Raw genomic sequence first — 144179 nt, 5'->3', positions numbered from 1 at the left:
ACGGGGGTAAGCACTGCCTACACAGATTAAGCACTTTAGAAGCTAACTGAGTAAAAGAAACTGTAACTGGAAGTTAGCAGTGTTTACCTCTGTGCAAACCCATGCAAACCTGCTTACAACTGTTTTAAAGTGGCTTAATCACTCTATATCCAATGGCTTGTGTTCTGCCCAGCAACAAAATAAACAGCCTCTGCAAGGCTCGAATCCAGGACCTTTCACACCATACATAAAGTGATTTACCACTAAGCCATGCCAGATATACACAAATCTGATGATTTCAGAAACATATCATCCAGCCCAGTCATACAACAGTACAGAGAATGGGTACCAACATCTAGATGAATATGTGAGTGCAAATATATTAATATCTAAACAGATACAACTTAGCTATATATGTAGATATATATATATATATATATATATATATATATATATATATATACATATATATATTTAGAAATATATATACATATATATATATAAACATATATACATGCAACTGCCTGCATCAACACATATGTGTGTCTACACCTTTATGTCTACATATACACAGCAAGTTATATATATGTACACAGATATATATCTATGTTGGTATATACAGACATAGTTAAAGATATGTAAGCAGATATATATATCTATATAGGTATATATGGCCATACATCTGTAGATAGCAATGGTAGAGTAACAAAAACAAGTATGTCCACATGCACCATTTATGGGGTTGAGAAACCCCAAACAATATGCATCTTGTACATATAGGCATACCCCCCCACAGCCAAACACGTCCACCCTGCAGTACACTACCAAGTGTTGCAGATCCCATAGCCAGGACCTGACACGACATGGGCACAAAATGTTAACAGTACTACAGCCCACCTGTATGATGTCAGGCTGGTATTGGTAATATATCATGCAGTACAGTCTGCCTCCCATATGAAGTGTAAACTGTGGAAGCTATCAACATCCCCAGGATACATATACACATACACAGATATGCAGATACAGATATACATATATCTATATATATATATATATATATATATGTATATATATATTTATATATATATATATATATATATATATATATATATATATATATATACATATTCATATATATATATATATATATATATATATATATATATATATATATAGATAGATAGATATACATGTGACTACACATACACACGCAGAGATATGTACAGTAAGATACATATGTAGAAGGTGCACACAATATGCAACAGCCACTATGCCTACAGTTAACATCTTAACAACTGGACACTGTATAGGCCACTCATACAAATGACAATCGTCGCATGCACTGACATCCATATAAACAGAGTAATGCAACAAATCCCTACATCACAAGATGGGTTGCCAAATGGCTCACTGACAGAACTCACACTGTAAAAGTTGCAGATTCCAAATCTGACCTCAAAGCAGTGACAAGTGGAGTAACACAGGGTTCCATCCTGGGACCTCTCCTGTTTGGTATCTACTTCTCTGAAGTACAGGCTAACACAGAAGGCCTCTGGCTAATGAAGTTTGCAGATGACTGTAAACTAGGAGCCATAGTCAAATCCCCAAATGATGTGGACATTAGGGGGAAGAGCAACATTTTGAGCCAAAATCGGGGACAGTTGAGAGGTTTGGCTATGCCTAATTCTATAAAGCAATTTATTTGCATGTACCTCTCAACCTGTTAATGCAATAAATCTGGACAAGGCCAAATATATTGGGGAAACATATAAACAGTACTAAAAATTGCTCTTGTATAAACTGAGACAGTTGATAGAATAACAGGTCTTACTTTAGCATGCATTTTTCTGAAGGTTATGAAGTCTGAAACTCAGTGTGTCATTATTTAGTGACTTAATGCCTAAATAATTTGCCAGAAAACCACACATTTTATGAGGAATAAACCAAAAATAAGAAGCAAAAATCTATTCATTCTTTGAAAATTTGGACAGTTGAGAGATATAGTTCAGCTGGGGCTGTCCTTGAGTTTGCTGCCCTTCCCCCTCACAAAATCATGGTCGAATGGAGCCTCCCCCCTGCAGCCATTCCAATGATCCATTACTTGGCTATTTCACTCCATTTACCATAAACACTAATGTGCATACTGCTTTACTTCTATGATGATTTGGACTTCATTTGAAAGTTTTATTTTGCATTTTACAGCACAAACACTAAGACATCTGCTAAACAAAGCAATGCAGTCTCACAATGAAAACAGACTTAGCATTAAAACTTCTCTGCCCTTGAAACTCACATTCATTGAAACAGCATTGAAACCCACATTCAAAGAAAATACATTTTGCCAGTGGCAGATAAAGATTAATTTTGGGCTGTTTTCAAATCATAGGCCCCTTGCATATGAAACATACATGTGCTCTTTGATACACCTTCCTGATTGTACTAAATTATATTCCTTGTACAATACAGTACAGTTGTCAGAGGGCGTTTTAAATGTATTGTTTTGAACATTTTTCCAGTAAACAATGAAACAAAAAGCATGCACCAATAATGACAAAACTGCCCAATTCAGAAAAATTTTCCAGTAAACAATGAAACAAAATGCATGCACCCATAATAACAAAACTGCCCAGTTCAGAACATTTCCATCATAAAAGTCTACTCAAACTTCTACAGTCCACCATTATCAGTAAATATGCACAATTCTGCAGTCCACCATTATCAGTAAATATGCACAATTCTACAGTCCACCATTATCAGTAAATATGCACAATATCTGAAGAAGTAAAAGTCATCTAAATAATTCCACATTAAAGAAATCTGCGACTAATGAAGAGGTTGCTGCTAGCAAACACCTTTATATTTCATAGTTTCATCAAAAAATAAAGTGTCTGTTGCCCCTGAAGAATAAAGTGCCTGGAAATTCACCCCAGGGATCACGTCAGTTGCCCTGCTAGACAGGGGTCCAGGAAAGTAAATAATGTGGGAAGAAATAGCCAGGGAATTGTTATGGCTAGGCTTGTATAGGCCCTAGGGCTGATAGCCTAGTACCAACCTATGAACCTATGAACCTATGAACCTATGAACCTATGAATTACATTAAAAAAACGATAAGCTAGTAATATTGCTATAGGAAATGGATAGCAAACTAATAACAGGCTCGTAGTTAGTATCTTCGCCAAGGAGGACATTTTCAGTATGGCAGCATCCATCCCTTGTGGGAGTAGAACCCACAGCCTTCTGCATCAAAAGCAAGCATACAACCTGTTGTGCTATTAACAATGCAAGCCGACTTTGCATAAGCAGCACTAAACTTCTCTTCCCCTGCAGCTCTCAGCTCCTTGTAAAATCTACTCAGTACTCAACTGCATCTCAACTTCGCAGCACAAGAAATCTGGAAAAAGCCAAAATTTATTGGGGGAGGGTCAAAAGCCCAAAAGACAGGGACACATTAAACAGTGCTTGTTTAATCTTGGAAAGTTGCTAGAATAAAATGCTGTGTTACCACCATACATTTTACTGCCAAGGTCCCTGTGCAAAACAGTCAGAGCAACATACCACTATGCCAAATCAGCTGCTTTGTGAAAGAAAAATGTGTTACCACCATACATTTTACTGCCAAGGTCCCTGTGCAAAACAGTCAGAGCATCATATCACTATGCCAAATCAGCTGCTTTGTGAAAGAAAGGAAGACTGAAACTTAAATGGCTATCATTTAATGAATTCAGTTCTCACCATAGCTGTCAATCTCTTAGCACAAAACACCTGGACAAACCCAGTAATGGGGAATACAGCCCTCAAACATATTCAGTGAATTCAGTTCTTGCCATAGCGGTCAACTTTAGCACAAAAAACCTGGACGAAGCCAATAATGGGGGAATACAGTCCCAAAAATAGGGACAAATTTCAAATATTCATCTTATAAACTTAGAAAATTGCTAGAATAAAAGTTTGTGTTACTATATATTTGCTGAAAAATATGAAGTCTGAAATTCAAATGCCTGTCAATTTTACCTCTGATGGAACAAAAACAATTTTCAGCAGAGGACCAAGGAGAAATAGTGCAGACACATGTCTTTGTAAAATGGCAGGACACCAGACCAAATTCACACAAACACAGAGAGGAGATGCAGATTCCACACAGAAGGCACCCCAGCCAAGAAACAAACCAGAAAAACCTATAGCGGTGAGGCAACAATGCAACCACTGCACCATCAAATATGGAAGGAATTAAACATTCAGAAACCTGAAGTCTGAAATTCAAATGACTGTCAATTTTATTTAACATTTGTTAACCAGGACAGTCTGACTTGGAACAAAAAAACTATTTTCAGCAGAGGCCCAGGAAGTAATAATGCAGACATGTCTTTGTAACATGGGAGGACACAAAAGCAAACCCACACAAACACAGGGAGAAGATGCAGACCTCACACAAAAGGCACCGCAGCCAAGAATCAAACCTGAAAAACCTGTAGTTGTGAGGCAACAATGCGACCACTGCACCATCAAATATCAAGAATTTAAATATTTAGAAACCACAGATATTATTAGGAACAGAACAGATCAAATATGAGGCAAAAATCTACAAATTCTTTACAAATGGTGGGGGGCAGGAAATTCAGGCCCTTAACACCTGCATACAAGGTACAGGGTTCAAGCCTGAGGTATTCCCTACCACACCACCATGAGTTTGCTCTAGCCACCAGTATATAGCAACTGGGACATTACACACACAGACGCGCTACATAACTGCTCCCCTATATCCAGTTGCCTGCTCACATAACTGCTCCCCTATATCAAGATGCCTGCTTACCTTGCCGCCGATATCCAAACAAACCCTTTGCCAGTATTCCTTGTGTGATTGGTCCATCCTGAACAGTCCAAATCCACGATTGGTCCAGGCTGCTGCAGTCCGGAGTGCCTCCATTTTGTGATGTCACCGCCGCACAGACTGCTGAGCATCTTGGGGCCGAGATGCCTTTACCCCTATCTAGACTGCTGAGAAAGCAGTCTGAGAGCGTGCTCGCATGTGCACACTTCCGGGAATTTACTGTTTTTTGTTTTTGTGTTTCTCTGTTGTATTTTTATTTGTTTTTTAGGTGGGAGGGCTGCAGTCCTATAGCACGAGCCACCCCTGACAGACATTAGTTAATAATATGTAAGCAAATATATATACCCATAAGGTATAAATGGCCAGACATCTGTAGATAGCAATGGTAGATTAACAGACACATATATGTCCACATGCACTGTTAATGGACTTTATACTACCAAGCTCATTGTATTGTACGTGTGTCATTGAAATAGGGATTTAAATCAGCCCTCTGTTATGTTTCACATGTTGACATCACATCCCCCTCTCCCCCACCCACTAGGTGGGCTGAGCAGTACAGGCCCATCCAACCAAGGCCATCCCCAACCCATAAATTTATTACCCACAGTTCTGCTTCCCCCCACCCACTGCACACATGCAGCCACCATCCCTACCTTGGGTACCAGTCCGTAGCTACCACACCACCACACATTGCCCTCCCTCCACTCCCCCCCCACCTCAGGACCCATTCCGTATGTTGTCCCGGCCCAAGTTTCCTAGGTCTGGTACATGCCGTAGTCCATGCACATAACCATGGGTACCTATGTAACTCTGGGTGTAGACGAAAGTTGTAAACCCAATGTTCGGGTTGTCCCACATGGGATGAATGTCTTCCTGGTACTAACAATAGATTTCACGTGTGACTTTGTGTACACTAATAGATTTATTTTTAGGTATCGCAAAGCACACATGGCACACAAGGTTGGCCGGTTTGCACACAAAACACAGTACCCAGCAATAACAGTCAACATTACAGGATATGTAGCTAAATATGTAGAGGTGTGTGTGTGTGTGTGTGTGTGTGTGTGTGTGTGTGTGTGTGTGTGTGTGTGTGTGTGTGTGTGTGTGTGTGTGTGTGTGTGTGTGTGTATGTATATATATATGTATATCTATATATATATATATATATATATATATATATATATATATATGTGTATCCATAACTAAATAGAGATATACCTCTCCCTCTCTGTAGTACAAATGTATACATACATAGACAGACATATATATAAATACCCACATATAGATATATACATATGCAGACACCCATACATCCAGATGTCGTTAGATATATATATATACAGCAATGAGATGGGTCCCATGAAGAGGAGAATGGTCATTGTGTAGTGGTGTGTTTAGACCTGACCTGCACCCAGAGTAAAGATGAGTGCTGTAGAGGAGGTGCCGATGGGGGAACTATGGGTATGAAATTATGGGCCTAGGCATGCAGGGGTTGTCTGGAGTGGTTATATTCAGACCACCCCAGGGATGTAAGCAATAGTGTGCATTGGGCAGAGCCAGTACTTAAGGAGCAGCCACACCCAGTATGAGTCCCACTGCAGGACAGTCTATTTTACATAACAAAGTACAGTATAACCAGATGTGTTGTTGCAAATCACACTAAATAACAACAAAGAACACATGGTTGCAACACCTCAATGTAGGCATGTAAGCTGAACTAATTGGCATCACAAGGTATAATTGTTGTCCTCACCCCCACCCAGGGGTGTGAGTGTCCAAACCTACCCCCAAATGCAGTGTATATACACAGCTGTTGCTGTAGAAGAAATGGCCAGCTGTGGACCTTTCCGTCAGCCTTCCTGCACATCCCTGGACATTTCCCGTACTATCTGCCCCTCTGTGTTCCCCATTAACACCACTTACCTATCGACCCCTGTTTCATTACTGTTAATGTTCACAGTCACAAGTAGGTGACACCCTCTTCCCCAACTATATTGGCAGAATCTGGAAACCCCTACCCACATGTATTACCTCAGCTTTCCCACACGACACATGTAAATAACACATGAAGGAACACCTCAAGCACACTTGGATCAGCATATGCTCACCAGCTGGTGAAGTTCTCCCCCCCAACTAACACTCTATACCCCTACATCAACAAGTGAAACCAACACCTCCTGTCTTGCCTCGCATACAAATCCCAACATCCTGCAATCCTTCCCTATTGCTCCCCCACCAATCATTCCAACGGCCTACTATACAGTTACAATGCCCCCCCCTCTACTGACCTACCTACTCCTTCACTATTCTCTTCTACACTACCACGCAGGTATGGCATGACTAAACCTAACCTGAATACCTGAGTGTAACCTATCCAGAACTGTTAAACTGGAATCTCACCTCACCTTAAACTGACCTTTGTCAACAGTCATACCCAACATGTAAACCTGACCTAAGCGTGTATAATACTGACATGTTAATGTGAACTAAGCATGAAGAATGTGGTACGTAGCTATGGTAAGCCTGCTACTCTCTATGAATGTGTACACCTCAGTAGTATGTGTAATGTGTAGCTGGGGTTTACTGTGGGGTTCCAGTCCCCAGGCCACCACTGACAATGGGGAAGCATCCAGTCAGATTGTCCCGGACAACAAATGTGAACTAAATACATGCAGTAGCATGGGGGTATACGGCAGCAAGTGTGGTTATGCCTGTTTGGGTGGTGGTAAGCAATGCCCACACCGGTTAAGCAATGTGGAGGCCAAATCAGTGTAAGACACCATAACCGGAGGTCAGCAAGGCTGAGCCTCGTGCACACCAGCACATACCCACCTACACTTCCTCTACAGTACCATAGGCACTCTGTAGCCAACAGCTCTTCTTGTGCCCAATAACAAAATAATCAGCACTCCCAGGTTCCAACCCCCCCCACCCTGCCCACTATAGTCTACGTGAGTTACCACTAAGGCATGGCAGATACACATTCAGCTGCTGTTATCACAAACATATCATCCAGCACAGTCATTCAACAGTATAGGAAATGTATGTAAGTATGTAGATTGATACCAGCAAACATGTGCACATTGCTCAACTACAGTATTCCGAGCAGTCTATGTGTATCAATGAACAGTGCCTGTCCACACATACTGTGAGAAAAGTAGCCTTGCATAATACTGAAGAGAGGAATGAAAAATGGCCGTGGGGCTGTGTGGGCATGCTACATGCACAGAATGTCACACCTGGGGCATTGGTTCCATGGAACCGGGAGATAAGGTTGGCCCAGTGTGTGAGCAAACAGCTGCTTCTCAAACCCCTGGCAGGATGCTACCAGTGGGAGAAACAGTGTAGACCAGCAAAGTCTACTTGTGACACAACAACAGGTCCGTCCATGGCGGGACGAACCAAACTTTGTGGGTCACATAGATGTTTCCACCAGTATCGGAGGAAGATCAAGGGAAGGCTCAAACATACATGGACCAAACGGATGAAGAGTCTGCAGAAGCTTGGGTCGAGACAGTATAATGGAGGAGTACCGACATGTGCAGGGAGGGAAATGTGTTGAGATGTGGTATGGCTGGGCTAGCAATGTGTGGAGATGTGGTATGGCTGGGCTAGCAACTGGAGAATGGATGGGTGCTGTGTACGATGAGCTCGGGGGCCAGGGGAAGGAAACATGGGTAGTACAATATGGTATAAATATGCAAATGAAGCAGAACATCAATAGTTTAGTGGGTAGAGCACTCAACCAATGAGCAGGTGTAGCACAGTCTATTTCACATGGCAAAGCACGTTATAACCAATATTTTTGTTGCAAAGCCCATTAAATAGCTGACATATATGAACTGGAGTACGGCAAGAAATGCACATGCGACATGTCCATGTCAGATGGAATAAGATACTAGTAAGCAGGTATAAGTACAAATAGGCAATAGTAGGCATATGTACGTACTTGTAGGCGGGCGTACGGCTGTACAACTGCTTTAGAGTGCCTTAATCACTCTGTATCCAATGGTCCTTTGTCAGCCCGGCAACAAAATAAACAACCATGCAGGTAATGAAGCAAGGATCCCATACACCATAGTCCCAGTAGCTATCCACCAAGCCATGACAGACATACAGAAGAATGGGGTAGTAGTAAACATGTTCTCACCATAGTATAACCAAACTGAACCTGTGAAAGGCATCAGTATGCAGTCATATGTGCCATAACTGACTACAGAACATACATATGTGAACTGGAGTACAGCAGTAAGTCCAGATGTGAGGTGTTAATGTAATACAGTGTAGAAGTTCCCAGGACCCCATATAGTGTCCATACACATGTGTCGAGGATACATGACACATATATAACAAGTTACAAAGGGCAAATCAATGCCAAAAGCGATTATCATGCAAGTCTAATAATATGCACTGCTAAGCGTAGCACAGCACTGGCTCCCAGACTACTGTTGATATACTACCAGTGGGAGAAACAGTGTCACCCTGCGAAGTCCACTCTTAAACAAATGCACGTCCATCCCTGGCAGGATGACCCAAAACATCTGCCAAAAAGAGTCCTCGGGGTAACATACCATGTTTAAAAAGTAAGCAAAGATGGTGATGTATGCACGTGGACTACATGTGTGGGAAGCCTGAAGATCCATGGGTTGAGACAACATACACAAAGGGTCTCGAGAAGTGGAGAGTGGGCAATGTGTAGTGGCGTGGATAGATTAAGCTGGAACCTGTAGGAAGGATGACTGATGTGTAAGGGGGAATGGGGTGGAATGATGGGTAAAACATTATAGATCATGGCGTGCCATGGTTGGATGAACCTGTTCAATGGGACCAGCCCGTGGATGTCAGCAAGAAAGGAGGGGGTGGACACAGGGAAGGTACTGGGACATACCATTTCCCATGGCAAACCACATTATGGGTAATATGTATGTTGCATAACCCACGGAATAACATATATACATGAACTGGAGTACTGCGGCCACGAAATAGCACATATATATATATATATATATATATATATATATATATATATATATATATATATATATATATATATATATATATATATAAACAGGAGTACTGCAGGAAATGCACATGTGAGGTGCTGGTATCATAATGCATACATCAGTAGTTAGGTTAAGCAGTAATAAGCTGTTCTAAGCATATGTCAGCACTAGCACACGAGTTTACGTGTCCAGGCTCAGCAAATCTGATGCAAACTGTATGTAGGCATATGTAACTGGTGGTCTGTGTTTGCGTGGCGGTGAGCACTGCATACACAAAGTAAGCAATGTCGAGGCTAACCTGGTGTAACTGGCTGTTACCTGCAGTTGGTGATGCATACCATTGTGCAAACACACTCACGACTGCTTACAAGTGCCTTAATCACCCTGCATCCCACCGCCCTTGTTCAACCCTGCAACATAATTGACAGCCACTGCATGGCCCGAACCCAGAACCCTGCATACCACAATCATAGTGAATTAACACTGCATCATGTCAGATATACAGACATCCCATGTATTCCCAGATATATCATGCAGCACAGTTAATCTGCATAAGGGGAATTGTACTAATATCACAACACACAACCTCTTATTGCAAACATTGAGGACACAGTGTGACAAAAGTGGGGTACATATCTGGACACATGTGCAATATTGTACATATACATGTAAAACATTGATAGCTAAACAGTGATCTGTCGTAATACACATAATCTGAACAACATGATGTCTGCAACTGTAATGTATTGTCATTCCTGACTGAACACATGCCTGACATCATCCACGTCAATTGACCAGATGAATGTGGGGCAGGCCAATATTGTGAGCCACTCATGCATGGTCATATGGACAGTCATAGATCTGTAAATATAGAGAGATACACAGGTATATACAAATGTCTGCCTCACACTTATAGCATATCACATCAATGGTATGTAGGTGGGTGGATACACATGTCCACATATATTTAGATGTAAATATAGATATACAGATAGATATGTGAATTTCAGCACCAGATAGGAATAACAGTTGGAACCCCCACCAAAAAATAACTGACCTTATGCATGATTGATGAGGGTGGGGGCTCAAATGAGGGGAACCCGGGGACGACTGCTATGTTACCCCACCACAGCCATAACAGATATGCTGTGCAATGCAGTATCCAGCACATGCAGTTCTTGACCCCAGGACCCTCCGCAACACAGCTAAAACAGTCTAACAGTAGGCCACTACACCTGTAGAAATTCAGAGCAATATCCGAAACATATCAACCAGTCCAGTCATGCAACTGTACAGAGAATGTATACCATCATCTAGATGAATCTGTGTGTAAATATATTACTATCTACACTGCTACAACATATCTGTATATGTATGTATATATATATATATATATATATATATATATATATATATATATATGGTTCCACTTCATATCATCGAATAATCATTTCATCGAATTTCAAATCGTCGAAAACTCATTTAGTCGAAAACTCATATCATCGAATCTCAAATCATTGAAAACTATAAAGCAACTAGAAATAACATTTCACAAAGTTTTTACTATGTTTATGCAGGGGGGAAAGCCCCCATGCACCCCCCATGTGCCCCCCACACCCCCCGTAAAAAAATATACCAATTCCAAGGTTGCACTACAGTGGGGGAAAAAGGATATTTCCTAACCCCACTGTAGTGCGACCTTGGAGTTGGTATATTTAATTACGGGGGTGTGGGGGGCGGAGACATGGGGGTGCGTAGTAAACAGTGTCTGGGATGTTATTTCTAGTTGCTTTATAGTTTTCAATGATTTGAGAATCGATGATATGAGTTTTCGACTAAATGAGTTTTCAACGATTTGGTCTTGATGATTTCAAATTCGATGAAATGATAATTTGATGATATGAAGTGGAACCCTATATCTATATATATTTATATTTCCCTGAAATGCTAATTCCACCTAAACGCGGCTTTTCAGCGCTTCTGTGGATCCCTAGTGGTATCTGCATTGCTTACTGTATTTATTTCCTTGTTTCACTTGAAAGAAAGTTACTGTTTGTCGTTTTTGCATTTTTACCTGTAACACATTGCATTTAAGTTACCTGGCACTTGCTCACTAAAGCAATTATATAAGTCAGCACTAAAAAATTAAAAGCACTACACCCTCACAAACTCCCCTTGAGTACCTTCTTCCCCATTGGCCCTTTTTTTCAATTATAAAGGAATTCCCAATACTATTCTAGCATGTCCAAAGGTCAGTTGTCAATCTCCTCTCTGGTCCAGCTGGTGAATCTGGGAATCTTGAGGCAATGTTACAACTGCCTCATGTACACAGACAACCCTCTCCTCCTCCCAACAAATTCCAACACATGTGAGAGATGCAACCATATAGCCAAACTGGAGGCTAAGCTCTCTCAACTCAGTACTGGCGTAACCAGTCAGGAGGAGAAGGAAACCACACTCACTACAATTCCAGTCTCACATAGACCTACCACGACAGCAAACCAAACACATAAACACACAAAACATACTTGGAGGCTCTAAATAAAAATCTGCGTAAGCAGCAGAGACCTCAAAGCAGACACCAAGCAACCGCTACCCCAAAACAAAACACGTGCAACACATAGCTCACAAAGCCAGTGTGCCGAACAGTCACAGCCCTTAAGGCTAAACAACACACCTGATACACTTGTAATAGGTGACTCTATCGTCAGGCACACTGACGTCCCGCTCACCAGGCTGAACAAGGAGAAGGTCACGGTGAGCTGCCTGTCAGGCGCTAGGATCCGCCACATAACACAAGCACTCAGGTCACTCCAAGGCAAGTACAAATATGACTCGGTCATTGTCCATGCTGGTGTGAATGACCTGAGACGTACCTCCCTGGACTACATGAAAAGAGACATAGAGGAGCTCTCTGCATGTCGCCCAGGCTGGTATGACCCTGACCTTGAGTAGCATCTTACCCTCACAAAAAATGATGCCACAATATGAAGACAAGATGATCAATTTCAACAATTGGCTTAAGTATTGGTGTCATTCAAAGGGGATCCAATGCCTGTCAGCCTGGGATGACATGCTCGACAAGCCACGATGCTTCACTAGGGACAGCTTGCACCTGTCACCCCTGGGCTTTCGGATATTGGCAAAGGCTCTTGCTTCCCCCATAGTGCCTTTTTTAGGCAAGGCTCAAAAGACAAACCCACCTCCATAGGTATCACAAGGGATAAGAAACTAAGAGTGATGCTACTCAATGCCAGAAGTCTAAACCTCAAGATGCACGCACTCGAAACTCTCCTTAGCATGGAGAACATCGATATCTGTGCAGTAACAGAAACCTGGTTCAAGGCTCCCGAGAGCACCCCAGCACTACCAGGTTATACCTCATACCATGCTTTTCGGCCCCAAAACTTGGACCAAACCGCAAAAGGAGGGGGAGTATCAATATTCATCAAAGATACCCACACCTCCAGGTTGGTGGCACAGCAGGAAGCATCAGAGACTATCCATGTGCAACTAACAGTGGGTAAAACTGCCTTCCAGTTTATAGCCTGCTACAAACCACCCTCCCAAATCCAGGAAACCCATTCGGCCTTCCTGAGAACACTGGAAAATATGAAGGTTTCTCCAAACACCATTATATTGGGGGACTTCAACTACCCAAACATAGACTGGGAGCATTACTCTAGCTCCAACACCCTAGCCCAAAGGTTCCTAGAATTTATAAACTCAAATGCTATGAAACAACTTGTTACCACTCCCACAAGAGGGGAAAACATACTGAACCAGATCATCAACAACATGGGGACTCTATGCTCCAGACCAGAAGTGTATCCCTCACTGGTAAGATCAGACCATAAACTAATCTCACTGGATATTCACATCCCAACCCCACCCCTAGCCCAGAAAACCACAGTGAAAAACTTCTCTAAAGCAAATTTCACACTCCTCAAAACTGAGGTGGAATCCTTCAAAGCCCCCGAGCCTGTGGAAAATACGGCCCAGACCACAGAATCCTTTATAAATGCATTCTATGAACACCTTCAGGAATGCATGGATCATGCAATCCCAAATAAACCCAAGACCCAATCCTCCAAAGGCAGATGTCCTGTCTGGTGGACCCCAGCCATAAACAAACTATGCAATAGAAGGAGGAAGCTACTACATGATAGAGCACAATCCCAAAAAGGGAAGGCATCTCTGATCAGTATTAGCAAAAAACTACGGGCACTCATAAAATCATCTAAGGCCAGCTTCAAGAGAAAAATTGCACAGGACACTAAGGATAATCACAAGGCTTTCTTTAGTTATGTTAGGAACCTGGGTGGGAATTCCCAGATATGCTCAGAATTACTCCAAAATGACAAAAAATACATCGAACGCACAGACATTGCCAACATCCTAGGTGACAGGTTCAGTGCAAACTCCCCCCCCCAACAAAAGGGCAAATATCTATCCCAGCAGAGTGCTGCCCCCCTGACATCTCAGATGCTCAGGTAAGAGCCGCCCTCTCCAAAGCAAAAAACACAGCATCAATGGGACCAGACGGTGTCCCGGGCTGCATCCTACATGAACTCCAAGAAGAGCTAAACCCAAACATAAAACTACTGTTCAATCTCAGCATTACTACAGGATATGTACCCAAAGAGTGGCGTACAGCAACAGTGGTCCCTCTCCACAAAGGTGGTGCCTCAACGGATCCTGGAAACTATCACCCCATAAGCCTGACTAGCTTGGTCTGCAAAGCCATGGAAAGGATCATCATGGACCTCATAAATAAAGATATTGGGGACCTACAGACACTGGATCCTACCCAGTTTGGCTTTGTTAAGGGCAGATCCTGCCTCTTAAACCTGGTCAATTTCTTTGAATCAGTCACCAAGGCCATTGACGAGGGGAAGGTGGTCCACACAGCCTACCTGGACCTTGCAAAAGCCTTCGATACAATACCCCACTCGGGCATTATAGATAAGCTCACCAGCTTAAATATAAACCCCTATGTCACTAGATGGGTTGAAAACTGGCTCAAGGACAGAACCCACATGGTTAGAATTGCTGGAGCCATGTCAGACTCCAAACCAGTTATAAGTGGCATGCCACAAGGCTCAGTCCTGGGACATCTCTTGTTCGGTATATATTTCTCGGAGGTACAGGCCAACACGGAAGGACTGTGGCTGACCAAGTTCACAGATGACTGCAAACTGGGCACCATAATCGACTCCCCAGCTGACACAAGCATCCTCCAAAAGGGCCTTATAGAAACAGACAACTGGTGCCAGAGCCATGGCCTCAAGCTAAACGCCAAAAAGTGTATAGTCATCCCCTTTGGCAAAAACAAAGTGCCCACAAATTACCACATAGGTGGTAATCCATTAAGTACAGAAGAAGTAATTAGGGACCTGGGGACCCAAGTTGATAGCAGTCTCTCATTTGACAACAACGTGGCCAAAGTGGTTAGAAAAACATTTTATATAGCCCACCTAATCATGAAGGGATTCACATCTAGATCAGGGAGGTCATCGTGCCTCTTTACTCATCCCTCATCAGGCCCATAATTGAGTACAATGCCCTTTGGGATGTATCTTACCAGACACCTGCAGCAACTGGAAAGACCCCAAAAGTACCTCACCAAGAGGATCAAAGGGCTCAAACAGATGCCATATGCTGCCCGGTTAAAGAAACTCCAGCTCTACTCAGTGGCATACCGCCTGCTTAGAGGCGATCTGTGCCTGACGTATAAAGCCATGTCCAACCCAGAATTAATGGACATGCTGCACCTCAGAAAATCCAAATCCCATCGAGCTACGTGCTCGAGAGACTTGAACCTCAGCACTGAAATAAATAGGACATGCTGGAGGGACAGATTCATAACCCAGAGGCTCCCTTCACTCTGGAATAAAATCCCAGTCCAGATTAGGCAGAGTCCCTCATTGACTCACTTCAAGAGGAATCTTGATGAGTGGATGGGAGATCGTAGGTTTACCCTGGGTATCACTTCTGTGTCACTGTTTGACAGAGGCACAGTATACCTCGAAAAAGGGCATAGCAAAATTAATTTAAAATGGGTGTCGAAAGCCAAACACACTCTGGCTAGGCTTATAAATGCCCTAGGGCAGATAGCCTAGTATGAACCTATGAACCTATGAACCTATATATATGTGTGCGTGTGTGTATAGCTTTCTAACACTATATACATATATATTGCTATATATGGACATATATACATGCTGATGGCTATATCGACACATATAAGTGTCTACACCTATATGTCTACATATACACACCACATTATATATGTGTATGCAGATATACAGCTATGTAGGTATATATGGACATAGTTACATATATGTCAGCAGATATATATATATATATATATATATATATATATATATATATATATATATATATATATATATATATATATATCTGTATTGGTACATATGGTCATACATCTGTAGAGAGCAATGGCAGAGTAACAAACAAACATATGTCCACATGCACTGTTACTGGGGTTGAGAGGCCCCACACACTATACGTCATGTACATGTAGGCACCCCCCCATGGCCAAACACATCCGCCCCGCAATACACTAACAAGTGTTGCAGATCCTGTAACCAGGACTTGACACAATATGGGCACAGTAAGTTAAGAGTACAACATCCCACCTGAATAATGTCACGCTGGTATTGCTGACATATCATGCAGTGCAGTCTGCCTCCCATAGGTAATGTAAACTGTGGTAGCCAGCAACATCTCCAGGATACAGATACACAGACACAGATATGCAGATTCATACATGCAAATGTACATATGTACATATATGTATATATATATATATATATATATATATGTACATAGAAACTGACAACTGGTGCCAGAGCCATGGCCTCAAGCTAAACGCCAAAAAGTGTATAGTCATCCCCTTTGGCAAAAACAAAGTGCCCACAAATTACCACATAGGTGGTAATCCATTAAATACAGAAGAAGTAATTAGGGACCTGGGGACCCAAGTTGATAGCTGTCTCTCATTTGACAACAACGTGGCCAAAGTGGTTAGAAAAACATTTTATATAGCCCACCTAATCATGAATGGATTCACATCTAGATCAGGGGAGGTCATCGTGCCTCTTTACTCATCCCTCATCAGGCCCATAATTGAGTACAATGCCCCTTTTGGGATGTACCTTACCAGACACCTGCAGCAACTGGAAAGACCCCAAAAGTACCTCACCAAGAGGATCAAAGGGCTCAAACAGATGCCATATGCTGCCCGGTTAAAGAAACTCCAGCTCTACTCAGTGGCATACCGCCTGCTCAGAGGCGATCTGTGCCTGACGTATAAAGCCATGTCCAACCCAGAGTTAATGGACATGCTGCACCTCAGAAAATCCAAATCCCATTGAGCTACGTGCTCGAGAGACTTGAACTTCAGCACTGAAATAAATAGGACATGCTGGAGAGACAGATTCATAACCCAGAGGCTCCCTTCACTCTGGAATAAAATCCCAGTCCAGATTAGGCAGAGTCCCTCATTGACTCACTTCAAGAGGAATCTTGATGAGTGGATGGCAGATCGTAGGTTTACCCCGGGTATCACTTCTGTGTCACTGTTAGACAGAGGCACAGTATACTAACCTCGAAAAAGGGCATAGCAAAATTAATTTAAAATGGGTGTCGAAAGCCAAACACACTCTGGCTAGGCTTATAAATGCCCTAGGGCAGATAACCTAGTATGAACCTATGAACCTATATATATGTGTGTGTGTATAGCTTTCTAACACTATATACATATATATTACTATATATGGACATATATACATGCTGATGGCTATATAGGTTCATAGGTTCATAGATTAGTACTAAGCTAACAGCCCTTGCGAATCATTTTAAGCCTAGCCAATTATGCCTTATGAGACTCAAACCCTGCACCTTGTGTTTATAAGGCAAATAGCTTAACCATTAAGCCACTCTCCCAACCCTGTCTACACCTATATGTCTACATATACACAGCACATTACATATGTGTATGCAGATATACAGCTATGTAGGTATATATGGACATAGTTACATATATGTCAGCAGATATATATATATATATATATATATATATATATATATATATATATATATATATATATATATTTATATATCTGTATTGGTACATATGGTCATACATCTGTAGAGAGCAATGGCAGAGTAACAAACACACATATGTCCACATGCACTGTTACTGGGGTTGAGAGGCCCCACACACTATACGTCATGTACATGTAGGCACCCCCCCATGGCCAAACACATCTGCCCCGCAATACACTAACAAGTGTTGCAGATCCCGTAACCAGGACTTGACACGACATGGGCACAGGAAGTTAAGAGTACAACATCCCACCTGAATAATATCAGGCTGGTATTGCTGACATATCATGCAGTGCAGTCTGCCTCCCATAGGTAATGTAAACTGTGGCAGACAGCAACATCTCCAGGATACAGATACACAGACACAGATATGCAGATACATACATACAAATGTATATATGTACATATATGTATATATATATATATATATATATATATATATATATATATATATATATATTTATATATATATATATATATATATATATATATATATATATATATATATATATATATATATATATATATATATATATATATATATATATATATATATATATATATATATATATATATATATATATATATATATATATATATATATATATGCACACACACTTATATATATATATATATATATATATATATATATATATATACATATATATTGATATACATGTGACTACACATACACACGCAGATATATGTAGAGTAGGATACATCTGTAGTTGGTGCACACAATATGGAACAGCCGCTATGCCTACAGCTAACCCCTGAACAACTGGACACTGTATGGGCCACCCATACAAATGATGACCATTGCCTAAAACATATAGCCACAGAGAGGTCATTGGGAAAACTCCACACACTGGTTTGAAGAAATAAAATACCTTTCATTGTATACCATGACAGTTCTACATGCCATCTCATATAGCTGTTCAGACCGTGACATCCATATAAGCAGAGGACTGCAACCGTGAAACAGTTATACTAATGCAGTAGTCAGGAAGTTTTCACAACCATTGCTGTCCAGGCCAAGCCCTTAGATTTGTACAGTAGTGAGGACTGACTGAGCCACAGGATATCAAATGATCAACAGTGTGTAATGAAGGCGCATAGTTCAGCAGCCGCTATCTACACTCTGTACAACATCAGTGTGAGGTAAGGATGTCATGTGACCACATGGGTTGTAACTGTGACATAACAAGGCATAACTGACACCATCACATGCACACTGACAAACAGAACAGTCCATCTGGTGGGTGGCAGTAGGCTTGCAGTAACCGAATATATGTACATGATGTACATATAGGTGAAGTATATGCCAGTTTACATCCATATACCTTATGGCAGCTCACCTCTGATACACCCACATATTTAACAGCCAAGGTCATTTATGGTGCCCCCCCGACTCAATAATACAGGGCCATATACCACTGTTACATACACTGGCCTCTGGAGTGCATAAGAGCACGCACATATTGTGTATGTGACCCCCACTCATATATGGCCCCAGCCCCACCATACGTGTGCGGGAATACAACAGATGTGGACTGATGGCAGCAATGGTAGTGTGATATACTCACAGCCCGCTACGGAATACCCACACACAGCATGTCATATGTGCAAAGCTTGATATGTAGGTCATGTACTGATAGCACTCCACATACACAATGCCAGTGGGATATCAGACACATGACCTGTGTGGTGGACAGATAACACATGTTAGGCACACCTCTGGCCACCAAGAGGATAGGCCCACAGTTGAGGGCTATGCAGACAGACTGCATTCCAAGGTAAAGTAGTATATACACACACACCCTGTAACACAGTACTATACAAAGCATAACGTGACTCTACTCATACTCTGTCTGTAGTTCCTGAACCTCCTACACATATGTATCTGCCCTGAGTGTGCAGGTTCTCCTGTAGAATGTATTTCTACCTGCTGTCTGTAAAACTGATGCCCACACACACACATAGAACTATACAAACATCCACAGAATGTCCAGGTTATGTCAGCAAATATCCCCCCTACTGTACATAATATGTGGTGCGGTCTGATATCTCACTGGCATGTTAGCGGATATGATGACACTAATTATGGCATACAGCAAATGCACACCACGTCATGCATGGCATATGTACACAGGTTGGCAGAGTTGTGGCTGCCAGCACGTACACAGGGCCACTAATGACATGTTGCTGTGATAACCTTATACATTTACTGTTGTAACAGGGTTTGTGGTGACATATGTCCTATGAGGGATAAGACGCCAGTAACTGTCATGACTTTCACCATCTACAGACTGCAATCCTCACACTACCGTCTGCAGTCCACAGATAGATGCTCCGTAGGTAACACATGGAACCATGGCACAACACACTGCCCAGTCTGCAGATGACCCTGCAGATGGGGATTCCACATAAACATGGAACTGACATGGCAGGTATGGAGACATGTAGAAAAGACATATCCACACACACACACTGTTGAACCAAGAGTAAGCTACATGCAGGATAGCAGCACTTACAGTCTGTATGTGAGTCAGGCACATCCCATTTCTGTGTGTTGCCCTGTTTTCACAGTGTATGTTGTTGACGGTAAATTCTCAATCCATTGCAGATGCTGTTCGCCAACCAACAGATCTAGTTCCTGCTCACAGAGAATGACAAGGGCCAACACCAACATGATGTGCCTAGATATCGGAGTGTGTTTCCATGCAATTGGCTATGGGACTGTTACCACAGCTGTTCCACATGCAATCAGCTAGGGGAGGGCTGTGATTCATGCAGAGGCCATCAGCTGATCATGTGCATCACTTAAAATACACATGCTGCTGCCTAAACAAAGCTGATGTAGGTCTCCACATCCCCCAGAAAGGGCAAACAGAGGCAAAGACATGTTAGGGAGGGGAGGTGGAGTAAAACTGCAGCTTGTTTATGTCATACACTTACCGGCAGAGGGTATCAAATCCCTGACAATTATGCACTGCATTCACAGTTCGATGCAGTAATTGGATGCACCACATGGGTTACCTGTTGTGGAGCCCTCGGAACATATCTGTGATGGTGCATTACATCTGCAACAGGGATACGGTAGCTATACGGTAGGTGAAGTATACGTGCCTGTCAGCATGAACAGGTGCCAGCGTCAACACAGCCATACTCTCACAGGGACACGCACACATCAACACACTTGGCAGGGCAAGGGATACAGCACATCAGTAGCAGGATTGCCACAGCAAATCACTGTGCAGGTACCACATGCACCACATGGGTCATATGGAGGTGATATGGGCAAAGGGTATGAGGAGGTGTCTGACATCTGACAGCATGCTTCTGTATGCACATGGAGGTTGTAGTGAGTGTGGCTGTGAACATACGCACCATACAACACACAGACAAACACACAGGCTGCCAGTACTGACATGCGTGAGTGCATGTCTGCACGGGTGTGTGGTGGTCAACTGTGGCAGCAGGCTATACAAGGTTGGGCAATGGGTATACCTTGGCATCAGTCCACATGACAATGGTCTGCACTGTGTCTCAGGACTGTAGTTTCCACTCTTGCCCATACAGGTGGGTATTGTATCCCCCATCCAGTCACCTTGGTGATGATTGTATGTGGCCAGTGCTGTACATCACTTGCCATGTATGTGTTCCCTACCCCATAACATGGACGGTGTCTGGGATGTGCACACCTCCCACATGCATGTACAGTGACATGTGGAACTGCACCTGGGGTGTCTGGCCCATGTTGTGAGCACAGATTACCATCATATGTGTCAGTCTTGCCCCCTGTGGCAGGGACTGGTAATGGGCATCAGGTTAACCTGCACCTACATTGATAGCATGCTGACAGCATTCCCTGGTGTCAGTGGCAACTGTCCATACAGGGCATGCTGTCAGGCATGGTATGTCCATTGTGGGACATGTGTTGACACCACAGGTGTTGCAGGTGTCCATTGGGGAACTTGGTGGAGGTGCACTGTCAGCATGTATGTGCATATTGGACAGATGGACAGGGGACATGCCCTTTGTAGCCCACTGCTATCACTCCATGGTTACTATCAGTGGCCAATATGCAGTGTACTACCCATATATTGGCTGTTGCCTAGGCATGTGTGTGCATATGAGATGTTTGTGAGTGTGCTCTGGGTAATACTGGGGTTGCTAAATGTGATTGCTTGGCCTTGATGTCACATGTATGGGTATGGCTTTGCTCCCCAGCCTCTCAGCTATTTCACAACATGTATGGGTATGGCTTTGCACCCCAGCCTCTCAGCTATTTCACATATGTTATCCCTGTATGGTGGACATTGTGCAATGTAATAGGGCCGCCATATAAGACATATGCAAAACCCGCTCCACTTTAGCTCACAACCACCTCTATACAGGATACGAGATATGAACACACACGCAAACACACACATGTACACAAGCATACCTGTCATGTCCGGGAGTAGAACCAAACCTAACTAGTTTATTACACCACAGCACTACACAGTTATAGTACACGCCTTGCATATTACTGAAGTACTCCTTCACCAAGGGTGTATTCCACAATGAATGACATCAGCAGGATTGCCAATGTAGGCCATTTGAAATGTACTGCAGTTGACTACCCTAAAATGCATAGCTCCCTACACAGACAGTGCGACACACACAAAACATCCAAGGCCAACATGTGTGGGTATAGAACCTCTGACAGAGGTCTATACCCCACTACAGCATGGAGCTGCTATAGGATGCATCACAGAGATTACTAGGAAACTCCTTCCCCAAAGCTGTATTTCACAAAGAATGACATCAGCTGGATTGCAAAAGAAGACCATGTGAAATGTACTGTGTGTGTCTAGCCAATAATGCATTGCTCTGTATAGAGACATGGACACACACAAAACATCCAGAACTGCCATGAGTGGGGATAGAACCCTGCCACAGTTCTAAATCATACTATAGCAGTACCCAGTTACAGGACATGCTACAGAGAGTATGGGGCTGCTACCTTCCCAGAGATGTATTCCTAGGTGGGTGACATCAGCAGCCTTGCCAAAGTCAAATATAGGAATTGTAATTTGTGTGGCTACACTAAAAAGCATTGCTATCTACATAGTAAGAGACAGACAGACATGCACACTAACCATGTCTGGGGTTAGAACACCTACCTTGCTACTTTATCACTCTACAGCAGTATGCAATTACAGGACATGCTACGGTGATTACCTTCCCATAAGTGTATTCCTAGGTGGGTGACATCAGCAGGCTTGACAAAGTCGAGTATAGGAATTGTAAGTTGTGTGGCTACACTAAAAAGTATTGCTCTCTACATAGTCAGAGACAGACAGACATGCACACAAACACACATTTGCCATGTCTGGGGTTAAAACACCTACCTAGGTGCTTTATCACTCTACAACAGTACACAGTTACAGGATGCACTACAGAGATTACTGGGCTACACCTTTCCCAAAGGTGTATTTCTAGGTGGGTGACATTAGTAGCCTTGCCAAATTTGAGTATGGGAGTTGTAAGGAGTGTGGCTACCATAAAAAGCATTGCTCTCTATGCAGACAGACACACACGTGCCACATCTGGGGTTACGACACCTACCTAGCTACTTTATTACTCTGTAGCAGTATGTAGTTACAGGATGTGCTACAGAGATTACTGGGCTACAACCTTCCCAGAGGCATATTTCTAGGTGGGTGACATCAGCAGCCTTGCCAAAGTTGAGTATGGGAGTTGTAAGGAGTGTGGCTACCATAAAAAGCATTGCTCTTTATGCAGACAGACACAGACAGACACACACTAACACACACACTTGCCATGTCTGGGGTCAGAACACCTACCTAGCTACTTTGTCACATGGCAGCAGTACGCAGTTACAGGATGCGCTATGGAGATTACTGGGCTACACTTTTCCCAATGGTGTATTTCAAAGTTGATAACCTCAGCAGGTTTGTCATAGTAGGGCTATGGGGAGGGCAGTCTATGTGCATGGGCCATAACCCATTCATCTAGAGATTGACACATCACATGTGGCCACACACAGGGTTATATTCCACAGGTATGTGTAAACAGCTGCTAGATGACTACTTCCTTGTACAATCATGTTGCACAGCTAACACTTGCACCACATAGTCCATAATGCTGACAGATACCGGTGGCTAATGTCTACAGTGAGTGACATCTGAGCATCATGTGGTTGTAGTCATTTGGCTGTGTGCTAGGTGAGACAAGACTCATAATGGTTGGCTCTTTGTCACAGTCACTCTCTCCCACACATCTATGTACATGTACATTTGGCTTATTATTGTGTATTGTCCTTGGATATATGCATGTATTCCTATCAACTGTGTGTGCAAAGCATGAGTGGTGCATACTGAGGAGTGTCTGCGCTAACATCTGCGACTGCCAGATTTGTCTGGTCCACTGTTGTTTGCAGACATGGGCTTCTTTTGATTACGTGTGTGAGCATGTCCAGTATGCCCTTCTGTATAGACTGTGTGGATCAATACTAGGTAGTTTGTACTCCAGTGCAGACCTTTGTGTTGTACACCTACAGGTAGCAAGGTGTTTCTGCTGGGTATCTGTCGATCATTTGGCAATATGGGGACAAACTTTGCAGGGGATAGTGTGTACTGTAGGTGATTGTGTCTGTGCTGCTTCAGCTGCATGGTTTTGCTGTTAGCAGAGATATTCAGACATGTGGACTGTTATACACAGTGATGTTTTCTGTCTCCATGTACTGCCAGGTGGACATTCTTGCTCACAATGCTGTCTTGGGGGACAAGAGTGACTGCAGCTGTGAATGGTATTGTGGGCAGACACCTACGTATTCATGGTATGTTATACCATTCTGGAGGGGGGGCTGCAGACACCTGGTGCTGGGTCTGTGTATCCGGTTCAGCACCTTGGTAGAGTACTGGTGGGGGATCCCATACTTGTACACCCATTGACAAGACAGTATGGGATTATCTTGCTGTGGCAATGCTTCACAGCTGTACAGATTCTCAGAGGTTGCCCAGAGGCAGGGACCATGGGTCAAGACATTAACCCTATTGTGGTGTATGGGCAGGTGTGTAGCCACCCATTTATGTATTTGAAACCAGGGATAGTGTGGGCACACAGCTTGATGTCAGACCCCGTACAGTCCATGCTGCCCATGCACCCACCCCCCTCTGTTATTCTAACCTCTTCCAGACATTATGCATACATTCTCTGATACTTTCCCTAAGGGTATCACCCCATCACAGGTGTGTGTTAGTGTTGGTCCACAGTTCATGCAGTGGGACATAGTGGACATGTTACTGTGGTTTGTCCACATGGCCTTGCATATGGCTTATGTGGAGTGCATTATGTTGTTATTTGGGTGTCCATGATTTCACATGCATTGGCAGTACATGTGAGACACAGGCCTTTGGCAGAGGCCTGTGGGGCATTAGGTGTTGCTGTGGGCCACATGTGGCAGGCCATTGCATTCTGTCAGGCCTACAGTCACAGACCACTGTACAGTATATTCCCCTGGGGTGACAGGATAGGTGTGATAGGTGTTCATGCAAATTCCTTCTATCAGTCTTGATTAGGTGGTGTGGATGCTGGCAGGGTGCTACGTTCAGCTAGGGACATACCTGCATGGGACACTTGCACTGCATGCTGCATTCTTCCACTATTGCCATGTACAGGAGGGGTCATACTGTACCCATTACCCACAGCAGGGATATGGCCAGAGAGGTACCTGTGGGTGGTGTTTGCGGAAGCTGGGTGCATGTGTGCTATAGACACAACTTGCATCTGACACACAGATATGCATGGGTCATTTCAGGTATGCTGGCATGTGCAGGTACACCAACTGTTTCCCAGTACATCAGTCCTACCTCCTTTGTGATCTGCAGGTGTTCGGGCGGACATCACCTGTTTCCCTACTACAGGACCAGTTGCTGTGATGCATACCTGTATGTACAATTCCAGGGGTGTCTCCTTTTCACAGTGATACAATGTATACTGTATGTCTGGGGTACTTTCCCCATGTACTGCTTGTATATCTAGCCCAGCAGCCATACCATGTCAGTCTTTCAGATGGTGACACGTATTACCACCATACATTTATATTGGCTTACTGCTAGCATGTGGTATACTGGTGGGGATTGTCTTTGGCACTGCAGTTGTGAGGACTTGTCCCTGTCATCTGCAGTACTGGGCTATGGCCACCAGGTCTTACCTCGACATGCATACATACTGACCACTCTCACACAATACGAAACACACACCATCCTCACACACACAGACCTGCAAATTGTGCACATGCTATGACCTATCCTGCTACCTTGGCAACCTCTAGGCATCTCTGCTCCACTCGTATTATACCTACTCATGCATGTTACTACATTTCTACACAGGATTGGGGGGGCAAACCTGATTGTTACTACATTTCTAAACTGGAGTGGGGGTAGGGGCACACCTGACGGTTTCTACATGTCTACATAGGAGGGGGGGGCACACCTGACTGTCATTACATTTTTATGTAGGATGGGGGGCATAAGTGACACTTGTACACATTTGCTATGACTGTACTAGTATGTCATGTACTTCATTTAATTCTGTATTGCTAACTTTCATGCTGTCTAGAGGCACACCATTGTACTACAGAGCGTGGCTTTGGTTGCCCTTCATACTATTGTCTGACGTCCTACTCTTCAGAACTGGCATCCTACTGCCTGCCCTGCTGTGGTCTGTCTGTCTGTGAAGGCCTGGGGGTGGGGTTAACCCTAGCTATCATTCTGGGGCCATGGCACGGGTCCTGTTTGGGTTTGTGTCCACCTGTCCTGCTGGCTACGACTGTTGTTGAGTATGTGAACCATCCTGACTGTCATGTGCGGGTCATATGGACGCACATTTCACACAGCACATTTCCTGCAGTTGCATCTGTCTCCCTGTGTAGTACTGGCTACTATGGTGACTCCAGAATGTGTTACACATGTCAAGGTGCCCCTATGGGTGTCTACTGTCTGCTGCCGTAACATTCAGCCACTCAATTTCTTTGCATGCTCATATCCATACCATAGCTACAGGTGACAACACATTCTACTCCATTTGGCAGTTGGTAGGTTGATTGACTTACCTTGTGGGTGTGCCAGGCTTGCGGATGGTGCTGGAGGGCTACCTGTGTTGGATGCACATAGTACACTCCCTATACATGGTTGAGCACAGATGGTGTAATGTTTGGCATCCCATTTACTGTATGTGCAAGTCGGAGAGAGGTGTCATTCCCTGGGACCCTACTGTGTCAGTGCATGTGCTATGCATTGCCTCTTTGCCAAGGCCAGGGCATACTGGGCACGCCTCCTTCTGCCTACTGGGGCAGGCTCAGGTTCTTCCTCCTCTGGGTCACTCTGTGCCTGTGCAGGCCTTGGCATTGGTGGGGGGCTGTGTGGCCCTGCCCCATGCTGTTCTTGCTGCAGCTATTTCCACAGGATCATATTGTGTAGCATCGCACATACCATAACAATATGGGTACATGCAGCTGGTGTATACTGCAAGGCTCCAGCGGATGTGTCCAGACACTGGAACTGTGACCTGAGCATCACAAACACATGCTCTATTATATGTCTGGCCTGTACGTGTGCCTCATTATGGCATTGTTGTTTAGGTGTGTGTGCATTTCTGATGGGTGTCATCAGCCACGGCTCCAGTGTGTACCCAGCATCCCCCACGAGGTGACCGTAGGGGATGTCCCCATTTGCAAATCTCTGGTACAGCTGCATCAGATGTCATATGTGGGAATCATCATAGCTTCCAGGGCAGCCAGCACACACATTCATTATAATGCCCTGGGCATCACATACAACCTGGCAGTTGATGGAGGCGATGCTCCTGCAGTTGATGTAGGCCCTACCCTGCTCACCGGGTGGTGCTTTGATGCATATGTGCGTGCAGTCTATAGCACCCACTACCTCAGGGTATTCTGCTATTTGGCGGAAGAGACATATATTGCTGGTCAACACCTCATGGGTGTTGAGGAAATATACATGCTCACTGGCATGTGCTGCCATGGAATCCAGGAACTGGTGGAATACTCCGGATGCTGATGCCTGTGAGATTCCCCATGTTATCCCCGATTGTGCTTTGGGAGGTACCTGTGGCTAGTATACCTAGGCCTACACATACCTTGGTATCCACTGGGATGGGTTCCCTTTGGTCGGTTTGGTGTGTCAGGTGTGGCCAGCACAGCTCAACTACTTGCTGTAGGAGGTCTCTGTCCACCCTATAGCCCTCCACTATCGCCAGCTCATGTAGCCCCTGGTAGGTTACCCTGGGTCTGTACACTCTTCTCCTTCTCCTCACTGTGGGTTGTTCGGCAGCATGCACATCTTCACCACCCTCAGCCTCTTGCACATGTTGTTCTATGTTGCCTGATGCAGCCCTTCTCATTTTGTAAGTTTGTTTGTTAAAATTTCCCCACTTGTATACACTGGTGGTGTAGAGTGTTAGAAAAACCAGTGGGGAAGGTATTTTCTTAGTTTATAGTAGTGTTCAGGGCTGGGCTGGTTTGCTGTCTGTGCAATTGGCTGATTTTGATACATTTCACCTGCCACATATGCTAGTTCTCCTTGATTACCTTCTTACTGCTGATTTCCCTTCCCATTGCCCTTCTGTTTGGGCCCGGGGCTGCACCACACAGAGTACTCAGATGTGCACACTGCTGCTGTTTCTTGGTTTAACTTCTTTTTTCTTCCTGTAAATCCCGGTGCATGGCGTGCACACCCGCTTACACTTTGTAAAGAGTGCTAGGCAGGTTCAACACATCCCCTAGCTTGGCTGTGCTAAGCTAGGAGCATACCCGAGCCACAGGGTTCCAATCCGGTTACAGTATGCCTGACACACCCACCCATGATGTCACCTACCTCCTAGTCTTGCATTCAGCTATTCATACTCTTACACTGTTGGGACCTGCCTCACATGCTTGGGAAAACTGGGATTCACTATCCTTCCCCTCATTTTGCATAGGATTGCCTGCTAATGCATAGTTGCATGGGTCACACTGTTCCTCCTCCCTTAGCAACCACTATTCACTGGCCAAGTTGTCTTGTGCCTGCTATTGACCTGCATGGTGGAATACTGACTTTAGTTAGACTGCTTTTTTTTAGGTTTATTTTCTTGTTTCCTTACTAATCTCATTTGCTCCCCAATGCCCTATGCTTCAACAGCTGTGATCGGCGGACATATAATGAAAGTTGTATTTTGTACAGTTTGCATTGTTTGCAATGCCTATGGCCTTATATTTGGCCATTGGCCTGCTTCCTCAATGATATGCAGCCTTTATTTGGGGCAGTCATGTCCCCGTTTTGGATTTTGCAGAACTGTACTCGGTTACTAACTGAGCACATTTCTGGATATTACACTAGTCCTGCACACCATGATTCCTGCTTCCTGGGAAGCAGATTTACTTCATTTGCATGGTTTTCACCTGCAAATGGGGTAATTTGCATATGGGGGCTAGGAACGTGCAGCACTAGTGCTAGAGCACTCGCGCACGTCAAACGAGCACGTCCGTGGATCGCTCAGCTGCCATATTGCCAAAATTACCTCTTACACTAATCATGCATGCTGTGCAAGCATTTGAGAATGCGGGGGCTTAATTATTTATTCTTATTTATTTCTTATTTGTTTACTGGGTAAGTGGTTTTGTCTGTCGACCCTTTTCAACCATGACCTGAGAAAAGTTGAAAACACAGTGATAACACTCCAAATATAGAGAATAGAATTAAAAAATATAGTCAGAGTGCATTGAAAAAAAAATATGTATGCAAAATGCAAGCTAAGACATGCATAAAATACAGGGCAAATTATGCAATTATGCATATAAACTACTATACACATAAACCACTATATATCTCTATATATATATATATATATATATATATATATATATATATATATATATATATATATATATATATATATATACACATATGGATCTACTTCAGTAGATCAAGCATATTACAAGTTCGAACCACATGTGGCGGAGACCATAATCTCAATCTTGTAATAGTTCGAACACTGAAGTAAAAAAAGAAAAAAAACAACAAAAAACAAAATTAAACATCTGTAGCAGGGGGTGGCTACACCCCCCTGCACACCACACCTCCCCTTACTTAAATATACCAACTCCGAGATCGTACTACATTGCAGAAAAGGGAATTCTTCCCATTCTGCATTGTATGGAGATCTCCATTCAGTCCGATTGAACATTTACAAGTTTGAACATATGGTCTCGGCCATATGTGGTTCGAACATGTAATATGTTCGATCTACTGAAGTAGACCTATATATATATATATATATATATATATATATATATATATATATATATATATATATATATATAGATCCCCAACTGCACTTTCCACCGAAACCTTAATCGGCGAACATACTTAACCGAAAGTGCTGTTCACCGAAGCAGCACTTTCAGGTAAGTATGCTTGTTGTGCCGGTCGTACTACAGTGTGGATAAGGGAAAATTCCCTTTTCCCCACTGTAGTGCAACCTCAGAGTGAGAATATTAATGTAGGGGGTGTGGGGGGTGCAGGGGGGCTTGCCCCCTGCATAGCAGAAGATTTAATTTTCTTTTTTTTTTTTTTTTTTTAACTAACATACTTTAGCGAAAGCACTTTTTTGGTGAAAGCGCTTTCGTTAAAGTGTGCTCGGTAATTATGGATTCAGACTTTTGAGATTTTGATCAAAAGTCCTAATATATATATATATATATATATATATATATATATATGTATATAGATATAGATATATATACATATATATATATATATATATAGATATAGATATATGTACATAAACTATTATATATCTGAGAAATATTTGAGTATAAGATTCCACATTAACAGGCTAAGAAAAGTTTATTAAATATATTTTATTATTCATGATATAGAATGATAATGTACTTAGCCATTTTCAAGGCAGCAGTTGAGGGAGATTTAGTAAAGAGATGCTCCTTAATTGTATCTTTGAAGCTTTTAATGGTTTCTAGATTTTTTTTTTATGTTTGTAGTTAGGTGGTTCTAAGTAGCAGATTACAGTCTTGAGAAGGTTATCTCACCAACAGCAGTTTTAAATGGAGGGTGTACTAGTAGAAAACTGTCATGTGGACTACTGAGTAGATAAAGGTTGTCTTGTAAAGGTTATTTCACTCTTAAAGGGAGGCAGTGATCGTGTTTTGTAAATTAGAGTAATTAGAAGAAAAGTGGTCTTATGAGACAGTGAAAGCCATTTGGAATTGTTTAACAAATTAGAATGATGCATCTGGGGGTCTGCTAATAGAAACCATTTCCCGATTTTATACTCAGCAGTCTTTATTTTCTGACCATTGTGGACTGAATGGATAATGAGCAAAGGAAGGACATATTCCAGTTTGGGTATTAAAATATTTTTAGCAATGGATGTGCAAGCAGTGGGTGAAAGGAGGTGACTGATCTTGTAACCCAGTTTTAGTTGAGCAAGGACTTTATTATATACAAAATCTGTGTGTGTGGTAAATGAAAGTGTAGAGTAGAGTTTTAGGCCTAGGTAACTATGTTCAGTGACATTAGGTATTCCATGGCCATTAAGATTTGCAAAAAGAATAGGAAAAACAGTGGGTAATTTCTAGGCTGAGGCAAAGACTATGACATTGGTTTTGAGGTTACTTAGTAGTTTGTTAGCAATGGCCCAGGTTCATAACTGAGTAAAATTGTCCTGTAACTTGTTTTGATGAGCAGATTGACTAGTACTGGATTTCAGGGGCATCTTATCATCTATATAAATTATTAATTTAAGATTTGGTAATTTTATAGTGAGATTATTAACAAAGAGAGACGAATTTACCAGCAGTAGAGGATGAGACATTGCTATGGTTGTGGAAGGGTCTGTCTTTTAGATAGCTGTGAACTAGCAATAATTTTATCCCCCAAAGTTGAGTTTTTTGAGTTTGTTTAGAAGAAGGGTAGAATTGACCATTTGAGAAGCCCTTGTCATCTCAACAAAGAGACCTGCAGCAATAAGTCCCTCATTCTGGTTGCATTAAATAGAGTCAGGGGCCATTATCAGATGGGTAAAGGTACTAAAGACATTGTGGAAACCCAAGTATTTGCTTGTACAAATATATTGATAATAGGCACAGGGTAGAAATAGGTCTGTAATCCGTTAGCCCTTTAGGAGAAGAAACTTTACGTGAAAGGATTATAACTGTGTGCTTGAATGCTGGAAGGACAGTGCCTAAGGTGAGAAAAGGTTAACAAGATGAGTAAGGGGTTTAGTAAATTTTTAAGCTGCATGCCTTAAGAAGGTTTGATGAAGACTGCTGGATTTAGATCCTGCATTGTTAATTTAGAGAAGTAGGGACTTCATCTATTTTACTGAAATTTCAGAGATGTGAAAGGTTGCTGCATAAGAGGTTAGAGGGTACAGATCAGGTGATGAAGGTTCTTGTTCTTCACTGATGGAGGAGTAAATTGCTGAAATACCTTTAGTTATGTTGGCCATGGTGGACTGCAAAAAGTGGGCATAATCTTTAGAAAAGGTGAAGTGATTCAATATTATTGGTTCATTTTTGGTAGCTAAAGAATTATTTAAAGACCCTTTTAAGTATTTGATTTCTTTCCAAAGCTGAGTGGGTCTAGACCAGTTTGCTTCCTGTTTCTCTATAAGGTACAGGAACTTTGCATTATTAGTTGCAATGCTTGTCTCTTACCTTAAACTCAGTAAAGTCTGGTGTTGCTCCGTATTATTGAGGTTCCTTTTCCAGGTCTTCCAGTCTAAATCCCTGGTTTTAATTTTGTTTTTATTATCCACTGAAAGCAACAAACAGCACTGTGTTCTAAGTCTTCTTTTTGCAAGGGGGTACAGTATATCCTGACTTGTGGTCAGTGTTGTCTTGAAAAATTCTAAAGCAGAGGTGGGTTCCGATATGACATATAGGGCACTGAGTAGGGTGATGAGATTTGGTAGCTTATTATTGTCACATGATATTAAGTGGACATAGCTTCCTTCAATGAGTTGAGGATGTTTTTCATATGTTCTGAATGGCCACATGGATTTAATGGATGAGTGGTCACTCAGAGCACTGGAGAGTATTTCAGAGTGAAGGTGTCTATTTTTGTAAGTTTGTTATTAGGGCAAGTGTGGAGATAGAGCCAGTTCTTGTATTGTTTCGAGTAGGAGTCTGCATTATTTTGATCAGGCTAAATTGCAACAACATTTTGCTTAGAGGCAGCGAGTGTTTTCCAATAGCACTGATATTGAAATCACCAAGAATAATTGTGTTGTTATGTATGCCTTTTGAGAACATATATTATAGAGCTTTATGTAACGTAGAGGCAAAGGATGTGTGGGGGATTAAAAACTATGAGAATCCACATGTGAGTATGTCCACTTAATATCATGTGACAGACATAGCTCTGAACTTGTTTGTACAAAGAATCTGGACAAAGCCAGAAATAATGCGGGACAAAGCCCCACAAATAGGGGAACATGAAGTCTGAAACTCAAATGTCTGTCATTATTTAGTGAATTCAGTTCTCCCTGATTTGCCACAAAAATCCAGAAAATTACAATTTGTATGAGGAACAGACCAAAAACATGAGGCAAAAATCTGGACAAATGAGAGGTATGGTGACAAAGTAGCGAATTGGGACTCTTGTCACCTGTAGTATGAGAATTAGTACAATCCACACTTGTAATTGAAGTATTCCTTTTGATTAGAATTAAAGCCTACTACCAGATCTAGGGCCTGGTCTGTTGTCATTATATAGTAGTTGTCCTGTATAAAAATAGAGGGGCAGCATTCATCCTTCAACCAGGTTTCAGATATAGCAAGAACAAGGGGGCTTTCTGTTACCAACTATGGTTCAAGACTTAAATGTATAATTCCTGCAACCATGCTCACATGTCCCATGCACTCTGTGGTAGGTTCACATAGTTTATCCCTATGTTAGATTTGTATCCAATGTGCTATATAAAATTCTTGTGATTGGTAGGAGAAGCTGAGTGGGAGGGAGATGAGGTGCTGCTATTCTGTTATAAGAAACAGTTATGAATGGTGGGGGGACCTGGTTGGGGACAAAGGGGGAAGGATGATGTGAAGCCATTATGTTATATAAAACTCATGGGAATGGCTATAGGAGTTGGTTACACACAGAGAGAGAGGAAAAATATGGTATTGCCATTGTGGTGTATAAAATCAATGTCAACCATTGGAAGAGGTGGAGAAAGAAGAGACTTGAGCTGGTGTCACTGTGTTAAACAGAATCTAGGTCTGCTATTGGCAGAGCTGGCTAAGAGCACTCTGGAGTTAAGGAAACTGGAACATAACAACTCTTACTGAAACACAATAATATAAGTATTATTTTATAATTATAGCACTTCCTGTCTCTGCATGAGTTTATTTTTCATTTTTATCTTTAGTCTACAAGAGGGTAGTGAGACCAGCTATGTTATATGGGTTGGTGACAGTGGCATTGACAAAAAGGCAGGAGTTTGAGCTGGATGTGGCAGAATTAAAGATGTTAAGATTTGCACTGGGTGTGACAAGGGTGGACAGGATTAGGAATAAGTATATTAGAGGGTCAGCCCAGGTTGGAAGGTTTGGAGACAAAGCTAGAGAGGCACAATTACGTTGGTTTGGACATGTGCTGAGGAGGGATGCTGAGTATATTGGGAAAAAGATGGTAAGGATGAAGCTACCAGGTAACAGGAAATGAGGAAGGCCTAAGATAAGGTTTATGGATGTGATGAGAGAGGACATGCAGGTGGCTGGTGTGACAGAGCAAGATGCAGAGGACAGGAAGAAATGGAAACAGGTGATCTGCTGTGGCGACCCCTAACAGGAACAGCCGAAAGAAGATGATGATCTTTAGTATATGTAGTCAGACTGCTGCTTATGTTTCCAGTCCATTTGAGTGCAGCATAACTTATTTTGATCTCTAGGAAAGTTTACTGTTTGTATTCAATGTGTTGTCTCATTCACTAGCAGTTAAAACAAACTAATGCTATCACCCACAATGCATTTTATGTAGTGCTATCCTGTAAAGAATGTCCCTGCAATGAGTGAATAATGGTATTGCTGTTTCTCCTCACCAAAGTGTGTTATTTCTATCGTGTGAACATCTTCAACTGTCACAAGGTAAGATGTATATTCCTACTCATTGCATTACACCATGACCTATTGCTTGACACTGTACTATTGGATATTCTCACGTTGTTTAGTAATAGTTGTCTGTATGGTTCCCATTTCATTTTGACTATATGCTTAATAGTATACTTTATTATTTATAGGAAATGTAGGTTATATTATTGAATTTTACTTTGTTTTATTATCCCTTTTACTCCCATTGCAGCTATTTTATTTTTATTTGGTATTTTAGGATTAATTTAATGTCAAGATCAACTGTTCAGATTATAATGTGTCTAATCAACAGAATGAACTTCCTCATTGGTACATGACAGCACAATGAGATATGAGGAAGCCCTTCACTGTATTAACAGAAACAGGTGAAAGTGTTTTAAAATAATAAATTTTGTGATGAGCACAAGCTGAAATACATGGATTTACTTTACATAGCTACCTATATAAATTTGACATTCACCTTTGTTTTTATGTAGATATCTGTATCTATATCTATATCTGTCTATATATATGTGTGTGTGTGTGTGTGTGTGTGTGTGTGTGTGTGTGTGTGTGTGTGTGTGTGTGTGTGTGTGTGTGTATATATATATATATATATATATATATATATATATATATATATATATATATAAAATGAAAAAGACTGATACCTGAAAAACACTGTGCACCTTTGCTTAACACGAAGAAAAAGAAGAGTATATAAAAAACAATAGCAAAGGTCTGGCTCCAAATAATCCAAACAGCATAAAGTTCTCCTACTGGCATGAAGGACCAACCATAAAACGAAAATGTTGAGCAGCTCTATTTTATTCAGCACAAGCGCTTTCACAATAGCTTCATCTCTCTATATATAAATATATATATATATATATATATATATATATATATATATATATATAAGGCTAGCATTGTACAAATTCTAAAAACTATTATTAAACATAATACAAATAGCCATGCCTAGCCATCAGCCTTTCCTGCCTCCTAGTTGAAATCCATTCTGTTCATTCTGAAATACAATGATCATATCAGCAGCTGTAGGTTGAGGGAAAAGTTGTGCAACAACAGTTGCAGCTTATAGTTCCCCCAGCTGTGTCCCATAATCAAGCAGACAGGTATCCTTTACGTAAGTAAATAGACTTATACATATATATGGCCATCATATACATGGTGACACACCAAATAACATTCTGCAACCCTGAGTGGCACATAACAGGTTCCTGCAGTACCTCACTATGCAGATCATTGGTATGTCATAGCATCTCGCACCACCGCAATCACTACTACATCCACCAGACGGAATCACAGTATATATATATATATATATATATATATATATATATATATATATATATATATATTTATGCATACATCTATCTATATCTATTTATATTTCTTTATTAAGGTAGTTGTATAGTATTATAAATAACCAGATTTAATATACAATTTCAGAATTTAAATGATAAGATAGAAAAAGTGCACTCTAAGTATATGGATTTGTTTTCCTCCTAAATATTGGCTATAAAGAAGATCAACAAAGAGCAATTGCATAGAAAAACTAAGAAATATTCTTGTAATTTAAATGATTGATATGTAGCTCTATCAAATATACACTTTTCACCTTTAAATTTTGAATTTAAAATAGAATCACAATGTTTTTATTTGGATCTCATCCAGGTTCTAGGCACTATATGAAGCCAACAGCTACTAATATCCTGAATAAGAACTTCCCTCCAAGGCATAATATATTTAAATGGCAAGTGCTAAGCTATCTGCTGTTGTGCATCCTTGCTAGCCTAGACAATTTCCCTTTCAAAGTTGAGAATCAAACCTTGTACCATGCATCTGTAAGGTAAGCACCTTAACTATTTTATGCCAAAGCCCAGCTTATCTGTTTCTTGCTCAGAATAACATAAATGGTAAGCATCTAAGGGGGCTGTTTTACATTGCTAAGGAAACTAGAGAAAAGGAAAAGACACCATTTAAAAGTGTGATAAAATACAATGGTAGCATGCAGGATAGATTAAAGCTTGTAATTCCTACAGCAAGGGAACACATGCAGATAGACCAGTAAAATCAACAATAGGTTTATAGTTAGAATGACAAGCCCCGGACTTTAGGTTGCAGTACTAGTATCTTCCACAGAAAACAAATTTTCAGTCACATGACAAGGGCCATTTAAGACAATGGAAAGAATAGAAATTATAGGTTAGACAACACCAAGGAGAAACTAAAACAAATCTATCACATTAAAATACTGAAACTATGTAAAGAAGTAATAAATTCAGCAGAAGCTTTCATGCTGAAGATCAAAAGGAGCAAGCCTGATCCTGGCCATAAGAGCCAATTAATATAGAGTGTGAGCGCCCACTCTTGGCTAAATTGTTGATTATTCTTGAAAAAAATCATCTTGACTGTAGTTCAGGCTTGATTGAAACATGCAGCTTGAGCATTGTAAAACAACCACTTCCTAAAAGGACTAGAAGACTGTTTTATTGGTAGAAAATTAACCATATGCATTATTCTGATTTTTTAAGCCAAATAGGCTATGGTTTGTATTTCATGTGCATTAATGACAAAAAAAAAAAACAAATAAAGCTGTGTTTTATATATCTTGCCAGGTGTATTTCCTTGGATTTGTAGGTAGATAGACAGAGACAGGTAGATAGATAGATAGATAGATAGATAGATAGATAGATAGATAGATAGATAGATAGACAAATAAATGGATATGGTAAGATATTATAGATGTAGCTATAGGGGTCCATATCGTAACACTGAAATCTCATTTCACTGAAACTTTTACATCCATACCCATTTCACTGAAAACACATAAAACTGAAAAAGCACAGTTGTGTAAAATCTTACTATAACAGTAGATGTCCTTTTCTTCACTAATGCATTATTCTTAAAAGAAGGGATTTTCTGCCCAGGGCAGCTCGACCCTCCACAATTATGAAAAGCCTCTCTGTCTCTAAGCAAACCATCTCCTCCTGGATATCTAAAGCCATTCCTTTTGTTATTCTTTTTATGTCAAATCTCTGTCTACTTGTGTTAGAGCTCATTCCACTAGAGTTGTTGCCTCTTCTGGTGCCTTCTTCAAGGGGTTGGACAACAATTTGTTTCTTGGAGCTGCTACTTGGTCTTCAGTGCATACCTTTACTAAGCATTATAAGTTGGATATAGTTTCTAGGGCCTGAGAAGGTTTTGCTGAAACCATTTTATGTGGGTTTGTTGAGGGTTCTTTTCAGCCTTCCACCTCCCATTGTATTCCTCAGTTTTTTTTTACTTTCTCCTTCTGTTAAGAATACTACAGCAGTGAAATAGAAGGACATAGTGCAGTTGTGTAAAATCTTACCATAACAGTAGATGCCCCTCTCTTCACTGTTGCTGTATTTGCTCCCTCCTTCCACCCCACTCATGTTTGTTCTGCATGGATTTCTTCTGGATGTCCACCTTTGTCCTATTGTGACTGTTCTCTTCTGTTCTAGGTAGTCACATCTGTATGTTTCTTTTACGCCCTACATTCTATGCAGATAGCATAAATGTGACATACAGTGCATACAAGATAATTTTTTAAGCTTTTCATACTGGCCAAGCATTGGGCTACCCCGGGCAGAACATCCCTTCTATTATGAATACTGCAACAGTGATATAGAAAGATGTCTCATTTCGCTGTAAACCTTCTCCATAAGAAATATATCATAAGAACATGGTTTTGCAAGGGGGCTTTGCCCACAGTACCCCCTTTATGTATATATACTAACTACATGACCACACAACTACAGATAAAAGGAAAAAACACCACATACAGTGAATCAGAGTTCAAAAAGCAAACATGGACATTTAATAAAGATCTGGGGCTACAACATGATGCTGGCCATCACAATTCAAACATATTGTGATAGACTCACTTCCCTAATAACTTATATGTTAAAAGGTGATATCACTGCATACTTTCTACATACTTCTACAGCTTTCTGTGAAATAAGTTCGACCATTTGGGTTTTAGTGAAATGAGTTTTCAGTGTTTTAACACGGACCCGCATATAGATATTCAGGTATGTTTTGATATTTGTCATATACATATACATATATATATATATATATATATATATATATATATATATATATATATATATATATATATGTATACTGAAGAATGTATGAGCCCAAACTGTAAATGCATTTGTAGATGTGATCATGTATTTTACATCTGAGAGTTACCATTCATGGAATATGGAAACAATATCCACAATGGACATTTTAATACTCTACCAAGGAGTGCAACAGATGGCATCATTTCAAAATTGCTTCACTATGATATTACCATACAAAGAAGATGAAACTGACTGTGGTCATTTTCTGAGAGTTTTTCTGAGACCGAAGATAAAGTTCCTTCTTCCTTTAGTGGAGTTTGATGTGTGGTCTATTTCCAGCTTTCATTGTCATCTTATCAGATGTAGTTTCGCTCCAGTATTTAGATGTGCTATTCCTTTGCAACAAATTGTTTAACTTCATTGTACAGGCATGTTTTAATTTATTAATATCCAGTTTATTTCTATGACTTTTATTATTCTATTTATTTTAATTTTACTGTATTTAATTTACTTTATTCATCTTTATTACTGTTATGTATATTGCTTAAGAAATAAACACTGTGATAAACTTGAAGTTATTCAGTAATGATGACCATATGAAAGGTTAACATCAAAATTCCAAAAGTAGTAAAATGTCAGTCTTTTTACCTGATGTAAATTGAATTGTGCTTCAGCATGAGCAACATGTTCAAAGAATAATGAGTTGGAATTCCTGTATCATTAAAATAGTAATTAGCATTAAACAAATTATTCTGAAAAGTCTTAAATATTAGTCAGTGTATTCAAAATGCAAGCCAGGAAAACTACAGGAAGACTGAACAAACCCAAGAAATAACAATCGTGTTGCATAAAACAATGTGGAGACTTGCACAGACTGGTATTAAACTAAATGAGAGTTAGAATGGCAACTTAAATTAGATGTAACAACATTTCATGGGCTTAATGAGACTGTTTCAATTAATTTAGTTCTGAAGCTAAAGTTTTTAAGGGGCTAATTGATCCCATTTAGTTTAATGCCATTCACTGGTGCTTTTTCAGCACATGACTGTTTTATTTTTGGTATTTAAAAACATTGTCTATGCTAAAGTCAGTTGTGATGAAGTTCTTGTAAAAAATAGGATGAAAGTGCTTAACTGTTTGGTTTGAGCAAAGTATTTCTTCTACCTGTCTCTGCAAGTCTCCACATTGTTTTACTGCAACAGGGTTGTTATGCCTTGTATATAAAATGCAACTAAGCAGGTGGTGTAACTATTCTTTATAATTACTGTCTATCCATTTAGTACCAGCACTGTCAATATACACAATCACTTCATCAAATGCAAAAGAATATCACTCAGCCAGAAAAAATAAAACCAGCTTTGCTCTCCATTGTGAATGTTATTTCAGCTTACAATTTGTATTAAATAGTCAGCACAGACAAAAGAAATGTAAGACAGGTAAAACAAATCAAACATTTTAATTACTTTTCCAGGCTGGTTGCAAAACATGGCATTATGAGGTAATACATTAACATTTTCACCAAATCGGATAGGCAATTCTGTTGCAGCATATTATATTCTATGCTAAGTGATTTGTGCGGCTCTCCCCATTAAATATTCCTTAGAATTCATGTAAGGTCTCATTAAAATAATGTAACACTTAGGGAAAAAGATACAAGATAAGAGGCCAGTACTTGAGGATAAAATTGCAAACACCTCCACTGCTACCATATACATTCCCTGTGTACTTAAGTACGCAGGTATAAAAGACAACCAGACACTTATGCAGACAATCATGCTGAAAGTGAGATATTTTGCTTCATTGAAACTATCAGGTAAATTTCTTGCTAGAAATGCTACAATAAAGCTTATCAGTGAAAGTAATCCAATGAATCCCAGCATGCTCCAGAATGCTACATTTGACCCTTGATTACACTGAATGATTATTTTTCCTGCCTGAGATTTCAGGTTTCGTTCAGGAAATGGAGGTGAAATGGTTATCCAACAAATACACAAGGTTGCTTGCAGAAATGTGCAGATAAATACAATGCTCATTGGTAGCTTTGGTCCAACCCATCTCTTTAGCTTACTATCAGGAAAGGTAGCCTTAAAAGCAATGATAACCATAACAGTTTTAGCAAGAACACAAGCAATACAAAGGACAAATATAATACCAAACACTGCTTGCTGAAACATACATGTTAATTTTGTGGGTTGTCCAATTAAAAGCAGTGTACTGAGAAAGCATATTGCAAGAGACCAGAGGAGAAGGAAACTTAGTAACCTGTTGTTAGCTTTCACTACTGGAGTATATCTGTGTACAAAGAAAACTGCAAGCACAGCTAATGTTAATGCGGTTAGACATGTAATGACAGTAGTCAAAGTTACACCTAGTGGACCACCATAAGACAGATATTCAGTAGATTTGGGAATGCATTTGTCACGCCTTTCATTGGGCCAGAAATCCAGAAGGCAGAATTGACAATCAGTTGAATCTGAAAAAATAAATAAAATAAAGGCACTAGATGTAGAAGCAGAAAAATACATCAGTTGTATGCAAAAAGCAACTCAATCAAGCCTGCCCAAAAATCCTTTACATGGCAAAATACAATTATCCTCAAGAATTTAAAGTTAGTATATTTTTGTTTTTGATTTTTTGTTTTACAACAGAAAAAAATGCACAGTACTTCATTTGCACAACTGTAATGCTACTATAAGGGTTTTCAATTATCTTTCCTTGTATAACTTTACTTAATTTCCATCAGCCACTGAAAAAATAGACTGACTTTAAGAAAGTATAAGATATGAAAAAAACATCTTCCTAAATGCATAGGTTTTAAAGATATCAGACTACAACTAAGGCACATGTTCTACCATATTCATAAACTCAGTGTACAGTCCTATATATGGGAGTGCTCTGTGCAAACTGTATGTGGACATGACTCTGGGCTGAGGCTGACCACCCCACATACATACACATGGACCCTCCATCACACATATAGGAGGTCAGAAGGATTGCATACTAAGTATTTTCTGCACTACCCTGTGTCTACCTTTTTTAATCATTATTTCTCTTTTAAGTTTGTTATCCAAGGGAATGATCTTGTCAAAGAACCATTTTTGGTCATTTCCTGGCCAAATGGCAAGTACAAACAATAATAAAATTGAACAAATTACAATTTAGGGAATTTCCTTGAAGCCAATTAGCTAAATACTTAGACAGCTGATGCAGTTTGACATATTACCGCTATTGCACATCAGGTGTGTATAGTAAATCAGAAAAAATAATCAGGTCTTTATTTAATCATTTTTTTTTCAATAATAATTTTTATTGTTTTCTTATATTCCATACAAAATTAAAACAATACAGAAAATTAAGAAAAAACTACCAACTAATGTAACTAACACTAACTCCATAACATATATACAATATTTACATAAATGCTTCCAAGTAACACATTGAATTATACACAAAGAGTATAAAAGTGGTTAAGATCAATTCGAGTAATGAAAAGTTGCTGTTACAGAGTCTCTTAAAAGTGTAGAAATTCTTGCTAAATTCTAATATAAGATGTTACGCTAATACAATATTAAATACTTGTTCCCATATTTTTGCATTGTTAATATTTTTATTATGTTGGTTCAAAAGTAGTTTGTGAGCTACTATATGCCTTATTGCTAATACTCTAAAATTATTCCATGATGTTTTGGATGGGTCTAACCAATTAGTAGCTATGTATAGCTTAATTAATAAGAAAATATTGATTAATACAATACATTGAGATTTAGAAAGTTCTTTTGGGGGAATATGTAAAATTATGAATTCCCATGACAATGTTGAACTTTGGTAACCCATCTTCTGAAGTTGTATCTTAAATGAGTTCCAAAGTCTGTATATGCATTTGCAACTCCAGAATATATGATATGGACAAACTGGTGAATTTTTGGAATTAAATTTAAGAAATATATTTTATAGTCAAGTTGATTGCTTTTATCATATGACTGTCTTCTATCTCTGGCATTTTCTCTTTCCAATATTTTGACATAAGAACTTTATCTTGGAATTTAAACTCCTTTATTAAATTATTTGCTGCTGTTATAAATTTAATATCTTGTTGGAGAGCTTGCCACAAATTTGAGCATTTAATTATATTCTCTTCTCTGGGTTTAAAATTTTTAAAGTAACTTATAGAAAGTTCCCTAATTTGTCTTACAATAACGAGATAATTTTTAGGTAAATTTAATTATTTTCTTACCTGATTAGCCGAGAGTTTAAGAAGTGTATAAATATCTATTAAAGTTAAATTGATTATTAAGGGGAATTCTTTAAGATCAATTAATTTATTATTTAGTCTCAGGTTAGGGTTTCTATGAAAGGGTTGATAAGCCATCATATATTGAGCAAGATCTAATGACTGAAATAAGGTTTGTAGGGATGTTACATATAGTTTAATGTGATCCATTAACCCATATAGCTTCAAAGTTTCTTTACCTAAAAAGGGTATGGCTTTAGGATTAATATTCAAATGTAAAATATATTTATAATTCAGAACTACCCAGGTAGGAATCCATTTAGTGCTAGTTATATTATAATTAGCGATTCTTAGAAGCCTGTTTGAATTTACTATAAAATAGTAAGTTTCAAAATTTGGTAACTCCAATCCACCTCTATGTTTTGGAGTCATTAATTTTTCATATGAGATCCTTGTTTTCTTTGGCTCCAAAATAAATTTAGCTAATTCTTTGTGAATTCATTTAAAAAATGTTTTTGAAATTACTACCTGAGCAGATCTGAAAATATATAATAATCGTGGTAATATATTAATTTTGATAACTGATACCTTTGATAATACTGGTAGTCATAGATTCTTCCATCTCCCCAAATCAGATACTATTTGATCCCAAACTGTTTTAATATTGGTAACATAAAAATCCTTATCACCCGTTGCGAAGCCAATACCCAAGTATTTAATATTATCTTTACACATTATTTGTCCCACCAGAGGCAACAGTGAAAAGGGTTTGGGAGTTCTCAATGGGAAAATACTAGTTTTTTTTAGATTAATTTTATAGTTGGAAACTTCTGAAACATTCTCTATCGCTTTTAGTAACTTTTTAGTGTCTGAAACTGGATTTAATCATTTATCATAAGCTGCAAGTCTGTTAACATGAATTACTCATATCTCTGGTGTAATTCACGTCAAATATGAACTAACACTTTGATATGCATAAAAAAAAGCATAACCCTACATGCTATAAAAGCAAAAAGCTGTATCATCAAATCTGCATTTATAAAATGCATTTGATAGGCAGATGTTAAGACTTCTTGACAAGCACAGTCTAGTTTTGTAAAACAGATATTTCCAAAAGGGTATTGAGGAGAATTCTGAGATGAAGTTGAATTTGGGTGAATGAAGTGTCAACCATTATATGAAGAGAGAATAACTAAAGGAAGGAAACTGGAGATCTGCGTGCTAAGAATTAAAATAAGCCAGCCAAAAGCAGCTGTGTTGCATATGCAGTTAACAACAGGAGTTTTAGATGTTCCTCTGAAAACTCTGTCCCTGTCCCACATTTTTCTATATAGCTTAGTGTTGCTGTTGCTGGCAGTAATTTTAATATCTACCCTATGGATTTCAAAATACAAAAATTATACAAATGTTTGTAGGTGTGGTATACTGCAGCATAAAATATGTCCAGGAATTCTATCCTTGGCAGTGGGTCAGTGTCATTGTTTTCCTAAAGGTACTAATTTTTAACACAATCTGGGAAGTTCTGGGCACACAACTATGCAAACCTCCTCAAAACAGTACCAGTGGCCATAGCCCTTGAAAAAGTATAAACAGACACTGCATATAATGAATAGTAACTTGAGCAATAGAAGAAATTCAATTATTTAAATCACATTATTCTGCATAAGAAGAAACTGTAGACAAAGTACTTCTCATATTTTTGTGATTAGTTAGGACAGACCTTAATATGTGAGCTTAACAATTCAAAATTCTGAAAATCAAAGTTGTAGAAGCATACTCTTTTTTCTCATTCTTATTAATAATATCCCCATCCTTATCAGAAACTGCAGGCTTGGAATTAACTAAGTGTTTAGCAGCAAAATTATTAACTAAAGCTATAACTTCTGAATCAGAATTGGGAAAAGTATATAATAATTTTATTTATATTCTAGCTGCCTTTCTAGGAGCAGATGGTTGACCATCAAGAAAATTGCAGGCAGTAACACAGACATCCTCCTAGGCAGACAAAACGGGAGGAACTGGTGCAGGTTCTGGCAATATATAACAGCTCAAAACATTTCCTGAAGGACTGAGAAACCTCAATGTATTCCCACTGAAAACATTAGCACATTCTAGAAATAGTCTCAGGGAAAGGTAAACCCCCCACAGGGAAAATGAGAAACTGAGCTCTCCTCTGAATCTGAATCAAAAGCCTGTATCTGCCCCTTCATTTTCCTATCCAGATTCAGGATCATTAATCTATTCTGGAAAGGCAGCACCTCTCTTTCTTTTATCAGAAACGACTTTATAAGAAGAATCAATAGCCTGAATTAAATCATGAGACAGACTAAATAAATTGCTCCTGTCTAAGGAAATTTGAATAGTAGATACATATTGAGTTTCCTGATTCTTTTTGACTGGAAAAATTGGGTTAACAGTATTATTAGTGATAGCAGCAGCAGCTTCCCTAGGGATGGGCACAACTTTCTGACAAGACAGGGAAATCTTCCTGTTCCCTCTCCCAGGACTGACAAGAGTGTCTCTCTCTCTCTCTCTCTCTCTCTCTCTCTCTCTCTCTCTCTTTTATCCTCACTGAGGGGACCCCAAGATCAGCAGAGGATGATTCAAATCCTTATTTCACAGTGGCTGCAGGTGCTACCCAAGAGGAGTTCAGGGTAAAAAATGAATGGTCTGGAGTACTATAAATGGCCACAGCAGAGACACCCACCTACAGCTGAAGCAAATTGCTAGCCTGCTGTTGTGACCAAGAATGTTTACTTAACTTTTTCTTTTTGTGACTGGTAGAAGGACAACCAAGAGACTGACAGTTTATTCCATGGTCAGTCCAAAAATGGTGCTTCTTTCCCATGGAAACAAGCAGCAAATATGGGTAAAAGTAAAACATCTTTAAAAGTCAATTTTTTCCAGACAAACACAGTGAAAAGCATTTTAAAATAGAATGCCAGTTCCCACAAAGTAAAACAAACATAATGTTTTTCAGTTACTTTAAAAAACTTTTAAACTGACAGGAAAAAGGACATTTCTGTTTAAAAGTAAAATACAGTTTCATGACAGTCTGTTAATACATAAGCTCTTAGCTATAAAATAACTTTCCTGAAGAGAAAACTATAAATAATAAGCAGAATTATTAAATGGAAGTTTTTTAACCCAAAGGGAATGTATCTGCCCAGCAAAGGAACAGCACAAGCCAACCATCAATCCTTGAAAGCCTGAAAGGAGAATACTCCTCAGTGACTGTAAAGCTCTGAAGGGCTTGACACCCATCTTTGCCTTTCAGTGTGCTTAGCTCTAGCTATCTGACAGTTTGGGTGCATGGAAGGTGCCCTGAAGATTTGGAAACTGGCCAACCATTGTACTTGTAGCAGGATATAACCCATATAGCTAAGGCTACTCCAGTAGTAATCAATATGATGAACATATGGTTACACACACACACACACACACACACACACACACACACACACACACACATGCACAGATGACACATGCACTTGTAAGCATGTTTTCATCTTGATCTACTGATGCCATTGCTTAGGCAAATGGTGACAGAAGTAATGACAGGCATCCCAAGACACCTGTGGCTTCTATTTTGATATTCCTGTGTCTTTGTTGTAATTATGAGGTTCAGATATAAGCATTACTCCATGGTAAACCCATTTGTGAAACACAGTTTGATGAGGGACTTGATTTACATATCTAGCCCAGTCCTGGCTCTTCCAAATATGCACTAGTGTATGCAGATGATGAGTAAACTGTTGTTGCAGTGCCAGTCTGTACAATATTAAGGTTGCTGTTTTATTGCAAATGCTGGTGTATACTGAAGCTAACCCTGCCTGTCAACATGAGTGGGTACCCAGAGGTTCACACTGTAACAGGAAATGTAGCTCCTTGCTGCATAAACGTACAGTGCCCTTACCAATTCCTCAAATTATTAATTTACTCATTTCCATTATCTTCAGTTCCATATTTCAATATGATTTAAATAATTAAAGCCAGACATCCTCGTGATCAGACTGTTTGTATAGTCAGTCTACATTTCTTATAATTCTACTTACAGTATTACGCATGTTGTGTAAGATAATGAATAGTATAGTTCCTTGTAAGGAAATGGACATTTGAAACTGCCTTATTTGAAAAATGTATGCTTGATCAGTTTCTTAAACCTCACTGGGTAGGACTCCAAGAGAGATGGTCCACACTGAGTAGAGAAGGTACACAGTAAATCGCAGGGAAAGGCCAACTCTCATTTCAGAGACAATGTTGGCTATGTGCAACTGTTGGCTATGTGTAGCTGTAACATGTTACTATGATCCAATAAGGCAACTGATGATCATTGCTTGAATAAATCCGCCATGCACAACAGCAATGGTACTGAAGCTAAGACGCACTGTAAAATTAACCTCATTAAATGTGTCTAGTGAGAATGAATTACATTGGAGTTATGAAGCAGCACTAAGATAAAGAAGGAAGATGCCCAAGAATAGCATCTTTGTTTCAATACCACACACACACACACACACACACACACACACACACACACACACACACACACACACACACACACACACATACATATTATGCACACACATGCTCACACAGCTAGATAGACAGATAGAGAGACTGATCCATCAGTGCATAATGCTGTGTGCATTGTCCAGATGGGGATGGTTTGAGGTACAAACCCTGGACATGCAGTAATATGCATGTCCCAACTGCCTTATTGCACTTATAAATGGATATCTGCATTTTTTGTGTGGTTGCAGTCTGAATATGAAGTTTAGTGGTTTATGTATAATAATTACATGTTGTGCAGTATATTTTAATCTAAAATAGTTCATCTTGAAGTTTTTGATATAGTTATTTAAGTAAAAATGCAAAACTGTCTTAAGAAAAAAGGGAGAGTACTGATTTATTCTAAAGCACTAAGACAGGTATGACCTGCCATAGACAAAGTACTTCTTCAGGTAATTTATAACAGTAATTTATTTTGTTTTTATGAGCTAGTTTTGTATTTTTGCTCATAAATTTAGTACTTGTCTTAGAAGTCATCTGCCAGAGTTACTCTACTCCTTGGGGCTAGTCATGTAAGGGTCTCTTCTGTCAAACGTGTGTACTGTTGCACAATCAAGTTTGCAAACCGCTGTTAGCACACAGCATTACACCTAAGTTGAGTTCTATCAGATAAATGAGCCCAAATGAGGAGACTTCATATCAGAAACACAATGCTTCACAAACATGTAAACCTTTTTTTGTTAGAAAGCACAGTCTCAGAAATATTCACAAAAATAATGATATAGGTGTCGACCCACAAAAGCAAAAGTCACATACAGGCAAACAGTAAAGTCCCCACCCATCTTTTTGATGTGGTTTAGCTGATGTTTATTGCACGCTAAAACAATAATTACAATTGTGATAATATTTGGTGACAACTCCTAAGAACCGGTAAATATATGTATAAATACACACACACACACACACTTACACACATATATATATATATATATATATATATATATATATATATATCTATATATATATATATATATATATATATATATATATATATATATATATATAGATATATATATATAAATGTGTATATATATATATATATATATATATATATATATATATATATATATAGGTCTAGGACTATTCACTGAAAGCACATTTCAGTGAAAGTCAAATGACTCAATTTGCTGAAAACACAATTCACTGAAACACATTTCACTGAAAGTTATATATGGCCTTTTCCCCACTGCAGTGTGACCCTGGAGTTAGTATATATAGTAAGGGGGGTGTGGATCATTGTGTGGATCATAGGATCATTGGCTGTTGATCCAATGGACCATTTGTAGCTTAGCCAATAATCCCACCAATTTACTAAGGTATGAATTAATACCAGGCCCAATTTTGTTTTGGTCCCTTTCCGTAAGGGCTAAAGGGGGGTAGACTGGGAGTAGACTTGCAATTATCCATCCAGTCATCCAAGTTGTGCTTAAAAATGCCATGGAACTATTCTGTTTTACCTTTAAGGTGAGTCTATTCCATAAATGGGTATTCTGTGTGGAAGATATGCATCATGCCATCTGGTCCTATGTATGTTTCAGTGGTAGAGCAGGTCTCTTGAGGTGGTGTTTAGGATGGTATTAGTCTTGGGGATGTGTAACAATCTACATAGAGTCAGATTTTTTAAAACTCTGTAGGCAAGGCAGAGATCTCTCAATAGGTGGTAGGAAATGAAAAGCGTGAGCATGCTTTAATTTAGTCAGAGTAACTCAAAGAGGACATAAGTTTAACTTTTTTTTTTCTTGGTAAGGAAATGCTGCAGTCTGTTGAGCTAGGTCATATGCTTAGTCAAGTACTTAACAAAGGAGCATTATATTCCATGACTGATTTGATAAGGGAAGAGAAGAGGAGGAGGATGTGCCCCTTGCAGATAAGGCAGATAAGTCTGATGAGGTTAATGTATCTACAGCTGCCAGGGTCAGTTATGGGTCTCCTTTGTGGAGTGAGTTATCATTACTTCTAGTACAAATCCAGTGCAGAGGATACAATTAAATAAATGTAATACTGAGTCAGACTGGCAGTGTTTGGTTCTGACTATAAGACAACCTGGCCTAGTGTCAGGGCCTCTGGAGCTAGTATTTATGTCTTGTAGAAAGTGCTTAGGACATACTTAGAGGTGAGTTTTGAGGTGGCGTAGGCATGATAATATGCTGTGAATAATTTGGAGAAGATATCAGAGTAAGGTTTGAGCTGACTCTGTCTGGTAATATGTTGACAATGTCTTCCAGGGTTGAGAATGTGATATTCATTTTGTATTGTCTCAGAGCATTGCTGATTATTTTTTCTTAGGTTACTGACATAGTTGAAGAATGTTTTATGGTTATCAATAGTGTGGGTGGTGATTTACAATTCATTCTTCCATTTGGAAGATTTGATTTTCATTCTATGTCATTTGATGATAATTTTGAACACTCCTCTAAAAGATAGGGTATTAGGTTTGCTTTTAAGGGTTAGGAAGAATTCCACTTACTGTATAGTTTGTTGATACTGGAAGTCCTTCATATGGTTCTGTTTATAAATTTGGCACTCCATTTGTGTCTTACGTAGACCAAGATTGAATTTATCCATGAAAGTTGCAATGTGTGAAGCAGGTTCTTCTGGGTGAGGCAGGTATTTGAATTTCATTACACCTCAGGTAGGTGGAGTAGATTTGCCTTACAGTTGTCTCTGACGATGGAGGGATTTTGAGGAGCCTCAGCTCTTCCACATAGATTAAAAGTTACTGCACAATGTGCGGATTTCACCAAAGGTTTGGTAATCAGAGGCTCTGAGCATGGGATGTAGCTTTATCTGTGATAAATGGGTCTAATATTTTTGAATCCCTCATGGGGATTTAGACTATCTGGTCAAAGGAGCTGGTATTAAAGAAATCCAGGAATCTCTGCACATAGTTGTTTGTGGTAGTGTAGTTTCCTCATTTAATGGAAGGATATCTAAAATCACCCAAGAGGATAGTGTTTAGTTCTATGATGAGGTATATCAGTTTGTTAAGATATACTTCATGGTCTGCTAGTGTAATAGAGAAAGTACAGTAGTTGGCTACTATGCAGTGCTGTTTATGTATTTATTTATTTTTAAGAATGTGGAGGAGTTGTAGGTCACCGTTCCAATATGAGTCTGGGTGAAATGATTTCTTAGGAACACAGATACATCTCTACCTGCTTCAACATCTAACTTGGTGCCAGGTCTAAAGGAGTAATAGAGGCATTAAAAACCTGTAGTGCGGGAGTACTTTCACTATTCTAAAACCACGTCTCAGTAACTAAAAGTGTGCCAATATTTTCAAGTGTTATGAATGATTATAATGAGGGCAACTTTTAGTTTAGGCTTCAGGCACTGAGAATTCTACCTTTGTATAATTTTGATTGTAGCTTGCTTTGTGGATAATTTTAGGAGACTGACCTTACCTTAAAAAAGCACTATGGGGGAAGACAAAATCTTAGCCAATGTACTCAGGTCATGAGAAGAGTGATGCAGGCCTTCTCTAGTACTGCAGCTGGGGTTGTCAACTATTTCATCCCAGAGAGATGGATCTACCTAGAATGACACCACTAGATAAGACAATAATTAAAGTAAATTATCTTTTGTTTTATTGCTCACCATTCTTGGCAGCAGTAACTTACTGCTTGATACTAGTTATACTTCCTTTCCAGATGCATAGTCTGAGAGCTTCAACATGACCCTCTTTGTATGATCCAAGGGGGTGCTTCTCAATTCATTCACTTCTATGTGCACAATGATCAAGCCATATATGTACTTGGGGAGACAGGACTTTAGTGTTTTAGTGCTGTTACCTATCCTAATATCTGAGAGCAACTAACCATTACTCTGTCTTTGCCCAGCCTGGTGAGTGAGGCATCTTTGAGTCCAACTATGGCCTCGCCTATAACCAGGACATGTGTGTACTAGTTATGTGACCCTGTTTGTGTCTGAATTTCCTACAGTGTCAGAGCAAGACATGTGCGGAATATGAGATGTTGATGCTGGGTTGGGTGTAGGTGCTAAATTTTAGGGTCTAGCCTGATGCCTAGTCTTTTGAAGTCTAGGAAGATTTGGTATGTATTTTTCAATGACATCAATATGTCACAGCTTAGAGGTTTTAATATATGGATGTTGCCTAGGAACAGTTGTAGGTAAAACTTAACTGGCTGACAGAGAGAAGCCTATAACTGAGATAAGTATTTACACATCTCATAGATGGAGTCCTTTGCATTTAGAAGACATTCAGCATGAGGCAGTACAACTGGTACTCAGGCTTTGCAGACAACTGCAGCTAAGAACAACCGCACACAACTCTGTGCAAGTTATTTAGACAAAATGAAAATGAATAAGTAACTCTCTGATGTTATAGGAAAATATACTCCCTGCAGCATAAGAAGAAAGAATTTTATTTGTGCATAATATCTGCTATGGAAATGCCCTACCATGGAACTGTCAGCAAAGCCCTGTGCAGCAAATACAACAGAAGGAAACAAAATAACCAATGAAAAGTTGATGAATCTGAAGTCCATTTACTCTAAACCCACCAGAATCTGAAGCAGATAGTCTAGATTTCACTTAGTCACCATTGTTTCTAAGATGGCGTCCATCCCTGGCCAAGCAGATTTACTCAAGGCAGTAATTTAAATGGTGAAACAAAAAGAACAACTCACAATGGTGCATCAATGTCAGACAAGACAGTATTACCTAAAAATGATTAAGCTGACATCAGAAATAAATACAATGCAAAATTCGCTCAAGATGCTTAAAAATTTAAAAAATAGTAACATACAATGCAAAAACATCGCCAAATGTCTAAAATAGCAGGAAGAGGAGTGAAATTTCATGGAAGGCAGGAAAAGAACAATTTATGTAATGCTGGAGTGAATAAAAATTATTAAAATGTATACTGCATGAAAATAAGACAGGAGATGTTACTATGGCTTGTTTTCTTTTCTGTTACTGTTTATGAGCCTATGTCACTGTCATGTTTAAATAAAGATGCTTAAAGCATGGTTAGAATCTCTAGGGAAATCAAGTTCAGGCAAAGAAAATTACTTCCCTAGCTTTTTTCTTTCAGATTCAGCAGTTAGTTAAATGGTGAGAGGCACATGGCTCAATTCTCTACAATCTCTTTAGGAAAGCAAAGGCTGAGCTAGATCCCATGCAGTAAATACAGTGAAAGAATACAAAATAAATAATGAAAACTAGGTGAAATCTGAAGATCAAGCATTCTAAACCAGTCAGTACCTGCAGCAAATAGCCTAACTCTCACTTTAGATCATTCAATAACTCCCTCCCTGGCCAAACTTACTTGATGCAGTGATCTAAACGGAACAGAAAACTCTTAAAAAAACACACACAGAATGGTTAACATGATAAAAAGTTATAGGTAATGCAAAAAACAGCTCAAGACACTTGAAAACAGAACAAAATGTATCAGATGTAAAGACATCTCAAAAAAGGGCTGGGCAACCTATGTGCAGAAAGTAAAAGTACTTTTCTAGCATTTTTCCTCTTTTCAGATGCATCAGCTAAACAGTGAATGCCATATGAGTCAGTTATCTGCAATCTATTTGTCATTATTTTTTATAGAAACTCAGTACTATATAGCATTAATTATGCACATTTTGGTGTTTGATGTTATTAACTGAATAACTGTCTTGTTTATTTGTTTTCTCAGTACTCTTGTGTTTGACAATTTTGTCTGCTAAATAAATTTCAAAATTGTGGCAGTCTGCAGGTTTTTAAAGTTTATGAGTGAGTAAGGATTGGTAACTGAATAAGAAGTCAAGGTAACCTGAACTAGCTTTTTCTCCTGCATGGAACATATATGATGCTCAGCTAGCTAGCAATTTGATTGGTCCTTTTCCTACCAATTTGATAGTTCTGCACAATATTAAACTGCAGAAAAATCAGTGTAAGACACAACAGTGTCATACATTCAAAACTAACCTTATCTAAATAGAAAAATGTACAAAAAATAATCAAAAAGTTAAGCAAGCAGTTCAATTTTTCAGTCACAAAAATCATACCTTAACAGTATCCTAGAACCAAATTTGTCCAATAATAATACTCTTAAGGAAATGGGGTTTTGTAAGTTAATGTGTAGGTTTAGGTACAAGGGCAGTGTCGGGGATAGGGTTAACATGCATTAGTCAGATGGCCATGGGGCTTTCACATAACCATAACTCTACACTTTAACTTATTACAAACCCCTTCTGTAACATTACCACTCCACAAAATATTAATACACACACACACACACACACACACACACACACACACACACACACACACACACACACACACACACACAAGAAATAAACATACTATGCAAGAGATATATATACATAACTTCCTTGGAGGCAAAAATCTTACTTACAAACAAGGTTGTCAAGAACACACTACCTCCTTCACACATACTGCTCACTACACACATAGATCTTGTGCTGAGGCACTTAAAAGAAACCTCTCCATACCTCAAAGAACTCCTAAGCCATCAAACAGCAACACCTATCCTCAGCAGCCACTAAAGCACACACCAAAAGCAGCACCTAACATCACACATAAGCCTAGACCCAATGATCCTCCAAGAGGAAAAAATCCATAAGGTAAACAAACACTTCACCTAGTACTCTTGTCATAGGGGATTCTGTTGTGCAATACACAGATGCCCCTCTCACCATACTAGACACGGAGAATATAGCAGTTAGTTGCCTATCTGGAGCCAGGATCAACGATATCATGCACACACTCAAGTCAATACATCACAGGTATCAATGTGATTCTATCATACTTTATGTGGGTGTAAATGACCTGAGACATGTCTCACTAAACTATATGAAAAGACACATCACAGAACTCGCTGAATATGTGTTACAGATAAGTACGTGCCTTGCATTGAGCAGTATTCTATTCAGCAAGGATGATGCCACAGTATTAGCAGAAAATGATTGATTTTTGATAACTGTTTTAGTTTCTGGTGTTACTCCAGGAGAATCAAATATCTATCTGCATGAGAGGACATGGTTAACAGACCTAGTTGCTTTGCCAAGTATGGTTTACACCTATCACTCCTGGGCTTTGGAATATTGGCTAAAACTTTACCCACCCCATTAGAGCCTTTTTTAGGCAATGTCTAAATAACAAAGCTGCCAACATATCAACAAAAGAAAAAGAAAAACTCAGGGCAACCTTAAGATGATATTGTTCAATACTGGAAACCTAGAAACTCCATACCCTACAAGCTGTTCTCTCTGTGGAGAATATAGACATCTGTGCTGTTACTGAGACTTGGTTTAAGCCACAGAAGTTACTCTTGGCAATGGATGGCTATAGTGCACATACAGGCACTAAAGGTAGAGGTATCTTCATCTATGTTAACAACAAATGGTTGGGGTGCCTTCTGTGTGTAGTCTGCATGTCCTCCCTGCATTTGTGTGGGTTTCCTCTGTGTGCTCTGTTTTCCTCCCAAGTCACAAAGACATGCATCTAGAGCATTTCTCCCCAGGCCTCCTCTGAAAATTGGCTTGCTCCAAGTCGGACTTTCCTGGTAAACAAATATTAAATAAATAAATAAATACATACAACTCTAGGTTGGTTAAACAGGATGATGCCCTGGAGTTCATCCATGCCCAAGTCTCCATAGACCAGGTTCCTTACCATGTCCTGGCCAGCTTGAGGTCACCATCTATGACCCAGAAAGATCACAACTCTTACTAAGCTGTACTAGAGGCACTCACTACAGAAACAAATACTCTATTCATCAGAGACTTTAACTACCCTACTATAGACTGGGAAACATACACTGCCTCTAACTCACAAGATCAATGTTTCCTGGACTTTATAAACACAAACATCATGTACCAGATAGTGCACACTCCAACTAGAGGATCAAACATATTGGACCTACTACTTACCAACATGAGAGAGAGTTACACCCCCTCACCTCATGTCCTCATTGGTGAGGTCTGACCATAAAGCTGTCTCCATCAAACTAAATCTCAACCCAGAAGACCTAACTAAATCTATATCAGTTAGGAACTGTTCTAAAGAAAACTACATCATATTAAATGACAGTATGTCAAAATTCATGTCTCCCCAAAACTCTAGAACACAGCTATATATGCAGAATTATTTACAAAACCCCTGTACAAACATGTAAATGGCTGCATTAAAGCTGTTATACATACCAGAAGTAAGCCCAGATATAACACCAAAAATAAACCCTTCTGTTACAATATTTACCTTAACAGGGTATATAACAAAAGAAAAAAAGTCATGACAAAAATCAGAAAGAGCAATTCTCATAGATAAAAGAGCTCTCTGAGTCAACTAAACAAGAAACTAGGAGGTCTAATAAAGTCCAACAGGCCAATTATGAGGTCAGGATAGCCTCCTAGATTAAAGACAATCACAAGGCCTTCATTAACTATGTCAAAAACCTTAAAGGAAATACACAGCTGTGTGCAGAACTGGTGGTAAATGGCACAACCTTCACTGACCAGGGTGACATAGTGAGTTTGCCCACTGATAAATTTAGCTCTAACGTCACCCTCACTACATCCTGACAAATTACTTCTAGCATATCCACCCTAACTATCAACAGGGAGAAGATTCTGGAGGCACTCGCTAAGGCCAAAACTACTGCTTCAGCGGGTCCTGACAATATCCCTGGTTGCCTATTAGGTAGCCTAAAACAAGTCCTAGCAAGACCACATGAGGCACTCATCAAGTAAAGCCTCAAAACACATTATCTGGCAGGTGAATAGAGGGCAGCAACAATCATCCCTCTTCATAAAGGTGGACCATCAACTGACCTCAGGAATTTTAGACCCATCAGTCTGACAAGTCTGATATGCAAAGCCATGGAATGAATTGTCATGGAAATGAGCAACAAGGACATTGGCAACTTGCAGTCATTGGACCCATCCCAATTTGGCATTAAGGGAAGGCCTTGCCTACTTAACCTGGCAGACTTCTTTGAGAGGGTCACAAAGGCCATACATGAGGAGAAAATGGTCCATACCACCTACTTTGACCTGGCCAAGGCATTCAGTACAATACTCCACTCAGGTATTGTTGACAAACTCTCAGAACTAAGCAAAAATCCATACATAACTTGATGGATTTTTGTCTGGCTCCCAGATAGGGCCCAAGAAGTCAGGATTGATGAAACCACCTTCACCCGGAGACTGGTCACCACTGGAGTACCCCAGGGCTTCATGTTTGACCTGCTGTTTAGCATCTTCTTTTCAGATGTAAAGGCTAATGCCAAAGGCCACTGACTCAACACTTTTTGCAGATGACTATAAACTGGGAGCTATCACCAATTCCCTCATGTCAGCAACATCCTACAAGAGCGTCTACCATAAACAAATGATTGGCACCAAAGCCATGGATTAAAACTCAATGCAAAGACATGTATTACAGTGCCTTTTAGGAAATCATCCACCCAAGCTAATTACTCTATCAATAAAAAATCCCTAACAGATGACCTGAGAGTTAGGAATCTAGAAACATATGTCGACAGTAATCTGGCCTTTTACCAACTTGTAACCAAGATAGTAAGAACATTATTTTATGTCTAAGCAAAGGAATGGCATCCAGCTCCAAGGAACTTATAATAGCACTTTACTCACCCCATATCAGACCTATCATTGAGTACAATGCCCCCTTTGGCATGTACCAAAATAGGTATTTGCAACAGATGGAATGGCCTCAAAGGTTCCTCACCAGAAGAATCCAGGGTATGAATACCCTGTCCTACACAGATCACTTTAAGGTCTTATCTCTGTACTCAGTTTCTACAGTCATTGAGAGGTGATCTATGCCTAAAATATAAGGCATCCTCAGATCCACCTCTGGTGGATCTCCTGCCTATCCACAAAACAAACACCACCAGAAACTCAATCCAAGGATCTGAACTTTGCCTGTGATGTAAATAAACATGCCAGAAAGACCAATATGTGTCTCAAAGGATTCCCGCCCTATGGAATAAGCTCCCCATCTATATGAAGCAGAGTTCATCCCTGACCCTATTCAAAAGTAATCTTGATCACTAGATGGAAAAATACAAATTTACCCCAGTCTGACCCTCACATTTCTAATGGACAGAGGTCAACAGTATGTAAATCAATCCCAAACTAACATACTGACCATATAACCCTTAGCTACCTCTTTAATAACTTACCCCACCATACAGGCATCCAAGGAACTCAGGGACAAAACTGGGTTGGGTTGCTCAGCTAGACTTGTAAAGACCCTTGTGGTCATTAGCCTAGTATAAACCTATGAACCTATGGACCTATACACAATATTATATCCTTACCTTTGACATACTCCTTACTTTGAACTTAAGAAAATAATCCCACATAGATACAAACATTTATCCACACTGTGTTGAACAAATTATTTTAAATAAATGCACTCACACTCTCCAAAACATTCATGCTTATGCAAGCACCACTACATCTATGGCTATACCTAACTCTTCAAGTATCCTAAAACTGCAGACAGTAATGGGTGCACACAGATGCACACACACACACACACACACACACACACACACACACACACACACACACACACACACACACACACACACAAATATATCACTTAGAACAAAAAAATGCACGTCATAAGCAGTCCCTGGAACAGGACTATGGTATTTTTCTTCCAACCAGGAGGGATATTGGTGCAGAATGCAGTTCCTTAAATAGTTAAGTATTTTGTATTGTTTACTGTAGAACTCATTGTAGGCTCAAATGACATTCAATCCTCCCTGCACTTCTGTTATTGCAAAAGTTTATTGTCTACAACACAACAAGGATGCTGATTTCAAACAATAAAAGAAAAATCACAAAAAGTATTACAAAAATTAGTATAAGTTTGGCTATTTTTTAATGCTGTCATTTTTTTAAAATATGTATTAGTTAATCTACTCAGTCATGCAATAGGTGACTTTCTTTTAGTTCTTTAATTCCTAATGCACACTGAGGTATTTTGTTCAAGGTGAAATTATACTATACAGATGTTAAGATTACATAACTATTTTCATAAAACAAATCAATATACTTATGAAGAAAAAAGTCCTGTATATTTTGTGAATATCTATACAAAGTAGTGGAGCATAATGACTACCACAATTTTTCTGTATTTAGAATCCCTTCTTTATTAGTATGTCTAGTTCTGTCTGAAACCATTCGCATTAATGTTCTCAGAATTAAAGATCATTATTCAAGACAACTAAATACAGCTGTGAAGTGTTTGTATTTAAATATAATCAATAGTGAACCATGATTTAGTTTGCTTTCTCAGTTGTTGATCAACTTAGTAAACTGACTACATAAATTATTTTCAAAGGTAACCTGGACTTAAGAGAGATGCAAAAATATAATTCTTCCTTAGTGAGAATTGCAATTGGTAGGTCAGGAAATCCTGCATCATAAAATATAAGCATTACATAAAAAATGCCTTGCATTGAAATATTATAGTGGCAGATACCTATTTCTAAATTAAAGTATTTATAAAAACTTATAATGTGCAGTTGGCTGTGGTGGTATAGTGGTTACTGTTGTCACCTCACAGTAAGAGGTTCTTCAGTTTGATTCTCAACTAGAGTGCCTTCTGTGTGAAGTCTGTATGTCCTCCCTGTGGTCAAGTGAGTTTTAAAGACATGCAGGTAGTTGGGTGTGCCTTTATAGGTTCATAGGTAGGAATTAGGCTATCTGCCCAAAGGCATTTATAAGCCTAGCCAGAATTGTGTTGGCTTTTTCTGCCCTCTTAAATTAGTTCCCTGTGCCTCAGTCCAGCAGACCCATTATAGTGATCCCCGGGTTAAATTTTCTATTTCCCATCCACTCATCAAGGTTTCTCTTGAAGAGTGTTAGCGAGGAGCTCTGCCAAATGTAGATTGGAATCTTGTTCCAGAGCATGCAAAGTCTCTGGGACAGGAATATATCCCTCCAGCATGTCCTATTTATTGCTGTGGTGAGGTTTAGATCCCTAGAGTCTCTGGCTTGAGAGGATATGGTTTTCTTTAGGTGGAGCATGTCCATCAATCCTGGGTTGGACATAGCCTTATATGTCAGGCATAGATCACCTCTGAGTGGGTGGTATGTAACCGAGTACAGCTGATGTTTCATCAGTCGAGCTGCATAGGGCATCTGTTTGAGGCCAGTGATTCTTTTGGTGAGGTACTTCTGTGGTCTTGTTGTCTGTTGCAGGTGTCTTGTAAGGTACATCCCAAATTGGGCGTTGTAGTCTATGATGGGTCTGATGAGTGATGCATAGAGGGGCACAATGACCTCTTTTGATCTGGATGCAAACCCTTTTGTGATTAGGTGGGCTACATAAAAGGATTTTCAAACCACTTTGGCAATGTGATTATCAAAGGAGATATTACTATCTACTTGGGTCCTCAGATCCTTTATTACGTCTTCTATATTTAGGGGGCTACCACCTATGTGGAAGTTTGTGGGTACTTTTTTCCAAAGGGGATGACTATGCACTTTTTGGCATTTAGCTTGAGGCCATGGTTTTGACACCAGGTATCTGTCTCAGTGAGACCCTTTTGGAGGATGTATGTGTCAGCTGGAGAGGTAATTATAACCCCTAGTTTGCAGTTGTCTGTGAATTTGGTCAGCCATAGACTTCTTTTACTTGCCTGTACCTCTGAGAAGTATATGCTGAACAGGAGGGGTCCTAGGACTGAGCCCTGGGAATGCCACTTGTAACTTGCTTAGAGTCAGACCTAGCTCTCACAACTCTTACCATTTGGGTTTTGTCTGTGAGCCAGTTGGCATCTCGTGACGTAGGGGTTTAAGTTCAGGCTGGTGATCTTGTCTATAATATCAGAATGGGGAATGGTGTTGAAGGCCTTTGCGAGGTCTAGGTAGGCTGTGTGGACCACATTTCCCTTGTCTATAGCCTTGGTAACTGTCTCAAAGAAGTCCACCAGGTTTAGGAGGCATGATCTGCCCTTAACAAAGCCGAACTCGATAGGGTCCAGTGTTTGGAGGTTCCTTGTAAGATTATGCTCAACAAGGTATTAAGGTTGAAAATAACTTTGCTACAAATATGCAACATAAATAAGGACTAAGATAATGCTTGCTTAAATGTAGAAATAGAGTTTAGTAATATGTGATTAGCATCCAAACTAAATGATTGTGGCTTAAAAAAATAATGAACTTGCTTATGAGTGTATTACACACACACACACACACACACACACACACACACACACACACACACACACACACACACACACTCACACACACACACACACACATCAAGGAAACTGACTTCTTACAGACTTGACAAGAATGTAAAAAAAAACAGGATATATCAGAAAAAAACTAATATGCTTTCTTTAAAGAATGGACAACAGGACATGTGTTTATCCACAAGGCGTTTCCTTAAAAATATACTTTTCTGCACTTATCAGCATTTGCACAAGAACAGATGTGTCATCATTTGTGTCATTGAGGCAGTATCTTTTGAAAACCAAGAGAGTGTGTGTTTATCTAAAAACAAATATAAAGTCTGTATTAAATCCAGTTATGTTAATGGTATTGAGGTAAATGTTATATCTCTCCCATCATCTGTACTATATGAGAAGTAAAATAGAACAGTACCTGAAGCGGCAACGTTAGTCTGTTTGGTTTGTTATAAAAAGGTATTTATTGGTTACTGCTCTGAGTTTTGGTGCTGTATCAGTGTATACTCTGCAAGTTTCTGTGGGCAACAGACTGTGATAACCAGACTTTGTTTTCATCAGAATCCAGCCAGCAAGACTGAGTGTCTTAAGAAGACTTCTAATCCATGCAGGAGTAAACCAAGCTTTAGTAAATTGCAATGTTGGTATACACAGCACATTAGTAAATGTCAAACCTTATTAGGCAGGTTGATAGTAAGGCATTATGCAAATGTATTACCATATTTGACTGGCATCTCAAAGTAAACCATGTGGAGTATGACAAATGTTTATTATGTCAATCAACAAAAACTGCATTTTGTGTGCCATGCCATAAAAAAGTATTGCATGATATTGCTAAAAAGATACACTGTGAATACAGACCTTTTCATGATAAAAAATTAACTAAGAGTAAAGTGTTTCCATTATATTCAGATGTTGAACAGTTATGTCCTGTCACCACATGTAAAAGGTTTATTTCAAAGTTACAACAGGAGTCAAATCAATTACTGACAGGACCTCTAGTACATTTTGTTACAAAAGAATGTAATAATCTTCTAAGAGACAGACACAATGAGTTCTGGAAGTTTAGACAAGTTATACAAACATTTTTTTCAAAAGTGCATAGGAGTTTTAAATTCAGCAGAACAGGTTACTAAAGAATGTCAGAAAGACCATGCAACATTACGGGAAACTCTTGAACAGCAGTTACAAAATAAAGGAAATAAATTAGCTGAACTGACAGAGACTGACTTCCTACATACATTGGGAAAGAGCAGGAAACTACAGCTGATCTGTACAAAAGAGATATATTTTATAGTATGTTTGTGTTTTGAAAATGGTTAAGCATACATGGTAGGATAGTAAAACACAAATCATTCTCAAATGTTTAAAACTTCTGTTCAATTAAAGCAAGATATTTATCAGTACTACAGTAAAGTGGAGCATATGACTGCCATTCTCATAGCATAGTCAAAAGGTAAACAAAACAGTTCAAGTGTATAAAAATTAAATAAAAATAGCTAATAAGAGTAAAGATTTAAAGTCACAAGACTGACATGCTTGTATAAAGATTTAAAGTCACAAGAGTGACATGCATGTATTTTCTTTTCATACAATGCACAAGAATAACAGGCCAGCAACAGCAAATATAAATAATGTAAATATAAACATGTTAGTTAAGCTAATATCTATTTGTTTTTTACATTTTTTTATAATTGTATAGTAATACCACACCAGTTAAAGTTCTGAATTTTAAAAAGAAATAAAATTACGGATGGAATTAGTCAAACAGTATTTGTAAAATGAATGGCAGAGCAGTTAAATAAATAAAAAAATACTGAAATGAAAAGTTAAAAAATATGTAAGCTAATTGTAAAATAATGTTTAGTTATGTAGTATAAATGCGTACTTATGCAAATCACAAATATAATTATAAGGGCATTTTACTATTAAATTGCAAGTGTTTTAACAGATCGTTAAAGGAAAAATGCTCAAAAAGTTAACTATAGTTTACAAAATCTGAAATGTGAGCTCAGACCTGCCTAGACTGGATGAATAGTTACAGGAAATGCTGGAAAGATAAGATAGGAAACAAGACGGATTGCCAAACAAGTGGCTTGAGTTTATCTAAAAACGTATTGTTATTAAAACATAATTGTTAAAATGTTCACATGCAACATTATTTGGTAATTATAATAAAACATCACAATTGTGCATATATGTCACTGATAATGTGTTTGCAGGTAAAGGTTAAAAGTAAAAAACCTAAGTCACATCAAGTATAGCCAACAGATGCGTTATAGTATACATACAATTCAAATCAATTATACAGGAAGGTACAAATAACTACTATTAGAAGTAGACAGCAAAGACAACAGAAAAGAAAACAGCCAAAAAATGATCACATCAGACAAAGGACTATAGTTTAATAACCTAATAAAACAAATATATAAGCAGAGTGTTGGACTGACATACGTTATAAAGCAAATAAACAATAGTGCAATACTACAGGGGAGGGGTACTTTCTCAGCTTTACACTGACTGTGAGCAGTATTGCAAAAGGGTATAAAATAAAGCTACAGGAAGAAATATCTAATTCCTTCTTGACAATTCTCTTTCAAGGGGGAGAGAAAAACAGGTATTAGTGCATTAGAAATATTGATAAACAGATTAAACCTGACAGGATAAGATATTTTGCAAGTTGCTAGTAGCCATCATTCTAGTTATTAGTATTAAATTGTATTTACAACATGTTAAACTGTAAAGCTATACAAGAGATGACTTAAAATTGCTTTATGAAAGCTATACAAGAGAGAGTAAAGATATGTAAAAAATTGAACAAGAATGGTCACTATTTTTAATATGTTTTTGGCAAGACAATGAAGGTATGCAAAAAGCATAGTTGTCTCTGGTGGCAATTCCACTAGATACTTCTAAAAAGACATAAGAATTTTTCAAGATTTTTCTTGATTTTAATGTTACTGAATTTGTAAGATTGGACTAAATGTACTTTACTGTCTCTTTATGTAAAGAATTCAGTACAAATGAAATTAATGTCTAGTAGTAATTTGTCCAAGTTGTAATATTATCACTGGTTTTAAGTTAGAGTCTTGTTATTGGTTTTTGGACCATCATTTTATCTGTACTAATATTGATTAACCAAGTTAGAGGAACATTATATTAAAATATTGTACTCATACAGCTAATGGACTAATATGTACATAGCAGTCTTTAGTGTATAAATCATGTTTTTTTTTAATCCTCAAGTATTAAATATACTGAAATAATTGCATTCAAATATTTATTATCTAAGCTCAGTTCAGTACTTTATGTTCACTTCATTGTCAACCAAGGTGTTAATGGGCAGTTCAGAGACATGACCACAATGTTATGGTTAAAATGACATCAAAACTGTATATTTTCAGCAGTGTATAAATGCTTGGAGTAGCACATAGTTTTTGTCTCTTACAGATATTAGTCTATCTCTAATTTTTGGGGGTCTAAAATAATTAAGAAAATAAATAGTTAATTCAACAGTTGCAAAGAGTTAATAAAAGAGTTCTAAGTCATAAATTAAATTCTGTGATTGCAAAAGAATAAATTAATCAAGTTAAAAAAAATAAAATTAAAGCAGACAGCTCATAACAGATACAATATTTTCACAGAATGGCCTGCAAAATAAAAAGTAGTTAAATACATTCAGTTTTGGTAGTAATACTTGATATGATTGCATTAACTATGTAAAACTGCATTTTGACTTGTATCAAAAGAAGACTAAAGATTTTGTTTCCTAATGTGTTTTCTATATAATGTAATCAAAATACATATCGGTATAAAGTGTTTTAAGTATGTTTTAAAATAAAAAGAGGGAACTGTAAGATTATGCTCAACAAGGTTTTACGGTTGAAAGTAACTTTGCTACAAATATGCAACATAAATAAGGAATAAGATAAAGCTTGCTTAAATGTAGAAATAGAGTTTAGTAATATGGGATTAGCATCCATACTAAATGACTGTGGCTTAAAAAAATAAGGAACTTGCTTATGAGTGTATTACACACACATCAAAGAAGCTGACTTCTTACAGACTTGGCAAGAATGTAAAAAAAACAGGATATATCAGAAAAAAACTAATATGCTTTCTTTAAAGAAAGGACAACAGGACATGTGTTTATCCACAAGGCGTTTACTTAAAAATATGCTTTTCTGCACTTATCAGCATTTGCACAGGAACAGATGTGTCAGAATTTGCATCATCAAGGCATTATCCATTTCCAAAACCAAGAGTGTGTGCGTTTAAATAAAAATATATATAAAGTCTGTATTAAATCCAGTTATGTTAGGGGTATTGGCAGGGACACATTTGTCCCGAGGTAAATGTTAGATCTCTCACATCATCTGTACCATATGAGAAGTAAAGTTGAACAGTACCTGAAGCGGCAACGTTAGTCAGTTTGGTTTGTTATAAAAAGTTATTTATTGGTTACTGCTCAGAATTTTGGTGCTGCATCAGTGTATACACTGCAAGTTTCTGTGGGCAACAGACTGTGATAACCAGACTTTGATTTCAGCAGAATCCAGCTAGCAAGACTGAGCATCTTAAGAAGACTTCAAATCCATCACAGTAAGCAGCACCATAGTAAATACAATAACAAAAATACATTTTTCACCAATGTCTCTGTTAATGAGATCCATGATGATGCGCTCCATAGCCTTGCAGACCAAGATAGTCAGGCTTATAGGGCGATAGTTCCCAGGGTCTGTTGTGGCCCCACCTTTGTGGAGCAGAATAACAGTTGCTGTGCACCACTCTATGAGCATGTAGCCTGTGGAGAGGCTGAGTTTGAACAGTGTGTTTAGGTGAGGGGTTAGTTCATCTTTTGAGCTCATGTAGGACACAGCCTGGGACACCATTTGGTCCCATTGTTACTGTTTTTTCGGCTTTGGAGAAGGCTGTTTTGACCTGAGTGTCTGGGATTTCAGGGGCACTACATTCTTCTGGTATGATTACAGGCCCTTTTATGGGTGAAAGGGAGGTGAAGTTTGCACTGAACCGGTCTGCCAGGATGTTAGCAATATCAGTTGGTTCAGTGTACTTTGTGCCATTCTGCACTAAATACGAGCAGATCTGAGAATTGCCACTTAGATTGTAGATATAGCTAAATAATGCCTTGTGGTTATCTTTGGAGTCCTTGGCAATGTTACTTTTGAAGCTAGACTTGGAAGATTTTATGAGGGATCATAGTTTCCTGCTGATACTGATCAGGCATGTCTTATCTTCTTGTGATTTTACTCTTTTTCTGTACTAGTTTCCTCCTTCTATTGTATAGCTTGTTTATGGCAGGGGTCCACCAGACTGGTTTCCTTTTCTTGGAGGAGTGAGTCTTGGTTTTGCTTGGGATAGCATGCATTCTTGTAGGTGCCCGTAGAGTACATTAGTAAAATATTTTGCAGCTTGGGCAGCATTATCCTTTAGCATGGGGGCTTTGAAACCTTTCACCTCAGTCTTAAGTAACGTGGTTTCCTTTTGAAAAGTTTTTCACAGCGGTTTCTTTGACCAGGGGTGGGGGCGGAATGTGGATATCTAGAGTGATTAGTTAATGGTCAGATCTAACCAGTGAGGGGTTGACCTCCGGTGTGGAACACCGGTCGCCCATATTGGTGATGACCAGGTCCAATATGTTGTCCCCTCTGGTGTGGGTGTTGATCAATTGAACTAGGGCATTTGAGATTATAAATTCTAGGAAATGTTGGGCAAGGGAGTTAGTACTTGAGTAGTTCTACCAGTTAATGTTTGGGTAATTGAAATCACCCAACATCAGGGTGTTTGGTAGGACCTCTATATTTCCCAGTGTTTCCAGAAATGAGGAATGGGGGTCCTGGGACATGGTGGGTGGTCTGTAGTAAGCTACAAGTTGAATTGCAGTTTTTTCCTGTTGTTAGTTGATCTCTGAAGCATCTTACTGTGCCACTAACCTGGAGGTTTGAGCATACTTGATGAATATGGATACACCCCCGCCTTTTGTATTTCTGTCAGGGTTTTGTGGCCGAAATGTATGGTATGAGTTGTAGCCTGGTAGTGCTGGGGTGCTCTCTGGATCCTTAAACCAGGTTTCTGTTACTGCACATATATCAATTTTCTCCATACTGAGGAGTGCCTCAAGTGCATGCATTTTGAGGTTTAGACTTCTGGCATTGAGCAGCATTACCCTCTTTTTCGTTACTTGTGCTATTTACGGCGGTGGGTTTGTCTTTTGAGCCTTACCTAGAAAAGGCAATATGGGGCTGGCAAGAGCCTTGGCCAGTATTCGAAAGCCTAAGGGTGACAGGTGCAAGCTGTCTCTAGCAAAGCAGCATGGCTTGTCGAGCATGTCATCCCAGGCTGATAGACACTGGATCCCCCTTTAAATGACACCAGAACTTAGCCAATTGTTGAAATTGATATTTTTTTCTTTATACCGTGGTATCATTCTTGGTGAAGGCAGGATGCTACTCAAGGTCAGGGTCATACCAGCCTGGGCTACGTGATCAGAGAGCTCTTCTGTGTCTCTTTTCATGTTGTCCAGGGAGGTATGGCTCAGGTAATTCACACCAATATGGACAATGACAGAGTCATATTTGTACTTGTTCTGGAGTGACCTGAGTGCTTGTGTTATGTGGCAGATCCTGGCACCCGACAGGCTGCTAGCAGTAAACTTCTCATTGTTCAGCCTAGTGAGTGGGATGTCAGTGTGCCTGACTATAGAGTCATCTATTACTAGTGTGTTAGGTATGCTATTTTGCCTTAAGGGCTGTGATTGCGTGGCACACTGGTTTTGTGAAGTATGTGTTTCATGGTTTGTGTTGGGGGAGTGGAGGTTGCTTGGGTGTCTGTTTTGCTGGTCTCTGCTGCTTTTGCAGATTTTTATTTAGTACCTTTGAGTATGTTTTCATGTATTTATGTGTGTTTTTTGCCAGTGGTGTTTTCATAGGTCTATGTGAGACTGGTGGTGTGATGCAAGTATTTCCTTTCTCCTCTTGACTGTCTGGTCCAGTCTTGGGTTGAGAGAGCTTAGCCTCCAGTTTTGCTGTATAATTGCATCTCTTACATGTATTAGTGTTTGTTGGTAGGAGGAGAGGGTTGTCTGTGTACATGAGCCAGTTGTAACACTGCATCAAAATGCCCAGATTTACCAGTTGGACTGGAGAGTACACCTGAAACTGCCCTTTGCCCATGTCTAGGTACAGTGAACTGTTTTACTAATCAAATGGTAAGGTCTAATAGAGAGCCTTGTCCTTTTCTGCAATATAAGGTGGTCTAGTGCTAAGGCTTATTAGTGCTGGCTATAGGTTTTGAGCAAATGCCGGGCTGAGAAGTGAATGGTTTGAGTGCTTAAGATGAAAGCTTGTCTAGTTCCAAGAGAAAAATTGAGGAGTAGACATTGTGGAGCTGGGAATAGCTATACCCTATAAAATCAGCATTGCCCAGTGTGCAAAACTGCGCAAATGTGGGTTTTAGAGCAGGGAAATGAAAGATATAGAAATTAGCCCAAAATGGCCAATAAACTACTAATTTCTGGGCAGAAACCACTCCTTCAGGGACAGATAGGCTGCTCAAAACTCCCCTCTTTCACAGTTGAGCAGTGAAATGTCCTTCTATCCAAGTAAGGTTGGGCAATCAGAAACTTGCAACACAGCTCTGAATTCAGCACTAACCTGAAAACTGGACTATACTAGCTTAGAAAGGCGGGAAAACAAGTGGTTTTTTTTCAGAAAATAAAGCAGATACACTCAAAAAAAGAGTTTAAATGCACAGAAATGGCTGTCATACTTGAGTGTATAGCCTATAACAGTTAAACAGGTAATTTAAAGACAAAAGTAAATAAAATAAACAGGCAATTTAAAAACAAAAATGACTTTGTTAAAGTGCAGACAGTAAAATAAGTACAATATGTAGCTGAAACAAGCTTTTTAAATCACAGAAACTCTAAAAAAATCAGCATTTTAGGCGGAATTAGCTAAAGGCAGCAAGAAAATGCAGAAAAATTATACTTAATCACTCCAAAGTCTCTCTTTTTTCTCTCTGCTGCTGTAGAACTCTGCAGGGCACCAGGCAAGAGCTTGCTGAGCTGTATACAAGCGCAAAAAAAACAGAAATGTGGATTTTATAGCAGGGAAATGAAAGAGATAGAAATTAGCCAAAAATGGCCAATAAACTACTAATTTCTGGGTAGAAACCACTCCTCAAGGGATAGATAGGCTGCTCAAAGCTCCCCTCTCTCACAGGTGAACAGAGAAACTGCCTTCTATGCAAGTAAGGTATAGGCAAACACAGAAACTCGTAACACAGCCCTGAATTCAGCACTAACCTGAAAACTGGACTATTCTAGCTTAGATAGGTGGGAAAACAAGTATTTTTTGTTCTTTTTTTTCCCAGAAAATAAAGCCAATACAATAATAAAAAAAACACTTTAAATGCACAGAAATGGCTATCACACTTGATTGTGTAGTCTACAACAGTTAAACAGGTAATTTAAGCACAAAAATGACTTTGTTAATGTGCAGGCAGTAAAATAAGTACAATATGTACCTGAAACAAGCTTGGTAAATCACAGAGACTTTAAAAAATTAGTGTTTTAGGTGGAATTAGTTAAAGGCAGCAAGAAAATGCAGAAAAATTATATTTAATCACTCCAAAGTCTCTCTTTTGTCTTTCTGCTGCTGTTGAACTCTGCAAGGCACCAGGCAGAGCTTGCTGAGCTATATACCTTTTGTGAAGGTTGGACACTGGTCTGACAACTCAACACCCTAAAAACACCACTGCCAATCAGTCTGCAGACTGGTGACCTGCTGTGGTGACCCCCTAACCGGGAAAAGCCAAAAGACATTGCTAGTATTCAAAAATGTGCATGCTGATTGCACATTCCAATCAGTGTGCCTGTTGTAAATCAAACATATTCTAACAAAAATAAATCTGACCACTAAAATATTATACAGTTGCAAGACGAATCATTCTTTCGCTACCACATCTCTCCAGAACTTTGCAGAATGTCCATTCTTTCCCTCATATTTTTCTTTATCCCTTGTAAAACATCTAATTTTCTGGTAAATCACTGAGCATTATAGTCACTCAGGAATGCCAGGCAAGTTTTATTCTTCTTACTGTTCAGAATATGTATGAGATACAGATCTTGTATTAACTTATAAAGCAAATTAGAATGATGTTTAAAAACACTCTTGATTATGGCCCTTTTCCACATCTTTATTGAAGTGATTTAGTAGTTAGCAACGTGCATCCTTACTGGACAGACCATTCAGTGTGCTCATTGTAAATTAAAACACTCTCCACAGGTAGAAATACTTTAGGTGTAGGAATTTAAAATGTTTACAAAAAACTTGCCAATGACATTACGGTGCTGTGTAGAGCAGTATAATACAATATATGAAAAAGAAATTGTGGCTTTCAGTGCCTGGAGAGGTCATACAAACCACTCCACAGCATTCTTTGCAGACTCTTACCATCTCAGACTGAGATGTCTGTCATAATTTTTTTTACTTCAGCCCCAGTGATTTTCCAGAAAATGACAGCTTTTATGAAGAAAAAACACACCAGGGAGATGAAATAATTATGAGCAATGTAAAGCATGTAGGTATATGCAGAATAATATCTTCATTTTTGAGGCACCACAATTTAACTATGGGCTAGATTCCAAAAGACTTGCGCTCAATGTAAATGACTACTTCCACTGACATCAGGCTGAAAGCAGGTGTTTTGGAATCTGGTCGCCATAGTAAACTTGTTTGTAGATAGGCTTTACACAGAAGTAAGTCACATAGACAGAGAACAAGTCTTTTGGAATCAGGACAGACTTAAAATAAGAACAACTCTTTTGGAATCTGTACCTGTATATGGAAATGTTATAGGGTTGCCACCTTTTCAAATGGCCATAGTGGGACATTTTCGGGACACACATCAGATTTTACAGGCCGACACAAACCCACGGTCAGTACAAGGGACAGAACTTTCCTTTTTTGCCTAAATATAAGCTTATTCTTGTAGCAGTTTAGTTGCTTATCCTATTTCTTGTAACATGTAGGTATTTTAGATACAGAAAGAACTATTGTATGCAACTATTACATTACATATGGGACATAATTATGTCCTACAATCTCAGGACATTTGCCACGTTTAATATTTTTGGTCAGGACACAGCCGTCCAAAGAGGGACTGTTCCTCGCAAAGTGGGACAGGTGGTAACCCTAAAATGTTAGGATTATCTATCAATCCAAAGGAAGAGTTTATGTTGCAATGTGTTATGTCTTGCAGTGTGCTCTATTATAGCCTGGGTGTGGGTAATGCTGGATTTACCCACGGTTGGCATGGTTTGGTCATGAGGGCGAAGCCCAAGGGACCAAACAAAGCCAACCGTGGGTAAATCCAGCATTACCCACACCCAGAAGTGGGTTATTGCTATTATACTATGACATTATTTAAGAAAAAAAAAATTACTTTTCTTAAATAATGGCATTGTATAATGCCTCCTTGCTGCCCTTCCAAAGCTGTCTGGTATTCTGCAGCAGTTCTGATGTACTGCGCATGCGTATGCCTACTCAGTACATCAGAGCTGCGGGCAAAAGCAACGGAGGAAGCAAGATCTCTATTGCTTTTTACTGTATCGATATGTTAAATGGGTTTAACATAGCGAGACAGCTTTAAAATAAGCAACAGAGAATCTCTGTTGCTTATTTTAAAACTGCTCATGTTAAACCCATTTAACATAGCGAGATAGTTTTGAAAAAAGCAATGGAGAAAGCAAGATCTCCGTTGCTTTTTACAAACTATTTTGCTATGTTAGATGGGTTTAACATAGCAAGACAGGTTTAAAATAAGCAACAGATATCTCTGTTGCTTATTTTAAAGCTGTCTCGCTATGTTAAACCCATTTAACATAGCAAGACAGGTTTAAAAAAAAAAAACAACGGAGAAAGCAATATCTTTAGAATTTAACATAGCGAGACAGCTTTAAAAAAAGCAACAGAGATCTCTGTTGCTTTTTTTAAACCTGTCTTGCTATGTTAAACTCCTTTAACATAGCGAGACAGTGTTTTAAAAAATAATTATACTAATGGAAAAAGTCTGGGCGACCGGACCTTTTTCCATTAGTATAAGTCGATTTACAACGTGCACGCTGGCCAATCAGCGTGCACGTTTTGAAATATTAATGGGGAGGGGGTCATGGTATAAATATGTATAATTTCATGGAAATGTAAGAGAGAATTTTCGAACATGTATATGCTTACAGTCTTAAAATAAAAAATGTTGATAATGCTTTATGAAAACATGTAATTAATTTTCCAGAGCATAAGTTTTCTTTTTGTGGTTTTGAAGTAATACATGAAGATATGAGATAGAGTTTAAAAATAAGGTTAAACAGCAGGAAGCATTGTGGCAATTAAGGCTGCAGGCTAATAGGTCACCTGTACTCAATGGCAGTATTAACATTACATGTTTTCTGAAAGTGAAAAGATCATGCAAATGTTAATATTCTATATTTTTTATTTTTAAGATCTTTATTTTGTTTATTTATTTATTTTTTATTTTTATTGCTCAATGCAAATGATTGTTATGTGTTTTTGAACTGCAATACTGGAATGTTTTGTCAACTGATCTGAGTGTCATGTGATTCTAAGTATTTAAACTTTGTGTATCTAAGTCTGTATATTCTGAAGAAGTCCATTTGTATTAAGTACGAAAGCAATAAAGCAAGTAGTTGTTTCATCTGCTTGGTATACTTTTTGTTGTGATTTATATTATTGCAATTCTTGAATCATTAGCTTTCTTTTTCTTGAGCTTTTATGAAAAATAGATCAATTATACGAAGCAAATTTCTGGACATTATGGGAAATCTAAACAGCTGAGAGGTATACTACATGGAGCATGACCATGCAGACTCCTCAATACCCACTGTGACCCACTCTAACTCAGTTCTTTAGCCAAACCTGCACTCCAGCGATAAACATAATGCAAGTAATGGAATCCAAGGTTCTCAACAAACTCACTGAGATTATGGCATTTTCCACGGATTCAGCAAGCTCTGCACAGAGTGCCTGAATAGTGCAAAAGCTGCTGCAAGCAAAACGGCTGCCGAGCGATCCAGGAACGAGCCCCCAAGACGTGCATGAGTGCGCCTACACTATTCCCACATGGACACCACTGCTATATGCTAATTACCTCATTTGCTGGTGCAAACCATGCAAATGAGGTGAATTAGCAATCCAGGAAGCAAGCAGACGTTTGTGCAGGAATAATGTAACCTGCAGAAATGTATTCAGTTACTAACCGAATACATTTCTGCAAATTACAAAACAGAGGCATGGCAGCTCAAAAGAAAGCACGCATTCAATGTAGTAGGTATGCCAAAGGCCAAATATATGGCCATTGGCATGAAAAATTGTTACAAATTTATAAAAAAACAATTTTTTTTGGCCAATCTCGGCCATTTAATCATAGGGCAGCAGTGCACAAACAGCATCGGCTCCAAAATAAGAAAAAAGGGGGAAATAAACTTTTAAACCCAAATTAGCATTTTGCCATAATCGTCAGTGGCATGCATAAGACAACAATACCAGAGAATAGTGGTTGCTAAAGGGGAAGGCTCAGTATTAGTGTGGTAACTATGAATTAGGATTCTGTTTTATGCAAATGAGGGGATTGATACTGAATCACAGATTTCCTCTCAGTGTTAGCTTGCACCCTTGTATAAGTATAAGTCTAAGAGGTGGATGACCTCATAAGGGGGTGTCATGCATTCTGTAAGCTTATTGGAGCTCTGTGGCCCCTGTTTGCCCTAAGCTAAGCAGAACTAAGGAAGGGGGTGTGTCTGAGGCTGCCTAGCAGTGTTTACACAGCCTAAATGGTTGTGCATGCCACACACTGTGTTTCAAAGAAAAATAAAAACAGGAAATAGCAGCTCTTTTCATATCTGAGCACTGAGTATGTGCCGCATGTCTCGGCGCTTCAACTGGAAGGCAATGGGAAGGGAAAACAGCAGTAAGAAGGCAATCAAGGAGAACTAGGATAGCTGGCAGGTGAAATGTATCAGAAGCAGCCAATTACACATGGAACAGCCTACCACACTACTATAAACTATACAAACATCTTCCAGTCTGATTTTTCCCACAAACTCTACACCACTGGTGTACACAGATGGGGAAATTTTACATGACAAAACTAACAAAATGTTATGGGCTGCTGTTGCTCTCATACATCAATATGTGCAAGAGGCTGAGGGTGATGAGGATGTGAATCCTGATGACCAACTCATAGTGAGGAGGAGGAGAAGAGTGTACAGACCCATGGGAACCTATCAGGGGCTACATGAGCTGTAGACAGTGGAGGGCTATAGGGTGGACAAGAACATTCTACAGCAAATTGTTCAGCTGTTCCGGCCACACCTCACACACAGAATCAAGAGAGGGGAACCCATCCCAGTGGATACCAAGGTATGTGTAGGCTTAAGAATACTAGCCACAGGTACCTTCCAATGGGCAACTGGGGATATCATGGGGATCTCACAGGCATTAGCATCCAGGGTACTCCACCAGTTCCTGCATGCAATGTCAGCACATGCCGGTGAGCATATATATTTCCTCAGCACCCGTGAGGTATTAACCAGCAATATATGTCTCATCCACCAAATAGCAGAATACCCTGAGGTAGTGGGTGCTATAAACTGCACGCACATACACATCAAAGCACCACCCATCAAGTGCGGTAGGGTCTACATAAACCGCAAGGACTTCCCCTCCATAAACTGCCAGGATGTGTGCCATGCCCAGGGTATTATCTTGAATGTGTGTGCTGGCAGCCCTGGAAGCTATCACAACTCCCACATCTGGCATATGACACAGCTGTACCAGTCATTTGCCAGTGGAGACATCCCCCTATGGCCACCTAGTTGGTGATGCTGGCTACACACTGGAGCCATGGCTGATGGCACCCCTTAGAAATGCACACACACAGGAACAAGAACTCCATAATGAAGCATACGCACAAACCAGAATCATAATAGAGCATGTGTTTGGGATGCTCAAGTCATGGTTCCACTGCCTGGACATATCAGGTGGTGCCTTGTGGTACTCTTCAGCTACATGTACACAAAGGTTCATAGTATGTGCCACGCTACACAGTATGATCCTGTGGAAACAGCTGCAGCAGGAACAGCACGGGGCAAGGCCACACAGCCCCCCACCATTGCCAAGGCCATCACAGGCAAAGAGGGACTTGGAGGAGGAACTACCTGAGCCTGCCCATGTAGGCAGAAGGAGGCATGCCCAGTATGCCCAGGCCTTGGCAATGAGGCAATGCATAGCACATACACTGACACGTTAGGGACCCAGGGAATGATACCTCTCTCTGACTTGCATATACAGTAAAAGGGATGCCAAACATGACACTACCTGTGCTTTAGCATGTATAGGGAGTGTACTATGTGCATCCAACATAGTCAGCTCTCCAGCACCATCCTCAATACTGGCACAGCCACAAGGTAAGTCACTCTCCCTATCAGTTATTGAATGGAGTAGTATGTTCTGATAGTTGTATCTATGGTATGGACATGAGCATGCAAAGGAATCGGGTGGCTGAATGGGATGGCAGCAGATACTGGCCACCTATATGGGCAGCATGAAATCAACAACAAATACTGGTGTCAACATACTAGGCAGTACTAGACAAGGTGACAAATCCCACTGCAGTACATGTGGTGGCCCAAATGTGTGTCCACAGGACACACACATGTATGTCAGTGAGGCTCACATATGTACATATATATATAAGGCTTATAGTGCCTGCATATTTCAACTGTTTCTTACTGAAATTGGTACACTTTGTTTGCTGTAGCATAGACTAGATCCAGGCCTGCTGAATCTAGCTCTGTTTGTATGCGTGTTGTTTGTTTGCTTGTTATTTCCCTGAAACACTAATACCACCTAAACCGCGGCTTTTCAGCGCTTCTGTGCATCCCTAGTGATATCTGCATTGCTTACTGTACTCATTTCCTTGTTTCACTTAAAAGAAAGTTACTGTTTGTCATTTTTGCATTTAAGTTACCTGTAACAAATTGCATTTAAGTTACCTGGCACTTGCTCACTAAAAGCACTTGCTCACTAAAGCAATTATATAAGTCAGCACTAAAAAATTAAAAGCACTACACTCTCACAAAGTCCTCTCGAGTACCTTGTTCCCCATTGGCCCTTTTTTTTTTAATTATAAAGGAATTCCCAATACTATTCTAGCATGTCCAAAGGGCAGTTGTCAATCTTCTCTCCGGTCCAGCTGGTGAATCTGGGAATCTTGAGGCAATGTTACAACTGCCTCATGTACACAGACAACCCTCTCCTCCTCCCAATAAATTCCAACACATGTGAGAGATGCATCCATATAGCCAAACTGGAGGCTAAGCTCTCTCAACTCAGTACTGGCGTAACCAGTCAGGAGGAGAAGGAAACCACACTCAGTACAATTCCAGTCGCACATAGACCTATCACGACAGCAGACCAAACACATAAACACTCAAAAACATACTCGGAGGCTCTAAATAAAAATCTGTCTAAGCGGCAGAGACCTCCAAAGCAGACACCCAAGAAACCGCTACCCCAAAACAAAACACGTGCAACACATAGCTCACAAAGCCAGTGTGCCGAACAGTCACAGCCCTTAAGGCTAAACAACACACCTGATACACTTGTAATAGGTGACTCTATCATCAGGCACACTGATGTCCCGCTCACCAGGCTGAACAAGGAGAAGGTCACGGTGAGCTGCCTGTCAGGCGCTAGGATCCGTCACATAACACAAGCACTCAGGTCACTCCAAGGCAAGTACAAATATGACTCAGTCATTGTCCATGCTGGTGTGAATGATCTGAGACGTACCTCCCTGGACTACATGAAAAGAGACATAGAGGAGCTCTCTGAGCATGTGGCCCAGGCCAGTATGACCCTGACCTTGAGTAGCATCTTACCCTCACCAAGAATGATGCCACAATATGAAGACAAGATGATCAATTTCAACAATTGGCTTAATTATTGGTGTCATTCAAAGGGGATCCAATGCCTGTCAGCCTGGGATGACATGCTCGACAAGCCACGATGCTTCGCTAGGGACGGCCTGCACCTGTCACCCCTGGGCTTTTGGATATTGGCAAAGGCTCTTGCTACCCTCATAGTGCCTTTTTAGGCAAGGCTCAAAGACAAACCCACCTCCATAGGTATCACAATGGATAAGAAACTAAGAGTAATGCTACTCAGCCAGAAGTCTAAACCTCAAGATGCACGACGAAACTCTCCTTAGCATGGAGAAAATCGATATCTGTGCAGTAACAGAAACCTGGTTCAAGGCTCCCGAGAGCACCCCAGCACTACCAGGTTATACCTCATACCATGCTTTTTGGCCCCAAAACTTGGACTGACCCACAAAAGGAGGGGGAGTATCAATATTCATCAAAGATACCCACACCTCCAGGTTGGTGGCACAGCACGAAGCATCAGAGACTATCCATGTGCAACTAACAGTGGGTAAAACTGCCTTCCAGTTTATAGCCTGCTACAGACCACCCTCCCTAACCCAGGAACCCCACTCGGCCTTCATGAGAACACTGGAAAATATGAAGGTCTCTCCAAACACCATTATATTGGGCGACTTCAACTACCCAAACATAGACTGGGAGCATTACTCTAGCTCCAACACCCTAGCCCAAAGGTTCCTAGAATTTATAAACTCAAATGCTATGGAACAACTTGTTACCACTCTCGCAAGAGGGGAAAACATACTGGACCTGATCATCACCAACATGGGGACTCTATGCTCCAGAGCAGAAGTGTATCCCTCACTGGTAAGATCAGACCATAAACTAATCTCACCGGATGTTCACATCCCGACACCACCCCCTGCCCAGAAAACCACAGTGAAAAACTTCTCTAAAGCAAATTTCACACTCCTCAAAACTGAGATGGAATCCTTCAAAGCCCCCGGGCCTGTGGAAAATACGGCCCAGATCGCAGAATCCTTTATAAACACATTCTATGAACACCTTCAGGAATGCATGGATCATGCGATCCCAAATAAAGCCAAGACCCAATCCTCCAAAGGCAGACGTCCTGTCTGGTGGACCCCAGCCATAAACAAGCTATACAATAGAAGGAGGAAGCTACTAAATGATAGAGCAAAATTCCAAAAAGGGAAGGCATCTCTGATCAGTATTAGCAAAAAACTATGGGCACTCATAAAATCATCTAAGGCCAGCTTCGAGAGAAAAATTGCACAGGACACTAAGGATAATCACAAGGCTTTCTTTAGTTATGTTAGGAACCTGGGTGGTAATTCCCAGATATGCTCAGAATTAGTCCAAAATGACAAAAAATACACCGAACACACAGACATTGCCAACATCCTAGCTGACAGGTTCAGCGCAAACTTCTCCCCCACCCTCCCCACCAAAAGGGAAATATCTATTCCAGCAGAGTGCTGCCCCCCTGACATCTCGGATGCTCAGGTAAGAGCCGCCCTCTCCAAAGAAAAAAACACAGCATCAATGTGACCAGACGGTGTCCCGGGCTGCGTCCTACATGAACTCCAAGAAGAGCTAAACCCAAACATAAAACTACTGTTCAATCTCAGCCTTACTACAGGATATGTACCCAAAGAGTGGCGTACAGCAACTGTGGTCCCTCTCCACAAAGGTGGTGCCTCAACGGATCCTGGAAACTATCGCCTCATAAGCCTGACTAGCTTGGTCTGCAAAGCTATGGAAAGGATAATCATGGACCTCATAAATAAAGATATTGGGGACCAACAGACACTGGATCCTACCCAGTTCGGCTTTGTTAAGGGCAGATCCTGCCTCTTAAACCTGGTTGATTTCTTTGAAACAGTCACCAAGGCCATTGACGAGGGAAGGTGGCCCACACAGCCTACCTGGAACTCGCAAAAGCCTTCGATACAATACTCCACTCGGGCATTATAGATAAGCTCACCAGCTTAAATATAAACCCCTATGTCACTAGATGGGTTGCAAACTGGCTCAAGGACAGAACCCACATGGTTAGAATTGCTGGAGCCATGTCAGACTCCAAACCAGTTACAAGTGGCGTCCCACAAGGCTCAGTCCTGGGACCTCTCTTGTTCAGTATATATTTCTCGGAGGTACAGGCCAACACGGAAGGACTGTGGCTGACCAAGTTCGCAGATGACTGCAAACTGGGCGCCATAATCGACTTTCCAGCCGACACAAGCATCCTCCAAAAGGGCCTCATAGAAAAAGACAACTGGTGCCAGAGCCATGGCCTCAAGCTAAATGCCAAAAAGTGTATAGTCATCCCCTTTGGCAAAACAAAGTGCCCACAAATTACCACATAGGTGGTAATCCATTAAGTACAGAAGAAGTAATTAGGGACCTGGGGACCCAAGTTGATAGCAATCTCTCATTTGACAACCACGTGGCCAAAGTGGTTAGAAAACATTTTATATAGCCCACCTAATCATGAAGGATTCACATCTAGATCAGGGGAGGTCATCGTGCCTCTTTACTCATCCCTCATCAGGCCCATAATTGAGTACAATGCCCCTTTTGGGATGTACCTTACCAGATACCTGCAGCAACTGGAAAGACCCCAAAAGTACCTCACCAAGAGGATCAAAGGGCTCAAACAGATGCCATATGCTATCCGGTTAAAGAAACTCTAGCTCTACTCAGTGGCATACCGCCTGTTCAGAGGCGATCTGTGCCTGACGTATAAAGCCATGTCCGACCCAAAATTAATGGACATGCTGCACCTCAGAAAATCCAAATCCTATCGAGCTACACACTCGAGAGACTTGAACCTCAGCACTGAAATAAATAGGACATGCTGGAGGGATAGATTCATAACTCAGAGGCTCCCTTCACTCTGGAATAAAATCCCAGTCCAGGTTAGGCAGAGTCCCTCATTGACTCTCTTCAAGAGGAATCTTGATGAGTGGATGGGAGATCATAGGTTTACCCCGGGTATGACTTCTGTGTCACTGTTAGACAGAGGCACAGTATACTAACCTCAAAAAAAGGGCATAGCAAAATTAATTTAAAATGGGTGGCGAAAGCCAAACACATTCTGGCTAGGCTTATAAATGCCCAAGGGCAGATAGCCTAGTAGGAACCTATGAACCTATGAACCTATACCACGTTAACAAGCAGGACAGGTGTAGATGACCATAAAGAAAGGCTGGGCTAAGGTCTCCAATTGATGGCAATGGTCAACAGCCATCCTCCAGAACTACACAGACAGACTACTGCAGGTCTGGCAGTTGTATGTTAGTTCTGAAGGGTAAAAAGTCTGAAACTGAAATATAAGCCAATAAAACCTAAGATCTGTACTCTGCTGATATGCCTCCAGTCTGTATGATAGATCAGAATACAAAATGAAATAGAAGTCAACAGAGTACCAGAAATACCAGTACAGTCACAGCAAATGTTTAAAGTCATCAGATGTGCCCCCCACACAATCCTATGTAGAAATACAGTAACATGTAAGTGTGTGGTGTAATATCAGTGGAGCACAGATTACCCGAGCTGGCCCAATCTACAGAATAGGTTGTTGCATGTGTACAATATGCGGGGGTCCATGTGTTAGGTTGTTGTTCAATATTGTCTTGAAGTGGTCAGCATGTAGGCATGGAGGGTTGTGTCTCGGTGGCCTATGGGCAGTACTGTATTGACAGAGCCATGTTCTGACAACTGCAGCGCCAACCACGATGCTCCTCAGCAATACCTGTGTCACCAGTCATCCATACTCACTGTCCAGATGTCAATATCTGTCACTATCTAAAAGATAGACATGCCATGAATGTGGGCCTATTCATACACACAGTGCACAGGTAGAAGTACTCTAGACCGAGTGCTTAAATTTAACTGTCAGCTGCACACACCTTTGGAATTGTACATACAGGTTAGCAGCGCTTTAGTTGTCTGTGTAGTATGGAATACTGATGTAGTCTGGCCAATCACTGGTAGACCACAAAAGGCACAGTTGTCAAGTAATGAGAGACTACTTATGTCCCCGGACAAGGCAGCATAAGGGGAATGTCCCAGGTACATCTGTGAGTCAGCTGCAAGTAGCTTCCCTATCACACATGCGCTCAGCTCACCACACCATCAGCCACAGGTTTATCACAGGTCATATCCTTGCTGTTGCGAACAAGTACAGTATGACCCCACTTTTGTATAGGAATACCCACAGAATGCAGCATGCTGAAGAGGTGTCCCATGCAGGTGTGTCACTAGCTGTAAGCAGCACCCTGCCTGCATCCAGATCAATGGATTAATATGGACAGGAACTATTGCCATTAAGAGCTTGCACACTTACCCTTTCATCCCAGGGGAATCCACTGGCTTGCAACATGGGAATTTAGGAGTGGCAAAATGCACCAGCCTGCTACAGATGGCCTGCCTCACTACCAAATGTCCTACAGTCCTCTGTCAAAGGCCTGTGCCTCATCATTAGTGCCAATGTATGGTATCTCATGGGGTCCCAACTAACAACCTAATACAGTCAACAGAACACAAATACATGGCCATGCTGACAAATCCCAGTAGCATGCTCACCATGTCCTATTACATGAACTGTGGACAAACCCCTAAATACCGCTGGGAGGAAGGGCCAACTATAGGGATATTTCTCAGATATCACTCGCATAATGTTAGGAACAGGATAGAATAAAAGAGTGGGGGGTGTAGAAGCATGGATGTGATGGAGTGTGTGAAGTCTGAAAGTCTGATGTGTGCCCTTACTACCTCTGCCTGCAAACCCAGAAATGGGTGACTACAAACCTGCTCATAAACCACAATGTGAAGGGGAACTGACTAGATACATAAGCCCTGCATCTGGGTAACCAGGGTGAATCTGTACAGCTGAGAGATAGGGCCACAGCCGGATATGGCCATTATGTTAAGTCGATATATGTCCAAGAAGGGGATCCTCAGCCACCATAGTACCAAGGTGCTGGACCATTTACACAGACCCATCAGCAAGTGTCTGCAGCTAACCCTTCAGAATGGCATGAGTGTGCAAGAATTTATAGGCTGCAGACCACAATACTGGACACAGCTTTATTCATCTTGTATTTCCCAGGAAATAACTGTGAGCAAATAATTATATCTGTCAGTAGCTAATGACATAATACATTACAGTGTAAAACAGTACATATGTCTGAATATCTCTGCTAACACCAACCATGTAATACAAGTAGCACAGACAGCAATAGTTACAATATCCTACTATCTGTCACCCATTGTGACTCCATATTGTCAGCCTATCTACAGATATCCTGCAGAACAGGTTGCTAACTGTAGGTGTAGAACACCAAACCCTGGACTGGAGTACAGCCCTACCTGGAATGGCATCACACACTCAGTACAGAAGGTCATACTGGGCATGCTCCTGCACTTAGAGAAATGAAGCCCATGTCTGACAACACAGTGGATTATACATATCTGTTATTCACAGATGTCTATACACACACACCAAATTTTACACCATTCATGCTTTGCACAAACATTGGATAGGAGTACTCACACATATCCAAGGCCACCACACTATGTCAAACATACACAGACAGAGATGTGGGAAAGAGATAGACAGTGACAGAGACAGAATTCCATTATGAGGCCTGTCCCACCCACCACACATCCAATTGGCCGATATCACATGATGTGCTGATGTCAATCACTGTAGACATTCCTTTTGGTAGCCCTCAGCCCTACAGTGTCTGTGGTGCTTGTGGTAACTGTGTAACATGATAGCACAAATCAGTATTCATCTAGCATTGTATACTCAGTCCTTTCAAATGTAAAGTTATGTGTGACTGAGTGTGTGTGTGTGTGTGTGTGTGTGTGTGTGTGTGTGTGTGTGTGTGTGTGTGCGTGTGTGTGTGTGTGTGTGTGTGTGTGTGTGTGTTTCCAGAGGAATGATTTATTGCTCATTCACACACACTGCACTTCCCATTGCCCATGTTAGCACTCCTGCTGATGTCAGTCACCTTGAAATAACCCTCTGGCCAAATCTTAGCTCTATAAGCTACATGGCACTTGTGATATGTGTGTAATATTGTAGTGTAGAAAACTAGTTAGGTAGGAGTTCTAATTCCAGACATGGCAACTGTGAAACTTTGTGTGTGTGTATATGTGGACATGCATGATTTTAGGCCATTCACACTCTCTACACCTCCCATTGCCCTTCTTTAGTATTCCTGCTAATGTCAGTCAACTTGAAATAACCCTTTGGCCAATTCCCAACCTTTGCGATAACTGTGTAGTACTATAGTATATATAATAAGCTAGTTAGATTGGAGTTCTAATTCTGGCCCTGGAAACTGTTTGTGTGAGTGAGTGTGTGTGTATTTGATAATACCTGATTTTATGGACCTTCACACTTACTACTCTCCCCCTACACCTCCTTTAACACTGCTGCTGATGTTACTCACCTTCAAAGATACCTTTGGAGAGCTCTTTAACATATAAACTCCATGACACTTGCAATAGCTGTGTAATACTATAGTGTCACATACTAGTTGTGTAGGAGTTCTAATCTCAAACATGGCAACTGTGAATCTGTTTGTGTGAGAGAGTGTTGGTGTCTTTGCTGATACCAGATTTTATGGATATTCACACCTACTACTCTCCCCTTATCCCCCCTTTATAACTGCTGCTGAGGTTATTCACCTTCAAAGATACTTTTGGACAGCTCTGTAACATATAAGCTCCGTGGAATTTGCCATAACTGTATAATGCTATAGTGTAGCATACTAGTTAGGGAGGAGCTCTAATCCCAGACATGGTAACTGTAAAACTGTGTGTGTTTGTGTGAGACAGAAGGTGTGTGTATTTGAAAATATCTGATTTTATGGACGTTCACACTTACTACTTTCCCCTTATCCCTCATTTAGTACTGCTGCTGATGTTACTCACTTTCAAAGATACCTTTGGACAATTCTCCAATGTATAAGCTCCATGCCGCGCACAATAACAGCGTAATACTATAGGGTAGCATACTAATTAGGTAGGAATTTTAATCTCAGACATGGCAACTGTGAAACTGTGTGTGTTTGTGTGAGAGAGTGTGTGTGTCTTTGATAATACCTGGTTTTATGGACATTCACATGTACTACTCTTCCCTTACCCCTCCTTTAGCACTGCTGTTGATGTTACTCACCTTCAAAGATACCTTTGGACAGCTTTTTAACATATCAGCACTGTGACACTTGCGATACCTGCATAATACTGTAGTGAAGCATATTAGTTAGACAGGAGTTCTAATCCTGATCCTGTCAACTGTGTAAATGTGAGTGTTTGTGTGAGAGAGTGTATGTATCCTTATAGAGACCTGATTTTGTGGTCATTCACACTTACAACACTTCCCTTACCTCTCCTTTACCACTGCTGCTGATGTCACTCAGCTTCAAAGCTACATTGGTGGAGCTCTCCAGCATGTAAGTTCCATGGCACATGCCATAAATGCAGAACAATGTAATAGCAATAGCTACATAGATATGGGTTTGAGTCTCATTCATGGCAAGTGTTTGTATGTGTACATACGTATGTCAGTACTTCAAATATTTTGGCCTAATTTACACCCAGTACACATCTCATTGCCTGACTTTAGCAGTCCTGTAGATATCATCCACCTTAGAAATACTTGTTGCCAACCCTAAACCATGTAAGGTTAGTGGTGGATGTGGTTAATGTGTGACCTTAATGGTCTGAAAAGATTGTTAGATAGAGGTTTGAACCTCACCCCTGGTAAATGTAATTGTGTGTATAGGATAAAATATTTTTTGGGATCTCTCACCCATTACATCACCCAATGCCAGTATTTACAAGGGCTGGTGATGTTTCCTACCTTAGAAGTATATTGGGACAACATCTATCCTATGAGCTCCATGGTATGTGTAATAAATGCGGTACCACTGTAGTCACAATACATAGCAAGGCAGGGGTTTGAATCTCAGTACTGGCAAGTGTGTGTGTGTGTGAATCTGTCATCAATATCCTGTGTATGAGCTGTATGTTTTTAAGTATCTCCTATTGGATATTGATCTGATATGTTGATATTAACTGTAGACTACTATAATTTTAGGACATGTCATTGAGGACTACTGTCATGTAGTAAAAGCATACCTATCAGTTTCAGACGTATGTCTGTCAAAACATTCATTCTAATGCATAACCTGTTGTCTAGATAATTTCTGTCTGTACTCTGTACAGATGTGCAGATGTCAGGTATCTATCTTGGCTGCTTACAGGCACTATCTGATTGACTGACACTGACATGTCTGCCCAGCTGTCTTATGAATGCCACAGCTAGGAAACCCCACTCTGTATGAACCACATGCCATGGATACCTCAACCAGACTACCACAGTCAACAGAACATGCTTGGGTACAGGTCCCTAACCCAGACATTAGCCATGTTATGTAATATATGTTGCATACATGACAAGTGGATCACCTTACTGGCTCTCTTCAAGAGAAAACCAGATGACTGAATGTTGAATTTGACTGTCACCCTGAGGATCACTCAAGTGGCATTGGTTGATAGATGGCCTGCTGACAAATGTCAGGTGGCATGATACCAGTGTACCCACATGCCCTACTCTTCTCATCTTTCCATGGACATTAGCCTGGTACACATCTAGGAACACCTGCACCTATGGACCTCAGTACTGACAAATGTGTCAGTGTGCATTACTGAGAATACTGTATCTTTTTGTCTGTTTGAAACAAAAAAAACAAACAAAAAAAAAAATCATTGTTTTCCCACCTTTACTGAACTAGAATAGTCCAGTCTTCAGATTTTGCTGATTCCTGGGCTGTGTCATAGTTCCTGTATTGTCCATATCCTTATTTGGATAAGGAGAAGCTTCTTTGCTCACCAGTGGGAGTGGGGAGCACTGAGCAGCCTATTTGTCCCTAAAAGAGTGGTTCCAGCCCAGCAACTTGTAGTTTATGGGCCGTTTTGGGCCATTTCCTAGCTCTTTTCAACCCCCTGCTATAAAGCCTGTTTTTGCCCACTTTTGCACTTGTATACAACTCAGCACAGCTCCTCGTGGTGTCCTGCAGAGTTCTACAAGCAGCAGAGAGTGAAAGAGTGACTTTCCTTTGATTTGTAAGTATTTTTCTGGCTTTCTTTTTTGACTGCTGTATTTCGACTGTATTTCGCCTAAAAGCATTTTCATATTACTAAACTAGCTCTGCAAGTTGATCTACTGTATTTGTGTTTGCTTCTGAACTGTTTGCACTTTAAAAAGTTTGTTTTTTGCTTAATTTAACTGTTAGGCTAACAAACTCAAGTGAGCTAGCCGATTTAAAGCATTTACTGTTTGTTACTGTATCTTTTTGTCTGTTTGAAACAAAAAAAAAAAAAATATATCATTGTTTTCCCGCCTTTACTGAACTAGAATAGCCCAGTCTTCAGATTTTGCTGATCCCTGGGCTGTGTCATAGTTCCTGTGTTGTCCATATCATTATTTGGGTAAGGGGAAGCTTCTTTGTTCACCAGTGGGAGTGGGGAGCACTGAGCAGCCTATTTGTCCCTAAAGGAGTCGTTCCAGCCCAGCAACTTGTAGTTTAATGGCCGTTTTGTGCCATTTCCTAGCTCTTTTCAACCCCTTGCTATAAAGCCTGCTTTTGCGTGAATTTGCACTTGTATACAACTCAGCACAGCTCCTCGTGGTGTCCTGCAGAGTTCTACAAGCAGCAGAGAGTGAAAGAGTGACTTTCCTTTGATTTATAAGTATTTTTCTGGCTTTCTTTTTTGACTGCTGTATTTCGACTGTATTTCTCCTAAAAGCATTTTCATATTACTAAACTAGCTCTGCAAGTTGATCTACTGTATTTGTGTTTGCTTCTGAACTGTTTGCACTTTAAAAAGTTTGTTTTTTGCTTAATTTAACTGTTAGGCTAACACACTCAAGTGCGCTAGCCGATTTAAAGCATTTACTGTTTGTTACTGTATCTTTTTGTCTGTTTGAAACAAAAAAACAAAAAAAAAAATATCCTTGTTTTCCCGCCTTTACTGAACTAGAATAGTCCAGTCTTCAGATTTTGCTGATCCCTGGGCTGTGTCATAGTTCCTGTGTTGTCCATATCCTTATTTGGATAAGGGGAAGCTTCTTTGTTCACTAGTGGGAGTGGGGAGCACTGAGCAGCCTATTTGTCCCTAAAGGAGTGGTTCCAGCCCAGCAACTTGTAGTTTATTGGCCGTTTTGGGCCATTTCCTATCTCTTTTCAACCCCTTGCTATTAAGCCCGCTTTTGCGCGAATTTGCGCTTGTATACAACTCAGCACAGCTCCTCGTGGTGCCCTGCAGAGTTCTACAAGCAGCAGAGAGTGAAAGAGCGACTTTCCTTTGATTTATAAGTATTTTTCTTGCTTTCTTTTTTGACTGCTATATTTCGACTGTATTTCGCCTAAAAGCATTTTCATATTACTAAACTAGCTCTGCAAGTTGATCTACTGTATTTGTGTTTGCTTCTGAACTGTTTGCACTTTGAAAAGTTTGTTTTTTGCTTAATTTAACTGTTAGGTTAACACACTCAAGTGCGCTAGCCGATTTAAAGCATTTACTGTTTGTTACTGTATCTTTTTGCCTGTTTGAAACAAAAAAAAAAAAAAAAAAAATATCCTTGTTTTCCCACCTTTACTGAACTAGAATAGTCCAGTCTTCAGATTTTGCTGATCCCTGGGCTGTGTCATAGTTCCTGTATTGTCCATATCCTTATTTGGATAAGGGGAAGCTTCTTTGTTCACCAGTGGGAGTGGGGAGCACTGAGCAGCCTATTTGTCCCTAAAGGAGTGGTTCCAGCCCAGCAACGTGTAGTTTATTGGCCGTTTTGGGCCATTTCCTAGCTCTTTTCAACCCCTTGCTATAAAGCCCGCTTTTGCGCAAATTTGCGCTTGTATACAACTCAGCACAGCTCCTCGTGGTGTCCTGCAGAGTTCTACAAGCAGCAGAAAGTGAAAGAGTGACTTTCCTTTGATTCATAAGTATTTTTCTGGCTTTTTTTTTTGACTGCTATATTTCGACTGTATTTCGCCTAAAAGCATTTTCATATGACTAAACTAGCTCTGCAAGTTGATCTACTGTTTTTGTGTTTGCTTCTGAACTGTTTGCACTTTAAAAAGTTTGTTTTTTGCTTAATTTAACTGTTAGGCTAACACACTCAAGTGTGCTAGCCGATTTAAAGCATTTACTGTTTGTTACTGTATCTTTTTGTCTGTTTGAAACAAAAAAAAAACAAAAAAAACTAAAAAAATCCTTGTTTTCCCGCCTTTACTGAACTAGAATAGTCCAGTCTTCAGATTTTGCTGATCCCTGGGCTGTGTCATAGTTCCTGTGTTGTCCATATCCTTATTTGGATAAGGGGAAGCTTCTTTGTTCACCAGTGGGAGTGGGGAGCACTGAGCAGCCTATTTGTCCCTAAAGGAGTGGTTCCAGCCCAGCAACTTGTAGTTTATTGGCCGTTTTGGGCCATTTCCTAGCTCTTTTCAACCCCCTGCTATAAAGCCCGCTTTTGCGTGAATTTGCGCTTGTATACAACTCAGCACAGCTCCTTGTGGTGTCCTGCAGAGTTCTACAAGCAGCAGAGAGTGAAAGAGTGACTTTCCTTTGATTTATAAGTATTTTTCTGGCTTTCTTTTTTGACTGCTGTATTTCGACTGTATTTCTCCTAAAAGCATTTTCATATTACTAAACTAGCTCTGCAAGTTGATCTACTGTATTTGTGTTTGCTTCTAATCTGTTTGCACTTTAAAAAGTTTGTTTTTTGCTTAATTTAACTGTTAGGCTAACACACTCAAGTGCGCTAGCCGATTTAAAGCATTTACTGTTTGTTACTGTATCTTTTTGTCTGTTTGAAACAAAAAAACAAAAAAAACAAAAAAAAAATATCCTTGTTTTCCCGCCTTTACTGAACTAGAATAGTCCAGTCTTCAGATTTTGCTGATCCCTGGGCTGTGTCATAGTTCCTGTGTTGTCCATATCCTTATTTGGATAAGGGGAAGCTTCTTTGTTCACCAGTGGGAGTGGGCAACACTGAGCAGCCTATTTGTCCCTAAAGGAGTGGTTCCAGCCCAGCAACTTGTAGTTTACTGGCCGTTTTGGGCCATTTCCTAGCTCTTTTTAACCCCCTGCTATAAAGCCCGCTTTTGCGCGAATTTGCATGAAGTTGCTCATAGAGCAGCATCGGGCAGCGCCAGTTAATCAAGTTTAAACTATTTCTGGCTCAGCAAAGTCTGCTCTTCAATTTTTCTCTTAGAATTGCTCTACTTGCAATCTAAACAGTCTATTCTCTATCTGAAAAGCCCAGCACTTGCTCCTAAAGCATTTTTATACAGGTAATGCACTCTTAAACAAAAAGAAAGTACTTCATTCACCTAAATACCCTTGAGTACCCATTTCCCTATAGGTCCTTTCTGACTCAGTTACACAGCAATCCTTTACACTATTCTAGCATGTCGAAGGGTCAGTTGCTTGCATCCTCTCCTGTTCAGCTGGTGAATCTGTGAATCTTGAGGCAATGTTACGATTGCCTCATGTACACAGATAACCCTCTCCTCCTCCCAACAAATACAAATATATGTGAGAGATGCAACTATATAGCCAAACTGGAGGCTGAGCTCTCACAACTCAGTACTGGCAAAACCAGTCAAGAGGAGAAGGTAACCACACACACCACAAACCCATTCTCACATAGACCTATCACAACTGCAAACCAAACACATAAACACACAAAAACATACTCGGAGGCTCTGATTAAAAATCTACCAAAACAACAGAGGCCTCCAAAGCAGACACCCAAGCGACCACTACCTGAAGACATAGCACATGCAACACATAGTTCACAAAGTCAGTGTGCTAAACAGTCACAGCCCTTAAGGCCAAACAACATGCCAGATACACTTGTAATAGGTGACTCCATAGTCAGACACACTGACGTCCCGCTCACCAGACTGAACAAGGAAAAGAGTACAGTAAGCTGCCTGTCGGGCGCTAGAATCCGCCACATAACACAAGCACTCAGGTCACTCCAAAGCAAGTACAAATATGACTCAGTCATTGTCCATGCCGGTGTGAATGACCTGAGATGTACCTCCCTGGACTACATGAAAAGAGACATAGAGAAGCTCTCTGATTATGTAGCCCAGGCCGTTATGACCCTGACCCTGAGCAGCATCTTACCCTCACCAAAAATGATGCCACAGTACAAAGACAAAATGATCAGCTTTAACAATTGGCTTAAGTACTGGTGTCATTCTAAGGGGATCCAATGTCTGTCTGCTTGGGATGACATGCTTGACAAGCCACTCTGCTTCGCAAGGGATGGCTTGCACCTGTCACCCCTGGGCTTCCGGATATTGGCCAAGGCTCTTACCACCCCCATAGTGCCTTTTTTAGGCAAGGCTCAAAAGACAAACCCACCTCCCTAGAAAACACAAGTGAAAAAAAAATTAAGGGTAATGCTGCTCAATGCCAGAAGTCTAAACCTCAAGATGCACGCTCTCGAAGCCCTCCTCAGTATGGAGAACATTGATGTCTGTGCAGTGACTGAAACCTGGTTCAAGGCTCCTGAGAGCACCCCAGCACTATCAGGTTTTACCTCATATCATGTTTTCCAGCCCCAAAACTTGGACCGAACCACAAAAGGAGGGGGAGTATCCATTTTCATCAAAGATACCCACATCTCCAGGTTAGTGGCAATGCTCAAAGCATCGGAGACCATCCAGATGCAACTAACCATAGGCAAAACTGCCCTACAGGTTGTAGCATGCTACAGACCACCCTCTTAAACTCAGGAACCCCACTCAGCCTTCCTGAAGACACTGGAGAGTATGAATGTCTCTCCAAATACCATCATATTGGGAGACTTCAACTACCCAAACATAGACTGGGAACATTACTCAAGCCCCAACACCCTAGCCCAAAGGTTCCTAGAATTCATAAACTCAAATGCGATGGAACAACTAGTCACCACTCCTATAAGAGGAGATAATATACTAGACCTGATCATCACAAACATGGGGACAAAATGCTCCACACCAGAAGTATACCCCTCATTGGTGAGATCAGACCATAAATTAATCTCACTGGAAATCCACATCCCCCCCTGCACAAAAGACCACAGTGAAGAACTTCTCAAAAGCCGACTTCACACTTCTTAAGACTGAAGTGGTATCCTTCAAGGCCCCTGGGCCAGTGGAAACCACAACCCACACCACTGAATCCTTTATAAATGCTTTCTACGGGCACCTTCAAGAATGCATGGATCATGCAATCCCTAATAAAACCAAGACCCATTCCCCCAAAGGCAGGCGCCCTATCTGGTGGACCCCAGCCATTAACAAACTTTACAACAGGAGGAGGAAGCTACTACATGACAGAGAAAAATCCCTAAAAGGGAAGGCATCTCTGATCAGTACTAGCAAAAAACTATGATCACTCATAAAATCATCCAAGGCCAACTTTGAGAGAAAAATCGCAAAAGACACAAAAGACAATCACAAGGCCTTCTTTAGCTATGTTAGAAACCTGGGTGGAAACTCCCAGATATGCTCAGAGGTAGTCCAAAATGACACAAAATACACTGAACCCACAGACATTGCCAACATTCTGGCAGACAGGTTCAGTGCAAATTTCTCTGCCCCCCCCCCAAAAGGAGAAATATCTATCCCAGCAGAGTGTAGCCTCCCTAACATCTCAGATGCCCAGGTGAGAGCCGCGCTCTCTAAAGCTAAAAACACAGCATCGATGGGACCGGTCGGTGTCCCGGGCTGCGTGCTACATGAACTCCAAAAGGAACTAAACTCGCACATAAGGCTGCTATTTAATCTTAGCCTTACTACAGGATATGTACCCAAAGAGTGGCGTACAGCAACAGTGGTCCCACTCTACAAAGGCGGTGCTTCTATGGACCCTGGAAATTACCACCCCATAAGCTTGATGAGCCTGGTCTGCAAAGCTATGGAAAGGATCATTATGGAACTCATAAACAAAGACATTGGGGACCTACAGACATTGGATCCTACCCAATTTGGCTTTGTCAAGGGCAGATCCTGCCTTTTGAACTTGGTCGACTTTTTTGAAACAGTCACTAAGGCCATTGATGAGGGTAAGGCAGTTCACACAGCCTACCTTGACCTTGCAAAAGCCTTCGACACAATACCCCACTCGGGCATCATAGACAAACTCACCAGCTTAAATGTAAACCCATATGTCACAAGATGGGTTGCAAACTGGCTCAAGGACAGAACCCACAAGGTCAGAATTGCTGGAGCCATGTCAGACTCTAAGCCAGTCACAAGCGGTGTCCCACAGGGCTCAGTCCTGGGACCCCTCTTGTTCGGCATTAATTTTTCCGAGGTGCAAGCAAACATAGGAGGATTGTGGCTGACAAAGTTCAAAGATGACTGCAAACTGGGCGCCATAATTGATACTCCAGCGGACACAAGCATCCTTCAGAGAGGCCTCATAGAATTGGATAATTGGTGCCAGAGCCATGACCTTAAACTGAACGCCAAAAAATATATAGTCATACCCTTTGGGAAAAACAAGGTACCCACAAATTATCACATAGGTGGTAATCCATTAAGTACGGAAGAGGTAATCAGGGACCTAGGGACCCAAGTTGACAGTAACCTCTCATTTGACACTCCACATTGCCAAGGTGGTTAGGAAGACCTTCTATATTGCCCACCTTATCATGAAGGGATTCACATCTAGATCAAGAGAGGTCATTGTGCCCCTATACTCTTCTCTTATCAGGCCCATGATTGAGTACAATGCCCCATTTGGGATGTATCTTACCCGACACCTGCAGCAGTTGGAAAGACCCCAAAAGTTCCTCACCAAGAGGATAAAGGGTCTCAAACATATGTCATATGCTGCCCGGCTGAAGAAACTCCAGCTCTATTCAGTCACATACCGCCTACTCAGAGGTGATCTATGCTTGACGTACAAGGCCATGTCCAATCCGGAATTAATGGACATGCTCCACCTCAGAAAATCCAAATCCATCAGAGCCACGAGAGCAAGAGATTTGAACCTCAACACAGAAATAAATAGGACATGCTGGAGGGACAGATTCATAACCCAGAGGCTCCCTACACTCTGGAACAGAATCCCAGTCCATGTTAGGCAGAGCCCCTCACTAACTCTCTTCAAGAGAAATCTTGAAGAGTGGATGGGAGATCGTAGGTTTACCCTGGGGGTCATCTCTGTGTCACTAATAGACAGAGGCACAGTAAACTAAACCCTAAATGGGTGTAGTATTCTCATCACAAGGGGTGGCGAAAGCCACACACACACTCTGGCTAGGCTTATAAATGCCCTAGGGCAGATAGCCTAGTACGAACCTATGAACCTATGAACCTATGAACAGTGTCTGTGTGTTTGTAAACTTGTAGCTGAAAATACTCTGAGGGCCTTCTCACCCACTACGCCCCCCATTGCTATACTTAGAAATGGCTGCTACTTTAAATTATGTACCTTGTTACACTCTTCACCCTATGGGCTACCTGGAGCTTGCAGTACCAACATAACATTGTTTTACAAATGGGTAGGTAGGCATGGGTTACTATCTGAGTCCTGGCACATGTGAGTATATGTGTGTGTGTATGTGTGTGCAATTGTGTGTGAGTGTGCATATTTCTAGGAGACATCATTCTGAGGCCACATTCTCCAAATACACTAAACCTTCCAATACATTATAAGGGATGGTGATGTTGCTGACATTAGGAGAGCCATGACAAACCCTCACCTTACTATCCCTGTGGCATGTGCAATAAATGCATATCCCTGTAGTAGCACTGATTAGATAGACAAGGGGTTGTATTGTGGTCATGGTCAATGTGTGATTGTGGGTATGTCAGAGCATTATCATGGGTTTCAGTGTGTACAATATCCAATGTGAGGTGTGGGTGCTGGGTATACTGTTTTTATACCATGGTACCCACTAGTACATGTCCCAAGGTCCACTGTATGAGGACTGCTGTCACCATCAACCATACAGGTAACTGATGGCACTATCCAGCCCAATGATGCATGTGCTGTGTGCAAAAACTCTGTAAAAGTATAGACTCACTGACAAGGTAGTTAGCACTGCTAAACCCAGGTCTGTCAAATGTGTCTATGACTGTATGTGTTTGTCTATGTGTATATGACAGTATGTCATACTATGTTTTGTTCATTAACACACAGTACATGCCCTATTAACATACTTTACAAGGCCTGCTGATGTTCTTCATTTAACAGGAAGATCGGGACACATCTCACCCTACAAGCTCTGTGGTGTGTGCAATTAAGACCAAAAACATTAGTAGCACTAAGTACCTAGGTAGGGATTCTACTCTCAGTGTTTTTAAGTAAGTGTGTGTGTGTATGTGAAGGGATCTACTTCAGTTTGCAGAAAATATATTTCCCAGCAGATCATTTGTCTGAGAACTAACTAGCAAAAGGTAACATTTCAAATCAATCATCTTGTGAAAATTCATTCCATCAAACTAGTAGTGGATGTGTAAATGCCCTCTTCCCCACTGTACAGCTGTACAGTGATACTGGAGTTGGTATATATAGTTGGGTTTGGTTGTTGTGGGCACCGCCACCCACATTGGGGTTATTTTTGTGTGTAACCCCCCGCTTAGTGTGCTGTTATACTGTACAGTTTATGTTAATAGGTTAAGTAGTTGTTAATCACACTATGCGTGGTTCATCACCCCACACCCTTCAAAGTGGGGGGCTGTGTCCCCCACACCAGCACACCTATGTTTACCAGCTGCAGGATTGCACTAAATTGGGGAAGAGGACATAAAACCTGCAGTACCATTGTCAACAACATTAAACTGGCGGACCGATTATTTACTGATGTGATGTTTTGGCAATTTGGTCTTGGTGGAATTACATAGGCCAAAATGAGTTCACTGCAAAATGAAGTTCATCTATGTGAACAGTATTCTCTGTGTACTGCATCAAAACAAAAGACTCTGTATGTGTGCATTATTCACAAACATTTGGTGTGTGCCACCCAATACACTTACTATTGTCCACTGTTTAAGAGTTGCTTAAATCAGCCACCATGCACTCACCTGTATACACCCCTCAGACCTATCAGCCATGTGGCACATGCAGTAACTGTTATACAAACCTGTTACTTGTGTTCAGCTGTACCCAGGATATAACACAGTCAATGTGTCACCACAGTGCCACACCCCTTGTAGGAAAGGACAGCAGACCAATACCCTGCTGACACATAGACACCTAGAACACAAACAGAATACATTATGGAGACCACAATCAGTCAGTGTTAATAACAGCTATAAGGCATCATGGCTGGACAGCTACACACCTTGACGTATAAGCATTAATCATTCCAGCTGACAGCACATTAAACAGCATTACATTGCTAAACTTTAGTACATTCACCCTCTGCATCAGAACCATATTAGTAAGTCCCTGCATTGATGGTATGGATGAAAGGGATGTGGCACAGGTATTATCATATGCACAGAGTGTGTTGTAATTTTCCCAGAGGCTTAGGCTGAGCCATTTGGTTGACATCATGTGTGTGGGTTAGAGGGTGCTTTATTAAATGGCCTGTGCAGATGTGGTGTGTGTAGGTACAGAGGTGCCCTAGCTGTGTTGGTGATGTGTATGTGTATGTATGCACACATTTCTGCCATTTGGCTGCTGTACACAGGCGTATGTTGGACAGCTGCAGACCATATATGGCAGGGTGTACAGTTCACCATGTCTGGTCCCAGACATGGGAACTGTGCCTGCCAGGGGTTGCATGGGCACTACCAGGCAGAAGACCAGGTATGGTACTCTCCCCGATGATGACAATTGTACACTGGATCCGCGTCCATATTGGGACTGGCTAGGACCACGTGCACGTGGACTGCTGCATTGTGGTCTGGACAGCACCTCCCTGCAGTGCTGGTGCTAGTACTGCCACTAAGGGAGTGTCCGTGAGTTGTTGCACATCAGCATAGACCTCCACCTGATGGTGTTGCTGGCCTATGTCCATGTGGCCAACACCCTACTCCCACCACATGTTCTATAGGTTCATAGGTTCATAGATTAGTACTAGGCTAACTGCCCATGTATGCTATTATAAGCCTAGCCAATTACCCCATGTCAAAATCAAACCCTGCACCTTGTGTCTATAAGGTTAACACTTTAACTGTTATGCCAGCCTCCCACTCTAAAAATAAACTGCCTCTGCAAGGCTAGAACTCAGGACCGTGTACACTATAGTCACAGTAGTTAACCACTAAGCCATCATAGCAACCACAGACACCACATGATAGAGGATTTCCACCATCTCACCCAACCATCTATCCATGATCTCTGCAAAATAACGGTGGACACCTGCAAGATCATGGATGTTGTCACGTACAGCAGGAAGAGTAGCCCTCTGGAGACTCAGACTATCTCATTTATAATGTTCCATACATGCCTGTGCCTCCATTACAGCCCAAAACATGTGTCTGATGACACCAGCTGTGGCACTTCTGCCAGGGGCATGATGGCCAGCAGACCTCCTACAAGCACCCCTGTACATCTGCCTGTGTTGTACCTCACCGGTCATCTGGCTATGGCTGCAGTGTACAGACATACTTGCCATAGTCACCACACTTTCCTGTCCAATGCTACCACCCACTAACTGTCCCTCATTTATGGTCACTGGTGATAGGGTATATATGGGCATTGTGACTGTGTGTGGGGATGGGATGGATAAAAGTGGGATGTCAACCAATGGCACAGATTCAGCCCCTGACAACCCTGCCTGTGCCTCACTATGCCTATCATCATTGTCAGAGTCTGTATGGACACTAACATCAGTTTGCCTGCAGGAGGGACCCTGACTGACCTCGCCACCTGTGAGGGTCAGACAAGAAATATAAATTAAGATCTGTATATTATGGTTTACGTTTGTGCACACACACACACACACACACACACACACACACACACACACACACACACACACACACACACACACACACACACACACACACACACACACACTTACAGGTGAAGTGGCACAAAGATATTACACAGACCTCTCATTACCCAACAGTCAACATGCATGACATATGGCACTTAACAGTATGCATTGCAGCCATTCTCAATCATTGTTACCAACATTGTACATCTCCATGATGTATGATTTGTGTTGATAGGTGATGCCCCTTCCCCTGGGACACATTGCACCCATGTACACAGTATTGCTGTAGACCTGTACAGCACACTGGCATATACTGTGCACCATACCTCACAAGTGTGCACACCCTTGCTGAATGCATTTATATGTGGTTTATATATGCCTTTGCTTTGTTGCTTTGATATGTTTGTCTGACACATGCCTGGGAAGATATGAGGATTGATGTCAATAATTAATGCCTGTCCTTTGATTTGCAGATCGCATCATCAGCAGTGTATGTATGTGCAATAAAATAAAGTTACAATGACAACCTTCAAAGCTTAATGTGGATATGAGGAGTGTACACATTGTTGTTGACATGCCAGCCTCTTCTATGATATGCAGTGGGGCCACAATACTGCATTTGTTAACATTACGCACACCTGATATGTGACACTGGCCATGCAATTTCAATGCAATAAAAAAAATGTTATAGTCAGATGCATGCTGAATGAGATGTATATGTAATATATGATTTGCATAGCATAACACAACACAGCATAACACATAGGTTGTTAAAAGAAGCACTGCAGTCATGAACTACAGTCTGGACACTGTTCCTGGAAGGTGTATGCTATTATTTGGTCTTCATTGGTCCATTATTTGGTCCACTCCGCCCTACAAATGTCCCCAACGTTGCCAGATTGCAAGGTCAGCTCATGTGCACAGACCACAGAGTCACACAGTGGCTTCACTATGCTGAACAAGTCACAATTCATAACCTTGACTGTGTTCAAGATACGGACAGTCTTAGCAAGCTTTGTATACTTTTCTTTGTCTTATGCTTCAATTCACTGTTTCTCCCTCCCCCTCCTATCCCTCCCCATCTTTAGCCCCTACTGCAGATGCTTGAGCAATATGGATTTCAGTATTCATGTTTCATTCGGTATTCCCTATTCTATATCCCATATCTAACAGCAAACCTAAAGGTGTACACTGGTACCAGCAAGCAAGAACTTGGGAATGGTGGCCCTGAGGTGGAGTGAGGTGTTGCTTGTGCACCACATGTATCTTTATGAATACTGTCTGTAGGTTTGAGCCTTGGTCTCATGACACCATTACACATTGCAACACATGCCTTTGGGAGACTTGATGTTATGCTTATGCTACCTGTAGAGAGCCCCGGATGATGTATCATGTGGAATAACTCTTTCATCTGATTACCCTAACCCATAAGCCACACTTTTGCAGAATTCAGGCAATTTGTGACACAGGTACTGCATAGGCAGTACTTGATAGACATTCTTGCAAGTCCCTCAGTGTTGCTGCATGTTTATGGGCAGCCTCCATGTTCAGTTTGCAACATGTTTTGTCATCTGTTTTGGATGGCCATCTGTTTATTTTCTACATCATTGTTGTATCATGCTTTATACTCACATACATGACTGTCCGCACTGTTTGCCATGGTATATGCCATGGTGAAGTAAGGCTACTTTTCCCACTCCTGAGTGCTACCTTTTGGATATGGGATCCATTTCATTGTTTGGAAGATGTGTGCAAGCCATGGCTGCCTCTGTTGCAGGTGAGTGGGCAAATGTCAAGGACATATGTCTTGGACAGCAGACCATTACTTGATGTGACATTGAGGCCCTGTACTTGATGGAAGGTGTGTACTCAAGAAGAATGAATGCTGTCAGTACATCACAAGCTGCTTCCACAATATGTTATTTGGAGTGTGTGCACACATATGCTTCTAGTGTTTGTTAAGGTATGTATTCCCTATATTTGTTGTCCTAACATAGGATTCCATATTACACATTCATTGCTCATGTTAGGATCACATTATAGGTTGTAAAAGTTGTGGAATGTGGTATTGTGGTTTGCCGTTGTTTATATCAGGAACAATTGCCATTGTAATAGTGGTGTATACACTGTTGTAACCACTGTATAAGGGTAATATGTCAGACATGCCCCTACTGTAGACCGTCTGTACCACCATTATGTTTATCTCTGTCCATACATCTTGCACTGCCAGGTTGTTAGGTATACTGCAGGACTCTTATATACCCTTCAGATATGCCACCATGGTGACCACTGTGATGCAGTGCAGTTAACACCAACAATAATTACCTTGATCAAAAAATTAAAACCCACTACACTTTCTGCTGATCAACTCCCTGCCGAATACCTACAAAAATCAGCTGATGCTATTGCTTACCCCATCTCAATACTAATCAATTGAACCATAGTAGAAGCTAAAATTCCCACCATCTGGAAAATATCCTATGTAATCTCACTTCACAAAGGAGGCAGCTCTACTGAATTCTCCAATTATAGACCAATAGCTATACTCTCTCCACTTGCAAAGATTATGGAAAAATGTATTCATAGACAACTCATGCACCACCTAATCCAGAACTGCCTTATGGCAGACACTCAGCATGGCTTCCCGCTCCTCATCACACCACCCTTTCAGCTCCTAGCCTTTACTAAAACCATAATAAACCATAATAATAAATTATATATCCTCAGCTCCTCTTTTGGATCTTTCCAAGGCATTCAATATGGTTGATCACCAACTTTTAATCCACACCCTGCAAACATTCTGTCTAGATACTGGAGCCCTCCAGTGGTTTCAATCCTACCTGAATGGTCAACAACAGGCTGTCCCCTGGCAGAACAACCTCTCTAATCTTCTACCTAACACCCTTGGAGTACCACAAGGCTCTATACTAGGGCCCTTGCTGTTCTCCATCTTCATTAATGACCTTTATACTGTCATCCCAAAAGTCAGCTGTATCCAATATGCTGATGACTCTACTCAGATTTGCTCAGCCACATCTCCAGTAGAGTTATGGTCATCTACCCAGACTACCTTTAATACAGTAGAAAACTGGCTTTCTGAACATCGTCTGATCCTAAATCCCCAAAAAACTAAAATGCTGTTATTTTCACCAACACATAGGTCTACTGCTTTCACCTTTACCATAAAATCAAATGATGGCACAATAATCTCCCCTGACCCATCTACAAAACTATTAGGTGTCATCATAGACAATAATCTAAAATTTGACCTACATGTTAACCAAACTTTCAAAACCATCAATAAAAAACTAGGGTCACTTTACAGAATAAAAGCCTTCCTAACCCCTCCAGCTAAAATTGCCATAGCCTCGCCTCCCCTAAAATTGCCATAGCTCGCTCTCACCTTTCAACCCTTCTGTATGCATCCCCTCTATAAATTTAAACAAGACTGTCCTTAACAAACTCTCAATTTGCTACAACCACATTGCCAGGGTTTGCACTGGGCTGCCTTTTAGGGCCATCATTGCATCAATCTAAATTAGCTTGGGTGGCTTGAACTACCCAGCCTAATCCAGTATAACCAACTGATTATGGCCTATAAAATCCTCTATAATCCGGACAATACTCCTGCACTTAAAAATATTATCACCCCCTATAACAATCCTAGACCACTTCGATCCTCTAACAAACTACTAATTCAGTCTAGCAAAATTAATAACACAGCTGGTGATTCTCTCTTTGCAAACTCTGTAAGTAGAACCTGGAACTCTCTTTCCAGCTGATATTACCTTACTTTCCACCTTAGGTCAATTTAAAACTAGACTCAAACAACATTTGTCACTTAACTGGCTATGTCAATGTATCAAGCCTGGCTAACTTCTCTAGAATGTGTAAAAATCTGTTAACCAGTTTACTGTGTAATTTAATTTAATCCTGACTTGTGCTCAGGATTAACTGTAACCTGTGGAACTTGTTTAACTTGCTTACTTATGTAATCACTGTAAATAGTCTGTTTGTAATATGTAATGCTGGTATTATGTAATGCTGTATCTGCTTACCCTTGGAGCTTTTCTGCCCGGGCCTCCACTGAAAATGGACATGCATCCAGTTGGACTATCCCGCTCAACAAATGTAAAATAAATAAAAAATAAAATAAAATAAGTGAACATGTACAGCATGCATTATGGGTAGGTGTGTTAAATGTGTGCATGGCAAATAGCATGGCCATAACATGGCCGGTGTATTGGCAAACCTGAACAAAAGAACTCCATACTCACCAGCTATGGGCTGCTGCCCCAGTTGTATAACAGAGGAACCTAAATAGTTGTGTGAGAGAAGTAATGTCAGTAGCCACACCTGTGGCATTGGTACATGGTGGGAGGAGCATTTCAGCACATTGACAGTACAAACGCACAATACTAGAGATTATACACATCTGTTCATTACTACACTGCAGCAATAGACTATCTTATCTTACATATATATGTAGATACTTTACAGATGAAAATGGATAAGCAACAGTGGTCTAGTAATGTGCCCTGGGGCCTTACCTGCATGCTCCTCGTCCATTGTGTGGGTGGCACCTACCTCTACAATGCTATCTTCAGCCTTCTGGCTTGTCTGGTGGATAGCTGCCCTTACATGTGTCAGTGGGGGCTGGATGCCATGATGCCCACCTGTGGCTAGCTTGTCACTCCTAACTGCAGCTTCATGCTGATGGGCATGGCGGATCAGATCTGTGCACCAATGCTGCACATGCTCATAATTTCAGTTGTGCAGGCCAACATCGTTTACCCTGTGTATGAGCTCATTCCACAGGGTGGTCCTCTCCTGCAGATCCTGAGCCATGCGGCTAAATAATATGCCATGATGCATTATGAGGAATTGGATGACTGTGTCATTTTCAAGGTTCGTAAATGCTAGCAAACATTGCTAGGGCATTGTACCTGGAAGACATAAACAGGAAAAAAGGTCACAGGACCTCATACAGTTGTCCACATGCACATCAACAGTGGATATTACTTGAAAATAATCATGACAATACCATAACACTGTAATCTATCATGGATTTGACATCTTGCATTACACTCCTGTCCCTGACCTGTCCAGTTCCCCCAGTGTTGGACACTTAATGGCATAATCCACTTTTCAACATTTGTTTCTGTGTAGAGGGATGACAGTGGCCATCTTTCATGTGGATGCTGTGTGGATGGTAGCATGTCTGTGTTTGACTGTATTGAGTGATGGAACTGTGAGCACATGCCTATGTTCATGTAGCAAGCAAACTGTGATATTCTCATGCCCCATGGAGACTTGCTGTTGTTGCCATCAGTCAGCATTATGTCCATGCTCACCATTGATGTGAGCAGGAGTGTTGTTGATGTGCATATCCCCCTGTACTAATGTTGTGGACAGGGTGCCACCGTTCCCGCCTATCCTGTCTGATGCAGGTGGCCTGTATCCATGGCATGTGTGTATGAGGTGGGCTTTACCCACAGTACAGGTTGACTTGTGTTACAGGCTCTGAGACTGCTTACATATGTGGAGACATGGTTGCAATTGGCCTTGGTGGTTTGGATAAGTCTGATGTCTAGTCATAGTCAGCCTTACAGGACATCATTTATGAACCTACATACTTGCTCAGATAGAGTTGCACTTGCTTCCAAGTTTTGGTCTGCACCTATATGTCCCTGTACAGCCACTATAGCAACCTATTATGTGCTTTGTGTCTTGCTGCTGTCCACCAAGGGGGATTACTCCATCATTGGTGGAGGATGGTTGTACAGGTCAGGTACTGCTGATTCCATATAACCACAGTGGATATAACTTGTACACACCCTGTTACAATGCATGGTACTTGTGCAATTGGAACATGACCCCACAAAAGCACATGTCAACACAATCCCCACCTGTGATGTGTCCTATAGCCTGCTCAGTTCAATAGGGAATATAACAACTTGCCCTGTGAAAACATATGGGAATTAATATTCAGTACAGTAAGCCAGTTTAATGTGTGTGCACACCCTTAGACTGATATGTTGTGTAAAGTCCTGCAGAGGTCACTACCGCATCCATTTGTCTTGTCTAACATCATATCACATCTTTACAAGGCAATGGTTGCTCACCTTCCATGAAACAGCTTTGTTTATTTTTCAATAGAATTGTACAGGTTATGGGTCACATTTGAGGTGAAAAACATTTTGACATGACTTTCTGTGGTCTTATTGGCATACAGCACACCGACCTGGCATTCCAACAGAGGTGTGTACACGTTAATATCCAGTGTATATGGGGGTTGATATAGCTGTTAGTGGTAGGCATGGACAGTGGGTCATAACACAGTTGTACACTTCTCTGATTACTACGTGATAAGCCTGCCTACTGTAGTACCCATATCAGTGTCATGGCAATGCAACAATCAGAAGCAGTACACATTTTCTTTTGTTGTATGCAGAGACAGAGATATTACACACATGTGCAACATGCACATCCTATTTTCCAGACTGTTTTTGACCCATGTTATTACTTCTGTGCCTTTCAGCTGAATTACGCATACATACACATGCTCAGGGGATACCTGGTATACATTTGTGTTCCATGTCATTATGGCACACTGTATTTACAGTCTTGCAACTCAATCATACATCTCAACTTGTTATACCAAGACTTCTGGTCATTGGTCCACATCACTGGGTGACAAAACAGGGAAGTCAATTTTGATACAGTATTAATATAGCTGCCATAACACAAGTATATGTGTAAATGACTACAGATATATGTCACAACTGTGAACATTGTTCAGCAGAACACTGTACAGTTGAATGCCATTAAATATATCACATGCAGTTTAACACACACATCTGCAACAGTGCTTTACTATGCTCATGCTCTATATAGGTAGCCTAGACTTACAATACAAACATGTATAATACTCATATTCACAGGTAACTTATGGATATGGACAGCATCCCATTAACTGGCCTAGCAGTGGCACAGGCATGGCTGTTTGACAGACACTCTAGTTGTTGCCATATGTGAGCTTTCCTTTCCTGGAGTGTGTTAGTCTCCTCAGCTATGATCCAACCTATCCAGCTCTTACAGCATCACATCTCTTCCCCACATCTCTGTCTGTGTATGTTTGACATTTTATAGTGTGGTGGCCTTGGATATGTGTGTGTATTTCTATCCAATGTGTGTGTAGCATGAATGGTGTACAATTTGGTGTGTATGCACAGACATCTGAGAATGACAGATATGTATAGTCCACTGTGTTGTCAGGCATGGGATTCATTTTTCTAAGTGTAGGACCATGCCCAGTATGACCTGTATTGAGTGCGTGAATCCATTCCAGGTAGGTTGTACTCCATTCCTGGGTTTGGTGTTCTACATCTACAGCTAGCAACCTGTTCTGCAGGATATCTGTAGATAGGTTGACAATATGGAGTCACAATGGGTGACAGATAGTGGGATACTGTAACTATTGCTGTCAGTGCTGCTTGTGTTACATGGTTGGTGTTAGCAGAGATATTCAGACATATGTACTGTCTTACACAGTAATGTATTATGTCATCAGCTACTGACAGATATAATTATTTGCTCACAGTTATTTCCAGGGAAATACAATATGAATGAAGCTATGTCCAGTATTGTGTTCTGCAGCCTACAAATTCTTGCACACTCATGCCATTCCGAAGGGGTAGCTGCAGACACTTGCTGATGGGTCTGTATAAATGGTTCAGCACCTTGGTACTATGGTGGCTGAGGATCCCCTTCTTGGACATATATCGACTTAACAGAATGGCCATATCCTGCTGTGGCCCTATCACTCAGCTGTGCAGATTCACCCAGGTTACCCAGATGCAGGGCTCATGTATCTGGGCAGTTCCCCTTCACATTATGGTTTACGAGCAGGCTTGTAGCCACCCATTACTGGGTTTGCAGGCAGAGGTAGTAAGGGCACACATCAGACTTTCAGACTTCACGCACTCCATGACATCTATGCTTCTACACCCCCCACTCTGCTATTGTATCCTATTCCTAACATTATGGGTGAGATATGTAGGGACAGATCGTAGATATGCCTATTACAAACCTATGGAATTTGTAGCATGATACATTTCACATTACCATGACTGTTCTGAAGGTGGTGGGTCTGGAACTCATGTTTCTGTCATTAATTCATTACTTCCATCTCCAGCTTTTTGCCAGACTAATATAGATGTTTGGAGGAACAGAACAAACACTATGATGGCTAAATCTTGACATTCTGTGAAGATCTGTACAGTTAACAGGTAAGGCCCACAGCAGATAGAGCCCAATGTTATGTCCATAGCATTTGGTCAGCAGGACATCATTAAAGCAAGTATTGATAGCACATATACATCTTGCATATTCATCTATCCGATTATTACAGACCAAGTACTACATTTAATTACATGCTTACATGTTTTACATACCTGGTTTATCTTCAGGTTCCTTCTGTGTACAAGTTGTGTTCTTGTTTCTTATTTATTTATTTGTTTAGGTTTTGTTTATGTGGTTTCTAATTTTTTTGTGTCTGTCTGTCTGTCTCTCTCTATCCACTACTGGGATTGAGCTGGTTTGAACAGATTGAAACATGGCTTTTGTAGGTGATGCTCATGTTCAGGTGATGGCCTCTGCACCAGTTGCTGTTCCCAAATTGTTAATTGCATGCAGGCAGCTGTGTAGTTCTTCCAATAGTGAATGTCATAGCAACCCACTACTATAAATAACTACATCATGTGGGCATTGTCCCTTTACCTTACCTGTATGGAAGATATCCTTCATGTGTGGGAGCAGCAGTGTTAAAGACAGAAGGTAGGAATACCTCTTACAACAAGAACTGTGTACACAGGCCAACTACATGTTTGTATAAGGTTCCAGACCTAGGGACAGTGTGCGACTATTACTGTTATATGCATTGAATACTGTTAGTTTTACAGGGTTTGTGTGTACATGCTAGTTTTGCTTGGAATGCAGTCTGTCTGCATAGCTCTCAACTGTGGGGCTATCCACATGATGACAAGAGGATTGGTTGTTATGTTTTGTCTGTTCCCCACACAGGTCTTGTCCCTGACATATCAGGGACATTCTCTCCGTTAATTGCTGTCAGTACATAACAACACCCATTTGCATTTCTGACTTCATATTCCTGAGTAAGGGTATGTTGCAACCAATCCTGTAACACCAGCAACCTTCACAGTGTATAACTGCAATATTTTAAATATGGCCCTGTGTTTCAGCCTCTGTCCTCCACTTATATACCAGGCTTTGTCCAGATGTCATGCAGTAAGAGACTGATAGGTATGGTCTGTCATTATTTAGTACTGACATTCCTGCTATCATTCCAGTGACGTTGTGGACTCCCACACAAGTTGTGGCATAGGGTCCATGTATATGAGGGCTACAGCTGGAATAAACATGTGTGACCCTGTACAGTCTGGAGGTCAGTGTATAAAAAACACTGTTATATGCCCTTGTAAGACATTTTCTGGGGGAAGGGTATTAAATGTTTTTAACCTAGGCTGTTAACACACGTGAGGAATATCAGTAATAAGAAACATAAATGTATATGGCTGTATATTTTCATATAGTTCACCATGGGGACAGTGGTTGGCTAGAGTTTACTGTCTTGCGCACAGTTCTGTTTGTCAGTGTGATAGTGACATTTTAAGTTAAGGATTGTTATGTAATGGATACATTTACATTGTGACAATTGATACATTTCCTCCTATGGGGATGACTACAGACTGTAACTGGAGACTGTTGAACTACATCTGTAATTAAGTGTTGATTGATTCTTGTCTTCAAGGCAAGTGTGTTTCTTACTGTTGTATAGGGTTACCACCTGTCCCACTTTGCGATGGCCAGTCCCTCTTTAGGCAGTTGTGTCCTGCAAAAAAATTGAAAAAATGGCAAATGTCCTGAGATTTTTGTACTAAAACATTTTCTATATTTTCTTTAATAGTTGCATAAAACAGTCATTTTGTATCTGAAACACCTAAAACAGAATAAGCAACAAAAATGCTACAAGAATAAGCTTTTATTTAGGCAAAAAAGTGAAGTTCTGTCTTTTGCACTGGCTGTTGGTATGTTTTGCCCTACAAAATCTGACGTTTCTACAAAAATGTCCCACTTTGGGCATTTGAAAAGGTGGCAACCCTACTGTTGTACTAATTGAAGGCTTTAGCCTAGACAGCAAAGTATGTCATTTTTGCAGATTACTGTATCATATGTTTTCTTTGAGAGTTGCGTTTGTCAATTATTATGTATTTGAAACATCTAAATGCTATAAGAAATGGCATAAACAACTGAAATAGTACACAAACATTTATATGTATGCAAACTGTTTAGTGTCACGTCCTTTGCATTGTGTGTGGGTTTATGTTTCATGCAATAATTCTCATTTGTAGTAAAAAATCAGACACTGTCCATTTGAAAATGTGGCAACTGTAGGAATAATGGCTGTTTGATATTCTGTGCACCCTCTATATATACTCTCTCTCTCTCTCTCTCTCTATATATATATATATATAAGCATATATATATTTATATATATATATATATATATATATATATATATATATATATATGTATATGTGTGTATATATATATATATATATATATATGTATATTAGAATGTTTAGTGCTTCCATATATATATATATATATATCACTCTTATGCATATATATATATATATATATCCCAACATCTTACAGCTCAGATGCCTTAGTAGTAACTTTTTGTGGCTATGTTGTGCAGGTTCCTGGATTCAGAACTTGCAAGGGCTGGTTATTTTGTTGCAAGGCAGAACAGTTAAGCTGTGGAGGAAGGGATAAGGGCAATAATTACAAGAGGTCCCTATTTTGGGTCCCTTCACCCCCATTTACAGTGCCTTTGTTCAGATGATTTGCAGTGAGAGGTTTAGAGTGTTGATTCAATGTCCGAATGCACTACATACACACACACACACACACACACACACACACACACACACACACACACACACACACACACACATATATATATATATATATATGTGTGTGTGTGTGTGTGTGTGTGTGTGTATATATATATATATATATATATATATATATATATATATATATATATATATATATATACACACACACACACACATATACATATACATATATAAATACATTTTCTCTACTGTTGAATGACTGTGCTGCATGATATGTTTGAGAAAACATCAAACATATCTACAACTCAGATGGCTTAGAGGTAAATTGCTGTGGCTATGGTGTGCCGAGTCCCAGGTTCAAGTCTTGAAAGGGATGATTATTTTGTTGCTGGGCAGAATAAGGGCTGTTGGATACAGAGTGATTAAGGCACTTTTAAGCAGTTGTAAGCAAGTTTGTGCATCGGTAAGCAATGCTGGATTTCAGTTAAATATGCTTACTGACAGTTAGTCTGAAAAGTGCTTAATCTGTGTAGGCATTGTTTAGCACAGTGCAAACAGGCTTAATCCTGCTTACTACTGCTTAAAAGTGCTTACTCCTGTTTACCCCCATCCTAATTTCTTTAAAAGAAAAGAAAAAAGGGGTGATAGGAATGTGGTGAAAAGGGGGCCTGCAGACAGAAAGACAATAGGGAAAGTATGTCGGGATGTGCAGGATGGGTGTAGGTAAGGTCCATAGCTGTCCATTTCTTCTACAGCAATAGCTGTGCATATATACTGAGTTTGTAGGCATATTTGGACACTCAAACCTCTGAGAGAGGGGTGAGGACAACAATAATGTGTTGTGAAGCCATTTATACCAGATTACATGTGTCCAGTGGAAACGTGTGCGAAATAGACATCTATGTATGGGGCGAATTTTTTTTTTGGGAACAGATTGCCCTTTTTCTCAAGGTGAGAGTGGGATGGTGGGGAGGGATAGTGGGTATATTTGGGGAGGTAGGTTGGGTAGGAAGAAAGACAAGACAAACAAGACAGACAAGACAGCATACAGGGGCAGTATATGACACATGTTGGGGGTAAACACCTTGAACGGGGAGGGGTGTTTGGAAATCAGAAACCCATGAGCTGCCAAATGGAAACAGTGGGCCTGAGGTCCCCCCCATGGGCAGTCACCACTCCACCTTCACGGCCCCAAAGGTGGGTGTGCTGGGGGCTGAGCAGGAGGGGTAGGCTGACCCTCTAATTGCACTACACAGCCCTCAAGCTGGTGTAGCAGATCTCCAAACTCCTTTCAGAGCTTGCTACACACCAAACCCCAGACTTGGCTTTGGGTGACAGTATCCTGTCCGTGACCACTCGTAGGGGGACGAGCCCCATCCCCTGATAGGGTTCCACCTGAAGGTGGTGCAGGACCAGCAAATGAGGCAGTTCTGGGGTGGGTCCCAGATGTGCTGGGGCCCAGTGCTATGGCCAGATGAGGTGGGAGAGGTGGGTCCACTGGGACTGCCCTTCCCAAATGTGCTATGGTGTTACAGTTTTAGAAAATATCTAGGTTAGTAATAGTCAACACAATCCAGGATTAGTTATAACAGCATGCATAGATATTTCCATTAACCCAAAAAAACAGATTTGCAACAGTTCCATGGCAAACAGAACACAGGCATATATAGAACCACAGTGGCTGATACAACGGCATGCAGGTTACATTGATAGCAACAGGCCACCAATGATAGTATTTCAACATGGAACATTAATATTTGTTGAACAATAGGACATATGTCCAACAGTAGGTTTGGTGTCAAACTTATCCATTGATTTGTGTGTTTAGATTATTGTTGCAGATATGGTGGGTGGGGAGAGATGTCAATAAACAACTTGTATATCCTTGCAGTACTCATAACTTTAATGATCATTTATCTAGTCATTATTCTTGTGACAACCAAAGTTCAAGTCATTTTAGACAAAAAAAGGCTTCTCAAGCCATGAAAATATGTACCCATGAAATCACCAAACATTTTGCAAGGCTTAGCCTAACTCCAATACAGGCAAATGATCCCAACCTAACCTGTAGCGTAATGCAAATGATAATACTACTGCCTGTTGTTTTAACTCCAGTTTCAGTAATTTTACTATTTTCCCAACCACATCCTTACACTTAGCATTCATTTCCCTACAACTCAGATATATAAACTTAATCTCTGCTTCACCCAGTTACCCTCCCAACCTCTAGAAAAGGGACATATCTGTCCTAGCTCTCACCCAGCACTCTTGTCCTTAACAATCTACCATTGGAATACCTCAGATAACCTGCCAATGCCATAGCACACCCAATATCAATTTCATCAACAGAATCAAATATCTATAAAAGAATCACACTTCCCTCACTGCTGGACAGAATATACATTCTAGCCATCTACAATGCAGAAGCTTCTGTATAACTGCACAATGTCATATTATTTCCCCATTCTCTAAGATCCTTGAAAAATATATACATTCCCAACTATTTCAATATCTGTAATCCATTCATCTTCTATCCCCATTCCATCATGAATGTCATCATCTGCACAGCACAGACACTGCACTCCTTTATTAAAACTATATACTAGCACATAAAAATAACAACATTGGCCTAGTATATACAATGTTCCTTGACCTATCAAAAGCATTTCATACTTTTTTCATGCCAAACTCCTTCTAAAACTCTCACAACTTGAATTCCCTCTCCTTTCTTTCTTGTGCCATCTCTTACCTCACCAATAGGCCTCAGTGTCAAATTGCTACAAGCAACATGTATAGCTGCAGCCTTCTGCATATGCAGCATTCAGTCTCACTGATCTTGAGTCTACCCAACTCTCTAAGCTAGAAAATATATCCAAGAAAATCATCAAATTGCCACTTAACTCTTTCACACATACCCTTCACTGTAATGTAATCAAACAGCTTAAGTTACAAACTTAATTCCCTAACTTCCTTAAACTCAATCATCTGAAGTAAGCTCATATTTTTATATTGTCCTGATAAATGCTCCTCACTAGCATCACTCTTATCCTGGTATTCTCCTCCCTGTGCTGTCTGATCCTCTGACACATTTCTAACCAGTACAACCTCAAGCAATAATGCAAATAGCAATGCTTTCTACTCTCATCATGTAGACAAGCATTGGAACTCTTCTACTATTGTTTCTGAAATGTTAACCTCTTCGCATTTAAAACACAAGTAAAATCACATCTTCTCACCAAATGGGCAAATCCCTGTTAATCCCCACCAGGGTAAACTTTCTCTTTAACTTGCTAAGCTTTGAATTTGCTCCTGTTAGCCTTCTCTACCTTGATATCTACTACATGTAGGCTAAATACCATGTTCTCTTATGCCTTCCACAGCCTCCACCAACCCCTCCTTATTCTCCTCTAACCATACTTCTGCATACTGAACTACCCAGTCTGTCTATTTTAGTTATTCTGCTCCTCGGCTTCACATACCACCTTATCTCCATGCTACTTCTTTACTATCATATTTAAGCTCTAAGGATTATAGTATAACATTTCTTTTTCTCAAGCTAATTAAATCACCTCCAAAAACACAATGTAGTTTTACCTGTGTTCTCACTTCCTTTTCTGATACTGAAAATGTATTTCAAATCCCTTGATATCATTTCCATTTTTCATCGCAATCACATCTCAATTTACTCTTTATGTTCCTGCTTGTATACTTCCCATTTTTATAAATAATGTATTTATGCAGTTCAGCACTTAGAAAAGCAATCATACTTATTACTATGTTACAAAATGTAATTGCCTACTGCTTTGTTAATTTATTTGTGAAAGCTGTAATTTTAGATAAGCTTATTATGCTTTTCTCACTGGGCCTTTGCTGAAAAGAGTTTTGCCCAGTCAGATTTTCCAGGTAAACAAATGCAAATAAAAATACAAATCAATTACTTAATGATAAGCTTACTTTGTGAAGTTTTTTGTAGATATGCTGTTGACTGAAACCAAAACTTCTGTTATGGAGCTTCCCTCCCCGAGGATCCACTGAAAATGGGCTCATTTCAGCCCAGTGGACTTTCCCAGTCAACAAAAGCAATAAATAAATAAATAAATACATACATAAATAAATAAATGTTTTTGTAAATACTTTAGTATATGCTAAATTCTAACTTCAGTCATCAGAATAAACAGGGATAAGTATGTCTTTTACAAGACAAGTTAATTTTACAGCCAGTTATGTCTTTTACAAGACAAGTTAATTTTACAGCCAGTTAACTGGAGTAACCAGTGGTGGTGGTCATGGAGCCATAAAATGACATGTCAACCCAGATATCAGACTTTAATACTATAGCTGTATTTCCAGAAACTGTATTATGTGACCTACCCATCATTTCATCACTGGATATTCCTGACTACATACTTTGTAAACTTTGTTGTGACAGCTCTTTAAATAATTGTTGTCACTTTAAACTGAGGATGCATTTTATTGTGAAAACATTGTGCTGTGATCTGCAATGACTACAGCCCTATTTACCTGTATAGTTAGAGATTTCTCCTTCTGAACATGGAATACATATAAAACAGCAGATTGGCTTTCCTCTCTCATTAGCCTTTCTGTAGCCAGGGGGACAACTTTTTGAGCAAACGGATATTGGTGTCTACAAAAACAAAACATAAAAATGCATGATATTAAGGATGTTGTACTGTATCATCAACATTCTGATGCTTTTTTTTTACATTAAAGGTAAAAGACATACAGTTATCCATAAAAGTGACACCTTCAGACATTGTAAATATGATAGCAACATCCTAACAAAAATGGGTACATAGGAAATAGTACACAAAGTTTGGAGAAGGAGATGACTGAGTGAACTGATATATTTATGAATACATTTGCTAAAAACTGTCAAAACTATTTTGGAAATGAAGTTTTATTTGTGTAGCAACTGTCAGTAGGAATAAATAGCCAATAGACTATTCCATGTTAGCCCAGAGGGGTAAAACATTGAGCTCTTAATGAGCTGCTTCCTGTGCTCAGGATACAGGGTTTGATTCCTTCCACCTTCATTTACCTAATGCGACTCTGAGCAAGTCACTTAACTAGAGAGATACACGTGATTCACTGCTAAAAAGGTACAATCGTGTCCAGTGGTCTTAGCTGGGAAAGTCAAAATTAGTAAACATACCATGGACTCACAGTGGGCATGTATGTGATAAGCTGTATGCTTAGAACTTTTAGGAAAATATGTAGTCAGAATGGGAAATGCAAAAAGCAGTATTACGCTGAGTTAAATGTAACTTTTATTCATATAAAATGGTTATTTTTAGTAAACGTAGGAGCATGCAAAATGTATACAATGCAAAATATGAAAAATGTGCAGAATATGTACTTGCTTTCTGTAGGAATGCAGTAGAGCTATTTAAAAGTGAAACTAGCTTCTTAGCTTTGCACATATTTAAAGGGCATAAAACTCGGTATTCCATCAAATGTATCTTTAGGGGAGAAAATGCATTTCTTTACTGGACAATACCTCTACCCTTTGCACTGGAGCTCTGTGGCTTTTGAAACAGGAAACAATACAAAATCTAACAGTCTTCAAGCAGATAGAGGTCAACCATTAGCAACAAGTTTATGGCCAGGTTTTGAAATGTGTTCATTGGACTACAGCTCTGAAACAGAAGCGCATGCCTGAAACTAGTTGCCTGTGAGACTGTGCTACTGCTGCTTCAGCTTACAAGTAAGAAGTAAACAGAAGTCAGCAAAATCTTTAGCAATTTTGTAGTGACAGGAACGAGTATGCTGCTAGTATATGATTATTATATTATATATTATATATAGTATTTTTATTTTATTATTATTGAGTTCTTATACGAGTTATATCTTTGGTAAAACCTATTCATTTCCATGTCTTTGTGCTGAAGTACATCAACTTTTATACATTGTTTAATTTTATTTATTTCAAGTAAAACATTTTATTTGTAAGCAAAGCATTATATTATATTAATTTACTTTCAAAAAGCTTGTGGTTGGTCTACTATTTATTAGTATTAGGATTTGTTTGTATGCCTTTTTATATCACAGTCTCATTTTCTCAGCAATAAGATACTTAGCAGAAGGTTTATTATCACAAAGTAGCTTCTTGTTGGTGTACCAGACTGGTCTGGTTGGTAGCAGTAGAACAATTTGCAATTATCATCGATAACATAGCAGTAGAAAACACTTGAATGGGAATGAGGTGTGTAAGATTCTGGGAGTCAGTGATTGTAATTATACCCTGGGAATGGTCAACATAAAACTTTATATGGGTGTGACAAGGTTTAGTTGTTTTCTAAGGAAGCAGTGCAGATGTACCATCCACTCTTTAGGCTAGACATCCAGTGCATGTAATTTGGCAGCAGTGGTAATGATCACAACAGCCTTCTGTCTTTAAACTGGTGGCAGCAGGTGGGATAAAATACCCATGGCGTCATAACATGCTTATGATCCGTGTTCAGGTTGACAGATTCAATAAGTATCATAACAATAACTACATTGCAGTAGACAAAAACAAAGCCCAAAACAATTTCTTTGAAGAATTTATATTTTCTGTTGTTTTAAAGGATAAAGAACTTCTTTATGACAAGGGCAAATTGACGTATTTATGCATAAAAAGAAGCATAACCTTCCACTGAAAAACTAACCCATCAAATATTGAGCACATTAGACATTTAGATCCACAAATGATCAAAGAAGAAAACAGCACAAATGATTTTTGCAGGGGCAAGCCCCCACTGTAGCCCCTCACCCTCCCTGCTAAGTATAGATATTACTCCTAGATCGAACTATACTAGAGAAAAAAGAATACACCCGATCATGACTGTACTACAATCACGTGCTGGCAAAGTTGGTACATTTCATTCAGCTTATATTAAAACAGCTGTACCGACTCTGCTATCTGTTCATGAGTTCATTTGTCAACAAAAGGCTACACTGCCACAAAAATGCAGTCAACTTGTTGTCTTTAAATGCAAAAGAACATCTTAGTTTGATTATATTGCTGATTAAAATGAAAACATAATTTTTTTAGAAAGAACATTCAATGTTGCTTATATAGCTGATTGAATGAATATGCATATTTTCAGTGATATGATGCTGTGAATGTAGAATCAGATTAAACACAAAATGGCCTATAGTGTTTTGCAAATTACAATATTTCCAAAACACCCAGTTTAGAACAAAGTTCTACATGTTAAATTTTGTACAAGGTAACACATACCCAAACTTTCACATATATCAATGCAATATAAAATTTAATTTTAAAATATGCATCTGTATAAAAACTGAGAATTGTAGTCAGTGTAATAGCAGTTACAGAAAAAAAATGAAAACAAATTGCACTGTTCACAAAAAGATTCAGACTATACTTACACAGTGGGGTAACACTCTAGCAGAGCATCTGGTTAGACTTGCATTGCTACATGCATGCTTTTGCCTTTAGATAGTCCTTGATTTTATTCATAAATAATGGTAGGTTTTCATGAGATTAATAAAAGATCCCTTGGCAGTCATATGAGTCTAATTTTTACCTGAACTAGCTTCAGCATGTGTTTTCTTGTCTGCAGCTAGTAAAAAGTATGAATGCTTTCAAACTAGCAGGTGCTGAATTTTTTCATGGGATTCAAGGCCTGGAAAAGGCACATCTCCTGCTCCCATTGGGTGAATGTGTCATAGGTACTGTTTGCATGCCTGATCAACATGATATTTCTTACTATCCTGCTTGATTATGGAGAGTGGATATATGGGTGAGAAACTATCCCTCATTATTGATTTTGCATTTAGCTCAGCATGTCTGGTGAGTTCATGTGGAGTTCTGTGGTGAGTATGCAGCCTATGTGCAAGACAGTTGGTGTTAGCTCAGTTATAAGTGAGTCAGAGGCCTGGGTATGCGGAACTTCATTCATAGGGTCTTCTTCATGCTTCTGCTTGATGCAGGGGAGGCATTGCCTCTCATGCATGATCTTTCTGGACCAATTCCCTAAAAGTAGTTTATGTTGACTGTGAGGGTGAGATGTTGCTATATATTCCTTTCTAACAGTCTCAACAGGTCAGGTAGGGTGTTTTTTGCGATAGATAAAACTGTCAGGCTCTGTACTTGTGTCAACAAAACTTTTGTGGAGCTAATGTAACAAGAGTCCCTGTTTTACATGTAGGCCCAGAGGAGGGATCACAGTATCATCAGCTTATCTAGTTATCTTTCTATAGCTTGGCTTGTACATCCCCATGGAAGACTGAGAAGCACCTTCACTCTGCTGTATCCCTGGAATATTGGACTTTGTCACAGTATTATGAGGTGTGTGGTAGAACCAATCATCTAGTCAGGAGAGGTGCCAGCCAGGGTGGAATTGATCAGATTCATGTCCTGCTTGCCACTGTGACTGGGGTGAAAAGTCTTCAGTGAACATCTATTAATATTCCTCCAGAAGACTAGAAATAGAATACTTGAAGGGAAATGGCCATTTTTTGTGGGGGCTGTCATGGCTGTTTCAGTGGCTGTAGCATCTTCATAAGCAAGTGGAACTGGCCTCAATATCTCAGAGTCCTCCTGTGCTTTTGGTCAGTTTTCCCATGCCTTTTATGGAGAAATGAGTGTACCCATTGTAAATCACTAGTATTTGTTTTACCTTATCAAACTCGCTAGACAATTCAGTAGATTCCTCTGATCTTGCATAGCAGTCAAATATCAATTCCTAACACTACAATTTAAAATCAACATAGTCTCTGGTGCATTTACCAAATGCATGACTGCCATGACAGTTAGCTGTGGTTGAAATATTTCCTGCATGTGTGACAGGTCTCTGGCTGCCTCAAGAAAGCGTATTCATGACCATCAGACTTCTTGTGCTTGATACACTTGTGTATATCTTCAAATGTTGGGAAAGTTGTACCCATGAGATTACCTTCAAATGTTCAGCTTTCTATTAGAAAGGATGCAATATGTTTTAGATGCAGTGCTTTCTCTTTTGACATGGTTGGGATGTGTGAACTTTAGGCCTTATGGCAATAGCTGTGGACTTTTAGTGGATGTGTTTACTCTGCCTGACACCAATGCTACCTGTACTATTCTTAATTTGCCTTAAGGTGAGGAATATTCCTGTGTTTAAACTGCATATGAAACCTAGTCTAAAAAAGAAGCAGCTATTCATAGAAGTGCGCTGGTGACAAGCAGTGGATTTGACTCTACAGCACTTCCAGGACTCCTTGCTGGTGTTTTTGGTGCAGTAAGGGTGCAAATGAGCGGTGCACCTATCCAGTTTGTAAAAACTCACTTTATGCATCTCATTCTACTAGATTCACATCCCAGGCTTTGGTAATTACCTGTTACTCAAAACTGAGTTGGTTCAATGTGAATAGTTTCTAAATGTGAAAGTATTGAGCCACATAACTCATAAGTGGGTATCCCATAAATACAACATTTTGCTTTTGACTGAGGTTTAGTACTAACAGTCATTAATTTGGGTCTATATCATAAATTCCAATCGCGGAACATCGAACTCTCAAATGAGTGAATTTTCACTTAATTGAAGTTCCTCGATTTATTTCACACTACAGTGAAGATCAGGATTTTTGCCCTTTCCTCACTGTAGTGCGACCCCGGAGTAGGAATATATATTTAGCGGGGGGTGAGGGGTGCAGCCCCACAATGCAGCATTCGATTATGTGAACATTCACTCATTTGAGCATTCTATGTTCCGTGATTCGATTATGTGATGTAGACCCATTAATTCTACCTCTAGGGATAATAGTGGGGATGTCATTGGTTATTGACACCCTGAGGGACTATACATTTTTCTGATTACTCCACTGGGAAACTTAGTCTGATAGACATACAAGTATGTGCAGAAAGATGAATAGTTTAGGATTTTGTGGTAGTGTTGTAGTTTACCAACAGTAGTTTCAGCAAACATGAAAAGATTGAAATACATTTGTTGATACTTGTTTCATCATCAGTGGAGTCTACTTTTCTCTTCACTGCTGTGTTACCTTGCAGTTGTTTTGTATAAGTTAGAGGAGGTGCGGAGTGCCACCCTCCCACATAGGGGGTGCAGATGGTCTTCCCCCCACCTGCAAAAAAAGATTTCCATAGAAGTTCATAGAAAACAGTAATAGTGAACTTATACTGAGACGACTTGGGCGAGTCACATGAATCCAGATTTTACAGCAGGCATTCTTAGGTTCTATGAATATTTGTAGGTAAGCATAAATATATGCTAGACTGAATTATATTTTTATCTTGGCTTACATCCATCTGGTTCTGGGGTTGAATAGTGCATTTATTTATTAATTTATTTTTGAAAATTCTCAAAAGTAAAACTTCCTGAATTTCTTTTTGTAACCCGAGAAGTAAGCCTCACTATGTCATTTGTTGTTGCTGGGAGTTCTGTCTACAGTAGGGCCTAAAAGGATGAAAAAAAAAATACTCCAAATTTACAAGGCCATGGAAGTGATGACCAGGAATGTGATTAGAGAGTATCCTGCATCTCCAAACTTCAACTAACTCTTTCAGTAGGACTCTCACTGTAATGGAATCATACAGCTTAAATGGCTTGAATTTTATAACTTCCTTACACTCAATCACCAGGAGCAAGCTCACAGTCCTATATTGTCCTAATAAATGTGCCTCACTAGCATCACTCCTATCCTGATATTCTCCTCTTTCAGCTGTCTGAGCCCCTGACAAATTTCTAACTGGCATGACCTCAACCAATAAGTCACACAGCAATGCCTTCTACTCTCAAAAACTCTAATGTTGTGTCAGTTGGTAATATCTCTTTTCTGTATATAGTCATCCTTCTAAGCCCTTCAGGGGTTGACAGTAGGGTCTAGTGCCTTTTGGTTATTGACTACACCCCAGTAGTTAGCTTATCTTGCCACAACTAGACTTTGACCCCATTAATTCACTGTAGGGTATCAGTGTGTCAAAAGGGATGAAATAGAGCATATCCTTATGATTTTTGTTGGACAGATGGGTGTGCTAACTTCCATTTGTTTCATTTGGTCTTTTTCCTTCCTGGAATTGAGTTAGTCCTTATTAAAATTATTCTTCTGTGCACCCCAATAATCTCCACCTTGCTCTTTTTAGTTTGCCAAAGATAATTTTTTGGAGTTTTGTGGAAAAGCACAAACTATCCCCCTGAGATGGTGGAGCTTAGTAATTTAATACCCCTAAAATGGAAATGAGTCCATCTGCCAAGGCATCATCTGACTGATAACAAGAATGACAGAAACCTAATCCATACTTTACAGTTGCTCTCTCTCTCTCTCTCTCTCTCTCTCTCTCTCTATATATATATATATATATATATATATATATATATATATATTACTGCAGTAACAGGAGGGTATTTTAAAGAAGTGGAAAAGAATCTTCTACTGAGACTTGCAAAAGCCATCCAGAAAGATCAGGTCAAATAGAGAAACATATAATTACATGTAGGTATGATGTCATGCATTAAATGTGTCTGGCCTGCAGTTGCAAGTAATGTTTGAGACCTGCATGGATTGAGACTCAGCTTCTAGCTGAGTATATCAGGAACCTGATTTGTTTTTGTCCTCCATAAACATTTGCTCTTCAGTCCTCCTCAACAAAATATACACAGAAAGCTTGAAGATAGTGAGGGAAGATTAGCCAGAATGCAGGACACTTACTACTTCCACATTTCTTAAATATAACAGGAGCCAATATAAAAGTGACATTTCTCCTGAAAGTAACAGCCGAGTAGTTCAAGGAAAAGTTTTTTGTAGAAGAGAAGAGGTTGTGGCAAGCAGCAGTGTAGTGAAAAGCATATTGTCCCCTCATCTTGCTTAAGTTTACCTGTTTACAGATGCTGACTGTATGACAGACTGAATTATTTCTAATATTCCCATCTGCTAGGCAGAAGAAAGTTTTTTCAGGATTCTGGTTTGCTCTGAACTTCAGTGCCTGTGCAACAGATTGTATAGCTAATGAGTACAAAACAGATTTCAGAACTCTGCCCTTTTTACAGTACAAAGCATATCATGTGGCTTTGGTAGGACAGATTATAAAGCATCCTTTGACCTGAACAATCATAGAGAGGGTACCGCCAGAAGAAGAGAGAGCTTTTTACATAGGGCTTTCATACCAGAGAAGATTCAATGCTGGAGGTGTGTTATACCATGCCATTCAATACAACCAAGAAGAAATGATGCATTAACTGTGGAAGTGCAGTCTAATGACAAACAGTCCACAACCAATAACAAAATGAGGAGCTATTAGCTTTGTTCTTCTTTTTGTCTTCAATTTTTAATTACAATTTTTGTTCTTCTTCCAAGTGATATCCTCTCCAGGTCTGCTACTATAGCTCCCTTTTGCCTTAATACCCCTTGTACTATCCCAAAGGGCAGCACCACACCAGTGGTGAGTTCAGAAATGGTGGTGGGGAGGAGTGGAGTAGCCATCAGCATCACATATGCTGTTGCACATGCTGTCTGCATCACATATGCTGTTGTACATGCTGTCTGCATCACATATACTGCTGTACATGCTGTCTGCATCACATATACTGCTGTACATGCTGTCTGTGTCACATATACTGCTGTACATGCTGTCTGCATCACATATACTGCTATACATGCTGTCTACATCACATATACTGCTGTACATGCTGTCTGCATCACACATACTGCTGTACTTGCTGTTCAACATGCTGGCTGTATTACATATACTGCTGTACATGCTGTTTGCATCACATATACTGCTGCACATGCTGTCTACTGCTGTACATGCTGTCTGCATCACATAAACTGCTGTACATGCTGTCTGCATTACATATACTGCTGTACATGCTGTCTGTATCACACTGTCTGCGTCACATATGCTGTTGTACATGCTGTCTGCATCATGTATACTGTTGTACATGCTGCCTGCATCACATATGCTGTTGTACATGCTGTCTGCATCACATATGATGTTGTACAGGCTGTCTGCATCACGTATACTGTTGTACATGCTGTCTGCATCACATATGCTGTTGTACATGCTGGCTGTATCACACATGCTGTTGTACATGCTGTCTGCATCACATATGCTGTTGTACATGCTGTCTGCATCACGTATACTGTTGTAGATGCTGTCTGCATCACATATGGGGTTGTACATGCTGGCTGTATCACACATGCTGTTGTACATGCTGTCTGCATCACATATGTGTTGTACATGCTGTCTGCATCATGTATACTGTTGTACATGCCAGGGGATTCTTTTTGGTATGCCTTAACTAGGTGTAGCCACTGTCACATGCATCACCATACATTAGGTCTTCTCAAGTCCCCTCTTCAAAGTAGAAATCCTAATGGCAGGGTACTTCTCTATTTATATATCAACCACATCACTATGGAGGTGTCCATTTGTGGGCAAAACCCCTTCTTTTCCAGGAAGAGGAAGCTGTCAAAAAGCTGCTCTTTTCCCCAGTCTTCTCCACTGAACATACTTTTTATTTAACATTGGTCAGCTGGGCTATATTCAGGTCTCTGTCACTGTATGGAATGGAGATAGGGCTCCACTCAGATGTTCTAGTGGTAAATAATTAAATTACAGACAATTTTTATTATTGTTGATGCTTCACACACTAAAGGCAACCTTTCTGTGAAAAACTGTTACCCTTGCATCCCCATGTATCAAACGGACAGCGGATTCTACAGATTCCTGGCAGATCTCCACTTCCATTTCACATTCTTGCCTTTTAGATTCTTTGGTGCTTCCAGAGTATTTTTTTCTGAATGTTTTGATTCTTGTTAGTCTCCTCTCAGACTTGGATGATGTAGATACTTACTGTACCTAGATGATCAGTTTAGGGGCATTACCACAACTTTATTTAGGCACACTTTAGTTTAACTGTCTTCTGCCTTACCAGGTCTGTGAATCTCCATAAATATAAACAGATCTTGTTTCTTTCCAAAATCAAAGATATTTCTGGAAGTGTCATTTGGCAATATGAAAAAGCAGCATTCCTTTATTTTTGTCAGGGTCTCTGAGATTCCTGTTCCTAGTCTATGTCAAAGTGACAGAACCTGATGGTTTGGAAAGTTCTAGTTGGCTAGTATGCTGAGGTTCCTTGTGGAGAATCTTTACTTCAAAATGATTCAGTGTTTCCTTAGGAAGAGCTGGTTACAACAGCTGCAACTTCTGGACTTGGCCTTCCACCCCTTTCCCTTTGTGTCCACTAATTCTGCTATTTACAGGATATGAGTATGATATAATTTAAAATGTTTTACCATGTGGAGCTTTAAAACAGAGGGTTAATACTAAGGTTAATGAGCTGTTTTCTGTGGTGCAGTGCTTGATCCCCATGGCTTCCATTTACTTAGCGTTTTGACTCTGAGCAAGTGAGTTAACCAGACAGTGCTATGGAGCAATTTAAGAATTAGGCTTGGCTTCTCAATGGTTTCCTAGACCATATACTTAATATAGACTTACAAACTCAAGATTTCTCTGGCAAATTCTCCAGATTGTTAGCATTCTTTCATCCCTGATAATGACTTAGTTCTCTTGCACCTCTGGTGATTTTTGTCTAACAGGTTTCAACCTACAAGTGATCCTTTGTTCACTGTCATTAACTTTCGCATATTCCACACTTTTTAAACTTCTAGTTCACGCATTACTGTTAAAAATGGAAAGAAACTTGGTAAGACAGAAGGTAAAGTACTTCCATTCTCTTCTGCAGGCAAGAAGTACCTTTGAGGTACATTGCTTATTTCAGTCTTGTTCTTACTTGGATTACAGCGGTTCTTTTTAATCTTTATTTGATTTTAACAAGTCCATCAACATTTAAAATGGTGTATAACAAGATGAATTATAACTATTTACAAAAGTCCTTAACAAGAATTTTAATATATTCTTAACCATTAATACTTTTCCAGTAAATAATTGCACTTTTGCCAAGATATGTACTGATGAGTTATGTTTAAAGTTCTCATTCTTATAGGTGACAACTCATTTTTACAGTTTTAGCTAGGCACACAAATTCACCAAATGCTAATTCAGTTTTACATTTCCAGTCTTTTTTATAACTTTTCTTGCAGTGGCAATTATTGCCACTGGAAGAGGTATTTGAGAAATAGGTATAGCTTCTGGAATTGGGGCATTAAATAGTATCAAGGAGTCAGTGATAATGTAACTGTCTTACCACAAAGTATGAGAAAAGTTTCTACAATCACTCCAAAAGGAAGTCACCAACCTACAATCTATTATCATGTGTAACTAACATTAAGAACTTCATTACATCTCCAGCATTTCTTTTTTCCTGTTTTACATATTTGTATAATTTTATGAGGTGTAAGAAAGACTCCATTCAGAAATTTCCATGTATAGATTGAACAGCGTTGGCTGTGCTACAGAGTTTTTGATTGGCTCATATTCTGCAATTTCAGGTAATCGGTTTTGTAGTATATGAACCAATCAAATAACTGCTCCTGAGGATGGCAGCCAATAAGAGCTCCCAAATATGTGACCATTCATGTGCCAGGAATGGTTGTGGAAAACTGTTTAAAGAGAGGGAGAAAAAAATAAAACAGAAGCAAAACAGTACCAAAGTAAATAACTGCAATATCAACACTTTTTAACTATTGGTATTGCAGTAATTTACTTTGGCACTGTTTTACTTCTACTTTATTTTTCCCTCTCTTAGAAGCATTAGTGGTACAACCTTCTGCTCTGCACCTTTAGAACAATGGTATATTTGTGAAGAACTCTACTAGGATGTCTCCCTAAGGTGGGATTAAAACCTTAAAGTACATTTTGTTCAGACTAGTCATCAGCCAACAACTGAGTCACAATGACAGTTGAAACCATAGTTGGAATTGAGAAGCTGCGATCCTTTAAACAGGCATGACCCAGACTTTGAAGAATGGATAGCATGACACAAAAGAAGTGCGTGTGCCGTTACTTCTGTGCAGCACTTGTCCCTCCTGAAATCAGTCAGTCAGAGCTAATCAGCAGGTCAATTGCTCCCATTTTACCTTTTTGTTTATTTTATTTGATTCAATCAGTCTTGCAAAGGAAAACCATGCAGCATGGACAGAAGAAATTTCCTGCAGACTGGTACAACTACAAGAAGAGCATTGGGTGTGTCTGTGCAGTATCCTGATACAGTTAAGGGAGTATGCCTATATTTTCTATGCGGTATGCCTATATTGTTTAGCATATCATTTTAAAATAAAAAGAAAAGTGTTTTTCCCAGAATGGAAAGTTTTTCCTAACATTGTTTCACCCACATGGGAACTCCAAATCCCAGTGAGACAGAGCTTGCCTTGAGATTATTACATCTCCACTTTCAAACTGAGTTTTACTTTCAGAAATGTTTAGAAATTTGTACTACAACAATCCATAAAGTGCCCTTACTTAAAATTCACTTACATTTGCTTGCAGAGGCCACAAAAAGAATAAAACAAAGTAACAATAATTAATAAGCAAAGACTTTTGCAGGTTTGAGCACCTGCCATACCTCTCAACCTCCTATTAAGAAATCTGGACAAAACCAATAGCCAAACATAATCTAGTGATAAAGCCACAAAAAAGGGTCATTTTTTACATATTGCTTTTATAAACTTACCAAGTCTTTTGTTACCATACATTATCTGAAGGATAAGATGTCTGAAACTCAAATTTCTTTCATTACCTTATTATTTCCTTACTCTGTGATTTGTCAGAAAACTACATATTTAATGAGGAACAGACAAAAATAACAATCAAAAATGTGATCGTTCTGCAAAATTCTGGGCAGTTGAGATGCATGAAAAGGGTGAGTGTGTGCGTGTGTGCGTGTGTGCATGTGTGCGTGTGTGCATGTGCGCGTGTGCGTGTGTGTGTGTGTGTGTGTGTGTGTGAGTGTGTGTGTGTGTGTGCTTATATTTTGGTTGAAAGGACATGGGCATGACCAAGGTATGCTTTTCACAAAGTGTGAAAATAGGGTGTTTCACATTTTGACTGTCACACATTGCTATGGTCTGTGTTCCACATTTGTCTCATTATGTTGAGACCTATGTGCTGTGGAGACTCAAATAATTTTGTGCCAGTAAGAAAAACACTTTTGAAATACTTTTAGGCTTCTGGGAGGAAAATGAGGTAAAAGAAAGAGGGCAAAAGTTAAAAGGGCTCGCGATCATGCTGGGGTAGTTATGAACTATGTAAAAGATACACAACATTTTTAGTGAAGAAATAAAGAAAAAAGTTCAGATAAACTCCACTTAAAGTAAAATTCATTAATTACATGTTATTTAACCATTTCCTCAATATGTAGTAAGACTGCTGTTGATTATTTAAATGTATGTGAGATATTTGCCGTACCAGGGGTTGTGAATATGTGCAACTTGGGCAATAGAACACACATATATATATATCTATATATATATATATATATATATATATATATATATATATATATATATATATATATATATATATATATACAGAGAGAGAGAGAGAGTGTAGACCTTGGGGTGCAGTGAAACTTGTCCCACTGCAGAAAAAACCTTGGTTAATTTCTGTTTTGTTGCAGGCTCTGTGTTTATTTCTATGGGCATGCATGGCAGTGTGCCAATGTCAGAGTTTCTGATTATTTTGTGTCAATGTAAGTGTTATTGATATTTGAGCATTTCAACCAACATTAGCATACCCAAACACGTGTGTGTGTGTGTGTGTGTGTGTGTGTGTGTGTGTGTGTGTGTGTGTGTGTGTGAATATGTATATATGTATATATATATATATATATATATATATATATATATACACATATATATATTAGATATATTATATATCTATACCTATTTATCTGTGTGTGTGTGTGTGTGTGTGTGTGTGTGTGTGTGTGTGTGTGTGTGTGTGTGTGTGTATGTATGTATGAATATGTATATATGTATGTATATATATATATATATATATATATATATATATATATATATTTTTTTAATTTATTTATTTATTTGTTTATTTATTAATTTTTATTTAACATTTGTTGACCGGGAAAGTCCGACTAGGTTCCACAGAGCCTATTTTCAGCGGAGGCCTGGGGAGAAATGCTCCAGATGCATGTCTTTGGAATAGTTCCACTTCATATCATTGAAAGCTCATTTCATCGAATTTCAAAACAGCAAGACCAAATCATTGAAAACTCAAATCACCGAAAACTCATATCATCGAATCTCAAATCATTGAAAAATACAAAGCAACTAGAAATAACATCCCAAACACTGTTTACTACATTTATGCAGGGAGGTAAGCCCCCTTGCACCCCCCCAAGTTGGGGGTTCCACCCCCCCACACTCCCAGAAAATTAAATATACCAACTTCAAGGTTGCATTACTGTGGGGTTTGGAAATTACCTTTTACCTACTACCTAAATGTAATAAAAACTCTGTGGGATGTCATTTCTAGTTGCTTTGTAGTTTTCAATGATTTGAGCTTCGATGTTAAAAGTTTTCAATGATTTGGTCTCGCTATTTTGAAATTCGATGAAATGAGCTTTTGACGATATGAAGAGGAACCATATATATATATATATATATATATATATATATATATATATATATATATATATATATATATATATATATATATATATATATATATATATATATATATATAGTTATAGATATAGATATATATAGATATATAGATATATATATATATATATATATATAAGACTAATTCTAGAGACTAATACTAAACACTAAAAACACATTTTTAAGAATGCAGTTTGGTTAAATTCAAGGTTTATATAGTGTAGTTATATACCAGTGTGCAAATAAATGAATGTTTGACCGAAAAGAAGGTAGTTGTAAAAATGTTCAAGATTATTTTATATTTGTTAATGTGTATGTGAAGTGTTTGTAGACTGCTGTTGGAGTAAGGACTACATAAGGGGCTAGATTTAATGTTGTACCTGTTTGGTTTTGTATGTGACTTGTGTTTTTTTTGTCTTGTGTAGTGGTATGGGTAGGAATGTCATAATATGTAGTGTCGAGGTTAAGTAATATTTGAGTTAGCACAAATGATTAACAGGTGTTCAAAGCCACCCCTTATGCATGTGTACTAAAAACCATTTTACTAACAATGCTACAATTTGGATAATGCTTGATCTGAGTTTTGCAGCTTTGGTTCACTGATAGTGGGACAGAAGTGTTTAATGTTTTGTGATGCAATCTTTTTTTTGAGTTTTCAGCCTTTTATTTTGTCCCTCATTTCTGTGTTGATCATTTGTGTTTTTCAGTTGATCATAATGACACCTCCTTCACTGCTAGGATTCATATGCCTAACTAGTTGTGTTATACTTTGTCATTTATCGTAAAAAGAAAACAATAGCCAAACCTTTAGTTGCTGAATGTTAACCTATTAGTTTCCCATTTTGATTAAGACTATATATAATAGTTATTGTCATAAATGATTTCTCTTTCTCATTCATCCTATAACTTTAATTTTTTCACATATGTTCCATGATTACCATGGTTAATTGTGTAGCAACTAAGACTTCGGTATTAAATGCCAAGTACAGTTTTCTTTCCAAGGGGATTTCTCTGGTAAAGCCGATATTTTTTTAATACATTGTTCTTACTTCTTTTCTGACATAGCCCACTCCATTCACCCTCACTACTCTCAGGTTCATTACCCTTCCTTACTCTATCCCCAATTCCCACCTATCCCCATATACACTACATTTATACCTGGGATGGGCCAGTCCCCCTACCCAATCAGCCGGTACCAGCGCATCATTCCATCATCATTTTTCCTCCCAATTTCCTATACTACCTCCCTCTCCAATATAACACCTATGTCTCTTACTACTTTCTTTAGCAAACTCCACCATGCTTCTAACCTAAATTTTTCTACTTCTTATTCTATCTCTATTATCCTTTCTCACTCAAACATGCAATTTAATAACTCCTCACTATAAGTCTCCACAAACCTCTTGCCTATAAATAGCTGATACCATCTCACCTATACAATGCCACAACACATACTTCTTATTTCCTATAGATACATTCAAATGTACAACTCTAAAAACTTCTCCATTAAATGCATCTCTATAAAGTCTATTCCCACCACAAACCACACAAAACAAAGAAAAGAAAAATAGATAATGTCAGCTACTTAATGCCTATTTCCATTCCAATGTGTTACCTCCTTGTGGAGACATATGAAACATATATCTGAATCCAGGAACAGACCATGCCCAGCAACCCTTCAGTTTCCCTTAAGCTATCTGCATCTCTACTTGCAGTCTATTCTTAAACAGATATTCCAGCATTCTTTTCTTAAATGTGAATGTCAGAAGCGTCATCAATAAAATTCAAAATATTTACACATATTTGTCTATATACTCTCCTGATATATTTATTAATAAAGAAACCTGGTTGAAAAAGAAGTGACAAATGAACAGATACTCCCCCTGGTTACTGTATTCTTAAACTTGACAAACCAAAAAAGAAAGCAGAAAGTATTGCCATCATATACAAGCATACATTAGAATTAACCCTCTGTCCAAATAACACCCCTACCTTCCACAATGCTGAACTACTATTAGCACAATTTGAGTTAAATAAATGCAAACAAATTATGCATAACTACCCAATGTTCGACCATGCAATAATACTATAGTACTCAAATACATTTTGAGTTGGCTTAATACTAGCATTGCCAAGAAACAATCATCCTTGGTGATCTTAATACTGACTAGTAAAATTTTACCTCCAAATTAATTCCAACTCTAGTAAACCTATGTGACTTCACCCAAATGATTAATACAGCCACCATTACTGGCAAAAACAATAGTAGGGAATCAATACTTGATTGGATAACAGGCAACATGAAACATAAACAACATTACTACCTCTGGCAATCTACCTGATACCCTAAGTGATTGCTTGTCAACTTCTGTCCTTGAACATTACAACAGTATTAACAGAAAAGCTACTTACAATAACGTTAAGAGCCTAATTACTTTCTATAAAGATATATTCAACAAAACACGAAAAAAATGTAACTGGACTACCCTAAAGACTCTTCTGCATACTGATGCAGTTAATTTATTCAACTTAACTTTTCTAAAGATAATAAATCAACAAGCCCCATTAGAATTAAAATAATTAAATCTAACCCTGATCCATGGCTACAACAGGAAAAAATAATCATGCTACAAAGATGGGTTGTGGAAGTTATGTTGACAAAATGAAGCCCAATTAAACATTGACAAATGTATACAGTTAAGAAATCTTACTAAGGCCAAAATAAAGACTGACAATCATCTGTTTCAACCTTCAACAAAAACATCACAAAACCCTATATTTTCTGGCAGTGTATTAATAACCTTAAAGCAGGTCAAACTACCACCCCAATACCTAATACTACCAATACCTCAGACTCATCAGCTAACCAATGTAATTCACATTTTATCCAGTCTACCCTGAATCTACTTAAAACAATCCCACAAATGTCTCCCTACAGTTCCTGAGAATCACAATCATTATTTTTCCTTGTAGCCAATTCCCAATGTCCCTATAAAAAGCAGCTCTTAAAGCTTAAATGCTCTACCTTAAACACAGATAACATCCCTGCAGAATATATCTCCCTTGCAGCTAAATCATTATCATACCATATAGCCTTACTTATTAGCCATTCCATAAGTGAAAGTTGAATTCCTACTCTCTGAAAAACATCATATATAAACAAAGGTGGTTCATTTACACAATTTACTAATTGCTGACCCACAGCTATACTTTCAACTAGCTACAATTTTAGAGAATTGCATTAACGCACAACTCATGAACTATCTAACTATTTTATGAGAAGACTAAATATTTAGTGACGATTGATGTAGTGGAACTTTTCCCAAGTATCCCACATTTGGAAGGCTTAGAGTTGTTCACGAATTTTTAGTTACTTCAGGTGAATTTAGTGCCAATGTTGTTAGATTGTTGGTTGAATTCATGGAGTTAATTTTGAACAACAATTATATATTTTTTAATGGTGAATTGTTCAAAAGAAAAAATATTGTGTTGCACATGTGGGAAAAGAAACATGTATTTACATCAGCTTGGGCAAAGAATATAGTACACTATCAGCGTTTTTTGGATGATATTTGTATGCTTTGGAATGGTACTTTACAAGAGTTTCAGGATTTCTTTGCTTATATTAATGAGACAACACGCTTTTTAAGATTCACTTACAACATTACTGAGAGTACTGTAAACTACTTGGATGTTCTTCTAATTAAGAATTCAGAAACAAGGGGTTTTCAATCCACAATTTACAGGAAAGCTTCATTTTCAAATTCATATCTCCACTTTGATAGTGTTTGAAAGGGCAATTAATTAGAGCAGCCAGAATGTGTAGTACCACAGAGTTGTTCTTGAAAGAAACTCAGTTGCTACAAATGCTGTTTTTGGAAAGGAAATACCCCAAATGCTTATTTGACAAAATGTTGGAGGAAGTGAATAAGCAAATAAAAGATATATATGCCCCTTTGTTGGGTAAAGGACTGAATTACCCTATGAATCTGAATAATGGAGAAGAACAGGATACCCACAACACTTTGGTTCACACCTTCAACAATGATTTGATTAAGTTTAGAAATTAAATTTTAAAGTATTGGCCAATTTTAAAATCCAATGATGACATTAGGAATTTTACTGCTGCACAACCTAAATTTGTTAATACTAGAAACATCAATTTAAAAGGTTTATTTGAGAGGCAAGAGACAATGAATTCCATTTCCCACAAATCTAAAGTGGGTACTTACAAATGTGGGGCTTGTAAACAATGCCCATACATTTTTAACGAAGGGAACTATTATATTGCAGTTAGAAATTTTAAAATAACACATATGAAGTACTACAATTGTGGCACAAAAGGCTTAGTTTATCTAGGGTTCTGTACAGGTTGTTCTGGTTTTTACATCGGGAAGACGGAAAGAACACTTCGTAAAAGGATATATGAACATTTATATGAAATTAATAATAAGAAAGAATCAAATGCGTTTTACAAGCATTCCTTAGTTTGTTCTGCTATGTCCTTAAAGTTTTTGGTATTAGAGCAGGTGTTACAGAACCCTAGAGGTGGGGAATGGGAAGCATCATTAGAATGCAAAGAACTTTTATGGCAGATTAAGTTAAATGCAACAAAACCCCCAGGAATGAATGACACTATTAGTATTAAAAGTGTTTTGAAGATTAGACGGGCAAGATTATGATTATAATTATGATTAATTTTAATATTTTAATATTTATAATCTATTAATAAGTTATTTATAAATCAATTTTTATAATATAAGACAAAGCCCACACAATGAATACATTAATGGTTGGGGTATAAGTTTTGTGTTTAACCTCTCTTTATTGTATAATTTTTAATGTGCTAGTTTCAGGTACATTATATGTTAGTTAATCTTTGTATTCATTCTTTAACTTAACAGTATTTATTAATTGTTGAGGTTTGCAGCCTAAAGTATTTAATATGGACAGTTTTTATAAACAGTTTTTGGCATAGAATGCCTTTTAAGTATGTTTTTAAGAATGTTAAAAGCAGTTTTTTATTTATTTTATTTATTGTATCATTTATTATTCCTTTTCATGTGTGAGTTGGTTATTTATGATTGTAGAATTTTGAGTTGTCTACACGCATAGTGAAATTTAGTATGAAATGTTTGTTCACTAATAAAGCAAGTGAGTTTGACAGCATGGGGTAAATTAAATATTTTTTGTTGGATAATATGTTAAACAAATCTTATACATTTTTAAATGAATACTAAGCAACGTTTTAAATAGAATGGTAATGAAGTTTGTGATTGAGATTTGTTTATATAGTAACCAAGTTACATATTGTATTTTTAAATAGTACACAATGCACTTGCACTTTAAAAGTCAGTTAATGGGTTAATTATTGTTAATCTAATTGTGTTAGTTAATTGACTGTAGTATTTAAGCCTGTGCACATCCGTTAGGAAATTGTCTTGATAAAGCCTGATATTAATCAGGCGAAAGCGCTTGTTTTATTGTGTGTAAAAAAGTTCTGCTTCGCATTAAATATTTTTGGATTATTTGGCTGGTTCAACTGTCGTGGTTTCTAAGGATTTCTTGGATTTACTGTTCTTTTGGTTTAACTATCTAACTATTAATAATCTCATCACAAACACTCCAGCATGGTTTTAGACCTAAGCATGGTACCTCAACTGTACTTACAGTATTAACTTTGCAAACAAGGTAAACACTAAAAGAAACAAAAGTCACCACATCTCCTCTGTTTTCCTAGATCAAAACCATCTGACACTGTGCCAACCAAAAACTTGCTTCCCTAAATCTCTCTCAGTCTGCTCTGTCTTGGTTCCATAACTATCTCTCTTATAGACTTTACAGTCATATAGCAGCAAACTTATTACTCATTTCTCCCCAACTCTATAGGTATAGCACAGAGGTCCATCTTTAGACCAATAATCTTCAACATATACACTAATTTCTTTCACAGTGCCTCCAAAGAAGCCTCTATTATTCAACATGGATATGATTCAACCCTCATCTGCTCTGGTGCCACCCTCTCATTACTGCAAAAGATCACACAGGACTCTTTTCTCATTGGTGATTGCATTGGAATTTACAATATTTACTGAAGTTTCTCCCTGGTGTGACTGTTATTGGCACTATATGAGATTGCTGTTGGTTGTTTGAAGGATTAGAAATAAGACAATAATAAATTATTTAAGTAAAGGTATCTGTTCCTATCTTGTTGTGTAGCTTCTGCATTTGCTTAGCACTAAGTTTAACGTTTATAGTAATTGTTTACTTCAGAAACAGTGGACAGCAATGTGCTCCCCATTTGTCCCATTCTGTGTGAATATTTTCATGTCTGAGTTTGATAGAAACATTATGCACAGTTGTGTTGCTGTATGTGAGATACATAGGTGATCTCTTGCTTTTGTGTAATTGTAGGAAAACAGATACATATAATGTTGCATATTATTTAAAGACTAAGTCTTGTGGTATCAGATTCTCATTAAAGATACATTATTAAGTAGTGTATTTCTTTGTTTTTACTAGAATAGGTAGAATGAGTGAAAAAAATAGATATCATCTAATGCCTTTTTACATTAAAGCAGCACATATCCTTTTCATCAGCCAGACCCCTTACCTTTGGAATAATTTATAAATGCTAGAGAAACACAGCTGATGATATTCTGAGTAATATTTTTGATGAGAACTCAACTAGGTTAAGGAGAAGAAATTATAGGTTAAGAACAATAATGAATCAAGAAATTGGGCAGGGCTATTAAGGAAAATATAAACAAATTAGAATAAGGCATTTCAGAAGAAGGAATGTAGAATAGAAAGATGATGAAAATACTGAAAAGTGATTTTGAACATTATTATTTTGAACTTCAAAATATTTACCATTTTAGATTACTTTTCTCAGGTTATTAAAAAAGGGACAGTATTATCTGGTGATAATTATTTGAAGAACGTTATAATACCCAAGTGCCCCACTTTTTCTTTTACTAGTCCCTTGAATCTAGGTGAATTGCTATCCTACTAGGTTTCTCTATTAAAACTGATCACTTTAGAGCAGACACATTTAGGTGTAATTGGTGTAAACACATCAGTATATGCCAGATACTCATGTTGTTAAGATTAATGGTAAACTTTTACAATTAAGAGCAAATTATACATGCCAGTACAGCATGGTAATCAAAGGAATTAAATGTGATTGTTATAAGAGAAGTAATTTACTGGATAGACCAAATGGATGATGAAAATTACAATGCAAGATCATAGCCTTGATTTTAGGAACAAAAAAATAACTAATCCTAAAGCAACACATGCTATGATGGAGGAATTGTGTAGTTTAAGGTGTTGGTACTGGTTTCTGTTTCTTTTCCAGAAAAGTGATAAGGTTATGACTTTAACTAGTTTAGAAGCAATGTTAATACTGAAATGCAATACTCTAATACTGTGATATTTGAACATGGCATTATTTGTTATAAAAGAGAGTTAAGGTCAGTCATAAAAAATTATAGTATAATAATTTTTAATTAACTTGTGCCATGATTTTTAATCTGCCTTGGAAAGCAATGTTTTCTATGTTAGTTTAAGAAAGATATACATGTAAAATTGTAAAAAAAATATGCTAACACTTTTAGGGAATTAATTTGATTATATCACTTTATGATGTTTTATTTTATCACACTTTCTAAATTACAAAATATGCCTCATTGTGCATTGTATTATGTATAGTCTCCTGTTTTGTTACTAAATCAGTTGGTGAAGTAAGTGATATGTACAGCCATGAAGATTGCCCCTTCAGAAGGTAAACCAAGGAGGGATTTGGTGGGGGTGTGTCTGTGTAAAAACGTTTATAGGATATATAACACATAGCAGTGCAACAAACATCAGGTATATACAGAATACCCTTGCATCCTATCTAGATGCATAGTCATCCTGGGCTTTCTTAAATTTGTTCAAATTCCCACACGTCCTAATTAGTTGTGGTAATGTATTCCAGTCATTTACTACCTTTCTCTAAACCAGCAAGTGGTTCTGTGATTTTTTGAAAATGCTCTTCAGAGCCTAACATTGTCTTATATTTTACTTTTTTTAAGTTCTGAGGCATTCTCACCAAAATAAATCTACCTGTCTCTTTCTATATGAAATAGAAAATAAATCAAAATGTGGAAGTCTTTCCCTGTTGGTCATTAAGTCATAACCTTTTTTGTAAAGGGATAGCAGGAAATGATACAGTTCTCCATTCTGGCTCAGTTTAGAGAAAGCAATGAAGTGCCTAATATAAGTGCATTGTTTTTACAATTATTAATAAATTGTCTTACACATACAGTAATTGTATTACACTATTTTGAATCCCATTACATGTGCTCAGTAAAGGTGGTTATAAATATATATTGATGCTTTCTATCTTGTGTTCATTTTTTATGTTTTTATATATATCTACTTTGAGACTTAAAGTTCTGCCCCAAACTGTATATCTTTTTTTGTATGTGGAAAAATCATATTTTATTTTTCACTCATCTATAAATACTCTGTAAACACATTTGAATTCTGTTGATGTCAGCAGTTGTGTATTTTAACTTCATTTGTATAAAGGAAGAAGAAAATATCAGATGGAATACTTATGTCAAATACAGTCTTGAAAGATAAGGCACCCTCCTGGGGGAATGCTCAGCCATATCTTGAAATTTTCCCTTGATGATGTTTGCATGTTTTTTTTTCTTTTACTGAACCATTCATCAATCAGCCTAAAGTATCCATGCAGCCAAAAGCAGATGTGAAGTCATTATAGACTTCATCAGTTATAGTCCTATGTTTCCCTGCTGGCAGTACATTGCTGTAAAAGAACATATCGCAACTTTGGATTAGGCTTTCTTTACATAAGCGTGCTGATGTATGCTATGTATACTTAATGTTCTCATAACATCCAAAAGAGATTTCATTCCTAGCATTTCCCTTATTTTACCAAATTTGACATGAGACACTTTAGTCTGTAATAACTAAGGTCATTTTGTGAACCATTTCCCTAGAAGTTTGGTCTAACCAAGGCATTTTACAACCCTCTTGGATTTGTTTCAGCTCCAATGAAACTAGAAAAATCTATGTGAAAGGGTATATTAACTCATCTTTTATGTTTAAAAGTACACTTTTGGTATTTCTTCTACTCTAGAAAACGTGGTCTATTTTAATAGAATCCTAAGTATTGCTTCCTTAGTAAAGTCAAGCATTCCTGTTTCCATTTCTTTAATAATGGTTCGGCAAGATACAAATTTCCAAAATGTTGTGAGAAAAGTTTTTCATACCATCACTTGTGACTATAGCTTTAATTTTTACCTGAATAAAAAAGAAAGATTTAAGCCTGGTACTTTAACCTTTCTTTAACACATAAATACGTTCTATTATGTATATATCCTTTTACAAGCTGTTTTTAAAATTGAATATATTTTAACTTTAAATATAATGTTTCTGCTTATCCTACATTTTTTTCTTATCTTCTGTTAACCTTCTTGATTTTTTGTATAATGCCACAACACAAAGTAACATACTTACTGTCAACTGTAACTTTTTTCTTTCTGGCCTTAAATTTGTGTAACTATATACTTCTTTCAGGTGACCACATCTGTGAAACTGTTGCATTTCTAAAAGCAGTCCCATGATCAATATTTCCTAATAAATGTTTTGCCGGCCTATATTTTGTGATAGTCTATTTCGTAATATATTTTTTGCAATTGTGTTTGAAAAAGGGGAGCATAATAAACAGCTATAACTGAATAATTGCTACTTGAGAAAATGAGCCAGAGAGTTATATAAAATTGTCTTGTATACTGATAACATACAAATAATATCAAATATATTTTCCCATTGCAGGCATTTTCACAATTTGAATTAAGTTATGTTTCATAATGAGTGAGTGGGAAAACTTAGACAGTATTAGCAATGACAGCAAGAGAATCTCTTTTGAACTCATATAATATGTCTAGATTTTGTTGGCAGGCATGGATTTGTGGAACTGTATGATGACCTTTGATCCCAGATTCTTAATGTTTCACGTTTGTTGTTTCCAGTAGATAATATAGATATTCTTTTATCATATCCTTCTTAGCCACATATTCTTTTCATATCCTTCTTAGCCATAAGGAAGGAATGACATTTTGTCTCATTTTAATGTCTTGTTTAAAGCCAATGGAGCAGCATGGTATTCCTTATATTCTTTAGAAACACCTGTTTTTCTTTACGTGGACATAGCTATGTGATAATACATGTGCATGAGTATAAATATCTTTGCAAATGTCAGCATCATATTGCACTCTTTCTGCTGTTGTGGCACTTCAGGCATTATTCTTTTACTGTGCCTTTTACAGATTTGAATTACTAGGTAATATGCATTGAAATTGCATGTTGCATTGTAATTGCCTGTGATTGAACTCCTTGCAAAAGTAGCCTTTTTGTAACTATGGAATTCAGAACTACATAACTATTTAACCATGAAGCTATGCTGCCTTGTTATGTTTTAACTTATCATTCATAAAATTATAACATCCATGGCATAATACAAGTTTTATCTATGCAATAGGACTGCATTTTAGATAGATAGCTGGATAGATAGATAGATAGATAGATAGATAGATAGATAGATAGATAGATAGATAGATATTTTTTGCTATCCCTATAACCCTCAGTTGACCATTGACTGACACCATTGCCTCTCCTCATTTGCTGTGTCTAGAGTTCTCCAACTCAAACCCAGACTTACTCTGACCCATAACTGAGGCCAATGAGGAGATCAAGCCATCTAAATGGACTTCATTATCAGAAAAATATCAAATAGTCTAGAAAACTTAGAGTTTTGATTTCCTCAGTCACTATTCCGCAACTATGGTTGTTACATTTTAAGATTTTGAACATACACTTTACTGCTAATAAATGAAATAAAATTAATCTAACCTTGTTTTGTCCACTGTTCCACATAATGTTACTGATATTGACTTTAAGGGCACTGTTTGGAGGAGCTCCTGAGTCAAATCTTCCCACCGTAATATACCTCACTGTGTTTTGTGGAGTCACTTGCCAGTTCATTATATCATAAACATCTGGTGGATTACCATATTGGTCAAAGAAATACTCCTCACCAACATTATCTAAGAAATGGACATTTCTTATGTAATGCAGCAGCTACAAATAAAAACATACCGTTAGAAGTCAATATAAATGATGTATATTTCTTACTCTGTTTATTTATATATTAGTTATTTAGTTCATAATTTTTAATTTACTGTAAAATTTCTCTCATTTCAGTGTTTTCTGCTAAAGGTTAGTATCACTCAAGAGTGGTTTAAGAATGAAACCTAGGACTTTATGTTTTTACAGTAGCCTGTAAACATTATGGAAAGTAAAATTAAAAAAAAAAAAAAACTTAAGCATATAGAGCATTATTCCATTTTTCTTCTGAAGATCAGCATAATTGTATGTAAATACAGGCTAAGGAGAGTTTGGTTATTTTTAAAGTCATGGCATATTTTCTTAATGTGGGGATACTATGCTATCAGTATTGAATGCAATGAGAACTACATGAGTTGAAACTGATACTTCACACGTACATGGAGACCTTTACAGGAATACCCTTTGATGGATAAATGAAGAAGTCACCACGATCAGTTCATGTCATACAGGAAATGAATGGTCAATTGGCTGATGAGAGCTTTTTGTCAGTCAGTGAAAGATAAATAAGATGAACAAAAATACTGCTTCTGTGAAATAAGGCTTGCTGATAGTTTTAAAGCCTTGCACCAAGCAACACATTGCTAAGGCAATTGGTAAGGCTTAAGGTTTTCTACCAAACAATATGGTACTGGGACTGAATGACAAACCTTAATGTATTGTACCAAGTAACACAGTACTGCAGACAGGATACAAAGCAAACAGATCGCAACAAGTGTTCTCATCCAAGCTATAAATGTTGTAAAGGACTTAATGTTACTGATTAGTTTTCAAACCTTTTTATAGCTGATGAATCAGATCGGTTTATTTAAACAACAGAAACTGAGTAGCTTGAGGAGGGTAGAGTCTACATCAACCACAAGGGTATCACTCCATCAACTGCCAGGTCTTGTGCATTGGCCAGTGCATTATCATTAATGTGTGTGGTGGCAGCCCTGGCAGTTATCACGACTCCCACATCTGGCATGCATCATAGCTGTACCAGGCATTTTCCAGGGGGGACATCCCATAAGGCCAGCTATTGGGGGATGCTGGCTATGCACTGCAACTGTGGATGCTGACACCCATCAGAAATGCACACACACCATCTGAAGAATGCCATAATGAGGCACATGCACAAACTAGGAACATTGTAAAGTGTGTGTTTGAGCTGTTTAAGTCAAGTCGCAGTTCTGCTGCCTTGACATATCTGGTGAAGCCCTGCAGTACTCTCTAGCCACATGTGCACACATGTTCATAGTATGTGCCATGCTATAAAATATGATCCTGCAGAAATAGCTGTGGCAGGAACATCACAGGGATGGGAGACACAGTCCCCCACCATTCCCAAGGTCCCCACAGGCACAGGAGGACTTGGAGGAGGAATCCCCTAACCTTGTCTCTGTAGGCAGACATAGGCATGCCCAGTACTCCCTGGCCTTGGCAAAGAGGCAATGCATAACACATACACTGACAACCTAGGGACCCAGGGACTGACACCTCACTCCGACTCACATATACACATTAAAAAGGATGCCAACCACATCACACTACCTGTACCTTACCATGTACAGGCTGTGTACTGCATGCATCCAACAGAGTCAGCCCTGAAGCACTGTCCTCTCAACAGCTGCAAGCACAAGGTAAGTCACTCTTCTTAACAACAAATGATTGGGGTAGAAGACTCTGGTAGCATGTATGGTATTGTTGCATGTATGCAAGGGAATGGACCGGGCTACCAGGATAGCAGCAGACAACAGACAGCTGTGTGAGACTACAGGAACTCTCTGACAATTACTGGCTGCCCCAGAATATGCAGTAGGCCCCAAGCCAGAGAAACCCACTGCACTATGTGAGGGACTTACAAACAGCAGGATCATAGAACAGATGCATGGAGTCCCATACATACCTCTCAACCTCTTAGAGCAAGAAATCTGTACAGAACCATGAAGAAATGCGGGGCAAAGGCCCAAAAAACAGGAACAATTATTAAATATTGCTCTTACAAACATAGAAAGTTGATAGAATAACAGATTTTGCATTAGCATGAATTCCCTGAAGGGTAAGAATTCTGAAACTCAAATCTGTCATTACTTTCTAAATTCAGTCTTTAATCATTTGCCAGTAATTTTCCAGACCACGGTAATTTTTTGAAAAATGAGCCCAAAATGTGAGGCAAACATCTAGACATTCAGTGAAAATCTGTACAGTTGAGAATTATGGTCCCCTACCCCTGACACACTCGTGTTACCATAGAACTGCAGTAACAGTTATGTTTGTAAGGCAATAGTAGCAGACCACACATTCCCAGGGCTATCCCAATCAACTTGCTGACATGTTCCACTTCCACAGTAAGCAGGGGTCAATGTGCGATGTATGTCTGTGATTGCTAGTGTCAGCAAATAGACAGGGCTGACTGGTGGCTATTGTGGCTCATGGGGTTAAATACATTACTGTGGGTGCAGGGTCCATGGTTCAAAACTGGCTGTGCCTGCTATTTTGCATGCCAGCTACACCTACAGTAGGAGTTCTATAGGCTGTCCAGAAGTCAATATTTGTTACTGCAGGAAAGCTGGACAATGGAGGGACAGGGGCCACAGATATGGACAGTACACACCTCTGAGTAACCTAGACAGTCCCTAGTAGAACAGCGGGTTGTGACAAATCAATCTAGTGGAAGGATACAAAGGCTGCCACATAACTGTGTCAGAGTTGACAACAAGTCCGTGGCCACCACCCATACCCCATTAATGTCAGGGTTTTTCAGAATGTCCAGACGTATGCCTCATATATCTGTTCTGTTTGTCATAACATTGCATTTGTCTGACAAACTATTGGCAAACCAGTACAAGTTGATGTGAAACCATTAATGTCAGACAGTTGAGATGCAGACTTCATGCCCATAAAAAATGCAAGGTAATACAAAACCTGTCTACCAACTGACTACGTTTGGAAGAGCAATATTAAGATGCTTTCCCCATGTCTTGCCGTGTGTCCGACTGTGATATATGGCCCTGTCAAGATGTCTGCCCGTAAGAGTGTGAGAGGTATGGTAAACATGTAGCCTTAGAAGAGCAGTGCAACACAAACTGTCTGAGGACCAGAGCAGATGTATGGGGCACAATGCTGGCCAACCTACTAAACAGGTACGGATGGAGGTGTGAGGTCCATAACCCTGTGTGTGATGTTTTGACTTCTACCCCAGTCACACCATAACTACAACTAAATAAATGCAGCAAATCTGGACAAAGTCTGCAACTGGAGCAGAGCAGGACAAAGTGCCACTTATAAGGGGAAAGAGGAACCACTGGCCAGACAAACATAGAATGTGCAGACTAGAACACTTTGTGCAGTAGCATGGGTTCCCTGCAGTGTATGCAGTCAGAAGACAAATGTCTGTCAGTGGTTCTTTACATCAATCTATACTAATCTGCCACTGACATACCAGGACATCACAGTGCTGTGCAAAATGTACCTCACATATTATGCAAAACTCTGCTCAGTCCAGTGCAGTCTGTACCTACCCTAGATATGACTCAGTTATTAAGGATATCACACAGCCAGGAGATCCCTCAGCCAGTATATCAGCAAGGAGCTGGACTGTTTACAAAGATTCATCAGCCAGTAGGCTATAACACACAAAATCCTGGACTGGAGTAGAGGTAGATCTAGCCTGGAGTCCCACTCTTACTATTGATGGTCATGCTGGGCATGCTCCTACACTTAGCTACTTTCAGCCTATGTCTGAACCCACATCTGATTATAAAACTGGGATGCATATATATCTCTTCTTCATACAGACAGCTATGTACAACTTAACTGCCTATCCCCACTCCCATCAGACATGTTTAACCCCATCTATCTGTATGTGGTACATATAAGATTTATCTGGATCTGTTGAGTGTGATATACATTCAGATCTATAGGTAACATATACAAATATATTATTTATAGAAAGGCAGAGACAGTGGGAGAGAGAGAGAGAGAGACCCTGAAAGACATAGAGTGATGTACTGCAGCAGCCGCACATACACTAAGTTTAACCAGTGGCATGTGAAAATACTATGGTGAGGTCCATTGTGTAATAGTAGGTAGGGAGAAGTTGTAATCTCACATCAGTCGCTGTGTGTGTGTGTGTGTGTGTGTGTGTGTGTGTGTGTGTGTGTGTCTGTTTCTGCATGTATTACACGTACAGCAGAATACAAACACCCAACAAGCCTATATTTGTGTAGTGGCCACCCATATTCTGGCTCTATTACTACTGTCCCCCACAACAGTGGTCTCCCTGCCAGCAGCTACTGATGTCATTCACCCAACACCACTGGCAGATACTCTTTTCATGTGTAGGTCCCGTGGCACATGTGTTAAGTACATAGTGCAATAGTGTAGATAGACTAGTAGTGTCTCAATTCCCAACAGCTATTGAGTGTGTGCATGTGTGTGTGTGTGTGTGTGTGTGTGTGTGTGTGTGTGTGTGTGTGTGTGTATAAATGTATTCCCTTGTAGCTGTGTGTATTTTCTGCCTATGTCTCTGCAATGCCAATACATTTGAAGGCCTGTTAACCCCCTATTCCCCTACTTTACAGGGCCTGTTGATGTCATCCACTTTAGATGCACTGTTGGACACTCTACAAGCATATCATCTCTGTGGCACATGCAATAAGTGTGTAGTACTATAGTACATAAACTAGATAGGTAGGGGTTCTAATCTCAATACTAACTGTGTGTCTGTGAAGCATATCTCCTGTGGTTGTCCTCTGTGTGTGTGTGTGTGTGTGTGTGTGTGTGTGTGTGTGTGTGTGTGTGTGTGTGTGTGTGTGTGTGTGTGTGTGTGTGTGTGTGTGTGTGTGTGTGTGTGTGTGTGTGTGTGTGTGTGTGTGTGTGTGTGTGTGTGTGTGTGTGTGTGTGTGTGTGTGTGTGTGTGTGTGTGTGTGTGTGTGTGTGTGTGTGTGTGTGTGTGTGTGTGTGTGTGTGTGTGTGTGTGTGTGTGTGTTGATTATACCATTTTGAGGCCTGTTCCACCCTGTTGAATCCCCCCATTGCATTACTTTATATGGTCTGTTGATGTCATCCACCTTAGATGCATCGTTGGACACTCTTCAGGTATGTAATCTCTGTGGCATATGTGATAAGTGCATAGCACTGTAGTACATGCAACTAGATCAGTAGGGGGCACTAATCTCATTATTGTCAAGTGTGTGTGTGTGTGTGTGTGTGTGTGTGTGTGTGTGTGTGTGTGTGTGTGTGTGTGTGTGTGTGTGTGTGTGTGTGTGTGTGTGTGTGTGTGTGTGTCTGTCTGTCTGTGAAGCATTTCTCCTGTGGCTGTCCTCTTTGTGTGTATGGGTTGATTATACCATTGTGATGCCTGTTCCACCCTGCTGACTCCCCTCATTGCAATACTTTACAGGGCATGTTGATGTCATCCACCTTAGATTCACCTTTTGACACTCTGCAGGTCATACCTTTCAACTGTATAGAGTTTTGCAGAATGTCCAGATGTTTGCCTCATATACTTGGTCTTTGTCTCATAAAATTGTGGTTTCCTGGCAAATCATTGAGAGTTGAAGTCAGAAAATAATGACGGACATTTCAGTTTCAGACTTCATACCCTTCACAAAAGTAATGCTAATGCGAAACCTGTCATTCTATCAATTATCTAAGTTTGCAAGAGCAATATGTAAAAAGTGTCCCTATTTTTGAGCCTGTATTCCCCCATTATTAAAGGCTTTGTCCACATTTATTGATCTAAGAGGTTGAGAGGTATGCCCCTGGCATATAAGCTCCATGGCACACGCAATAAGGAAACAGCACTATTATACATACAACTAGATAGGTAGGGATTCTAATCTCAATACTGGCAAGTGTGTGAGGGTATGTGTCTATGTATGCATATCCCCCTATAGCAGTGTGTGTGTGTGTGTGTGTGTGTGTGTGTGTGTGTGTGTGTGTGTGTGTGTGTGTGTGTGTGTTTGTGTGCAAGGGTTATACCATTTTGTGTGCCTGAGCCACCCTGTTAACTCCACCATCACCAACCTATTCAGGGCCTACAGAAGTTATCCACCTTAGATGCAGAGTTAAACATTTTCAAACACAATAGCACTGTGGTGCATGTAATACCTGTAGTGGGCTATAGTGTACATAACTAGATAGGTGTTCTAATATCAAAACTTGAAACTCTCTGTGCATGTCTGTTGGAATGCATGTCCCCCTGCAGCAGTGTGTGTGTATCACAGTTATACTATTTTAAGGGCCTGTTAACCCCCCCAGTGGCAATCCTTACAGTACCTGCAGATGTC

At 39.5% G+C, this 144179-nt stretch overlaps 1 protein-coding gene across 1 annotated transcript; it reads right to left on the bottom strand.

Moving 5' to 3' along the window:
- Nucleotides 1-40787: 40787 nt before the first annotated feature.
- Nucleotides 40788-119986, bottom strand: LOC122812281 (vomeronasal type-2 receptor 26-like). The gene is made up of 2 exons (XM_044084829.1): nt 119836-119986; nt 40788-41698 (listed from the first exon to the last, which is right to left on the bottom strand). The coding sequence occupies exons 1-2, from the start codon at nt 119984-119986 to the stop codon at nt 40788-40790; spliced, it is 1062 nt and encodes a 353-aa protein (XP_043940764.1).
- Between the last annotated feature and the right edge of the window lie 24193 nt (nt 119987-144179).

Source organism: Protopterus annectens, chromosome 1.part0, assembly GCF_019279795.1.
Source record: "Protopterus annectens isolate FY-2018-M chromosome 1.part0, PAN1.0, whole genome shotgun sequence".
Classification (NCBI taxonomy): domain Eukaryota; kingdom Metazoa; phylum Chordata; order Ceratodontiformes; family Protopteridae; genus Protopterus; species Protopterus annectens.
Note: the sequence above shows the minus strand (reverse complement) of the source record. Positions and strands in the feature narration are given on the sequence as shown.

Excerpts from the sequence above, each read along its gene's own strand:
- LOC122812281 (XM_044084829.1), bottom strand. The coding sequence starts at position 119,986 with ATGAGGGGACAATATGCTTTTCACTACACTGCTGCTTGCCACAACCTC. Across the intron at positions 41,699-119,835 it reads ATTTAAGAAATGTGGAAGTA|ATTCAACTGATTGTCAATTC; the intron begins GTAAGTGTCCTG and ends TTATTTTTTCAG.